Source organism: Amphiura filiformis, chromosome 6 (assembly GCF_039555335.1).
Source record: "Amphiura filiformis chromosome 6, Afil_fr2py, whole genome shotgun sequence".
In the NCBI taxonomy this organism is placed as follows: Eukaryota; Metazoa; Echinodermata; class Ophiuroidea; order Amphilepidida; family Amphiuridae; genus Amphiura; species Amphiura filiformis.
The window spans coordinates 43,847,838-43,983,427 of NC_092633.1; the positions used below are offsets into that span (position 1 = coordinate 43,847,838).

A 135,590-nucleotide genomic window follows, 5' to 3' on the forward strand; every position below is an offset into this window, starting at 1 on the left:
TTTGAATGGCGGCCATTTTGAAAAATGGCCGCCATATTTTGTTTATTACCTATACATGTATTACCTGATTGCTCCAATAGATTCTGTGACCCCAAAACCTGGGTATAGCCACCAAAATCACAACTATGGGTTGAGATATGGTCAAAACTAAATTTATATGGCGGCCATTTTGAAAAACGGCCGCCATATTTTTTCAGTAGCATATTTTCAGGGTTGTCCACCTAGAATGTGTTAAGGGAGGTTCCCCGAAGACATTGGTACCAAACAACCTTTTACAGCATCCCATGTCAGGTAGACCTGTGTGGCCCCCTGGGTATCAGTGAGGGAAATTAAGACCAGAACCACCTCCAAACACTACAAAAGTAATTCAGACCTAACTGTTCAATATTGTATTTAAAGTTAGTTAAACATCACCACACTCATATTACGTGGTTAATATATGTATTTCAACACGTTCTAGTGATATAAATCCACGCTATGTTTTAGTGTAGTGTACTACTTTATTCCGCTAATATGAGAAGTGAAAAGGTGTTGAAAGGATGATTATGATCGTCGATTTAATCTGCTGGTAATTCTGAATAGAGCATGACAGTGTATTTCCTAACGGAAAACCCACTGTAATGTCTAGGGCGTTACAACATTAATCAGCTGGTATATTCTGACAAACCGCATTCTTGTAAAGAAAATGTCTAGTCGAATGACAAATATTGAATTGTTTAAGAAATATATGATAAGAAATTAATTAATTTTCTACTGCTAAATATTTCATAGCTTTCGTTTTTTTGTTAAAGAAAATCAAATAAATATGATAAAAACGTTTAACCAAAATGTGTTGATTTTGCAATATTCTCCAGACAATAATAATAATAATAATAATAATAATAATAATAATAACACTAATAATAATAATAATAATAATAATAATAATAATGCATTCATCAGGTTTAAAGGTAAATAAAAAAGTTGACGTTTTAAAATTTCTTCTAAACAAAACCAAAATTTACTCACTAGTTTGACGGTTTCGCTTTTCATGGTGGAAAAGCATCATCAGAATATTGATTGATGAACACTTCTTCCGGTTGGACGAATAGAAATAACAATAATAATAATCAGCTATAATATTTTGATTAGCGGTGTTTATTAAAATGTGAAACAAGGAGTAAGATAAGACAGAGCGCGTACCACCAGTCAAAGTCTCCGCCTCATCCGATAATGAGGGCCGATTGTTCCATGAAATGCGACAGGCGAGACTGCTACGCAATTACCGCGTATTTTCATGGTCTATTGCGTAATCGCGAAAGCACGCAACGCTCTATCGCGTATACGCGAAGGCACGCAGCGCTAGCGTGATTGTTAGACACAGCACGATCGAACAATCGGCCCTCATGAATATGCGAGAACTGGTAGCATACAATACACGGGGACTTTGACTGGTGGTACGCGCTCTGTCTTATCTTACTCCTCTGTGTATATTACGCAAATGCCTCGATAAGACGCGATAGCGGTATCAAACTATAGATTTAAATAGAATGTATTAACTTATATTGTAATCTTGTCTTAAGTTTTGGAATTTCCCATGAATGATACGAAAATCACTTGTCTTTTGAAGTGGTATGAAATTTGAGAAGTACATCTGTTAAGGATGCTGTTACCCATTATACTTCAAACTGTGCGTGCTCTGATTCAGTAAAAGACTAAGTCATGAACTAGAAGCAGACAATGCATCTGTCTTAAGTGTAAAGAGGTATGAAGTTTTAGAGTCACATCGACTGACCAAGGCTGCAGTTTAGACAATGAAACATGCATTTACTCTGTACCATCTTAGAGATGGCGCCATGGTATGGTGGTAGGTCACGTTCAAATACTCACTTGTATTTCATAATAATATATCTGTCATGCATTTCCTTCGAATTATTGACAATAAGTCCTACATTACTAGCAAAAAAAAGACATTAGATTCAAAATTTGCATCAGGAAAATCGAAATCGTTTGTTCCGGCAGGTAAACACGAATTCAACGTGTTCGTCATATTTTATTAGCGAAAAGTCATAATTAATGACGACTTATTCGAATTCACTTCAAATGAATGAAGATACAAGTCATCATTGGAATTACGACTTTTGAATTATAATTAATTGCGACTGTACCTGTTTACACTTATGATACGAATTAAGTCGATTATGACTTTAGTTAAATCGATTACGACTTTTGCCCAATGTAAACGGGGTATACGTTTGTGTACACCGATAGCATGCGGGTATAGAATTATTTGTGTACAAATATAAGACATAGTGCTATGCTGCTTCCTCTGCTTCTTCTTCCGATTCTTTCGTCAAACCCTCTTTTAACATGCTACTAGTAGTAGACGCTTACACCGATTTCGACCAAACTTGGGCACAAGAAGCGCGGACCCAAATTTAATATAACTTGTAAAAGGTCATGTAGAGGTTATTTTGTGAAAAAAGAAACTCCTACTCTAAATTACGCGCTATGATCACTGGACTTGGTCAGAAGAACCACTGACTGAAGCTTATTTTCAAGACGGATTGACGGTAATAATTTCTTATACTTCCCTGATTGTTTTTGACAATATTTATCTCATAAATTAAAATGTTGGTAAAAAGTTTGAGTAGGTAAAGGACTGTTGGGTCATTAATCCCATGTCTACGTGATAGCTAGAGGATTAGATGGTTATTACAACAGGAATTACGGGACTGAGCTAGTCATTTTACAGGATATATCCCAGCAATCTTCTATGGAACCCACAATGCATTGCACCATTCCTCCAGTCACCAGTCTAAATATTTGCATATACATAGCTATTACTGATGTACCCACAATGCAATGTACCATTCCTCCAAGCACCAGTCTAAATATTTGCATATATACATATCACTGATGTACCCACAATGCAATGTACCATTCCACCCAAAGAGCAAAAGATGTGACCAGTCTAGACACAGACCTACACTGCTTGCGCAAGTATAGTACATTAAAATCTAATGATATTAAACTAATCATTATTTGGATATTAAATGAATCGAATCAGTTATTTGCTTATGAGACCACTATCAAGAATGTTCTGCGACACATACTTATTCATCTTGAATTAAATTTAACCCAAAAAATTAACCAAAATGCTCCATTGCATCTCTGCTACAATATCGTATTGGCAAGTACGGAAGGTACCCCGATGAAGAATCAGAGTAAGGCAAAAAAAACATGTTTGTTTCCTGTAGCAGGTCAAAAAAGTCAAATGCGTAATGCGGTTTTTTATTTTTTATTTTTTTTATATAATCCATGTAAAAAAAAAAAAAAAAACACCTTTTTTGCTGGAAATTTAGAGTGGGTCTTTCTGACACAAAAAAAATCATATTTCTTCATATTCAAGAATATTTATGATCCCCTTTCAACCTGCAGATTAAAAAAGTATTAAAAATGTGTGATGTTAGGTTTTTTTTTCAAAAGTGAAAAAAAAAATCTAAATGCGCAAAAAGCCGTCAAAAACGAAATGCGCGCGCTACAGGAAACAAACTTTTTTTTTTTTTGGCCAAATGTTCCATTGTCTAAATTACAACCTTGATAAGTTGATGTGATTCTAAACTTCATAAATCTTCCCCCTTTGACATCATTGAGATTAACATGAGATAATGGAATATTCCAGAAATAAACGAAATGTGTGGGTTTAATGTACAAGTTTGCTTTCTAAACACTACTGGAATTCCAATTACAAATGTAACTGGAAAAAGCTTGGAAATGCAATTAAATGAAGTTAAAATCACGGAATTGTCCAAAATGAGCCTCTCAAATTGAGGATGTTTGATTTTGAACCGAGTTTGTTTTGCACCTTTGATCACATTTAAAGTCTGGTTTCCAATAATCATGACTTGACAAAAAGTCCGGAATTCTGAACTCCTCTATCATGTCTATAGGTTTAATAGATGCGTCTATTTTTCTGGAATAGCCCAGTCTCTTCTGTTGTTGCTGTAACCTTTTCCAAACCCTATGGTTGTTTAATAATAGTGTGACAAAAATGACATGTGAGGGAAAAATCACGCAAGGCAAGACCACATATTTGACCTATATTTTGCATTATCAAATCAAATCAAATTTATTCATCCAATCATCATGAACACAATATACAAAGAATTACGATGAAAAAAGTAAATATAAATATGAATTACAATAAAAAATGTAAATATAAAATATAATGTTTATATATAATATACAATAAGAGCAATTATGCCCAGCCTAATCCTTCCAAATAAAAGTAAATTAGTGTTTATAGTATAAGAAAGTTTTACTTACGTCACGCGACTATTTTATTCAGCGCTGTGGTAGCCTGCGACTTGCATCCATAAGCCTTCGAAGCCATTGGTTTGTTCATTCCGTGGTCGTCACGTGACCATTGGTGCTTCTAAGGTCACGTGATTTGATGATGTTGTCATAGCTGAGAGGGAGGATGTGCCGGCCCTGGTCCATGTTCAGGTTGCAGTCTCGTCTCTGTGAATGGCTTCGCGTACTCCCCTACGGTACCAATCACTTTCGCGGTCCAGCCAGTGGCGTAGCTGCCGGGGGGAGCAGGGGGGCGATCGCCTATTTGGGCCCCGCCCCCTAGTGCATGGAAAAAAGAGGAAAAAGGAGGGAGAGAGGAAAAAGAGAGGGAGAGGAGGAAGAGAGATATTGGAATCCATACGATATGCAATACCATACGATTATTATCAATAAGCCTGGCAAATTTGTCTATTTGGGCCCCTGCCCCTAGTTTGGGCCCCGCCCCATACAGGCTTGCCCCCCCTGGAAAAAAATCCCAGCTACGCCGCTGGGTCCAGCACGCGGAAATTGTCCCAATCAATGCGGTGCTTAGCCCTTATAGCGTGCTAGGTCTTTCGTGTTCCCTAAGTCTAGTTCTTAGAGGGCGGGCACTCTCACCAACATAGGTGCATTCACAATCAGTACATTGAGGCCGTAGGTACACTACACCTGATTTATCCAATTTGTGTGTGTGATCTTTAGGTGACACCAGTAATGAACGAAGGGAGTTCTGTGGCTTAATTTGAGTTCTTGTATGATGAGATCTGAACAGGAGGCTTTCAGTCACTCCCTCCGCGTACGGGATAGTCACACTGCCCTTGTAGGGTGGTCAGTGTTCTGTTAATGCTGTTGTTTGCAGTGTCCCAGGCCCACTTACGGTAACCACATATAGTGTACACCCCATAGACACTGGGTAATAACAATGCATGTGTGCAATTAGTGTTATTTTTGTAAAGCTCGATTATTCTTCGTTGAGTAGATCTAATTAGGCCAAAAAATAAGTTGTTGTGCTGCCCTCAATTGGGAAAATGGGAAAATTGGGTCGGACGCTCGGATTTTTTTTTTAACCTTCAGGTTTTAAAAATCCCCTCAAATATTAAATAATGCTTCTTCAATTAGGGGACATTTGTCAATTTTGACTTTTGGATACCTGTTAGACATCAATTAAAGACTAGTCTTTCAATAAAATATTAATTTAAAGTGAAAAACATTGATTTTTTGAACAACTCTGTAAAAATCATCATTCACACACACAAAAAATTGAGACCCTGATTTTCCAGGATTTAGGGTTGGGCGGTTGAGGGCAACACAACAAATTTTTTTTTGGCCTTATACACAACAAAGGTACCATTAAATCTCACGCTGGTATCTTTCAGATAACGTACATCCCTTATTTTAATGCCAGCAATAGCTTGGAGGACTTGTACTTGAATCACCCTGTGTATTAATAGGACTACCATCTTTTGTGTTTTGGACAACACGTTCCCTAATTACTATTTCAGCAAATCTAATTCTCAAATACTGTTAAGGTTTCAAATTAACCAAACATGTTTCATGTTCTTCAATTAGTACAAATTTCAGGTCTTTTAAATGTGAACATCCTGATACCAACATACCATCACAAATCCTCTGACTCATCGTAAATCTTTTACTTTGTAGAATATAATGATTGATATGCGATTATCAGGATTTGAAATGATTGGCAATAGTTTGGGTTTACATGTTTCTGTCAAATGTTGTTTATGTCCAACATGAAGTCCATTATGGATACTTACATTATTATGTTGGTCTGGAGCAAATTATATTCTGTCCAAACGCTAATAAAGGGATTTTATGAAAGAATAATCTCTTATGTCGATGTACTTGTGTGTGCGATCGCCACGAGTAATAGTATATAATAATAGTATAGGCTATGCAAATGCTATGCGTGCTAGCGATAAGCTTCAACATAAAAAGTCCAAGTTTTGAGATATTTTCTCAAAATATCAAGAGCTATCTAAAGATTTACTGAACCAATACTAGGCTTGTTTGTACTCATTTTAATTCATTTTTCATGTTGATTCCAAATATGGTAATGAAAATTTACAATTCTGAAATTTTTTAAATTTTGAATTTTAAAAATAAAACTTGTCGTCTGCAGTCGACACCCTCAGATTTTTTTTTAAATTCAGGTTTTTACACGATTGTAATGTACTTTATTAAACAAAGATTCTCTGCAAAAATCAAGACTTTAGGTGCTGTAGTTTTGTCAAAATCCGAGATTTTGAATAAACCGCCGGAACCGTCGTTTTATTATTACGATAGAAATATTAGTCGAACGCGTATGCGATGTCAACATAGTACTACGTACACGGCGTGCGGCACACACACACACACGCCAGAGGATCGTACCATATTACAACCGCCGGAGTAACATACATTGGCGCTAGTAGTAAATTCCAATTTTCTTTGCTTTACCTCACTTGTTCGGCTCAAAATTAAAAGGGGTCATATCTGACAGTAAATGCTATCATATTATTGAAAATTAATACTAATCTATTTTTAAAGAAATGTTATAATATGGCTTTAAGTACTGAGCATGTTGAGAGGGACAACGAACCCAAGAATTAAAAATAATAATACAAATACATAGATGGACAGCTAATCAAATGGATTCCGTCGTTAGGGAATTCAGAAGGCTGGTTTAATATTTTATTTGGATGTTAGAAAATATTAAATGTTATTGTTTATGTCACTGTTGAAAGGTAGATTATTAGTAGGGAAATGGGTAGTGTTATTCTAAGCGAGATAATCGAGATGGTATAATGCGCAATCAAGCTGGTGGATTGTAGTTATTATATAACATAAATACGATTTATATGCAAAGATTTAACAAAATCAAAGTTTAAAGGCACATCCGTGATTCGCTAGGTCTAGACAATAGGCGCCATATTGCAGGCGGGTTAAAGTTCATAGGGCAAACGTTAAATGTTTAGTAGATTAGGTCACCCAGGCACAAGTATTTCTTGAGCTGTATATCTCATTGTCTTGGGTAGGCATCAGACAATTCTCTGAAGGACCAGACTCTGGTGGGTTAAACCAGTTTTAAGGGATCCCAACCGTCCCGCTTCCCTCAGAAATAGATTTAATTAAATTTTCATCAGAGATTGGGCACTCCATCCTACTTTCAGGCTAGGGACAGCTGGTATAAGTGGCGTAAACCAGCGTGCCAAGTCAAAACCTCTATATTACCAGCAGACCCTTGAGCTAGAGTCAGCTGGGCAGAGCATGCACTGCTGGAACTGGGATGTCCAATGTCATTAAGGACAATGACTGGTCACAGGAACCTAGTCTTACTATTAGTTGGAGTGTCACTTCAGCATTTAGCATATTGTCGTTTCGGTCTGAGTGTCTTGTGCTGCATGGTACGTCTTTCTTTATCTTCAATCGGAGACGGTTCCCAGCGTGGAGTCAGGTCTATCTGTTGGAATGCTTTGTTTTGACCATATCACATAGCTGGTTCTGAGTGCAGTTTTAGAGGCTGCATCCAGGATGCTACGTCTGTTTCCACTTGGTACTCCAAGAGCAGCGATGCATTTTGTCAGCGATGTGTTATAGATAGCTCTGCTTCCAATTTCACTTGGAAAGTAGTGAGTACGTACACCATCCCCTATTCTCGCAGTCAGCTACAAGATCTTGGTATTTGTATTTTGTCGTGCATTGGCATTTGACAGGTTTTCTTCCGTTGGGACTGTAAGCTCAATGATAACTGTTTTGGTCCTTCCATGGTAATATCAGGACGTTTTGCAGTGTTTGTGATTATGGGAGAAATACTTCTTACTTATGTTCCTCATCCGTCAGGTATTCCCAGTCATTGGCCTTCTAAGAGGTTTGTTGGATCTCTTTTTGGAAGAGGCGATGCTGGATTCTGGTAGGTTACACCATCTGCAGTGCGGGATTTGAAAATAGTCATATAGTTGGTATCTTCTATAGAGAGATGTACCACTTTTGATTTGCCTCTTCAATGAAGGGTATTATGCCATTTGCTACAGCTTTCAGTGTCTGATGATGCCTGTAGCTGTATCTACCACTCAAGCCACGTTATCGCAATCGGTTTTCCAAACAAGGCTAGTAAACTACCACTACTGCTCTTTTGTAATGACTGTCAAACAGATATTTATTGGTTGAAAGGGCAATACGGCATGATTGTTGGCTAGCTGTTTGCCACAACCTGCAATAATGAGAGAACATCCCAAAACTAACACGTGACTTGGAGATGTTTTGTTTGTAAAAAGAGACACATATAGCAACCGACAAGTGACTCATTTTGTAAGTTGTACGCAACTGAACAGAATGTAAACGTACATGTAAAAATCGACACGAGTGACAGGAGAGATTATCCTTGTTATAATTATGATGTAGGGTTAGGGATATATTGTTCCTTTGTATTAATTGACAGTTGGGTTAGCCTTTTTTTTGACGTAGGACAATTACCCCAATGAACTCTCACCCTTCTGATACATCCTTCATAAATGGTGTCCTTGAAAAAACTGTATTATTTTTTGGGATATCTTCACGCCCAAAACATGAAACTGTATAACTCATGTAGTGAAGGAATACATCAATTAACTGAATTAACACATATTTTGTTTTCAATTTTGATAAATATTGACCGCACCATTCTTGAAATATAAGAATTGTACGAAGCTATCCCATTTTCAAACCTTTCCAGCGCTTGGCAGTACGTTTACATTTCCACGTGATTCCGTCTGTGCAATTATTGACCTGGTGTTGACTCTGTGTGTTGCATGTGGGGTTAGTTATAGCCTACCAATATGACCAATTCGCCCTCTAGACTTACGCTTTACTTTTGCATCACACCACAGATTATCAAAGAATATGCATAAAGATCTGAATCGAAATTTCACATCATGTGCCATCCCGTGTGCCATGTACCATTCATTAGCACCTGTATGATTAGTGTCTTTGAAACGAGAGGTATTGTATTCAATATGTGATTGCAAACACAGGTATGAGAGGTGATGAGTGCAGCTTGCTTATAGTGCGGGGCAATACATTCAAAAATTGTTTGACCCAATTGATATGGTAATTAATGCTGTTACATCACTACTTCTACGGCGAATTAAAACACATGACTTTGAAATCCAAATAACACGATAAGCTTAAATTATGAGTACAATTTGTTTATGGATTTGACAAAAATATACCTCAGCAAACATTGCGTGCGATGGCGTTTTCAAACTCCCAACGGCGATTATCTTTCTTATAGTGCGTAAGATACCTAAGGACGAACAGTGTTTTTCCTTAATGCTGGAAGCTTAACAATCTACGGACGACTTGCAACAGGATATAGCACTGGGCCGTTGGGTTATCTTTTCACGTGTAGTAATGTTTCGTATGGTCAGCAATTACTTACATAATAAAGTGTCTGCGATCTTAAAACGTCTTGCTTAAATCGAAAAACTTTCTGATAAATTGCTAAATGGAAAACTTACAAATAATGAGGTGGTAAACAAGAAGCTACGAGTACAATGTAACCTATCTTTGCAACATTAATAGAGATCTGTATGCAACAGACACGATGGACAATACTGAGTTGATTGACCGCGTTTATTAGTTTCCATAAGCTTCTGTGTCTTTTTCTCTCTTTCACACTTAAAACCCGTAGGGCATGCGAATTCGAGCGCTATATGTTGTTGACACATTCGAGGGATGTGGCCCCACATCATCCCTTTGGCTAGATCCGGCTCGGGAAGAACCCTTGCCCAAACTACCCCACACGACCCCGAAGGATAGTACTGGAAACAACGTGTGCCCTCCGGGCGCCCAAGCAATTGGCGCGCACGCCATGCCATTGCCGGCCGATTGACACTGGATGGACAATCTCCCCGTCCGTCCAGCTGTAACATTTTATCAACATTTTTCTTGTTTCTGACCATAGCCTATAAACTTCTTGTATGGTCTATGCTGTAACCAATAAAATATCACAATCACCTTTAAGATACATGGCCCTAAGCAGGGTTGCACCTCTCTGGCAAACCCCTATCTACTGTAGATGTGAATTTCTCGCTGAAATGAAATGTTCACAAACGTTACTTAGATGTTCAGGCACGGCGCTATTTACGGAGATTGACCTATTACCTCCCGTATCGTGTTCCTCCGGCTTGCTCCGTAAAATTTGTCCCAAGTTCATCGAATAATGAAAAAGATAAAGAAAATCTCTGTCCACTATATCCCCTTAGGTTATTTTATCCATTCTGGTCTTGCTTTAGAGTTGGCACAAAAGTTATCAAAATTTTCTCTTTTCTTTTTTGAGCCCGTATTGTCAAGGTCGAGTTTGAGGAGGATTGTTTTTGCCTATGGGTAATAGACTGGCAGAATCAGTTGTCTTTAATTTCAAATTTGCTGGTTGTGGACAAACCCGTCAAAAGGTTCAGGTTTCGTATCGCTAAAATGATTTGAAGGATATTGTCCGGTTTAATGAAGTATTCTTTGTAGTAACGGCTGGTTGGCAGACTGGCTGTAGATGCTTCATTGTCTCTATCCCTTCATATTCTCTAATGGAATTTCATTAAGGGATGGGGTATGAACGTTTGGACAGTATTTATTGTGGGACATTAGAGCACATCAGACATATCGAATTGCATTCTGAATACGAAGAATGTCCTTCTGATATCAAATAATATTTTGTCAACACATAAATAACACTATGTTAAAATATTTGCAGCAGGTTATTTAAAAATGTGTTCATTAATGTTACGAACTTAATTTAATGTTATACCCGTTATACCTTTTATCTAACACGACATTTAAAACGTTTTCTGACAACATTTTATATAAACAACAACAACAACAACAGCAATAATAATAATAATAATAATAATAATAATAATAATAATAATAATAATAATAATAATAATAATGATAATAATAATAATAATAATAATAATATAATAATAATATTTGAAATAAATTACTACTGCATTTAACATTGTTTAAGGAAATTAATGAACAAAGCACAAGTTTTAGGAACATTAACTTGAAACCATTGGAAACTATGAAATATCGCTCAAAGGCTATTTTATTGCTGTCAGAACTTAACATCTATCATTAATTAAATCAGACAATTGCTTATATACAGCGATAAATTGGACACTTTATATCTATTCCCAGAGATCGATCTAAACAAAGTTGATGTTTTGCTTCGGAAGTAACAGAGAAACAGAGATGTACTCTGAAAGGGGTGGTTGATTATTAAACGCAGCTAGCAACCATGCTCCGGGTGCATACATACATCAATAAGCAAATTCAAATCATGCACATTTCTAATAACGAAACCTTTTGGGTTTTTTAACTGACTCATTTAAACAGTAATTTCCATTTCAAAGTATATGGAAATTATTAATTGAAAAGGACAGTCGAAATGGTTCATGGAAAACAATACAGGGTATCAAAACATTCATTCATTCATTCATTCATTCATTCATTCATTCATTCATTCATTCATTCATTCATTCATTCATTCATTCATTCATTCATTCATTCATTCATTCATTCATTCATTCATTCATTCACTCATAGCAGTTAAAAGTTGCAGTTTTGTACATACAAGACAAGTGGGATGTTCTTTATCTTCCGGGTCTTTTACCAGCTACCTTCGACTTATATTTAAAAATACGTATTTATAAATACACACTTGACCCATGGGCACGACATACCAAGACCAGCAAGCGTGACCAAATCCTCATGCCATTAATAAGGATAGGAAATCTTTAGATAAATATCATCCAATTTAAGTGTTAATTGGATAGGAAAATTATTACATATGTGGGGAATCCGAATTTGTAATATGTTATCAAAAACAACATTTTGAAAGTATTTGCGGAAACGCTTACAATATAATCACAAACTTGAACAAGTCTCGAGTTGTTTACCGCCTTTGCATTCAAATGTACAAGAAGACCGCCCGCTATGTATATATAAGGTCACTTCGAGACTTACTCTACAAGCTGCTATGGCAGCGTGGAGGAGGTGGTCACGTGCATATTTTAAAAATACGTATTGATAAATATAGCCGAAGCATACTGTTTACCATGCAATGGGGGTGTATACGCCGTAGAAGTGACGTCATAATCGGATTAACTACCATAGCAATAGATGAATACAATTTTTGAATAGATCGCCCTGCACTAAAAGCAGATTACACTAATCATCTGTGTATGTCTGCAAACATAGCTTTAATACAATACCGCTCTTTTCAAAGATACTTATCTTACAGGTGCGAGTGACCAGCCTTTCTTTGTCATCTATGGTTCAATGCATCAGTACCGCGTGAATGTTGTAGTGCAGGGCGATATAGTCAAAATTGTATTCATCTATTGCTATGGTAGTTAATCCGATTAACTACGTCACTTCTACGGCGTATATAGCATATCTTCTGCAATACAGAAGATGTGCTCTCGTACCCCACAAGATATAATGTGCAAACGTTGCTATTCGATCACTTAAATAAAGACATTTAATGTAATATTTTATGGTATCTAATGAATATGCAAATAGTCATAACGGGAATAGGTGGAAACAGTAGCTTGTGTTATTGCAGTAAACATGGCATATACAGTCAACATGTCAAGAGCGAAATAGGTCCTATGTTTATACACTTCTTTTCCCCCTTGATTTCAAAATTATGCTTTTGACCAAATAAAATGGCGCGCAATTGGACATGCATGAAATAGGGATCTTATCGACGCTGATTTGTTCAAACATTGATGCGTTTGAACTGACACTCTTTAATAAACACCATCCTACTTGATTTCTCCCACAAGTAAATAACATATTCTTCAACAAGTTTTTGTTTGTTTGTATAGAGTAATAATATGCTGTCTTTAAGAGGGTATACATCAAAAATGGAATATAGAAGCTGAGTGTCTCACTCTGTCATGCATTCATGCATGTAAAGAAAACTCAAATATGTCAAATTTTAAAGTAAAAGTCTTGTTTTTCGTTATAAAGCTTGACTTTTGAGAGCCACAGTTCAACATCCGGCTTATTCAATGAAAGATTCAAATTCTTATAAAATACAATGAGAGTATTAATTGAAATTGGAGCCACGTGTATTCATCATGTTCCGTCAATTCTGACACATCATTTTTATGTCTACATAAAACATAAACAACCGTCCTTGGTCTAATACTGAAAGTATACTAATTGCACTTCAGCTTTCGTTATATACTGCGCCAATAAAGTATCATTTACACTTATATTATATAAAAATAATCACAATTACAAAACTGAACAATATTGGGGTAAATTTTTTGGTTTTTTTTTAAAAATAGATGCACTATCTAATCCTGCACATTATGACACCACATTGAGTCCAATGTGACCTCAAGAAGTAAAGTTACAAGCAATTGAATAGACGAAGGTCCAGTTTTAAAAGTGACAAACTGGCCTATACAAGGCGAAAAATGATTCGCAACAAAGAGACAACACAGTTTTTTCAATGAAGCGTTATTTAAAGCAGTTTTTATTTCAGTTTTTACTTTTCTGTACTTTTCATAACTTTTATTTGTCAGTTCTGTTGTTTCAGTTTTCTTTTGTTCCTTTTGTTTTAAATTAAAGCCAAACGCATAAATTAGCCAGTCACCACTCTCAAACCAGATTGTGGTCTGTTGAGTTTTGAATAGGCCAGTTTGTCACTTTTGAAACTGGACCTTCGTCTAATCAAATGCTTGTAACTTTACTTCTTGAAGTCACACTGGATTCAATGTGGTATCATAATGTGCAGGATTAGATAGTGCAAAAACAAATTTACTGCAATTTCGTTCAGTTTGGAAATTGTGATTATTTTTCCAAGTGTAAGGATACTTTATTGGCGCAGTATATTTTATACACACTATTCATGCATCTTCCATTCACGGAAGCACACTGTTATTTTTAAACCATCAGTATAGAAAAAAGATGGTATATAATGAAAGCTCTTTGATTATTTCTTTTGTGGTTTATGATTGGCTATGAGGGTTTGGTTTGGTTTCCGATACCCTGCCCCCTCTCCTGAACATTTGACCCCAGTACTTTATACCTCAGTCAATTGAGATCAGAGAGTATAGGGTAGTGAACTCAAAAGTGGGTGGTATGTCAACAAAAGCGGTTACGCCTGATTCGTAGGGGACTGGGGGTAAGAAAGCTTGAAACCCCTTTGTTTGGAGCATTACGGTAACCACCGTTGGTGTTGCAGCGTTAATATTTCCTTCGGGGACATCTATTTAAGGAGTTGCTATAGAAATTACTAATGAAGTATTCAATTTAAAGAAACATTTTTACAGCGCACACGTGTGGCGACAGCTTCTTTGTGATAGCATATCGTTCATTTTGACTGGACTTGTGCAAGATATTATTAGTTGAAAGAACACACTATTAAAGTTGGTAATGCAGTTGCTGACACTCTTTGAATGTAGTTTTAATGTTAAAATGTCATTTGGGCTTTAATTGTTACAACATCAATGTAAATGTGAGTTTATTTCTTGAAAAAATCTTCTTGACCATGCGTTGAACTAAAATATCATTTACCAAGAACGCAGTTGATCTGCGTCGATATTTGTCATGGCTACATGTAGAAAGAAGTCGTGCATAAAGTGCATGAAATTGATATGAATTTGTTGAACGTGGGTGAACCATGGAGTACTATAAAATAGATGGAGAAAGACGTCTTTTGTACTACCTGTGTTATAGCTATTCGCTGTAGAGGTAGTCATGTAACAGGATTAATTACCACAGCGATAGGTGAAAACAAATTTTGAATGTATTGCCCTCCACTAGACGTACGCGCTGTAAAGACCTGGATCGTAATTCTACGAGTCAATGTACGTTTCACTCACACCTGTACGATTAGTGTCTTCGAAAAGAGCGGTATAGTACATACACAGATATGACAGGTGATGAGTGCAGTCTACTTATAGTACAGGATTTCGCTCATTTTTGTATTAAAGGAAAAATGTGCGAAGTTTATGCAATAAAAAAATGGTTGTTAAAAATAAAGTCGAGTATTTTAATTGTTAATGACTTCCATGTATATATATATTATTCCATTGTGATTTCAACATTGAAATCCCACGAACACTTTCTTCTAAATGAAGGTTCCGAAAACTATAAAACACTTGCATTTACTTTCAATTATTGATCGTTTTCATGGACACAATGCCATCGGCAACATAAGGTTTCTTAAATGAACAAAGATGTAGTTCCAAATCTTTATAAAGTCGTGTTCACACGGTCGGATGAGTCATTACCGATAACAAGCGACTTATAACCGGTAATAGTGACTTATTACTGGTATTAAGTGACTTAAGTCCGACCGTGTGAACGCGACTTAAAGCAGTCTAATATGAAAACCGGATTGCATAACTTTTGTAAACGCTGAGCAAAGGTACAAATTATAGAATAGAACGGATGAACACATGGACCAGATGAACACAACAAACATGACAAAGGACCAGACCACGGAACAGATAGCGAAAGGATACCAAGGACACTATACGGAACACCTCAAGTTGGTGATGCTTCCACCAGAGCAGTTCTTCTGGGGTGAACCAAACCTGCCTGGTTATCACATTAATCAGTAACAAGGTTATCTCTGAATTTGACAGGTGCTTATTGATGTTCTAATGTTATTACATCAATTAACACCTGTCAAATTGATAGATAACCTTGTCACTGATTAATTTGATTACCAGGCAGGTTTGGTTCACCCCAGAAGAACTACTAGTTTTGGGGCTTCCTCTTTAAAAGGATTGAGGTGTTACAGGGTTCATAAGTCATACAATTTACCGTATATTGGTATCCGTGGTATTTAACATTTAACCTCATATTAAAAAGGCTTTTGACTTGAATGATTCGAAATGTATCGCTAAGCGATTTATGTGCTGCTGTTGGCTAATTCACTCCATTGTTCACATGGTTAAGTAAGGCCAAAAGGTGTCATGTTGTCCCTATTCATACCATTATCGCCTGGAGTATCCAATGTTGAATGTTTCATAGTTCACCTTTGTTGAGCGATACATCACGTTTAATCTTACAGTGTGAGGTTTGGTGCGATTGTATTCCTTGACAATTACTTAGCTAGGTCAACAATTTAGGGTTACTGGGTGTGTTCCACACATTTTAACACAATTCACATTCGGTGCACATAGACACAGTATAGCCTGAAAAATATGTTGCTCCCATCTTTGCCCACAATAAGGGGCAATTATGGCAGGTCAAAAGGGAGAAGCAATTTTAGCAGGTCGAAAGAAAAGGGGGGGTGTTGGCAAGTCAAAAGAGGGAGCGGGGAAGAAATTTATGGCACATATTCATGGTACAAATAACCCAAATCAGGGCAATGTTTTTTAAAAAGCTAGTTATTTAAACTTCATATAAAAGTGGTACTGATAAAAATCATGAATTCCTCACTATCAGACTATTATCCGTGTCACTGGAACGCCAAAACGAATATTGTGTCCAATTTTGAACCAATCAAGGTATTAATAAGATCATCTGGAAGTACAAGTTTTATCACAAGTAGTTTAAAGCCTAGTCATAATGTTGTTAGATGACCAGTAGTGTCCAAGGGTTAAATAACCAAACGAACAATCTTTTGTCTGTTTTCCTCAAGAAAGCACGCTGTACATAACACAGAACTTAATTATTATCGAATTAAAACAAATATTATAAGCAAAGTCAATCAAATATATTTACAATAAAACAATAATATACCAGTATAAAACAATACGCCTCGGGTGACCGACCAGAATTTTATTAAAGCTGTCTGTTGATTGTTCTTAAATTGATCAGTTAAATGCCTTATCATCAAGCTAATTGTCCTGTATGATTGTGTTAAGATTGACGTTTAACTATTAACATTTTTAATAGCTTTTGCAAATCCAATATAGCCAAATTAAATGAAAGTAGTTTTTACCACTATTAAGACGGCATTAGAATATTTATAACGATTTATAATAATGAGTATTTTGCCAGGTTTTGATATTCTATTTACTTAAAAATTTATAATCTCGCCCTTAATACACATTTTGAAAACCTGATCATCATTGTCTGAGCTGAGGGCTTTTGTAAAATTCGTGACATGACAGTTGTATCAAGAACATTCAATAAGACTTCATCGTTACTTTCAATGTCGCGTGTCATATTTGGTCAATATTTGTTGCCACTATCACGTGAGGAAACGAACAATGTTAAGAAGTATTCATAGCTGCCACGTGCATTATTATTATAATCTCAAATTTCACTGGTGGTTTTATAAAATATCACATTGACCTTTCAAAGTGTACTTTAAGTGCACGCGGCTGATACACTAACATGAAATGCTATATCTCGCAGAAAATAGTGGCAGAAGTGTCAAGACATGATTTGTGCTATTAATTGGATACTATAGCAGTTACTTTTTCTATTGAGATAATTACATAGTACTAGCAGTCACCCGTCTTTCGCGGTCACCATCTTTCGCGGTCACTGTCTTATGAATTTATTTCCTTTTCCGTTAACCACCACACCACCATGCATGTGGGCACGGTGGCGCAGCAGTACGGGCTTTGTCTCACAACCCCGGTTCTCGCAATCGCAGGATTGTGAGTTCGAGCCCCGGCGGTGGCATCGTGTAGTGCACTTGAACAAGGCGCTTTACCCCACTTGCCTCTCTCTCTACCTAGGGGTGAAATGGGGAGCTGTTATGAATATTGTCCATTGAGCGCCGCCTAATGGTATGAGTATGCCTTGGGCTTTGTATGACAGCTGATATATTCTAACGATAGCGGAATAAATGTAAAGCGCTTTGATACACGTGATAGGCGTTGTATAATGTCAACTGCTGTACTATCAACATATTTAGTTTTTATTTTATTTATTTTAACCGTTAAATTACAAAGATTTTTTTTATTGAACTACAAGGGTCAGTCAGTAAGTAATGAAAGTTGTTGACTTGTGACAACATTATTATGGATTATTTTCGTGGCGTTTCACTATGATCACATAAACACTGTACCATTGCAGACTGCCGGTTGCGTAACTGATCTGCTCCGGTCGTGACTGCACTGACGCTGAGCAGTACAGTAAATAACACATTTTGGGGACTAAATTAAGATAAAAAGCAATCAAATTATGATAAAAAATTCCTTGGCCAAACAATGGCCGAAATGCATGCGAATACGTTTTGTTCACAAACCTGTTCAATTCGGCACAGAAACAGTGGCGAAAAATAACCTCAAAAACTTGAAAAGTGCCCCTCCAGATTTCAGATTTAGGTTAAGATATGTGTTCTAGAAATTCATAGGACGAAGCGACATTGCGCACGAAGCAAAGATTCCTTTGAATTATTTTTCCCAAATACACACATCTTCTTGAAAATGAAAGACACTAAGCAGTATGTTTATCTCCCGTTTTATTCACGTGGCATCAACCCCTAATTAATTGCACAACACTGATATACTTTTCATGACATGTCGTTAATACCACCTGTGGAAACGAATAGCGAACATAAGCATGGTCGAAATATCTGAAAAAGCTCCCGAGCATAAAATATCTCATTTGCATAACAAGGATCATGACTGGCTTAGAGCAGATAACGTATCTTACACCTCCCATAATGCATTTCTTCCATTTCAATTTTCTGTACTGATTTGCTATGTTGTGCCAAGTGGGTCTATAATGACGAAATATACCTTTGTGAACAGAGCACAACCAGATCTTGCAAAATATGTTTATTTCTTGACTAGCGATCTATGTTCAGCCAGTCTTTTCTCAATATGAAAACAAAGGAACCTGTACAAATTAATGGGAGCGTCATTTGTTGAAATGAGGGGATATATCACGTTGCAAAGGATGCTGGGAAGCGTAAGATATCTTTTCTATGTTGAAAAATTGGACCAATACCAAGTTTTATTACTGCTTCTTGATAAACATGGGGAATATTGCCCTTATTTACTGCATAGCAAAATATGATCGGGAGCTTTGCGCAAGCGAGCTAAGCAAGTTTCTAAACCAGCCTGTCAGATTTTAAATTTCTTGATTTTCTGGGTAAATTTTACAGGATATTTTATACCAAATCTAATTTGAACAAACTGGAGAAATTCGTTGAAATTTAAGCAAGAGACAACAAAAAACACAAAAGCGATTTTGATTATGTTTACATCTCGTAAGGGAACAAACCAAAAGATCGATGACGTCCTTTAAACGTAACTAGTTTCGTTTCTCAGCCGACCCCTCCCTCCCTGCCAGAAACGTAATTATGAAATGTTGAAAATTTTGATATGATAATAATAACGAAACTAGTTTCGTTTATAGGACGTCATCGATCTTTTGGTTTGTTCCCTAAGGTCCCGTCATTCTTGGTGTTTGCCATTCAACATAAATAAAAATTCCTTTAAAAAAGGAATGGGGCGCCCAATGTGAGCTTGGTCGTGATGTGGTGAATTTCATGGTGTTTAGATTTGGAAAACGAGCTACACAATAGGAAATGTCCTTTGCAACCGGCAAGCTGTTTGTCTTTCAAACCACACATGTAAAAATTATATCATACACTCGATTACGTAACAGCATCAGCATAAAATCAATGGTCTACAGTCACTGGCTGAGAATGAGAGGCTGAAATGAGGTATTGTTGTATTTTTAGATATTCTGTGGAATTCAAGTATGGCGAGTGCTGCCTTTTGGAATAGTAGTAGAACACAAACTTCCAGCTCATAAAACCAACTTTGATGGGCTGGAAAGGTTTTAGTTTATTTATAATGTCTGGTCATAATATGTGTTATTTGCTTTCTGTAAACAATTTGATATTGCCCAAAAGCATTTCAAACCGTGATTAAAATTAAGATTTTTAGATTGCTTCGACCAACAATACCTCGTCAACCCTTAAATTGGTCAATTTAATGCCTTATCATCAAGCTAATTGTCCTGTATGATTGTGTTAAGATTGACGTTTAACTATTAACATTTTTAATAGCTTTTGCATATCCAATATAGCCAAATTAAATGAAAGTAGTTTTTACGTTTACATTTTGGGGATACAAATATTTCAAAATAAAAGTTCAAAATAAAAAATCCATTATTTCACAGAACATGCAGAATGGAATAGCTGTGTAGCAGCTTTCGGAGGTTGTACATCAGTAATGTACACCATACATACAAGGCTACCTTAGCCAATGGTCTTCAAGTATACATATCGTGTCATCTTTCGTAATGAGTTTGAAAACAAAGGTGAAGATTTTAAAAATACTTCAAATTTTTATCGTTTTTAATAACTCAATGAGTGACAAACGTCACACAATATGACATGTGATAATAAGTATGTGTCATAAAATCCAGTTGCAATGAGTCGTTCAAGTAGCTATTGCATACAGTTGTTACCTCAGTTTACTGGACATTGTCATTCGCTAGGCTGACCGACCGCCGGGTTTGTCTAAAATGTCCAGTTAAGGCTACTCGAGTTCAAGAAACTCTTTGCCAGATTTTACCTTTTTTTTCATTGGAAATAAATAAGAAGATGACAAACGAAAAACGATTTTTTTACTTACTTTTAGTATTTTTCCTCTCTCAATATTTTGGCCCCTATACAAGGGGTGATGGATGGGGGGGGGGGGAGGGGTGTACAAAAAATTGTCCAAAAATTTTAAACGCGCTTTTACATTTATATATTAATATCATACAATGTTGCAACGTCAACAGCGAAAAATGGGAAGGCTGACAACCAAGATTTTAAATTAAGCCTATTTGTGCTACATTTACCTATTATCTATTCACCCTACATATTATAAGCAGGCGCGTATACAGAACTTCAGTAACCAGGGGGGGGGGAATTACTTGGTGGGCTAAGAGAGGATCAAAAAACCTTTAATTATGGTTTAAATAAGAACAAATTCGCGCGAAGCGCGCCTAAATTTGCTATTTTAAAAGCTGAAATGGTCAAATATGAGATTAATTTCTTCAAAATTGCATGCATCAGGCGTTTCTCTTTTCTTTACCTCCAATATCTCTTCTCTTTATTTTGATACCGGGGAGGGCGCCCGTTTAAACTGTAAACGCTACTGATCTGATAAGCAGTGCACACAAAATTGTCTATTGTTGACCCCAATTTTTGTTCACCAACGCCCTTCGTGTACCGACGCGTCGCGAAGGCCTTAGATGAACCGACGGCCATGATGAGCGGGGGGTGGGGTTTGGGCTCACCGCACCCCCTAAATATGCCACTGGTAAATCCGGCCTTGCTTGATCTATGATTACACAGTAACATGATAATATAAAACGGTGGTACGATTTTACACACTCAACATGCTCAATCGATCTGTTGCTTCTATTCAGATTTGTCAAACAAACTGGTTTAGCTCCCTCTATCTATCAAAGCAGTCAAAGCAAGAAATCCGTAATCTGTGGTACCAGAGAAACGTGACGGTCGTCAAAATCACGTTTATGTCAGCTCGTATCATCTTGATTTCCTGTGTTTTCACGCATTTCAGACAGTTTCACCTTTCTTCGATTCTTCTGCCAGGTAATATTTCGCCAACATCATGAGTGGAAACTTGACTAGTGAAACCGCCTTTTGAACTGACAATGATGTACGCTTTTGAGGTTTCAAGATCTTGCAAAAATGCATTTTGTCTTTACTTTTATGACATATAATCAATTTTAATACTTTAGTGTATCAAATATTTTGCTGCGAAGATTTCACATTTTTACAGGTGTATGTTGCAATTTCTGCGTCATGGTGTGAAGCAAGAAAGAGGTGCATATTTTGAGAGTCATAGTATTGTTGCGCGTTATCAATTCGTTATCACCATGAAAATGGAGTAGCCCTCTCCCAGGTGGGAGGCTACACCATATAGCAAGCACACTGCTCACACAGAGTAGCCCTCTCCCAGGTGGGAGGCTACATCATATAGCAAGCACACTGCTCACACGGAATAGCCCTCTCCCAGATGGGAGGCTACACCATATAGCATGCACACTGCTCACACGGAGGAGCCCACTCCCAGGTGAGAGGCTACACCATATAGCAAGCACACTGCTCACATGGAGTAGCCCTCTCCCAGATGGGAGGCTACACCATATAGCAAGCACACTGCTCACACGGAGTAGCCCTCTCCCATGTGGGAGGCTACATCATATAGCAAGCACACTGCTCACACGGAGTAGCCCTCTCCCAGATGGGAGTCTACACCATATAGCAAGCACACTGCTCACACGGAGTAGCCCTCTCCCAGATGGGAGGCTACACCATATAACAAGCACACTGCTCACACGGAGTAGCCCTCACATGTGGGCGGCTACACCATATAGCAAGGTACACTGCTCGTATCGTTACATTTGAAAATGTCGCCATGATTAAAAAACCCCAAAGAGTATTGAGCAAATTAATAAAATCACTGGATGCGGCATTTCATACTGAGAATTTTGAAAATCTGCTATCTTGTAAAAAGAGTTAACAAGGATTTGAATGGTAAAGGTTCGGATTTCAAAAGTATGGGTGGCAAAATAGGTACACAATGTGTTAGGTAGTGTAAAAATATTTGCTGTATTTTTCAAAATGTAAAAGGGTACTATTTTTGTCAGGTCCAATAAAAGTTACCACTGAGTGAAGAAAATGTATCTCTTATGAAATTATAGCGTGTTTATTGGCTTTGCACTTTTGTATAGGGGCTACTGCAACTTTTGAAATCCGATCCTTTACCATGTATACCATTGAAATGCTTATCGAGATCGCAGAGCAATGAGGTGTCCAAATTCGCATGCTGCATTCAGCAGCGAGTTTCTTGATTTGCTCACTACCCTTTTGGTTTTTAAATCATCGCGACTTTTTCCAAGTTAACGATACTAAACATCTCAAAAAAGTAACTAACCCCCATTAAATAATGGCCATTATTCAAAAACGGGTTATTGTATTACAAATCTGTAAAATGCGCTGGAAGCAGAATTTATTTTTGCGCATTTCGACACCTCGTTTGACACAATAGCCCAGAAAACAATAACACACCGGTCAATTTAATGTAGTGAGGTCCAGATTTGAAAGTTGCACTTACAACATTACAAAAACACTCAGATAACATAACACACATTTCCTTCCATTAGGCTGAGTTCACATAGAAGTATACGGTATACGGTATTCGCTATATGAAATACGCTCATTCGATCAGGCTGAGTTCATATAGGAGTATACTATGTGAACTCAGCCTGATCGAATGAGCGTATTTCGTATAGCGGAAGCGAGTATGTCAGTTTACCCATTTTCTTCGTCTTATCAAATGCTTGTAACATTACTTCTTGAGGTCACATTGCATTCAATGAGGTGTCATAATGTGCAGAATTAGATAGTGCATCTATCAAAAAAATGAATTTACCCACATATGGTTTAGGTTTTTAAAATTAGGACGGTATACGCTGCACTAAAATCGAACACGCACGATTCCCACTATACTAAACTATACGCAGGTATACGGCCTTTTCGAATAGCTCTTATGTGACCCGGTACTATGAAATTACCTTGCTCGATTTAAGTTATACGCGTGCACCGGCAAAACGTGCATCGTATACCCGAATAGTATACTTCTATGCGATCGTAGCCTTATGTGACCCGGTACTATGAAATTGCCTTGCTCGATTTGAGCTATACGCGTGCACCTGCAAAACGTGCACCGTATACCCGAATAGTATACTTCTATGTGATCGCAGCCTTATGAATACAAATCAATAGAATTTACGGCAACATTCAAATCTTGAGGTACATTGATTTAAATGTATGCTGCGGCGTCAATATTTAGACAATTGCTACAAATGAGGTGACAAAATGCCCAGAATTAAATTCTACTTCCAACGCATTTTACAGATTTGTAATACAATCGTCCGTTTTTGAATAATGGCAGTTATTTAAGGGGGGGGGGGGGGGCTAGTTACTTATTTTGAGATGTTTACTATTCGATTTAGTGTTCATTAACACTTGCTATATAATGAATGCGTAAATGACTTATTTGCCGTTGTGAAATGTCCGCAAACTGACGCCAAAAGAAGACACTGTTGCAAAATATGTTATCGTTGTCATTTTACTTTGTATAAAAGGTAAGTCATCCAATTTTATGAATAAGCATAGAACACCATCAATTGATAACTAGAAAAAGAAAATGATACAAATCTTCTTAATCTGTAATCAGCGGCCTGACTGCCCCCGGCTGACTGCCCGTTCTCCCGGGTCCTTTATATTGTCCACTACGCATATCAAACGGTCAGCAAAACCAATTGAAACAACTTTGGCAAAAGGTGTTATGAAAAGGTGTATCCTCATCAAAGACCTCTTGGGATCGGCGATTTCAAATCAGTATTGTCAAGCAACAATGCCACAGAACAACTGATAGATCTGATTAGGAGGCAGGGACATGGTGATGATGCTTTTTATACTGGTCACAAGCGATTGTTCACTTCATTAAGTCAAAATTGGTTTTCTGAAATATTCACATCAGCTCTGTATCAAAACGTCCGATCTTTTCAAAGAAGAAGAAAAATACTTGTTACATGGTCCGGTCATATCATAACGCAAGCGAGTGGGAATTAAAAACTTAGACACGAAAGTGTATATTTAAAAAAAGAAAGCAGAGCTATCGAGAGGGACTGCCGATGGGAAAAATCTGCTCATTTATTTTTCAAGTAGCTTTTTCTTCTCTCATATTGGTTGACGTAGCTGTGGAAAGTATTATCAGATTTCTTGAGCGGGCATTGCTCCCAGGCCCAAGGGTATGTGCTTCCGCCGGCCATAGGAAAAACTCGTCAACATAAGACTGTTTTATAAATCCTTAACTGTTCGGTAGACAAGCCACACGCAATAATGTAGCCCCGAGTATCTTTATTTAGGGCAACTAGTCAGGACAAAATAATATAAAACTATGTCCTTGATATTGGAATGAACTTGGCCCTGACTTTGCCCCTAGTTAACCTTGACTTCCAATCTATGTCATTAGGAGTCAGGACCATCATGGCTGCTAGTGATTCCAGGTTGAACAGGTTGGATGGGAATGAACTCACCGGCAACATGCAATACGTCCATGCAACAATGCGACGCAGGTAATTTTCACCTAGTCTACTTCTTAGCCCCCTTGTTTGAATTTCATACGTCAATGTCAACTCATCTCAACATGATTTAAATACAAGTTCAGAACGAGAACCGCTTCCATCATGACCATTCCAGGATGTGGTCCGTGCCTCTTTTGAATACTCCGATGACAACATTCTCTTTATACCACCCTCATTATTTTCAACATACTGCGCAGGTTTCCTCTATTTTGTTGTTTATTTGTTTACTTTGTTTTCTTTCTAATAAGTTACAGTACCACGCCATAGCCCAACAAATTATATTATAATTTAACCCAAATTCATTCAAATGTGTTCGATCTGTACATTGTTTTAAATCTCTGTAAAACGATTTACGGCATGGTACATTGATCAGGGTTCAACGTTTGCAAAACACATAGGTGACGAAAGAAGCTGGGATAAAAAGGGGGCTCATTTAACCCCCGGCATTTGGTGTTCCAACCCAATCGTTCCGCCTTATGTCTCTTTAACCAACCCTTCCCATAAGCCAGCCAACTACGGGTGAAAATGTCATTTGAAAACCTTCAACAAACACCCTTGTGGTGATATCAGTGAGCAGCTTTTACAGTACATTCCGTAAGTAGTCCTACCCCGGAGTCCTACCAACTTCAAGATCCAAGGTATCTATCGCTCGCTCATTACCAAAACACGCATAAGGATGCTATGTATTCCCGCCCGGAAATCCTTGTACATCATTTTTACTTATAAATCGGAAACAAACTTTGCGAATTGAGCTAAAACTTCAAACAATAGTAAATTGTCTTACGCATGCGCACACTGTGCCAGAGACAATATCTGAACACATATCCTAATTTGCTGTAGAAGTAGTGATGTAACAGGATTACCGTAGTGATGGGTTGGAACGTACACTGCACCTCTGCATCGAACCATGGATTATCAAAGAATAAGTATGTGTGATGCGATCAAGCAAAATCAGTCGGAACTCGGAAATATTAAATTTTCAATTTCTTATAGAATAGTTAGAAGCATTTACAAAGCTGTATTTTGCAGAAAGTTCCATTGAAATTGAACAACTAGTTCCAAAGATATGAGCAATCAGAGAGTTTCCAAAACAATAGGAAACAAAGGGAAATATTTCCTTTGTTCGGCTATATCTCAAAATCAATATTTCCGAGTTCCGACTGATTTTGCTTGATCGCATCACATATAAAAAGACCGGGATCGTAATTCTATAGAAATGTAACATTATGTCCATGTAAACATCTACCAAAAAGTGATACAATTACCTTAATGAATGAATGAATGATCATTATTCCAAAACGAATTTATTTCTGCGCATTATGACACCTCATTTGTTGCAATGGTCCAAATATTGATGTCCCAGCGTACATTTTAATGAACGTAATATCAAGATTGGAAAGTTGCAGTAAAATCCTATACGCCGTAGAAGTGACGTAGTTAATCGGATTAACTACCATAGCGATAGATGAATACAATTTTGACTTTACCGCCCTGCACTACAACATTCACGCGTACCGATGCATTGAACCATAGATGTCAAAGAAAGGCTGATCTCTCGCACCTGTAAGATAAGTATCTTTGAAGAGAGCGGTATTGTATTCAATCTATGATTGCAGTCATACATAGGTGATTAGTGCAATCTGCTAGTAGTGCAGGGCGGTCTATTCAAAAATTGTATTCATCTATTGCTATGGTAGTTAATCCGATTATGACGTCACTTCTACGGCGTATTGCCTTGAATAATTCAGTATCCATTGAAGGAAATTAGTGTTCAGCTCCCATTGGATTATCATTTTTGTTTCATGCTCTTGGAGGCGATCAAAACAAGTGATAATCAATAACAATTGTTATTATTCACATCAGTGATCATTATTCACGTGATGTCGAATTGTAACATGAAGATTTCAGTATTTTTTCTGACCAAAAAGGTCCTAAATGGCCTACATTTGCAAGTTGTCCTTTCAGTGGTAAAGTTAGATTCACAATTTCCTGATTGAGAGGGATTACCACCAGATACCAACCCTTGGTCTTCCACTTCTTGTGACCTTCTTAATTTTTTGGTCCCCCAAAACACTGAACTTGTCATGTTTTTATATAGGATTACAAATTAAACAATGACCACTTATTGTTTATAACATGTTTTGACCTCCAAATTCACAAAATAAGAATATAAATCCAATGAGAGCTGTAAACATTTCCTTCCATGGACACTGAATACAAGGCAATAGGATTTTGCTGCAACTTTCTAATCTTGGGTTACTTTCATTAAATGTACGCTGCGACATGAACATTGGGACCATTGCAACAACTGAGGTGCCATAATGCGCAGAAATAAATTTTGTTTTGAATGCATATCCAACAGTTGGCATACGGTCAACCGAGAACAAGAACCTTACAATCAACTACAAGATGAAGGCTGTCGGATAAGTAACTTTGCTAAATGAGTGTATCTGTATGATTGATTGTATGTGCATTTGTATATTGTACCAATCATATTTTACTTTCAATTAGATTTTGTTAGCTTAATCAAACAGTGTATTTGTGTTGTGCATTCGTGAGAATTTGGGTAAGAGGTGATTTTGGCCTTGTGTCAGTGCGGCTCGTAACACCTTGTATTCAGTATCCATGGAAGGAATGGTCATTATTCACATCAGTGGTCATTGCTTACTTAATCTCATATTAAAATATGACAAGTTCAATGTTTTCTGTGACCAAAAAGATTATAAGTACTGGAAGACCAAGGGTAACTTGCAATTGTCGGCCATATAGGACCTTGTTGGTCAGAAAAATATTGCAATCTTCAATTTTCAATTTGACATTTCGTTAATAAAAATCACATCCTATTAATTAAATGAGATTCTGCAGATCCAAAAGAAATGAAGTACTCACTTGAAATATTTCAGTTCCAATCAGGAACCTTGTTCACTCTGCAATGACTGTAAGTTGTGTTTCTAGATGTCGGCAGCCCTAGGTGGCTGTGATGACGCCGCCACTTTTGTACGTTGCCGTTTTGAGATGATCTGGTCATAGATTCTGTCCAATTTGTATGCCCACTCGTCCTTGTTCATAGTCTCACTATAAATACGCTCATTGATTTCGCAGTACTTAATATTATAAATAACAGATAAACTGACTCAGTATGCTGGCTCTATGAGCGTGTTTATAGTGAGCCAACTTAATATCCGGTATTTAGCGTATATTAGCGTATACAGCAACTATAAGCACGCTCTATGGTGAGTCTATGTGCGTTTCTCTCGCACCTGTACGATTAGTCTCTTTGAAAAGAGCGGTATAATTGTATTCAATCTATGATTTTACACATACACTGGCATGATAGGTGATGAGTGCAGCCTGCTTATAATACAGGGTAATACATTCAAACAATTGTTTTAACCCATCTACGGCGCACAGCGACAACGCCTGGTAAATAATTATATTGTACAGGAAGGGAAACTAATTCAATACACGTGTATTCTATGCACGCAGATCATCACGTGTATTGGTTGTCAGACGATGAGCTCTTTGAATGCCGGGGTAGAATATGATTAATATCTCCCAACATTTTGAAAAGCTTGCACTTGAATATATGTGATGATCTTAAGTGAGCGTATTGAACTTCAACCGTGCGTTTTGAAATCAAAAACTGACAAAAATTTAAGATTTTATATGTGTAGAGTGGCGCAGAACAAAAAAATGGCAGCTGCCCTCATTCGTAAACACTCGGGTTATGGAACATAACGCGGTACTAGTGTAGTATAGACCACTGGTGGAGGCACTTAAAGCAGATGTACCGGGCCCACTGATCTAGCCTTAGTCGGAGGTCCCTCGGTCCATAGTCTCAAAACTATTACACAGGTCGGAACACAATGGCCACGCGTGGCTGTTAAAGAACTAGTGGATTCATTCTACCATCATGGCGATTTCTGGTATGAAGATGTCGGGGCGATGACATTGTGCGGCGAATTGGGTGGCTGAGTTGTTTCAAGCACCTTAAGCTGAATTTATACTCGATCGCTTTTGCAGAAAAGCGATTTTCACGCATGCTCAATGTTTGCTTACATTTCCAGAGCGTCAAGCCGATCAATCGATTCAAATCGCGGAGGCAAAAACGACGTCGCTTTTGCAAGTTGAAGAAATCTCAACTTCCCAGCGATATCGCTTGACACGTGAATGCGTCAACCAATCATATACAACCAACTGGATCTATTATTTTGCTAATTAATTTACCTTTCTCGATTTTTAACTTTTGGTGATAAATTACTTCAAAGCAATAATTATTGACAGCAAAAAAATGTATTTTGTGGCATTTAGAATATTTTAATTGTCGTCTGCAATCGCTATCGCCGTGAGAAGTATAAATGCAAAAGCGACGGGCGATGCATCGCAAAATTCGGCGATTGCAAATCGCTTTTTCAAAAGCGATTAAACGCATCGCTCGGCGATCGAGTATAAATTCAGCTTTAGATTGTTCTTCTATTTTTCAATACAATTGAGTCCGATTCATCTATCTAATGAAACTATGGCGAGTAGTAACTAGTCTATTTCATAGGACACAACATGCATGACCGGCCACGCAATATCTTGTTATTGTAAGGCAATGAAGGACAACAAAAACCGAAAACTAGTATACTTTCATACACCAGGCACAAAAAGAAACTCGTCAGTTATAGTCATCAACCTGATAATTTTGGATTATTCAGAAATATACATTTTGTTAATTGGTCTTTTCTTTCTCATTTGACACCCTGTTCGTGAAAATCGAAAAAGTTGACCAAGATATGCGTCTCCAAACCGTCAAACCCCAAAATCAAAAGTTGCAATTTCAATGATTTTCAATGAGAACGCATCGTTGTATTGCACACAAGCACCTCGGGCCAATCAAAGCACATTATGTAACAGGCACAATTGAATCGTTAAAATGGCAACTTTTGATTTTTGGTGTTTGAGGGTTTGGAGGCGCATAATTTTCTTGGTGAAATCTTGCTCGATTTTCATGAACAGGGTGTCAAATGAGAAATCAAAGTCCAATTAACAAAATGTATATTTCAGAATAATCCAAAAGTATCAGGTTGTTGAACAGCAAGGATGACTATAACTGACGAGTTTCTTTGTGGTTACCAAAATACAATCGATCCTAAAGCATTCACACAATTTTCAAGATACCTGGCCCAGTCAAACGGTGTTAAGTACAGCAACCTCACATCTCCTCTTCATGGTATCTCTCAATCTGTTCCAAATCCGTTAACACCTTGTGCATATTTTCCTGGGAAGGATTAGGCTTGTGTTTAATACGGAAGGCCATGAACACTATAGACGAATCCAATTTCACGCATTCCTACTCCTCACTGGCAGCCATAGCCGCGACGGGGACCCAGCTATCTCACCTAAAATGTGAAATGATGCGGCCTTGAATGGTATTTTAAACTGCATTCTATCACCCGTAGACAAAAGAATGATGACAGTTTACAACACAAAAATCTAACATCGAATTTTAAGCGGGATTAATCCACCCAATTAGGCACTCACAACACCCGTTTGGTGCATGCGGGAAACCAAATTATGGCCGACCAAATCCTGACCATGACTTGACTCGTTGGATTCGTCTATAGCGCTAGCTACTGTTACATTGATTTTTCAAAGTAAAATGCTAAGTAATACCTATTGCAATACATCCAAGGGTCCAGTAAATTACTGAGTATTACTGGAGCTGGAATTGCGCTCAATGGTATTGGACCATGGATCATCGAAAATCCAACTCGCATGCTGATGAGCATAACGTTAAATACTTATTATTTTCCCTACATGTTCATCCACCTCAACTCAAGTTGGAGTTGTATAGCCATGTGTTGTGTTAAAATGTCCTGTTTAGAGTAGGACTAAGCTAGTTCGGTCGCATGCAGCAAATACCGATTTTTCATCAGTAGGAAAAAAAAACGAATGGGCGGGTAAAACCACAAAGTTGAAAATTTAAGCGGCCTCCCAGAAGGCAAAGTAATCATGATCCCATTTGCCCCCTCCCGAACATTGCCCCCGTATATAGTAATCTGTAATCACAAACTCCTTCCGATCTAATTCACAAGCCGCATTTTTATGAGCATTGAGTCTTGCGATAGGCGGAAAGAGGTTGTTCCTCCGCTGAGAAGGGGGGCGCACGGCCTTGAACTGGTGGAGCGCAACTACATTGCTGATATCGGGATGTGTCCAAAACGTATTTTAGACCAAAACATTGACTGACGTTTTAATCGTATCCAAGTCCTTTTAATGACAATTACCAATACTAATCTAGTATTGTTTGTTATCATTATAAACAGTTGTCTACAACACCATCGATAATCAAGACATTCACTCTTTTCTACATAGGCAAGGAGTTAAACAAGCCAACATTAAAGCCAAATATCTTTGGCGTCTGGGTCTATGTGTAAATCTCCTCGGTAAATTTGCAAGTACACAGGGACGGATTTAATACTTGTCATAATTACCGGACGCAACCAAATGGATTGCTCGTTGTTCATCAACTGTTTCCATGTTTGCCCCTATCAAAAGAGGACGCATTTCTTCAAAGTGACGTTTATGTCACAGAGCGTTATAACACGTTACTCTGGGTAATTTACCAGAGTTAATATTTTTCCCACGAAAGACTGAGCAGTGAGCAGATAAAATGTATAACGACAATTCCACCCGCTATTATCAAAAACTCCTATGGTCATGAACAATGGCGTAGCTAGGGAAAATATGATGAAAATTGTCAAAAAGACTACACATTTTAACATATCACGGCATGAGGGAGACAAGAGAGGCGGTGTGGGGCAATTTCTCCAACAGGGGGCCAGCTTCTCCTCTTTCATTTCTTGACTACACCACTGGTCATGAACCTACCAAGCAAGAACACAGTAGCTGAATGTTAGTTATAAAATGATGCTGCCTTTTTAATATATTATAGTAGGCCTGTATTATAATATACGGGTGAACCCAGTTTGCTCCTTAAAGCCATATTATAACATTTGCTGAGGAGAACGCCTCAAATTTTTTAAATTCTGGTTTTTACACGATTGTAATGTACTTTAGTCAATAAAGATAGTTTGCAAAAATCAAGACTTTAGGTGCTGTAGTTTTGTCAAAATCCGAGATTTTGAATAAAACGATGGAACCGGCGTTTTATTATTACGATGGAAATATTAGTCGAACACGTATGCACAGCACGTACACGGCGTGAGGGATACACATACACACACCCCGATGATCGTACCGTATTACAACCGCGGGAGTAACATGCATGGGCGCTAGTAGTAAATTCCAATTTTCTATGCTTTACCTCACTTGTTCGGCTCAAAATTAAAAGGGGACATATCTGACAGTAAAAGCTAACATTTTATGGAAACTAAATACTAATCTATTTTTACAGAAATGTTATAATATGGCTTTAAGTCATAATGCAGTATCATAAAGTACAACATATGGCTGGTAATGTGCTTTTATTTGGGAATGCATATCGAGACCTGAGAACCAGAACCCTCCATATGTATGGTAGGTGTGTACACCCAAACACACATTTTGAGACACGACATTGCAGATTTCTTGTACATCACAGGAAACGCCCATTTTAATGATACACAACCAAATCTATAAAACAGCAGATGTTTTATGCATAATATTAAAGCTTCATTTTATTAAGGGTATATCAGAAACTGTTTGGCTCGGTCATACACCCGGCCAATCGACTTGCGCAGTATTTGATTTTTATCTGTGCAATCATCTTTTTTCACGTAATCACATTTTTCAGCCAAATTTCAGGAAATATTTGATTTACACTACTAATTTCATATAGTGCTTTGCGCGCGTGAAATGAAATGTCAGATGGTGCAAGTTCTATTGAAGTATCCCAGCAAACACAAAAACGTTTTTAAAACGTTTTAAATAAGTTATATTTTGGTTTTTGGTTTGGTAAAAACGTTTTAATAACATTAAAATGTCGGGTTACATAAAGGTCATGAAATCGTTTTAAAACGTTTTGTATGAAAACACACTCCAACAATATTTTTAAAATGTTTTCGAAATGTCATTGTAAACTATTTTTGCAAACATTTTTGGCCAAATATTTTCTCAACACTTAAATAACATTATGTTAAAATATTTGCACCCAGAAATCTTCTTAAAATGTTTTATACAAAACGTTTTAATAACATTTAAATGTCGGGTTATATAAAGGTCGTGAAAACATTTTTAAAACGTTATTGTAAACTGATTTTGGGCAAACATTTTTTGCAAAATATTTTTTCAACCCCTAAATAACATTCTGTTTAGAATGATTTGTACCAAGTTTTCAAAAATGTTTTTGGAATGTTATTAAAACGTTTTCATACCCTTTAAATGTTTTCTGTAAAACATTTGTGTTTGCTGTGCAGTAAATTACCAACAAATGTTATTTAATGTTATGAAAACGTTTTATACTATTAATGTACCCTTTATATAAGCCGACATTTAAACGTTTTCTGACAACCTTTTATAACCTTTTGCGAATGATGTCGAAAACGTCTTGTGTTTGCTGGGATTACGGGGATGTGCCACGGTTTTGGTGTACGTTCTCAGCGATTTTGGTATATTGTATATTGATTGCAGTAGAGACAATTGGGTGCATTTGGGCAAAAGTGCTCTTATGGATGAAAACTAATGAAAAGACTATCAATGAAATAATTAACATATTAAACATACATTTTGTTTTGCCAACGATGAAAATCCGTTCACAAATAAAGTGACCTATTATATTTTTTGACATTAAACTCTACTGTTGCACAATAACGACGCAGAAGTATTATAGTCCTAGCAATCAATGCATTCTGAGTAATCAGTCTTTTTGATTATGATGTAACTAAACTATACATTGCGAATAAATATAATTTGAAATAAAATGCCATGCTTTTTAGGGATTGCAGGAGCCATTTTTTCTTCAGTTTTATCCATTTAATTAAGAAGCTGTAGTGTACAAAGTATTGGTAAATGGTAAAAGCCAGAAAAGGCAGAAAGACAGAAGTTTGGAGTTATGGATGAGAGAGTTGATAGGTTGCAGTAGTTAGATTGTTATGGAAATGATGGGTGCAAGCGCGAAAATGTTAAAGGTCAGGGCAAGGTCATCCGAGGTGAATTGAGTATAGATTGTCAGATTGTCGATCACAATTCTGCGACTAAGTATATTGAATTGTCAGAATGTTCAAAGTCATGTCAAATTCATTTGATGTCAACTGAATATTAATTGTCAGATTGTCAATAAACTTGGTGCATGTAATCACAATTAAGTGTCAAAACCATCATAAATTTCTCAAATAAATTATTTTCCTATTTGGTTTGCCGAGAGGAGTAAGCCAAATTTCGATTGAATCAGTACAGTTTGAAAATTTGGCTTTTGTGCATGAGAATTTTGACATTTGACCTTATTTACTCTATAACTATATAACAAATGCCAAAGATATCATTGAAAGGATCAAAGAGACAAAGTGGAGATGGGCGGGACACATAGCTCGTAGAGACGACAATAGATGGACAAAGCGGTTAACGGAATGGCAGCCAAGAACAGGAAAGAGAAGAAGGGGAAAACAAAAACGAAGATGGCGTGATGATCTCACATCCTATCTGGGTACAACCTGGGCAAGAGAAGCACAGAACAGAAGTAAATGGAAGCTACTTGAGGAGGGCTACATCCGACAGTGGGTGACACAACCTGTGAGGTGAGGTACTCTATAACTCCTGAACTAGTGCAATATGACAATTGACTTTTTTAAATTCCTATAGCAATGAGAGGAACAATTTGAGGCATATTACAACATGATAGAACAGGGGGCATAGAAAAAAATGGAACCAATTCTAGTTTTATCCTTTGAGGTCTAAGGATGCCCCAAAACATTTAATGTACAGGAAAACTAGATGCTAACTGAAAAATTACCAAATAACGCCCTGTAGTAAAAATCTGAACTTGCGTTTTTGTTGAGGATATATGGATTTTTCCAATTTACTTTAAAATTAGATAGATTGCCAAAGTTTATTTCATAGACATTCAACCTTCTTTTCAGTCTTTATTTTAACTAAATTACAAAATTATTTTGGCGTATATACAATGAAAATGAATAATCTGCCTTCTAAACTAAATACTCTGCCTTCTGTAACGCGATTGGGTATGTTTTTTTCTGAGAATAAAAATTAATTTGATTTGATGTGATACGCCCGTATGCTAAGTAAAGGTTTGTTCCAAGTCTACCATGTTATGATACTGATAATAACAATAAAAAAACTTTTTAGACTGCAACAAGCAGTGGCGTAACCAGTGGGAGGGGGGGGGGACAAGCAAAATTTGGAAATTCAAAATCATATTTGCCACGCAAAGTGAATTTCTTTGAAGCTTTTTTTTTAAAAGTGGATATAATTACATCCAAAATGAAAGAATTCAGTGTTCTCCATAACCTTGCTGATGTTGCTAAGAACAGAGATGGGACGGTACATGGATGGATTGGACTTTGAGTCCCTCTTATGGACCGGGATGACTGAAGCAAGTTCCACTGGCCATGCTGGCTGGGGGAACACTCCTTTTGCGAATCACAGCTCAAATAGACGGCTGAGAGGTCTTGCTAATCAGCGCTTTCTTTCAGGATTCCAGTGGCAATCTCATCTTAATCAGGTTCTAATTGCCTCAAGTTGATATAAACAAACACTTATTTTATTCTAAGAAAAAAAAGCTCCTAAATTTAATAAAATTATTATTTACCTCTCAATTCATATCATATAAAGTAATTTTTAAGTCATATTAAGATGAGCAAATCTTCCCAATTTGGAGCTGCATATTAGCGTGGTATGAGTGTTGGAGGGAAACAATATATTTTCACAGCTTCCTTTTATTTATAGTTATAGATAACATGTTTTGACCTCCTCCAAATTCACGAAACGAGAAGAATAATTTAATAAGAGCCAAAACCTTTTCCTTCCATGGATACTGAATACAAGTCAATAGGATTTTGCTTCAACTTTCAAATCTTGGGTTACTTTCATCGAAATGTACGGTAACTGGGACCATTGCAACAAATGAGGTGTCAAAATGCGCAGAAATAAATTCTGTTTCGACTGCATATCTCAAATATGGCATACGATTAACCATTTTGGAATATTAAAAATATGTCATTCACTTAAGGGAACTGGAATGAGCGTTTTGAGCGTTTCGACAGCATTTTTTGGGACATGAGAGCACATCAGACCTATCGAATTGCATTCTGAATACGAAGAATGTCTTTCTGATATCAAATAATTTTCATTTATGAAATTCACGATATAATACAAATTTTATGACAAATTATTAAAATTTGATATTTTCACATTTTGCCATAAAATGTGTATTACATTGCGAATTTCAAAAAATCAAAATTATGTGCTCTAATGTCCCACAATAAATACTGTCCAAACGTTCATACCCCTTCCCTTAAAGGGTAGTTACTTTTGGTAGGCTTTTAGATGTTACCAATTAAGTTCTAATTGGCTTCTAATTAATCCTTTTCAATGCCAAGTGGCATCCAACAGGAATGGATCCGGGTGCCTCTTGTCATGTACCAGAGACGAGTACCATATCCTGTCAGTTTAATGCAAGAAATTCGTATGTGCGCAGTAATAACAAAGGAATTACGACCTTCTTTCGTTCACCTCTAATTACACCAACCTGGTCTCCTAACTAAACTGCAGTATATGGTCATTTTACATGTGGCTCTAAACTGACTATATAGAGCAGTTTAGGATGCCTATATTTACACACTCTGTTGATCAACGTTACATCAAGATGACTCCTTACTTTCTTGCCCTGCGAGGCCATCAGATATTGGAACTCCATTAGCTGCAAGTTCTCACAATGGGAGTTTCCGGCGTTAGCCCTACCGGGATTGCGGCTTTCATGTTTTTAAAACCTTCGGGCTGGGGGCCCAGTATCAACAAAAAACATCAAGGCTGCAAGCCCGGGAGGGCTGAGGCTGGAAACTAACGAAGTTCCAATATATAGTGACCCCGCAGGGCAAGAAAGCAAGGAGTAACCTTAAGTTATCGACATCCCGTCGATAACCTTTTTTGTATTTTATTTTTACCCCATAATTTCCCTCATTCGTCAGGCCTTGCCCTCTATTGGGGGCTAATTTATAGTTTCAGATTGATCGCTATTGTTTTGAGCGCTAATTGGTTCTTTGTAGCCCTGCGGGGCAACCTTTAACAATATTGTCTTTGAGCGCTATTGTTTTTTTAGTCAGAAGTATAAACGAGTACAAATAACGCAGGCAATGTAAATTTATATATGAGTGGGTCCGCTCCATCTGAAGGACGGAGTACATTCATTCATTTACCCACATTTTTTATGTACCGCGGGGAGAACGGCACTTAAAGCCATATTATAACATTTCTGTAAAAATAGATTAGTATTTATTATCCATAAAATATTAGCTTTTACTGTCAGATATGCCCCTTTTAATTTTGAGCCGAACAAGTGAGGTAAAGCATAGAAAATTGGAATTTACTACTAGCCCACATACATGTTACTCAAGCGGTTGTAATACGGTACGATCCTATTCCTCGGGGTGTGTGTGTCTGTGTATTTTTATTCAAAATCTCGGATTTTGACAAAACTACAGCACCTAAAGTCTTGATTTTTGTACATTACAATCGTGTGAAAACCAGAATTTAAAAATCTTTTTGAGGGCGTTCTCCTCAGCAAATGTTATAATATGGCTTTAATCTACACAGATTCGACTCAGACTTTTTTTTCCCACCAAGTCAATAACCTAGCAAGCTGCCACCATTGTTTTAACGATGTTAAAGGTTTTTTTTGACAATTTCTTTGCTTAATACACCACCAGATTCCTATTGCTGTCACCCCAGAGGTACACTGCTGGCCAGCTACTTTGTGGTTACTCTAGAGTACCAGTGCAACACCAATCCAGTATTCTAGAGTAACCACATAGGTACTCTATAGTACCAATGAAGTAGCTGCGCGGCAGTGTACCTCTGGAGGCGACAGTAATAAGAATTTGGTATTGTAGTATTGTTCCTGTTCAGTTTTTTAAAGAAAATTTGAAACAAAATCTCTGTCTGGTATCAACTTAGGTAAAATGTAAAATAATACAAAACATATCTCAAACACCAACCCACCGTTCCACCTGCCGGCAGGCAGCCAGCCACCCGTTCGGACAAAGCACACATTGCTCAGCGCAAAATATTACCCTGAACATGACGAGCTTGTTTGATGAATCTATATACTTTACACCATCAGTAAATATTCCACCAAAAAATTCCAGAAAAATCAATTTTAGTCAGACATAAGTATATACTGCTATGATATGATACTGTGTTTAATAATGATTCGTTGGCTATGAGATTCGTCCACCCATACCCGCCAGTATGTAATCTATCCTCATACTTTGCACCCTGATATATGAGTATAGCTGTATTACGACAGTCCCCTATGGTTATAATGTGTATATTAGCTTTATGATCAGTTCTTGATGTGCTCAAGAAAGATAATGTTATGAAAATATTGCCTATGTTGTCTTTCTCCAAATGTCTATCAACTGGTGCATTTGATACTACCTGTAGGTTTACTAAATGAATAGGTAAAATTCCCTCTTGTACTAACCCCTGGTATCGATGCGATAGGGACAATCATCGTCATCATGGTCAGGAAAAATATTGTTGGTGGTCATTGTACCTGGATAGGAACGGCGCGAGGAAATTAGGCTTCTTTTGTTTCCTGGCTGCAATCTTGAATAGAGATCTAGGTGCTTGTTCTACTTGCAAATAAAAGCAACTTGTAAGAGAGTTTGACTTCTTAACAGGAAGGTTCACCCAATTGTTTATATCGCGCCCTCATGTCGATGTCTGATGTGCAAAGAAGTGCAATACAGTAATTCTACATGTAGCAATCAGGTAGTAGGCATTTGTATTAGAAACGGTACATACTCGTACATAACATTTTTCAACATTGCTTGCTTGCTTGCTTGCTTGCTTACTTTGCTTGCTTGCTTGCTTGCTTGCTTTGCTTTCTTTATAGTGCTCTGCCTTTTAAATAGACAGGTCCGCGGTTCCCGTCTACCACACTAAGCTACACTATTCTCCTATGAATTCAGCTCTGAGCTTTAACTCTATATACGACAACCTGTTCAGTTTATATGAAGAGCTTTGTTTCTTAACTCCTTACATCCACTTTTGGCTGAAATTAAGTTATTGACATGGCATTATAGTGTGGGTTGTTTGACCTTCATACCACTTTCCCTTCCGGAGATATGGTATATCCCGTTTGGGAAATCTTAGGGAATTTTCGGAAATCTGAACTTAGAATGAATATAAAATTTTAGGAAAATAATTTCTTAATGTATAATAGTAGCCTTGAATGTTCTTTAACTATTAAAACCAAACGGAACTGTTTTGGGTTCACTATGTTTGAAAAAAATCATTGTAACTAAGGAAAGCTTCGGAAATGCTCAAAAACATCATTTTCCCGGATTTAATTAAAAATTCATAATTAAAAAAGTAAATGAGATAATTCAATTTTTCTTTTTGATTTTGAAAGCATTAGTCAAGTTACATAAAGTAGTGCAAACAAATGGGCTCAAATTTGACTACAAAGGTGGTTTCTAGAAAAGGGGTAAATTTATTTTGTTGCATCCACAAAAGACGCGATATTAAATAAATAATAAAATAAATAGGAAGGCTTGAAAATTGTACCAAACCTATTAGTTTCTATTCATCAACACTTTATCCAAACCCAAATTTAATCAAATCGAACAAGTAATACTTGCACAATTAAAAAAACCCTGTTTTTCTCAAAAAGTCAAAAGTGGATGTAGGGGTTTTGAAACAAAGCTCTTCATATTGAGCATTCGCATTTTTTGTCTTCCTCTTCCTCTTTCTCTTCCATCCTTCCTTCTATCACATCTCTCATAACTGCAGGAGTTCTCAAGGTATTAACCACGTGACTATTAAGGTGGGGTTTTCCAACCACATATTAAAATATACATTTTCATTATACAAGATGTGACTGCTGATTCCGTAACCGCATGTATCAGACATATCTTCATGTGTTGAGCTTATTTGTTGCTTATACTAGTATAAACTTGTGAGACATGCCATGGTCATAGAAGAGAATATATAGGACATGTTCCGAATGGAATTTGAAGCTCCTTCTTGATTAAGTTCATCAGGACTGTAATATTCCATTAATTCATCATTTTCTTCTATACAAGTCCAATTGAAACACTTACTGTATGGGCCGTTTCAAGAGCTAAGGTCTGCTCTTTTCATCAGCCAGATGATGCACTGATCTGCTTGGGTTGCCAGTTGACTTCTTGTTGGTATTGATTGAAGTAACACTGTCATGAATGTGAAGCTTTTTGGAATTATCACAAAATACAGCAGTATTGTTTGTTGGATTGTTTGAGTGAAATTGTACAACTTCAAGTGCTGAAATTGAAGCTAAAAGAATCAAGTGACGATCACCTGTGTGTGGTGTGGGACGGGGTAAGAGTGTGGTGGGGTGGGGGATTTTGGGGTTGGGGTGGTGGGGGTTCTTCGAAATTTTTGTACGGAGATGTGCCACGCAGAATTTCGGATGCTGACTTTCTCTGTACCTACTTTTTGCTGTTATTGCCAAACATCAGTATATCAAATTCACAAAAACACCCAAATTTGCCCTAACTGGACCCGTTTAGGTGCACTTTTGATCAAATGCGCCCAATTGTGCGCAATGGTCTCCACTGAAACCCACCCATTGATATGTGGGATGAATGGATTTATATGTGATGTGGGCACTGTAGTACGAGACATAATTTGTGCCTTTAAAACCACACATAACAATTCACCGTGAGAAAATGGTGAGACAGTAACATGAGTGGGTGTAAATTTCACCTTGAGTACGATCGTGGATTTTTAAATGGTTTACTTTATTTTGATACACCCTGTACAAATACTTTGGAATATACGTCTAGCCATCTTCTTTTGTTCCATTATCCATTACTTACTATAAACGAATCCAATTTCACGCATTCCTACACCTCAATGGCAGCCATAGCTCACCTAAAATGTGAAATGATGTGGCCTTGGCGGGTATATTAAACTGCATTCCACCACCCGTGTTACACGTAGACAAAAGAATGATGAAAGTTTACAACGCAATACAATTCAACATCGATTTTTAAGCGGATTTAATCCACCCAATTCATGGGCTACTAGTAATAACACCAGTTTGGTGCAGACGGGACCCAGTAATGGCCGACTGAATTCTGACCATTGGCTCGTTGGATTCGTCTATACCTCAACAAGACACCGATTATTTCTGGTAATGGTCTGTTTCCCACCTTTTATATCTTATTGCTCTAAATCAAATTAGCAATTCAAAGGTAGGCATACGCGTGTCAGTATTTAGCAGATTAAATACAAAATGATCGGAAACACGCAAATTGATCCGAATAAAACTCCTCTCAGACACCTCGTCAACTATGTTACATAAATATAATCAAGTCTTGAAAAGGTGAACTCATTTGGGGTTTTAACTAGGTCAATCTGATTATGTAACAACAGAAATAGAATAAAAATACAACTATTAAAAGTCATACTTGGCATTATTAGCTTCCGAATCGTTCCATCGGTGTAAAACATGGGAATGTTACCATTTCAGATTTGGATAAGAAAGGGATAAAACTTTGTTATTTTTATCTCCTTTTTATTATGTCGAATTTATTCTGTTTTGTAACTTTCAAACCCTATTAGCAAATTTTAAGTTGAAATACTTTTACGACTTGATTTGCAAAGAGACACTAGTCCTGTGTTATATAAGATAATCACATAGTTACCTATGGGTATTGAAACGAGCTAAATCTCTAGACGGATAAAGTTATGCCCATGTTATCAGGCAAGCATTGTAGGCCGACTACTTTCAACAAAAGTACAGAGAGATTTTCACAGCTTTAAAGAATAATGTTATTATTTATTAATTTGTAGGCTCAGTGTGCTGCCATCGTAGAAAATATGGATGGAATCGAGACACTCACATGTGCAGAAATGTCAGTAGTTTATGAACTTTCTTTTTAAACGTTTTATTTTACTTGTATGCAATTAATATTTACAAAGATTTGTCATGCACATAATTGACACAAAACAAATAGATTTGTTGTTTGTTTCTAAAATTCCTCTGGTCAAAAACGGACTGCATATTAGGTAAAATAATGAATTATTGGGGACTTCCCGGTTTGTTGTTACTATATATTTTAATTACATGTAAACATGAGTTCCAGGCAGATTGATGAAAGTGTTGTTGTAAGCTGTTTAATGCAATTACAGTCTATGTGCCTTCTAAGAAAGCCACTTGCCAAGCAGTCCTATTTTGCATAGCTAATAATGTGCTATTAATTCAGCAATAAGAAGGAGAGATTTGGAGTACGCCAAAACCCCATCTTTCCCAAAAAGGAATGTGTGTTTTATCTTCTGTCGACTTGCTGAAGACTATGAAATAACACAATGGCAATGCAAGTGGAACATAGTGGATTAATGCTTGTACCTGAAGAGAAAGGAATTGTCATGTGTGCAAGACTTTTGTGCACGCTGGACATGTGTGAATCAGGATATGTATCAGTTGTCCAGAACATTGAGTGCAACAGAACTTTATCAACAACAAGAAGAAGACCAGCGGATAAGTGAACATAAATAATTGTAATTCATATATATGCATTCACGTGTATATGCAGAGCTTAGTTGCAAAAGCCCTTACATCCACTTTTTGACTTTTTTTTTAGAAAAACAGCTATTTTTAATTGTGCAATTATTACTTGTTCGATTTGATTCATTTTGGTTTTGGATAAAGTGTTGATGAATAGAAACTAAAGAATAGGTTTGGTACAATTGTCAAGCCTTCCTGTTTATTTTATTATTTCTTTTATATCACGCCTTTTGTGGATGTAAGGCCTTTTACAACTAAATAAATTGATCGCTTTTCTAGAAACCACCTTTACTTTATGCAACTTGACTAATGCTTTCAAAATCAAAAAGAACAATTGAAATATCTCATTTATTTTTGTAATTATGAATTTTTAAATAAAATTGTCAAAATGCCATATTTGAGTATTTTCGAAGCGACAACTTTTGTTAATTAAAATGATTTTTTCAAACATAGTGACCGAAAAACAGTTGCTTTTGGTTTTGATAGTTAAAAAACATTCAAGGCTACTAATACTATTATATATCCAAAAATAAAAACAAAACTATTTTTTATTCATTTTAAGTTCAGATTTCCGGAAATTCCCTAAGATTTCCCAAACGGGAAATTTACGACATCTCCGGAAGGGACGGTGGTATGAAAGTCAAAGAACAACCAACATGTGTATTTTTACCAACACTATAATGTCATGCCAATAAATCAATTTTAGCTAGTGGTAGATGTAAGGGCGTTTGATCTTAATATATGCGAGAATAGTGTCCAATGTACTATACTTTTCATTAAAGATTTGAATTTTGTTGACTTATATAAACATAATAAACAGTTGGGAAGTGATCTTGGGTAGATGTTTTTGGCATTAAGTCATGGCGACCGTAAAACACCGAAACCCCACGTTCCCCGTCCATATTACACAAACATACTACTTTCATATGAATGAATGAATGCGAAGATACGGGTAGCCATGTATGTGCATTATGTTATCCCATGCAGGTACCCCTCTGACGGGCCATTACAATAATGTTACGTACCGTAAAAACCTCAGTAACACGTACAGCCCTTAACATGCTTAAGAAGAAACGACGTGTAATCATGGTAATGGAACAACAATAGCACTAAAGCATCCTCTCTCACCTGGAATGGGATGGCTCTGAACAGAGATGTCCTAAACAAAAGTTGACATTTACAATATTAAGGTAGACGAGGTATTGTTGGTCGAATCAACCAAAAAGTCGATTTTCATTATCTAAATCAATATATTATTGAAAAATAACACTTTGATGTTTTGCAAAAGTTCTTTTCTACAAATCATATACTTTGAAAACTTGCTTGATTTATTGTCGGTAGTGAGTTATGTACGTTTTACAAAAGTGTTGTTGTTTCAGCCCTCTTTACAACATAACTCAAGAACCACAGGGCTTAGAAAAGTATATCTGTGATATGATCAATGCAATTTTTGTCAAAGCTCAATACCATTCGCAAGATGCTGTGAATTACCAAATCGCACCAGTTTAAAATAGTTGCTAACCGTAAAGTGATATTAACACTTTTGTTTGCCCAGCTGGCAGACGTGATTGTAAACGATGGAAATCGTACTGATTATCCTATTTTACTCAATGTTGTTATATTTACATCAAGTTCTGTATTTTCTTTCCAGGAAAACGGTTTTATTCTATTTTAACCTCGTAATAGTTTGTACCGTCGGTATCATGGTTATGTTAGCAGTTACGGCAAAACGTCAGGATGAATACACACATAAAATGAGTTGTAACTTGTACTTGATTCGGTAAGTTCGGATGTACTTCACGGACGTAAAAAATTTATTTTCACTGTCAATGACACCCAATTTTTAGTGGTCCCACACAGAATGACCCCCATTTTCTTGGAGCCCTCACTAAAAACACCATTTTTGTCGAAAAAATCAACAACGATATGTAGTGTCGGTCTCCGGTAGGCACAGCTATGTCACTTTCATATTCGAGTGCCCCCCCTGGCCCGTAATGCGTGATTATGGTTCTCGGCGGCCCTGTTAATTAACATCTCCAATGATGTTCACTATGTCTGCCATCATGGCTAAGTAAAGTGTTCATTTTGTTTAGGACATCTCTGTTCAGAGCCATTGCAATCCAGGTGAGAGAGGATGCTTTAACGCTATTGTTGTTTCATTACCATGATTACACGTCGTTTCTACTTACGGGCTGTACGTGTTGCTGAGGTTTATAACAGTACGTAACATTAATGTAATGACCCGTCAGAGGGGTACCTGCATGGGACAACATAATACACAAACATGACTACCCGTATCTTCGCATTCATTCATCGTGGGGTTTGTGTGTGTTACGGTCGCCACGACCTAATGCCAAAAACACTTTCCCAAGATCACTACAGAATGCACAACAAAACACACTGTTTGTATAAGTGTATAACATTATTTTCTTCTATTTTAACCTAATTTCATGTTCGTCTGTTTTGTCGTTATCTTAAAGTACAGGATTGGATGCACACAATAAAAGGGTTATAAACATCTCAAAAAAGTAACTAACCCCCCTTGAATAATGGCCATTATTAAAAAAAAGGGGCTATTGTATTACAAATCTGTAAAATGCGTTGGAAGCAGAATGTAGTGAGGTCCAGATTTGAAAGTTGCACTTACATACAAAAACACTCAGATATCATTACACAGATTTCCTTCCATTACACTGAATGCAAAATCAATAGAATTTACTGCAACTTTCACATCTTGGGCTACATTGATTTAAATGTACGCTGTGATGTCAATATTTAGTCAATTGCTACAAATGAGGTGTCAAAATGTGCAGAAATAAATTCTGCTTCCAACGCATTTTACAGATTTGTAATACAATCACTCGTTTTTGAATAATGGTCATTATTTAAGGGGAGTTAGTTACTTTTTTTGAGATGTTTACTTGATTTGACAAGATACGGGAGATGTATATTATAATGGTGTACTTCGGTGATCATTGGCGTAAAAATGGTGGTGGGAAAAGGTATTGCCTTATCAGTAGTGGCCTTTTATCGACTTATTCTGCGGAAAATCCCATCCAAAACTGATTTGCTTTTTTATGTCAGACATATAGGCACAGCCAAAATCTAGGAGATAACGCTAACGAAACTTCGGCCAGGCACAAGACCCAGTGAAGGAAGTCGCGGTATATAGATAGCTGATCGGGGCATTTTTACAGGACATATCCAACAATCGGAATTACTACCCTGGTCGGAACCGGCTGTAACGAGGTGTTTAATCATGGGTCATCTGCCCCGCCTTTTATATACCAGATGAGCCACTGGGAGAGCGGATTAGATTTTTTTTTGGTCCTGCGGGGTACTGTACCAAGGACCTCTCGTACCAAAGGAAAGGACCTTAGTGTGCAACGCTGCTCCCTAATTGATTCATCTCAGTGAATGCGAAGATATAGGTACCCATGTTTGTGTCTTTGTGTGTGGGACAATAATGAGAACTCCGACTGAATAGGGAGACGCCGCTTCAACATGTTCAATGTAAGGAAAATAGGAAAATCATCACGATTTCACGCCATTTACAATTAACCAATAATCACTAATATGCACCCAACCAATCGAATTGGCGTCTCCAAAAATGTTCATGATTTTTTGGTCAAAATTGAACAAAACCATCAAAATAATGCATTTCACCCAAAAATGTCATCAAGATATAAAGACAATTTTTTTTGTTAACAAATATTGAATACACATGTGACATGTATTCTCCATAGTAAATATGAAGTTCATACCATTATTACTTTTTAAAGTTATCTGTTTTAATAATTGGCATTTTTGATAAAGAAAGGAAATGATGCCCGAAAACTAGAGCAGGTAGACCGACGTGGCCTCTCTATTAAAAGTAAAACAATGTTTTTAAAAAAAAGGGTGCACACACAGGATCGCGTTAATTCTTTAGGCCGCTTTCATAGATTCACACGTCAAGACGGACAGATTATAGAATGAAAGGGGGGCACGGTGGCGCAGCGGTACGGGCTCTACCTCGCAATCGGAGGGTTGGGAGTTCGAACCCAGGGGGTAAGTCGAAAAGGGGGGAAAGTCGAAAAGGGGGAAACTATTTGAAAACGGGGAAAGTTAAAAGGGGGAAATATTTGAAAAAGGGGAAAGCATTTCGCAAAAAGGGGGAAAACTAAAAATTTGGGGATATGAATTATAAAAGGGGGAGTTTGGCGGAGATCAGACACCGTACTGTAGTGCCAGTTTTTACGCCCCTCCAGTGAATATACAGTTCGTTTTTACAACGTCATGTTATGTAATGTTTGTTCCTGTTATGTCATGTCATGTGCCTGCTCATACCATACCCACGTACCAGCTTGCCAAACATCATCAATCATGCTGATTGCCTCTGCAGTGGTTACCTCGACCTTACTGAGCTACTTACTTCAGCCACCACTCCATGTCAATCTTTCCAAGTCTTCTGTCTCAAAAACTACATTCTTGAATACTGGGATGCAGCCAAACCAGTGCAGTCTAATGTATCTTTCTAGGTCTTCTATACATGATTTAGGTAATTTGTATGTCATTAAATGTAAGAGTACACTTATATTGTCCATATACTAGCTTCATTTCAATGAGCAATGGCCAAATTCTCTTTAATTTCACAGAATAAGGTGGAGTCATCTGCTTACAGATATAGGGTGTTCTTGCATGCATTCATCTCCCAGATCATCAATAAAGACAGAGAACAGTAGCGGGCCAAGGATTGAGCCTTGTGGTACAGAGATGTATTAATTGAGGAGTGCCCAGATAGAACCAGTTTGATTGACCGCGGTTAGAAAGCTCTCAATCCAAGTCAGAAGCTTGCCAGAAGCTCCTTTGTCTTTCAGCTTGGAGCAAAGTCCTTTATTCCACACATTGTCAAATGCTCCTTTGATGTCCAAGGCAATTAGACACACTTCGTGACCTCTGTCTAGAGCATTGGACCATTGTTGAGAGTGGATGGTTAGGATGTGAGCTGTGCTATCATGAGATCTAAATCCAAACTGTCTGTCTGATATGAGATGGTTCTGCAAGAGGTACTTCTGGGGCTACTTCTGTACCACTGCCTCCATAACCTTGCTGATGTTGCTAAGAAGAGAGATGGGCGGTACATGGAAGGATTAGACAGCACAGCTCAAATAGGCGACTGAGAGGGTTTGCTAATCAGTGCTTTCTTTCAGGATTCTAGTGGCAATCTCATCTGGTCCATTAGCTTTATCAGGTCCTAATGGTCTCAATCGCTTGATCGCTATTGTTTTGAGCGCTAATAATTGTTTCTTTGTAGCCCTGCGGGGCAACCTTGAACAATATTGTCTTTGATCGCTATTGTCTTTGAGCGTTAATTGGTTCTTTGTAGCCCTGCGGGGCAACCTTTAACAATATTGTCTTTGAGCGCTATTGTTTTTTTAGTCAGAAGTATAAACGAGTACAAATAACGCAGGCAATGTAAATTTATATATGAGTGGGTCCGCTCCATCTGAAGGACGGAGTACATTCATTCATTTACCCACATTTTTATGTACCACGGGGAGAACGGCACTTAAAGCCATATTATAACATTTCTGTAAAAATAGATTAGTATTTATTATCCATAAAATGTTAGCTTTTACTGTCAGATATGTCCCCTTTTAATTTTGAGCCGAACAAGTGAGGTTAAGCATAGAAAATTGGAATTTACTACTAGCCCACATACATGTTACTCAAACGGTTGTAATACGGTACGATCCTATTCCTCGGGGTGTGTGTGTCTGTGTATTTTTATTCAATTCTCGGATTTTGACAAAACTACAGCACCTTAAGTCTTGATTTTTGTACATTACAATCGTGTGAAAACCAGAATTTAAAAATCTTTTTGAGGGCGTTCTCCTCAGCAAATGTTATAATATGTGACCGTCCACGGCGAATGAGCCGTAAATTCCTCCCCCGGACAATTTTGTTTTATTTCGTGTTTAAAAATAAACATCATAAACTTAAAATGGTATATCATTTGACTTCAAACGATATCCAGAAGCGGAGTTATGGTTAGTTAAACTTTGCGCCTTCAACAAAATTATAGCTTTTTTCGTTTCTATGTGTGTCTCTTTTTCAACATTGCCGGCAATAAATATCAAACAGTCATAATTGGCGGTCATTTCAAATCATCCCCAAGTCAACGAGGTTTAAGAAGTGTTCTCTCATTGTTAATTGTTGGTTATGCATACCTATACAAATAACCCACCACTTGAAAAGGATTTAGCAAAAGCAAACAAAGACCAGAGCTATTAAAAGTTCTATAGCCATCTAAGGTAGAAGCGTATTATCCACTTCAATAATAGGATTATTGATTGGTGTTGTGACTTTCAAAATAAGACGGATGTCGCGCCAGCTTAAGTGACCGATGAATACGACCTTCGTACACATTTTACACCATAACTCAGAATACAATTTAGGGAATTTACGGCTCGTTTGTGCTGCCGGGTCACATATGGCTTTAATCTACACAGATTCAGCTCAGACTTTCTTTTCCACCAAGTCAATAACTAACAAGCTGCCACCATTGTTTTAACGATGTTAAAGGTTTTTTTTTTACAATTTCTTTGCTTAATACACTACCAGATTCCCATTGCTGTCACCCCAGAGGTACACTGCTGGCCAGCTACTTTGTGGTTACTCTAGAGTACCAGTGCAACACCAATCCAGTATTCTAGAGTACCCACATAGGTACTCTATAGTACCAATGAAGTAGCTGCGCGGCAGTGTACCTCTGGAGGCGACAGTAATAAGAATTTGGTATTGTAGTATTGTTCCTGTTCAGTTTTAAAAAAATTTGAAACAAAATCTCTGTCTGGTATCAACTTAGGTAAAATGTAAAATAATACAAAACATATCTCAAACACCAACCCACTGTTCCACCTGCCGGCAGGCAGCCAGCCACCTGTTCGGACAAAGCACACATTGCTCAGCGCAAAATATTACCCTGAACATGACGAGCTTGTTTGATGAATCTATATACTTTACACCATCAGTAAATATTCCACCAAAAAAATTCCAGAAAAATCAATTTTTAGTCAGACATAAGTATATACTGCAATGATATGATACTGTGTTTAATAATGATTCGTTGGCTCCGTCCACCCATACCCGCCAGTATGTACTCTATCCTCATACTTTGCACCCTGATATATGAGTATAGCTGTATTACGACAGTCCCCTATGGTTATAATGTGTATATTAGCTTTATGATCAGTTCTTGATGTGCTCAAGAAAGATAATGTTATGAAAATATTGCCTATGTTGTCTTTTCTCCAAATGTCTATCAACTGGTGCATTTGATACTACCTGTAGGTTTACTAAATGAATAGGTAAAATTCCCTCTTGTACTAACCCCTGGTATCGATACGATAGGGACAATCATCGTCATCATGGTCATGAAAAATATTGTTGGTGGTCATTGTACCTGGATAGGAACGGCGCAAGGAAATTAGGCTTCTTTTGTTTCCTGGCCGCAATCTTGAATAGAGATCTAGGTGCTTGTTCTACTTGCAAATAAAAGCAACTTGCAAGAGAGTTTGACTTCTTAACAGGAAGGTTACCCCAATTGTTTATATTGCGCCCTCATGTCGATGTCTGATGTGCAAAGAAGTGCAATTCTGTAATACTACATGTAGCAATCAGGTATATAGTATGCATTTGTATTAGAAACGGTACATACTCGTACATAACATTTTTCAACATTGCTTGATTGCTAGCTTTGCTTGCTTGCTTGCTTGCTTGCTTTGCTTTCTTTATAGTGTTCTGCCTTTTAAATAGACAGGTCCGCGGTTCCCGTCTACCACACTAACTTATACACTATTCTCCTATGAATACAGCTCTTAGCTTTAACTCTACATACGAAAAACCTGTTCAGTTCATTATATTGAGCATTCCTATTTTTTTTGTCTTCCTCTTTCTCTTCCATCCTTCCTTCTACTGCTTCTATCACATCTCTCATAACTGCAGGAGTCCTCAAGGTCATTAGGAAACGAATTTGGAGAAAACCTTCTGTTAATAAAGTACTATGCTGAGCCACCAGCCTGGGTGGCTCACGCTCCAGTAATTTCAGATGATTGAGCTCAGTAATACATCAAAGAATGTCTTCCAATTCATGAAAACAAATAGATAATCAGCTTATCGGATTAAAAGCTTAGAGGGAAGGTCTTGCTGCTCAGCGAGTGTTTGTAATTATCAGAAGGTTTTCTCCAAATTCATTCTCTAATATTGTATTAACCACGTGACTATTAAGGTGGGGTTTTCCAACCACATTATATTGAAATATACATTTTCATTATACAAGATGTAACTGCTGATTCCGTAACCGCATGTATCAGATATATCTTTTTATATGTGTTGAGCTTATTTGTTGCTTATAGTATACACTTGTATATGCCATGGTCATAGAAGAGAATATATAGGACATGTTCCGATTGGAATTTGAATTACAGAAGTATTCTTTGATGGATGACCTTGAGTGAAATTGTATTGTACAACTTCAAGTGCTGAAACTGAAGCTAAAAGAATCAATTGACGATCACCGGTGGGACGGGGTATGGGAGTGGTGGGGTGTGGGTGGGGGATTTTGGGGGTGGGGTGGTGGGGGTTCTTCGAAATTTTTGTACGGAGATGTGCCACGCAGAATTTCGGATGCTGACTTTCTCTATACCTACTTTTTGCTGTTATTGCCAAACATCAGTATACCAAATTTTCACAAAAACACCCAAATTTGCCCTAACTGGACCCGTTTAGGTGCACTTTTGATCAAATGCGCCCAATTGTGCGCATTGGTCTCCACTGAAAAGCCACCCATCGATATGTGGGATGAATGGATTTATATGTCATGTGGGCACTGTAGTACGAGACTTAATTTGTGACTTTAAAGCCACACATAACAATTTACTGTGAGAAAATGGTGAGACAGTAACATGAGTGGGTGTAAATTTCACCTTGAGTACGATCATGGATTTTTAAATGGTTTACTTTATTTTGATACACCCTGTACAAATACTTTGGAATATACGTCTAGCCATCTTCTTTTGTTCCAATATCCATACTTACTATAAACGAATCCAATTTCACCTACACCTCAATGGCAGCCATAGCTGGGTCCCCCCTTAGGTATATCTCACCTAAAATGTGAAATGATGTGGCCTTGGCGGGTATATTAAACTGGATTCCATCACCCGTGTTACACGTAGACAAAAGAATGATGAATGTTTACAACACAATACAATTCATCATCGATTTTTAAGCGGATTTAATCCACCCAATTCAAGGGCAGTAATAACACCAGTTTGGTGCAGACGGGACCCAGTAATGGCCGACTGAATTCTGACCGTGCTAAGCTCGTTGGATTCGTCTATAGCAATTCAAAGGTAGGCCTATGTGTGTCAGTATCTAGCGGATTAAATACAAAATGATCGGAAACACGCAAATTGATCCGAATAAAACTCCTCTCAGACACCTCGTCAACTATGTTACATAAATATAATCAAGTCATGTAAAGGTGAACTCATTAGGGGTTTTAACTAGGTCAATCTGATTATGTAAAAACAGAAATAAAAAACAAATACAACTATTAAAAGTCATACTTGGCATTATTAGCTTCCGAATCGCTCCATTGGTGTAAAATATGGGAATTTCAGATTTGGATAAGAAAAGATAAAACTTTGTTATTTTTATCTCCTTTTTATTATATCGAATTTATTCTGTTTTGTAACTTTCAAACCATATTAGCAAATTTTAAGTTGAAATACTTTTACGACTTGATTTGAAATTAGTAATTTAAAGGTAGGCCTACGTGTGTCAGTATCTAGCGGATTAAGTAGCAAATGATCGGAAACACACACATTGATCCGAATAAAACTCCTCTCAGACACCTCGTCAACTATCTTACATAAATATAATCAAGTCTTGAAAAGGTGAACTCATTAGGGGTTTTAACTAGGTCAATCTGATTATGTAACAACAGAAATAAAAAACAAATACAACTATTAAAAGTCATACTGGGCATTATTAGCTTCCGAATCGCTCCATTGGTTGGTGTAAAATAAGGGAATGTTACCATTTCAGATTTGGATAAGAAAGGGATAAAACTTTGTTATTTTTATCTCCTTTTTATTATGTCGAATTTATTCTGTTTTGTAACTTTCAAACCATATTAGCAAATTTTAAGTTGAAATACTTTTACGACTTGATTTGCAAAGAGACACTAGTCCTGTGTTATATAAGATAATCACATAGTTACCTATGGGTATTGAAAAGAGCTAAACCTCTAGACGGATAAGGTTATGCCCATGTTATCAGGCAAGCATTGTAGGCCGACTACTTTCAACAAAAGTACAGAGAGATTTTCACAGCTTTAAAGAATAATGTTATTATTTATTAATTTGTAGGCTCAGTGTGCTGCCATCGTAGAAAATATGGATGGAATCGAGACACTCACCCCGGGGGGGGGGCACTCCAACTTTGGAGGTGACGCGTATGTAGGGCTGTTAAGACCCCCTTTTTTTGCATCGCTGTCACCCAAAGACCCCATATTTTGTTACGAACACATGCTCGCTCCGCGCTCTGTCACCCGAAGACCCCCTATTTTTTTTTTTTTTTTGTCACCCAAAGACCCTTACAAGTTCAATTTGAACAGCAACTTTCATTTATCACTGATTTTGTTACTTATTTTGAAAAAATAAAGAAATTTGAAGCCATTTAGAACTAGAAATTCAATTTTCGAGGTTTTTGTGGCGCTGTTTTGGTTCTCACCCAAAGATTCCATTTAAAAAAAGGTCATGTTCTCACCCAATGACCCCATATTTTTTACATTTTGCTCTCACCGAATGCCAAAAATCATGCTCTCACCCAATGACCCCATATTTTTTTACATGTTGCTCTCACCGAATGCCCCTTAGTGCGAAAGCGCCAGCCCTACACCTATATCCATTTCAAATTGAAGTGCCCCCCCGGGACACTCACATGACTGATACTGAAAGTCTTTCTGAAAACAATGGCATGTGCAGAAATGTCAGTAGTTGATGAACTTTCTTTTTAAACGTTTTATTTTACTTTTTGGCAATATCTTTCTATTTTCATTTACTTGTATGCAATTAATAATTACAAAGATTTGTCATGCACATAATTGACACAAAACAAATATATTTGTTGTTTGCTTCTAACATTCCTCTGGTCAAAAACGAACTGCATATTAGGTAAAATAATGAATTATTGGGGACTTCCCGGTTTGTTGTTACTATATATTTTAATTACATGTAAACATGAGTTCCAGGCAGATTGATGAAAGTGTTGTTGTAAGCTGTTTAATGCAATTACAGTCTATGCGCCTTCTAAGAGAGGCACTTGCAAAGCAGTCCTATTTTGCATAGCCAATAATGTGCTATTAATCCAGCAATTGGATGGAGATTTGGAGTGCGCCAAAATGACGCATCTTTCCCAAAACAGGAATGTGTGTTTTATCTTCTGCCGACTTGCTGAAGTCTGGTTATGAAATAATGTCAATGCACGTGGAACATAGTGCGTTAATGCTTGTTCCTGAAGAGAAAGGAATTGTCATCTGTGCAAGACTTTTTGCACGCAAAGGATACAGATCTACAGTGGTATCGCTGGACATGTGTGAATCAGGATATGAATTAGTTGTCCAGAACATTGAGTGCAACAGAACTTTATCAACAACAAGAAGAAGACTAGCGGATAAGTGAACATAAATCATTATAATTCATTGATTGTATGCATTCACGCGTATTATGCAGAGCTTAGTTGCAAAAGCCCTTACATCCACTTTTTGACTTTTTTTTTAAAAAACAGCTATTTTTAATTGTGCAATTATTACTTGTTCAATTTGATTCATTTTGGTTTTGGATAAAGTGTTGATGAATAGAAACTAAAAGAATAGGTTTGGTACAATTATCAAGCCTTCCTGATTATTTTATTATTTCTTTTATATCACGCCTTTTGCGGATGTAAGGCCTTTTACAACTAAATAAATTGATCGTTTTTCTAGAAACCGCCTTTACTTTATGCAACTTGACTAATGCTTTCAAAATCAAAAAGAACAATTGAAATATCTCATTTATTTTTGTAATTATGAATTTTTAAATAAAATTGTCAAAATGCCATATTTGAGTATTTTCGAAGCGACAACTTTTGTTAATTAAAATGATTTTTTCAAACATAGTGACCCAAAAACAGTTGCTTTTGGTTTTGATAGTTAAAAAACATTCAAGGCTACTAATACTATTATATATCCAAAAATAAAAACAAAACTATTTTTTATTCATTTTAAGTTCAGATTTCCGGAAATTCCCTAAGATTTCCCAAACGGGAAATTTACGACATCTCCGGAAGGGAAGGTGGTATGAAAGTCAAAGAACAACCAACATGTGTATTTTTACCAACACTATAATGTCATGCCAATAAATCAATTTTAGCTAGTGGTATATGTAAGGGCGTTTGATCTTCATATATGCGAGAATAGTGTCCAATGTACTATACTTTTCATTAAAGATTTGAATTTTGTTGACTTATATAAACATAATAAACAGTTGGGAAGTGATCTTGGGTAGATGTTTTTGGCATTAAGTCATGGCGACCGTAAAACACCGAAACCCCACGTTCCCCGTCCATATTACACAAACATACTACTTTCATATGAATGAATGAATGCGAAGATACGGGTAGTCATGTATGTGCATTATGTTATCCCATGCAGGCACCCCTCTGACGGGCCATTACAATAATGTTACGTACCGTAAAAACCTCAGTAACACGTACAGCCCTTAACATGCTTAAGAAGAAACGACGTGTAATCATGGTAATGGAACAACAATAGCACTAAAGCATCCTCTCTCACCTGGAATGGGATGGCTCTGAACAGAGATGTCCTAAACAAAAGTTGACATTTACAATATTAAGGTAGACGAGGTATTGTTGGTCGAATCAACCAAAAAGTCGATTTTCATTATCTAAATCAATATATTATTGAAAAATAACACTTTGATGTTTTGCAAAAGTTCTTTTCTACAAATTATATACTTTGAAAACTTGCTTGATTTATTGTCGGTAGTGAGTTATGTACGTTTTACAAAAGTGTTGTTGTTTCAGCCCTCTTTACAACATAACTCAAGAACCACAGGGCTTAGAAAAGTATATCTGTGATATGATCAATGCAATTTTTGTCAAAGCTCAATACCATTCGCAAGATGCTGTGAATTACCAAATCGCACCAGTTTAAAATAGTTGCTAACCGTAAAGTGATATTAACACTTTTGTTTGCCCAGCTGGCAGACGTGATTGTAAACGATGGAAATCGTACTGATTATCCTATTTTACTCAATGTTGTTATATTTACATCAAGTTCTGTATTTTCTTTCCAGGAAAACGGTTTTATTCTATTTTAACCTCGTAATAGTTTCATGTTCGTTTGTACCGTCGGTATCATGGTTATGTTAGCAGTTACGGCAAAACGTCAGGATGAATACACACATAAAATGAGTTGTAACTTGTACTTGATTCGGTAAGTTCGGATGTACTTCACGGACGTAAAAAATTTATTTTCACTGTCAATGACACCCAATTTTTAGTGGTCCCACACAGAATGACCCCCATTTTCTTGGAGCCCTCACTAAAAACATCATTTTTGTCGAAAAAAATCAACAACGATATGTAGTGTCGGTCTCCGGTAGGCACAGCTACGTCACTTTCATATTCGAGTGCCCCCCCCCTGGCCCGTAATACGTGATTATGGTTCTCGGCGGCCCTGTTAATTAACATCTCCCATGATGTTCACGATGTCTGCCATCATGGCTAAGTAAAGTGTTCATTTTGTTTAGGACATCTCTGTTCAGAGCCATTGCAATCCAGGTGACCAGGTGAGAGAGGATGCTTTAACGCTATTGTTGTTTCATTACCATGATTACACGTCGTTTCTACTTACGGGCTGTACGTGTTGCTGAGGTTTATAACAGTACGTAACATTAATGTAATGACCCGTCAGAGGGGTACCTGCATGGGACAACATAATACACAAACATGGCTACCCGTATCTTCGCATTCATTCATCGTGGGGTTTGTGTGTGTTACGGTCGCAACGACCTAATGCCAAAAACACTTACCCAAGATCACTACAGAATGCACAACAAAACACACTGTTTGTATAAGTCTATAACATTATTTTCTTCTATTTTAACCTAATTTCATGTTCGTCTGTTTCGTCGTTATCTTAAAGTACAAAGTTGGATGCACGTGACAATAAAAGGGTTATAAACATCTCAAAAAAGTAACTAACCCCCTTGAATAATGGCCATTATTCAAAAAGGGGCTATTGTATTAAAAATCTGTAAAATGTGTTGGAAGCAGAATTTATTTCTGTGTATTTTGACACCTCATTTGATACGATAGCCTAGAAAACAATAAAACACCGGTCAATTTAATGTAGTGAGGTCCAGATTTGAAAGTAGCACTTACATACAAAAACACTCAGATATCATTACACAGATTTCCTTCCACTGAATGCAAAATCAATAGAATTTACTGCAACTTTCAAATCTTGGGCTACATTGATTTAAATGTACGCTGTGATGTCAATATTTAGTCAATTGCTACAAATGAGGTGTCAAAATGTGCAGAAATAAATTCTGCTTCCAACGCATTTTACAGATTTGTAATACAATCACTCGTTTTTGAATAATGGTCATTATTTAAGGGGAGTTAGTTACTTTTTTTGAGATGTTTACTTGATACGGGAGATGTATTATAATGGTGTACTTCGGTGATCATTGGCGTAAAAATGGTGGTGGGAAAAGGTATTGCCCTATCAGTAGTGGCCTTTTATCGACTTATTTTGCGGAAAATCTCATCCAAAACTGATTTGCTTTTTATGTCAAAATTATCTAGGCATTAACAGCCAAAATCTAGGAGGTAACGCTAATGAAACTTCGGCCAGGCACAAGACCCAGTGAAGGAAGTCGCCCTATATGGATAGCTGAGTGATCGGGGCATTTTTACAGGACAGGCAAGTGGGGTTTTTTTTGGGTTCTGCGGGGAATTGTACCCAGGACCTCTCGTACCTATGGCAAGGACCTTTCTCAGTGAATGCGAAGATATAGGTACCCATGTTTGTGTCTTTTTGTGTGGGACAATAATGAGAACTCCGACTGAATAGGGAGACGCCGCTTCAACATGTTCAATGTAAAGTAAAATAGGAAAGTCATCACGATTTCACGCCACTATTTACAATCAACCAATAATCACTAATATGCACCAAACCAATCGAATTGGCGTCTCCAAAAATGTTCATGATTTTTTGGGTCAAAATTGAAGAAAACCATCAAAATAATGCATTTCACCCAAAAATGGCATCAAGATATAAAGACAATTTTTTTGGTTAACAAATATTGAATACACATGTGACATGTATTCTCCATAGCAAATATGAAGTTCATACCACATTTACTTTCAAAGTTATATCTTTTTAATAATTGGCATTTTGATAAAGAAAGGGAAAAAATCACAAAAAACTGCATTTTCAACCCAAATATCTCAGCTCGCATCACTTTTCAGAAATGCCAGCCGGGTTAATCAGAAAGATGAGACTCTTATGGTTAATTTTAACCCGGCTGGCACCTTTGTCCAAAAATGTTGCACGAAAACTAGAGCAGATATACCGACGTGGCCTCTCTATTAAAAGTAAAACAATGGTTTTAGGGTGCACACAGGATCGCGTTAATTCTTTAGGCTGCTTTCATAGATTCACACGTCAAGACGGACAGATTATAGGAGGGTATCAAAAAGTTTTTGAAATCGCCCAGAAGTGAAAGAGCTATATCAATGAAATTTCGTCAGTGCAATCACTGGTCCTTATGTACACAATGGGACAAAAATGGTATCATAAGTATGTTTACTTTTTTTACAGGCGGCGCTAGATGCCAATAACCTGCTGCCCCAGTTACTGCGCATAAACTGCAAGATTGTGAAAATTGAGGCAAGCAGCGTTATATAAGATCCTGCTTTTGAAGGGTTGCAGTGCCCAGAAAATCTATGATGAAATGAAAGTTATCTTCGGTAGTGATTGTGATATGGCACTGTTGCTTTTTGGAAAAGGAATTTTTATTTCATCACAGATTTTCTGGGCTCTGTAACCCTTAAAAAGCAGGATCTTAATAACGCTGCTTGCCTAAATTTTCTCAATCTTGCCGTTAATGCGCAGTAACTGTGACAGCAGGTTATTAGCATCTAGCGCCTCCTGTAAAAAATGTAAACATACTTATGAGACCATTTTTGCACCATAGTGTACATAAGGACCATAAGGATATTGCTCTTTCACTTTTGGGCGATTTCAAAAACGTTTTGATACCCCCTCGTAGAATGCAAGGGACAACTGATGCAGAGAGATAAATAATGAGACAAAAAGAGACAAAACAATTAATATCAGAATGTCAATGCACAGTGATCATATTTTATTTATACTCATTATCATTATGTGAAGATGTGGATCACAAAATAGTTCAATCTGTTCACAAAAAATGTGCCACAATGCATATACTTAGTCATTGAGTATAGAATGTACTGTCAGAGGTTGGTTCTAAGGAATACGTACTACATAGTAACATTAAGGTTGGTCTGAACCCTGGAATTATGGAAACTTTCGGGCCTCATTTTTTAAAATTTCGACCAACTTCAAGAAATTTGCACCAAAAATGGTCAAAAAATGATAAAAAAAAAAAAAAATATTTTTGGTGAAGTTGGTCAAAATTCAAAAATATAAAAAAACGGTCCCTAGATATTTTTGTCTAGTTTTTAAAAATTAATTTAAAAAAAATTTGGCCCAAGAAAGTGGGCAAAAAAACCCCGTTTTTTTTGGGATTTTGGGCCAAAAATGAGCATTTCAGGGGCAAGAGAAGCCTATCTACAATAGCCAGATAGCTGCCCTGCAGACAATTTGACCATTTCTGCGCACATATTGTACACATGTGACACCTTTCTTGTCCTAAATGCCCGATATGTTTCTAGTGCATCACGTTATTATGTCTTGTGTTATTCATTATAAAGGTCAAATTATGATGTGGGGTGGGGTATGGAGGTATCCGGGGGAGGTATGAGTGGGGGTGCTTGTGGGGGTGGGTGGGTGATGCGGACGATGTACATACTATACTCTATGACTAGTATTTGTTCTTATGGCATTATACAAACATATAAACACAGCAGTTGCGGCCGGCCGGGCTATTTAAATGATTATAAATACCCATAAAGCCACATTCAAAGTATAGCTGCTCAGATCATTTCCATACCAAGTAAAATAAGGTGGGTTCTCTTAATAATACTTTATCGGTGGGGATTTTGAATTATACGATATTCCTGTATAAAAATCATACTATATTTTTATTCATATAAATACCAGTTAATAATGATAAATCCAAAAACTGTCAATTTTAAGCGAGATTAAGAACATAACACGGCGGTTACTTATTCATAAGTAGATATATGAGATGGTATGATCGGATGGGCCTTTGAATAGTAGCATTTTTTGTCTCATCAAGCATTTAAGATAATCTTATGTATTATTCGACGCTAAAAATCTGTTATTATAATATGATATCTCGTCATTACGTGAAAGACAAAAATAATGTTTGGAAACCACGTCATTACCCAGAGGGCATTGGGAGATTATAGTTTGTCACGTGACACATTAATCCAGTCGGCTTCGTCAAACAATCGTGTTATGGATGATAAAAAAACAAGATTTAGATATAAAAGTGTTTTACCAAATTAAAATATGCTTTTTTGTATCTTCTTTCAAATTTTATCCTACACTTAAAACTTACATTAATATCTACATAATCATCATTTCAATGTTTTTATTTCTGTATATTATATCACTCTTCATAAAAGTATTTCATATTTTTATAATTAGAAACAATTGAAATTCAAACAGCAACAAAATCTCACGGAAGAACAATACATTGGACATATTGTTTTACATGATTTATATGTCTGTCTAGACAACACAGAATATATAATGCGCTTACAAATTTACCATATAGTACCGTATTTACATAACCTGTCCACGCAGGTAATAATAATTATTATTGATAATATAATATAGCTACATCAGCTTTTTATCAAAAAATATTTACCACTCAAAAGACATAAAACATTGAAGTACAAATATATTACGCACGCTTGTCTCAAACACATCAGCTTGCAACAACCAATTCATTTTTTAAAAGCAGTAGTCAAAGCAATAAGCCCGCAGCAACTTACATCAATATGCAACAGTTTTTATGTTTAATAATAAATATCATTTTGGTGGATATAATAGTCGGGGATGATTGTAGATCACAAGACAGTGCTGGCAAAGACCTGGGCAGCTGTCCGATGTCCCCTATGGCCCTCCTTACTAATGCTTATTCCTAAACCATCCTCCCAAGTTACCACTTTCTTTCTTTTGTTTTAGTTCGTCTTACCGCCATCAGGATAATCATGCCACAACCATGTCCCTTTTAAGGGATATTTTGTTTGAAGACTGACAATACAGTCAATTGTTTTGCTTGTCATAAAACCGGTTTGATAATTAGACCCATTTGATTGCATTGCTACATAAAACCAATAGGAAAACGGCTAGGTTATAAAATAATACGGGCAAACTGGCAAGGTACATTGGAGGCAAACAATATAATTATAAAAATATGTTCTTACTTTTGAAAAACAAAAATAAATGCCACCTTGCCGGTATTCATTCATTCTATCTATCTACTGTTCAAGTAAACATCTTATTACTTATGATGCTTGTATCTGTGCGAGGTATCATGACCGCGAGCTATACATGAGAAGAGATAAATTTTATTAACATACTGACCACATGGATAAGACAGAATGGTGAATTAGTGTAATTTTTCCATCGTAGCTATCATGGATATGGGAATTTGAAACTTGCCGAGCTAATATCTCAGTACCCGAGTATTGACGTAGCTGTGGTCAGTGCTATTTTCTTGTAACAATTTTCATTACTGGCCATGTATGACCATGATGACTGCTGTCGCTCCATCTAGTCTTATTGATTTTTCTACGGCGGGACTGGACGTGCCGCTCGCTTCTTTCTTATCCGATCCTCTCTATATATTTTTAATCAAATATCGTTTGCGAAAAAATAAGACAGTCACTGCATGGATTAAACACACATTATTAACGATAGTATTTCTTGATCAACAGATCAAATGCTATACCTTTTTGTCCGTGTATAAAATAGTACAATAAAAGTATATAAATGAACGAAAGAATGACCATAGCACATGTACCGCGTGTTAACATTGGTTAGGGTACTTTGCAAACATAATATCAAACTTTTATGTCAAAAATGTATTTTAAATGCTGATTTGCATGGGAATTCTTTTAAATCTTACAATTAAGCTGTTACAATCACACAAAATTAGATTTGTTACAATGGTAGGGCTATTATAGTAATAATGTTTTTGCTCCATAATATAAATCTAAAAGCACTTCAAAACAATGAATATATACACATGTGCTGTTGTGTCTTTCAATTAAAAAATCATAATACTGCACACAAACTTTTAACATACAATCCCTGAAAGAAACAAAACAAGAACACTCTCTACCCCCTGAGATGTGGACAAATAAAGTGGCAAGGAGCAGATAGGCAGGATAACTTACAGTCAGTATGCTCTCAAGTACAAAGTACCGACGCGGACGTACGCATTGTGCCGACTTTGAAGGCATGCATACCTCAGCAGAGACGCAGCACTGCGCACTGTTTACGCGCTGTATACGCGAGCGTTGTCACTTTGTACTTCAGAGTGGACAAACTGTAGGCAGGATAACTTATCCAACGGGTACTCTAAAATAAGATAATTTTACCCATAATGCAACGGGCACTCTAAAATAAGACAATTTTACCCATAATGCTGAAAACGACGCAGCCAACAAATTAGCTATTACTTTCAACAATTAGTGGTTATATCAAATTTAGACATGTATTTTCATTTTAAAGTGACCATTACAAAGACACCGTCGACAATGAAGTAAATAGAAAACTTCTTAATTGTGTACTTTTATACTATTATAGTAATTGTATCTATAAAATAATGATTATCAGATATGAAATAAAGTTGTAATAGTTTGAAGTGAGTTGTCGCGATGCCAAATGAATATTAAAATAGTTGCAAACAATACAATGGATGTTTAGAAGGGTCATAGTGACAATAGTTTGTGCGAGATTTATTGAAATGCTTGATGATAATAATACAAGATTCATTAATAATGATATGAATATCACGATCCGTTGAATACGTTTGAGAAAGCGGCTTATTTAACTGGTGAATCATGAACCTATAAAATACCTAAATATCCGCCATTGAAGTTTGAATAAGTTTTCAGTATATTACCGGTACTAGGAAAAAAAGTTCGCTGAAATATATATTCAAGTTCAAGTGAAGCAAAGTTTGTACAACAATGCCTCAGAGGTTAATAACATTTCCTCTTTTTAGGCAGAAAAATGTAGAAATTAAATCCAAAATTCAGTGTGAAATGCGATCACGTAATAGTCTATACATTTCATATGTAAGTGTTTGAAACATTGAATTTATACTTCAAAATCAGCGCTGACAAACAACAATGGCGGATATTTCTGTTTCCGGGTACTTTACACGGTTTCAATATGACTCTGTAAGTTTGACATGAAAGTTGCCTAAAGGATGACAACTAACAAATGTATTTTCAATCTTTAATTGCATTGGAGCTAGAAGATAGTTCTTAACCGCCTATTGAGGCAATTTTGACGCTTGTTTTCACCTGTCGGTCCTTGTTGGGGCGTCTCCTTTGGATATCTGAGGGCGTCTACATTTGACGCTGTTTAGCAGGATACGGGTTTGGTTTCCTGGTGCGAGTCGTGAGTCGCTGGTGGCGCGGAAACATTGCTAACAGGAGTTGAAGATAACGATGAACAAGTATCTTCATTTCCTGCCTCCATCATGCTGGGGCTATTCTCAGATTCGCTGCTGCTAGGAGCAGTCACATGGTTACTGTTACACCCAGTGTTACTACTAATATTACTAGAAGTATTACTACTACTCGAACTTGTGTTGTTCTTGTTGTTGGAGGAGTTCGTTGTAGTAGCAGTGTCAGTGTTGCCGTTTTTCTTGGCATTATTGACATTGTTGCCGTTGGTATGTGTTTTAACATGCTTACTGAGATGGTCACTGCGCATAAAGCGTTTGTTACACGTTGGACACGCAAATCTTTTTTCGCCGGTATGAGTACGCAAATGTCGTTGTAACTCATCTGATCTTGTAAAACGCTTACCGCAAAACAGCCAGTTACAAACAAATGGGCGTTCACCCGTGTGCCATCTTAAATGAGCTTTAAGGTGCGACGTCTTACCGTAGACCTTCCCACAGCCAGGTATATGACAACTATGTACGTTCTTTTTCCTGACAGGTTGTCCGGCCGCTGCTAATCTTTCATTTTCATGGCAATTTGGGCAGTCACAAGTAGCCCGTCCCGCATATCTCCTGTTTGCGCGAGACGCTAGAGAAAGTCCAGTGAAACCAGGCGCGAAGAAAGGTGATCTTGGAAAGCCCATGAAATCGTAACCTGGTGGTAGTAGTGTTCCTAAACTGTCTTGTGTACAAGGAAATATCGATGGGTGAGTCGGTAAGAAAGGATTGGGTGTAGTGGGTGAACCAAGCGCAGTATGAGCATTTAATGCACACTCAGCGGCCATAGCATAACTTGAAAACTTAGGTGTTTGAAGTCCAGGTGTGCCGGTACTCATACTCTGATGTAAATCTAACCACGTTGGTGTGTTCCGTATGTCCCACCATGAACTTAATGGTGAGGTAACATTAGCGTCTCTGGCTACTAAACTGGCTGAACTTGTAGCTTTAAGCCACGAATCAAAGGGATTACTGCACATTGGTAGGCTGGAGCATACTCCAGTCAGACTACTGTCCGTTGGGGTGGCACCATGAAGTCTTTGAATGATAGCGGGTTGAGAAGCGGAATCTGTCCAGGGCATGCTGCCGCTTTTTAAAGAGTTTCTCCCTGGCAAAAACATATCACTACTAAACGGCGATGCTAAACTCGGGCTAAACGTATGTCCTGATATAGACACAGGTAGTCCACTTGCACTACCGGAAATACCAGGAATCCTGGGATCGCCGTGAAGTCCTGTTGCAAGATCTGCCATTGAAGGTGATTTCTTGAAAGGGTGGAATCCTTTTTTTGTTTTAGGTTGATCCGCAATAGGTGGTGGGCTGCTACTTCTTGTGCCTATCTTATTACAGGTTGCTGCAAGCATTGCTAAAGGTGTGGCTCCGTGACGTGGTTGATCCTGAAACGAATAAAATAGATAAAACACACACATAAGTATAAAAGTCAAATACACAATGTAAAAACATATGCAAAGAATATTCAAATTGTAATGACAACATACAAAACTTTGGTACAAAGAATGAATTACTATGAATATGATTGTACTGTGGCTTGAAAATGATAAAGTTGTTACCGTTTTTATTTTAAAAATAAATACATCTGTAGATGGCAACAAACCATTGCGTTCCAAGAAATAATCTAAGTTTAAAATCCAATAAAATCATTTACCCAAGTAGTATCTTCCTTGACTCATTACAGACAGCAAATATTAATTCCCTTGTTCTCTTTCGCCAACATTAAGGCATCTAAAAAGTAACCACACTGATCAACTACTTAAAGGCATATTTTTCCCTCAGTCAGCACACTCTGTGTGGGTGACCCAGGCTGTTGTTAAACATGCCTCTATAGCACGCCCAATCAATGCCGCCAACTCAACCCCATCTGCCCAATCGCGCCGCCTGATTGGCCCTAACCTATGCATTACGTCACTTGAGGTCGCCATGGTATGGCTACTGCGTACGATAAGGCTTTATCTGCATATATGTATTAATTAATGAGGTGGACAAGGAGGTGGACCAATAGCTAACCAATTGCAAGACAACGGTATCGCCCAAGTAAGCTACTTTCCAACCTTACGTGGAGGTGGTTTTATGGAGTCACCCACACTAAAACCGTTAAATGTTTCTGGCTTATCCCTGTTCCACACCTTCAACCAGGGCGAGGAAACAATAGACGGAAAACAACTGGGAGCTACATGTTGGGGATATAATTACCGAATTTAAAATCAGATTTTCCATTCAACTGGAATTTTATTTAGATACCAATACCGTTACGGGAAAAAGTAATGTGCCAAACAAAATATTGATTGTCTGTTTTTGTTTTGTTTTTGTTTTTGCTTTTATTTCAATCAACTAATATTATAATTATACTATAGATAGCAATATTTCTATCTATAAGAAAAAGTAATGTGGCAAATCTAGTAAACGTCTGCATTACAGCGACAAAAGCATTTGGTTATTTGCACCACTAAATGAAACCCAATAATTACGCCCTCTGTAGTGCCTGTGCTTGGTTTATTCCCATTCAGGTAACTAACAATGCATGTAATTGAATAATCCGCACATCAAATACGTACGCGTGCAGTCGCCAACATTTACATACAAAACATTGCTCACATTAACACACAGAGAATGAACTAGTTTATATATTATTCAGCACTCGATGATAAATCTTCCGTTTCAAACCAAATGCAATCAAAAGTATTTTATTTTACACAAATTATTATGAAAACGTTTTCGATGTTTTAAAAAAAACACCTTATTTTACCTCCCGTACTACTACTAGACCAAAAGTACAGATGCCCTTTGAAACTATAAAAGGGATTTAAAAAACCTTGAACATGTTCAACATATTTTAACATTACATACACCAAATCTTTGAGAACAATAGGAATCCTGGTAATTGTTGGGTCTGTTGATTCCTTGACAATTAATCATGATTTCTTTGTGTGTGTTGTGTTTACTGAGTCTTCAAGGTAATTTACTTCTATCAATATTTTTCTAAGTAACAAGTTGGCGAACGTTTTGTATAATCATGCTAATTGAATGCTCTGCGCGCCACCAATAGGCTTCAACATGAAGAGTTTCAGATATTTTTTCAAAATATCAAGAGCTATCCTAAGAACCACTGAACCAATACTAGGCTTGTTTGTACTCATTTTAATGCCTGTCCATATTTGCCATGCTGATTCCAAATATGGACATGAAAATGTATAATTCTGACATTTTTTAATTAAAAAAATTAAACTTGTCGTTTGCAGTCAACACCCGCGTGGATGGAGTTACTGCAAATACCGTAATGATACCAAAACTGGTATTAATTAATGAATAATATTATAAAATATGCACATACACCTGTAGTTTGATATCAAGTAATATCAGGACATAAATGTTTATTTACAACTCTGTGAACAAAATAACGAAAAGGGTTTTCAATCCCATCTCTTTAAATTAAGCTGATTATCTTTACCTTGCAATAGAAAGTGTGAATTGCTAAACACGAAAAGAGCAGTTTAATAAAATTGTATACATTTTACAGCCTTCACGGTATAACGATTCATAATTCTTAAGATCGATTATATGTCATTCTTTTAACCATTAATATTGGTTTTCATTTTTAATCCATATTCAAGGCTAATTTGTTACTAAAAAACTAGTACCTTCTTGCATCACGTTTGCACCATGATTATCATCAAGTGTAAAGCGCACACGAGACCTTGAATACAGACCCAAAACCAACTACCAGTTACAGGGTATTGAACTTTCGGCCAGTCTCTAACGATCGATCAAAATTAATGGGAAATTCTTTGTTGCCACCCCAATCGGAAGTGAATACTTCATGACTTTACAAGGTGATCAGTCCTGTGTTCATATCAACAATACTTTTGAAACGAAGGCGTAGTTAAAGATTTTGAACAAAACAAATAAAGTACTTTGTGCACATGAAAAAAGTTAATGTGGTGTACACATAATGCCACCGAGAAAGAAGCTGAGAAACCGAGAGCGCCTCATTCGGTTGTTGTAGTGATTTTATCAATACAATTACGAGTAACTTAAAGCAGAAATGGCGATGCGCGCATAAATACTATATTGTTGTCATTGTTAATGATATTTTAGTATATTGTAGATTACGCCATTGTCTTGTTTATTATTGGAGTGAATAATAAGACATCTTAGTCCGTTTAATTGGTCGTTACATACCTAGCTTTGTGAGTATAGTGGTCACAAATCCACACTCCTTGTACACAAAACAAAAGAAATCATATTACGGCTTGATTAAGAGGCGAAACAATAGGTATTTAATCGGAGTTGAATGGTAATTTTTCCAACTCTTTCGGACCCTGGGGTACAAAGCCACGACAGTGGCTACAAAATGACCAGACCATTTTCGTCGTGGCGATTCTTTCACCGTTTATTTGTTCTTTACACGTCCTGTACTTTTCTCTCTATATATCGCTGGGTCAATGACATCTCGCTCAATAACTTGTTGAAATGTACCTATACCAAAAACTTGAACGTTTTTGGACTATTTATATGCACTGTTTACATATTAAAAGTACTATAGTCTCATTCTAGCACCACGAGTTGATGTACATGTCCCATCATTGAAATAATTATTTAATTAAGGTTGTCATTCAGTACTTTTAATTTCTTTATTTCTTACGGATTCATTTTCGTAATTTCCTTTGAAGGCGGGAAATGTATAAGACAATTGAGATTGTGATTACTAATGATGCAGCCAATCTGTATAGCACGAGACACAATCTCATAGTATAAACATGTGAGAACCTCCTATGTTTTCTATTATAATATCATTATCATGTGATGTTGTATTCCAGAGGACATAATAACCAACATCCAATGTTTATATGTGCGAATGGTGCAGTGCGATATTGTCTTTATGTTATCTAGTCCCAATGCTCGCCAGTTAATGTTCGAATGTTCCAAACATGCAATTTTACTACTGGTATTCCCAATTACGAATTTTGAAAAAAAGTTCACGAAAAAACGGATTTCCCAATACGATAATATTGTAACTTAATAGTCATTTATCAAAATTTTACTATTCATGCACATAAACGGCAAACAATTAATTTCTCTTTTGAAGCTTTCCATTGTCATTTGATTATCATGATCATTGTATTCTCTCTTTAAAACTGGAGCAAAAATCACGACATTTAACAAATTTGAGATACTTTCATTTTGAAAGGGGTGGAGTACCCTTGTGTTATAATCTGGCTAAATAAATCAAGAAATCTTTCTTGCTTCTTGGTATCATCTGTCACAAGTTCATTACACTTCTATGTTCATATTAATGAGTTTGGATTGCATATTCTCATCCATTGACACTACAGACACAAACTATGTCACAGTCTAGATTTGTGATTTAGCATGTAGCTCATTTTTGATTTAACAAATGTTTAGTGCTGTACATTCGCTGTTCATTCATTCTTCACATTCATGTTCAAGTTCAGACTACACCTTGTGTTTGCTGGTCATCACTAAGTACATTCCCTATCAAAATCTGTTTATTAGGCATCCAATTTGCACTCTCTTTATTACAACTTCTTTATCCTCAAACCACATAATAGTTGTCAATGGACGGCCTGCATTACCAGAAGTAGCGGGATTGTTTTGTTCCGTTGGGTGATAATAATAGAAGGTTCACCTGAGATGAACTCTTGTGGCCCGACACCAGCTATCAGACTTGTTATATATTTTTACCCGTGTATAGCCCTTTGGGAGACTGATATGATCCGTGAACAGTCTGGACAACTGACCCAAAGTGACCACTAGATATTCGCTACATCCAACCCTCCTCTGTATTTGGGCTATTCCATTTAAAATCTGCTAACCCCTGTGGAAGATTTAGCTAAAGTCTTCCACAGAGGGAGTATGAGTTTCAAGTAGAATAGACAGTTTGGTAACTTCCATTTGAAATACTCACTCCAGTTGTGGAACAGGTAAAGATATAATACCGTGGGAGTATGGGTTTCAAAATGATTAACACTGACCAATTACATTTGAAAAACATACTCCCTCTGTGGAAGATATTTCCCAAATCTTCCACAGGGGTAGTGTGGATTTTAACTGGAATAGCCCATTGTCCAGGTAAAACCAACTCGGGTCACTAGGATCTACAACATGCTCATCTATCAGGGGAACAGTTCTTAAACCCCAATACATTTGTACATTCATTGAATGAACTTTGAAAATTTGGGTACGAAAACTCATACTCTGCCACTTGAGGTCAAATTTTGCACTATGATCGTTTAATTAAGGTTATTGAACTATGCCATTGGAATGAGGCTCTTGTGGTCCATAGTGGGTAGTCTCACCCGCTAGTTTGAATATCCAGAAGGAAATCATTTGTAATTAATTGATATCGATATGAATTGTCAATGGCATTTACGATATCATTACTTTGTACCTTTATGAATGACCTTGTGTAATTCACTAATTTCTATAGAAGCGTAAAATTGTAAGAACAATGGATGCAAAATAAAGCCAGATATAGCAATAGAATTAGCGTGTCATTTCTAGCATGCCAGCTCATATTTTCGTATAGGTAGCTCACCACACAATCCGCAAGAGTTGACAAATATATTTGGTTAACACATATCATTCGACAAGACGGTGTCACAACAGTTAGTTTTAGGTGTAAGTAAGCATGCAAGCATTACTTGATATCGTTTTAAAAAGATAATACAGATATTCCGGATGATTTATTGTCTAATCTAATTACGTTTCAAGATGAATAAGCATTATTTTGTTGACTAGCTCACGTTTAAGATATCTTAAGGCACGATGGGCTTCAAGCGTGAATTTAAGTTGACAAGTCAAGTCAATTCGAAGGGGCAATCCTTATGGGGTATCTCTCTGAAAGGCGTGTAAGGGTATTTCCTTCGGACCGCCTACCTTCACTTACCATGTAGTGTTATATGCGCTGAAAAACTACAGCTCACACATTCGTTAAGTTAAAACGCCCATCTTCTAATCCTACTATATAGTAATTTATTAAGAGTAAAGACACGAGCGTGTGTCACAAGAGGATAGAGATCATACGGTATTTTATAGATTTAGTTTTTACTCCATCGCATGTTCATCATTTAGCAAGATGCGTCTTAGGGGATAGTGAGGAGCATGAGAATCATATTTTTGACAAAATTAATTAAGTATAGTTTTACGCAGTGTCTAAAAGATACAATAATCATAACGTATTTTGTCATGAAGATCTGCCGGCGCAAAGGCAATGGTGCGTACTATCATAGTTTCCGGGACTCATATGCATTCTCTTCACGCGGGTGTCGACTGCAGACGACATGTTTAAAAAAAAATTCAAAATTCAAAAATTGCAGAAATGTAAATTTTCATGACCATATTTGGAATCAGCATGAAAATTGCATTAAAATGAGTACAAACAAGCCTAGTATTGGTTCAGTAGTTCTTAAGATAGCTCTTGATATTTTGAGAAAATATTTCAAAACTTGACCTTTTTCCGTTGAAGCGCATGGCTAGCACGCAGAGCATTATAAAAGGTCAAAGGCGCCCTATAGCTTTGCTCAGACTCATACTTCATAGAGATGACACAAGACATCGTTACCTTCGCGATATTGCTCAATTAAGACGAATTTCAAGATGCTTTAACATATTATAATACTGAAAGTGATAAACTATCAGCTACATTTTTTGATCGGCGTAAAGAACCGCCCGGAGTCATTAGCGTGTTGTCGGAACAGCAATCTTTCCATTTCGATCTTACGCATCAGCTAATTTTTGACATGCAGTAATACAAGTGGAAATCAAATTGTGTTAGATATGTATCTGTAGACCCGTTTATCAAAACCAGTTTTGACTGTTTAGAAAAATGTAGAGAGTTAAACAAGGCGACTACAACTTACAAGTACTCACTATCACATGAAAATGTGATATGCGAGGCAATGAAAAGACTAATTACTTTGCCTCCTAAAGCGCCAACATGGAGTGGGTTTATTCGCGTGCAATGGGCTGTGATACGAGTTTATCATGAAACGTATTGCAAAAACAGTCCGTTTTCATACCTAATTAGAGTCTATGTCAGATGTGAAGTTAATACTATCTTTGGTTCAAATTAAAAACCAACCCAAAATCCATCATCGTAGCTATTGAACTATGTGGAGATATTTCAGCAGCTCAGTTTTCAGATCAAGTGTGGGAATATAATATCATATTTACGTTTTTTGATTAACGATTGTCCCACTAAATATACATAACGTATTAAATTTTAAAGCTAGACTCTAAATACTGTACAGATATGCGTAAATAGACTTTTGCTTTAATGTAGTGATAATAATCCGTACCTTTAAGGGGGTACTACACCCTCGTTAAATTTGTGTCTATTTTTGCATTTTTCTCAAAAACTAATAACACACTTGAAACTAAATTTATGTATATCATAGGGGCAAGGAATCCAATTACTACACTGGAATTTCAGTGACCCAAGACAAGCGGTTTGTTCTTTATGATAAGAAATAAGGTACCGCTAAGATGTACCTCATTTCCTATCATATACTGAACCGCTTGTCTTGAGTCACTGAAATTTCAGTGTAGTAATTGGATTCCTTGCCCCAATAATATACATAAATTTTTGTTACCAGTGTGTTATTATTTTTTGAGATAAATGCAAAAATAGTCACAAATTTACCACAGGGGTGTAGTACCCCCTTAAAAGATATATTTTCCATCACATAAGTCACATTTTTCATGTGATTTACAAAACTATATCATTTTGTCATACATAGACAATAGAAAGAGTCTGCATCATCCCATACTCTAATTTGTCGATTATATTTTTTTTCCTATTCCGTATCTAATACACTGGGGATGTTGGTGATGTAATGTAATTATGTCACAAGCAAGCGCCTCCTAGCTAGATGCATCAAAGAGCAGGAGGCGGGAAGATATGGTTATTACTGGTAGATTCTCTTCCCGACAAGGGAGTATAAAGTACTCCGTTAAACCCCCAGTCACATGGTTTCATGTTGTTAAAAGACCCCATAGCACTGAATGGGATGGCCGTAATATGTCAGTACGGTGTGTTCATTTGTGTCTGAGGAGTTCACAATTCCGGTGAAGGGAATGTTCTCGCACAATCTCGCGGGATTTTTGACAAAACTGCTAATGGCTAAAATGTTGCTCTGACGGATCGTCAAGGGAATTATACTTGCTGTGTGTGTTGCGCGCCAAGAGTAACTGCCACTTTTAATTTCATAACATTTTATAAAAAACTGGCGCGAATCCAATGACCCAGAGTCAGAAAAAAGTAAAATATACTAATGTAATAATTGAAAAGCATGCAGCCTATTTGTCAAGTAAGGAGTATCTAGATTGTCATATAAAGCTTTTATGTACTTGTATTATCACAAGTGAAACAAAAAAAGTAATCTCACTTCGATCTCATTACTAATCAAAATTTTCATGCGTTATTTCATTTGCTTTAGATGACCGAAGTAGATAATTTCAAAGACAATTCAATCACAGATTTGTCACTTTACATATCATAGAAGTGGTGAAAGTGTTTATACATGCCAATTTAATGCCACAATGACTGACTCGGTAGCTCAGCTTAGTTAACAAAGTCTGTATTTTTAACAATTGCGGGGAAAGCCCTCGATGATATTTGAATTATGGAAGTGAAATGCAAATACAAACACTGCATGTGCTTGTAACTGTCAAATTCAGCGAGCGTAACACATTGGTTCTTTAACACGTCCTGTTCAAAGTACACAAATGCAGCAACTTGAAGTCGATGGTTGGAGTACGATAGAGGACGAGTCGAGGAGAATCCTCACAATAAGCCCTTTTTCTCACTTACTATCTTACATTTTATGCTAACATGATAGATTCAACCAATTGAAGTGGGAGAGTTGTTCAACCGGTAATATCGTACCAAGAGTCATTCGCAGTATTCTACGATTTGATTTCCTTCTTGAGAAGATAACAGTGCTATAATATTATATTGATGAGAACTGGGGAGCAAGTGGCAGCAAGTTTTGAACTCAAGTTGTTAGCTTTTCTTGCCAGTTGTCATGCACGGCTGTGTGTCAGGTTTTATTGTGAACAAGTTGTGTTTTTGTGGGCACGTTATGACTAGTTAGAAATTGAAATACCGTATTATTTACTATTACAATATAGGCTAACTATACCCAAATCAGTCTGTGGCAACAATAATGTATATGTCTTTGTACCGTGCAAAACTAAAAGCACACTTTCCTTTATTTAAAATTTTCAAAAAGGTATTTCAGTCTTCTGTACGCAGTTTATAAAACAAAATAAAAATCCGTAGCAGCAGATCTAAAGCGTTTTTACAATATAAAATCCACGATAAACATGTAGCCTAGCCTATCCTTACAGCCAATGACACCGTGATCAAGATTGATCAGTGAGTGTTTTAAAATAATAACAAACTCACCCGGATATACTGTTATTATTTTACCCACTTCCATTTAATCCATTTGTGTCGTTTCATATACATATTCTATACTGTATCTTTTTTATTTAAACATACCAAACCACATGTAAAAAAACGCGCCACTTTTCCACTTCGCAAAAACACACATACGTCGTTCCATTAGCGCGGAAATTTGCAACACGCCTCTTCATTAAGGCGAGAAGGACGGAAATTACTAAAGGGAACCCAAATCATGATAATATTTCAAAATCCTTTCTCTTATACTCAAATCTCTCCCGTGCTTCACAATTATTTTTGACAAAGTCTTAAAATAAAAGGGGACATTAGAAAACAGTAGTGCCGGAGGCCTAGGGAGGATAATGATGCCTCTAATGTCTTTTTACATTTCACAATCCCCTTGAGGACACCGCGGATTTTATACTAGCTAAGGATGAGGTAGAATAATTGCGTGACGGAATACGCCAAAGATGATATCAATCATACTTTACATGACCAAAATATATATACCCACTCCCTGTCCCGTCTTAGCAGCAACATTCGATTTTCTTAATTTTTAATCTATTTTCTTAGCGAGTTTATTTCATATCGTACCGCCTGTAAATTGAGACGCCGACACCGGTGAACGTGCTTAGGTGTGCTAGTGAAACACAAATGGGCAATTTAGTGTTAGTATATGTGCTTCAATATGCATCTCTATGGCTCGTTAGCCAAATTAAAACGCCCCGGGTATCACTTACATATTGTCTATTAGACCTATAAACCTGAAAAACAACGTATCACCGGTCATTGGCGGAGGACTTACTATCAAACGGACGGGCGGGCAGCCAGATTGACGAATGGGCACTGATTTTAAATTTTTATTCGACTATATATTATCATTTCTGGATATTATGTTGTCCTGATATTGATATAGATTCATAGGTGTTACATGATTTGTTAATTTTCTACATCATAACACTGGAACGATAAGGTTCATTTATAAAGAGAGCTTGTAAATTCCCTCAGTGGGCGTACATAAAGAAGTTTCCCTACGAATTACGTACGATACTTTGTATTGCAATTCTATATCATGGCATTTGTTTTTTGTAAGTGCTGTCCCTTAATGAAGAAGTAAAAGGGTATTATAACTTTGCAATCATACTTTCTCGCTCGGTTGTTCATTCTTAACCCTTTTCGACGAGTGTCGACTGCAGACGACAAGTTTCAATTTTTTAAAATTAAATAAAAAATAAAAAATCAGAATCACCGTAAGATTTCATGACCATTTTGAATCAGCATGAAAAATGCATTACAATGAGTACAAGTAAGTCCAGAATTGGTTCAGTGGGTCTTAAGATAGCTCTTGATATTTTGAGAAAATATCGAAAAACTGTTCTCTGGCAGTATACCAATATCTATAAGCTCGTAAATGGATATCGATCGACCGCGCCATGGTTTGTTGTAGATATTGAGCTAGTCGATTTCCAGCATCAGCCCTCCCTCCCTATATTATCCGCCCTTCCACCCTTTTGCTTTTTGAATGAAACAAGACGTTTAAAATTATGCAAATTCTACAAAGTTTGTCTCAGAGTGGGCTACGAATACGCTCGATAGAACAGTGCACAAGACGCTGATATTTTTCATAGAGGGCATTGACCCCTGTCAACTGACCAAATACTGATGTTATTTTATACCATTTTAGTATAAAGAGCAGGCAATTTATGATACCGCTATTATTAGAGCTAGCCAATATTTCATGGTCCAACATGATGATTCGATACATGTTTTATCGGGATGTGAGCGAAATCAACGTGGAACTAAAAAGCAAATTTTGATAAAAAATTATTTAAAAAAATCAAGATTTTTGATGAAAGCTAACTCTTAACTTTGCTGCATGTAACGTATAAAATCTCAAATTATGATATGCAAAAAAGCAATAATATTCACAAATATATACAAAAATAACGGCATATAAAAAATTCTATATCCCAATTCATTCTCAATTCATTCACTCTGCTCATAGTGCGCGTTAAAATAGCTCAACAGGGCATACGTGTAATCATTGCATTAAGAAGCTGATATTTTCCATTTTGTCATCTCAACCATCATTGATGCTTTACTGAATTGCAATGTGATATTACTCATTATAAAGACGCAGACATACAATCAATTTAACACCCTCCAACTCGCTTTGATCAAATTGAAAGAGGGAGGAGCTGTTTTTATTGACCGTGTCAGGAATTCCCAACTATGCAATATTATTATGCTGTACTCTATATAGTACATACGCGACTACAGCTATAAAGAAGGAAAGTTTTCTCGTCCAAAAATTGAATTGATTTGTTATGGTAATACACAAAGAAAGCGGTGTCATTCCGAGAGAGAATGATTAATCGTTGTAATTGGACAAAAGAAAGTTAGAAGTTAACTAAATCAGGGCATTTAGCAATTTACATAATTATATTTGCGTGTTTTGCAAGAGTAGTGGCCTGAATCGTAAATCTTGTGGGAAAAGAGAAAAAATGATTAGAATTTGTAATTGTAAAAAATATACTCGTAATTTTATGGGAAAAGAGAAAATATGATTAGAATTTGTAATTGTAAAACATATACTCGTATTTTGTTAAATTCTAAGCAGCCTATTGTTTGAATGGATTTACGTTAGTTATATTAGACATCTTTTGGTGTTTATAATGTATTATATTAGTGGAAAACATTCTTGCTTTCTTCTGCTGATTCCGTCATTGATGAAGAAGTGAGCTCTGATATGATGAAGGTGTTTGATTCGCTGCTGATTGCACTGACAGATACTTTGCCAATGGATCACTGAAATGTTGAAGACATTTTTGCCATCTCTTGCTGGTCACTAAAATGATAAAGACATATCCGCTATCTATTGCTGATCACAGATATGCTGAAGGATTTTGACATTTTTGCTATCTACTGCTGATAAATACAATGATGAAGATCTTTTCCTCTCTACTGCTGATTGCAGACACGGTGCATGGATTGTGACATTTTTGCTATCTACTGCATGCTGATAACTGCAATATGAAGACTTTTTTTTTAATGCTGATCACTGATTGAAATGATGAAGATATTTTGCTATCCACTGCTGATCACTGCAATGAGACATTTTGATATCTACTGCACTCTCAGAAATAAAGGTTCTAAAAGACCTTTAAGAACTGTTTGTCCTCTATATGGAACAATCAGGACAAAACTGTCTTTAAACTGAAAGAATAATTTATAGGTTCTTTTGTAGAAACACTTTTGGCTTATAAAACTTGTTGGTTCGTTACAGAGATAACTGTTGAGGGTTCCATATGGAGGACAGGTTTTAGAATCTTTATTTTTTCTGAGAGGATCACTGATATTATGAAAACATTTGTACTATTTACTGCTGATCACTAAAATGATGAAGACATTTTGCTATCTACCATGTCTGCTGATCACTGAATGATGAAGGCATTATGCTATCTACTGCTGATCACTGAACTGATGAAGACATTTTGCTATCTACTGATGATCACTGAATGATGAAGGCATTATGCTATCTACTGCTGATCACTGAACTGATGAAGACATTATGCTATCTACTGCTGATCACTGAACTGATGAAGACAATTTGCTGTCTACTGCTGATCACTGAATGATGAAGGTGTCCGAGACTACTTGCGGATAACATTTAAGAAGAGTATGGGTATTGCTTTTTGCTGCAGTTAATGACGTGTTTGCTATATCTAACTTCTTCTGATAAGCCAATTTATGAAGTGTTTGCTATCTACTGCTGATAGCATAATTCATGAAGACACTTGGCCGCCAATATTGTTGCTGTAGCCTGAAACAAATATGTACTAAGCGAAAACTTGTTGACAATTAATTAAGAAAAAATATTTATTAAATATCTAGTGTTGATCAATATGAGTTTATTATGCATTTGATAAAGTGGAAGTTAATGTAATGGTTTTATAGATATAAATTTGATCGGTATTTTGGTAAGTTACATCACATACACTCTTTTACCTATACCTGATTTACCTTGCATACTGTATAAAAATGGGCACGCGTGTTAGATAAACAGCATTATTATAAAAGACATGTAATATTTTGATTTTTTTTACAGCAACTATTCAAAATATTAATGCAATTACGTTCTTTAGAAGAGGGATTAGGGGCTCAGACAGATGATATATACCCCAGTGTCTATTCAATCTTTTTTTGCTTCCCGAATATTTAGTTTCAATGAATGAGAGCGTTGATGATTACGAAGGCTTAATATTATGCTGATATGGATTCTGGATCTCACAAGTAAATCGCCCAGATTTTAATTCTTTCCGCACGGTATAATCGGATATTCCAACTGAAATCCTTACACCCCCTATGGAAGACATGACCTGATCTTCCACACAGGGAGTGTGAATTTCAAATAGGGTTACTTGAATGGGTGACTCCATTTGGAATCTACACCCCTGTGTGGGAGATTAAGGTCATGTCTTCCATAGAGGGTGTATGGATTTCAACTGGAATTGCCCAATTGGTGACGACTTGTGAAAATTTAATGAATCACAAAATATGCTTAAAAATCATGCTGAATACTTAATAAATACCGTACTAATATGCCTAGTATAATATGCATAATTTAAGTCGTTATAATCTTTCCAAATTAATGCGTCTATGATAGCTATATGGTACGGCTATATGGTTACATTTAAACCTATTACAATGTTAAGTCGGCTTTGACCAAGTGACGAAATCGTGCATAACAAAAAAGACCCCGTTTGTCATCAAGTGTAAGCGATCCTATACTAAGACCTCCATGTCATTTTGCTTGAATAACTGTGCCATTGAGTACTCCTTATTGAAGCAGAATAAAATCTATGAAATATGTATTTTTCTATTCAATTCTAGCTAGACATTTTCTGTCAGGCAGCGCGTTCTACAAAGAAGCGGTTATTTATCTTTTGGTCACTTGTTTACTTAGTTGAGAAATTACGCTAGAGGGTCGGTTCATTATATTACATGGATGTTTTAATTAGCTTGGGAGGTTCATTCCCTGTAGGCATAAGATGATTTTTGTATACATTTGAATATGAAAAAATAAGGGTAAAAAAGCATTAAAAATGAGTCAAATTGCAAAATGGCCGAATGGGGATACTTGTGTAAAAACACGGCAGGAAGTTAATCGGGATATAATGTCTACTCCAATGTCAGGTGAATGTTACCAGTCAAAGCTATTAGCAAGCAGTGTGCAAGAGAGGGGCTGTCTTAATGCTCTCATCATCATTCGACGTTAACCATTTACCTGCTGCTAGCAGGATTTGTGGGATCGATAATATCAAAAGCTTGATTAAACTTGGTTGGAATTCAATGTATGTGGTTGGGAATTATGAATTCCACAAATAAATTAAATACAAAATACAATATAAATTCATCTTCTTCATACTACTGAATTATCATACTATTTGTGAAGATAAAGCACATTATTCAACTTCCCTGATTCAACTGACATCCGATCATGTTTTAATTGCCTGGACATAGCAAAAGCTTTTGATTTTGGACATGCATGTTTGGAGAAACAAAAACGCCTAGAGGAAGAGAAAGCACTCGGCCTCCCTCCATGCATCATCAACTGTAAGCATTATTATGTTGTCCGACTTGTGTCGTAATGTTTACACAAACATTGAATGTTCTGTCATTTTGAAGTAGATGGCGAGATTGACATGTGATTTCATTAGCAAGGCAAAAAATATATACGAGGGTCAAGATCAGGCTCAAACTAACTTAGACTTGTCAGCAAATTCGTCGCATCCCATTTATATAACTTCAACTTTCAAATCAAATATTTGAAATTTGAAGCCGTAAAGAACCTGTGTGAATTTACTTCTACTGTTTTGTGAAAATTCAAAGACAAAAACATATTTTTTAACGAAAGTAACCACATTGATGAAGTGGTGAACTAGTGCATTTGTCGGACGTAATACTTAACATAATGAATATGAGCATATTCCAGTCATTTGCAAACTCATTATGCATAATTATTGTTTATGTGTGAATCGAGTCAAGTAACTTTTTGATTATAGGTATAAGCTTTCAAAATCCGATATTAATTGTTAATTAATTCCCCGTGGTCATATTCACACACGGACACAATGAGAGCGGCACCTGATCGCTTTATTTAAATTGTACATTGTACCAGAAGAAAAATTAAGGTGGTTGCTCTTAGCGTTAACGTTGTCAAGCAGTTGTGGACGCTCGCTCATATCCGAAGGTCGCATTCGGCCCCACTGCTGACCGTACGGGCGGAGAACTCTAACATAACATTTTCACTGGTCACAAAAATAAGATGATAAAACACCGCTCAAGGGTCATTGGCGAGAGGACTTTGGTTGCACTATCATTTTTAAGGACCAGGGAATATTACTGTTTTATTTTATGTTTTAGCTGGGATCATTTTTGCCTTCTGGGCGTAAAAGCCTGTGTTTGAGCTTCAACTGGTGAACGAACTCTGCTTTACAATATACAATGATAACTGTCCGATCAGGTTTTGCAGTAACCGTGTGTTGAAACAAAGGCCAAAAACAACACTAGGCTAGTTACTGAGTTTCTTACCTAAGAAGCATAAGGAATTAAATATCGTTAAGTTAACTTTAAACTAAGAAACCTCCTGATGAAGTTTGTTTTAAAACGTCCCTAGATGTAGTGTTTCCAAAATGCCGAAAAATGGCATCGCATGCTGAGATCTATTGTATTCGTGAAACTCTTCTCTTAAGTTATGGTCAATTCAGCTCGAATATAATTTTACACGAATTTACCTTTCTGTCCCTTTTCCCGCCGTCCGTGAAAAATATCCTACCAATTCACTGAAGAAGTAGTGATGCAACCATGCAATTACCATAGCGATAGGTGAATTTTGAATGTATTGCCCTGCACTATACGTACGCTGTAACTCAGCATCGCACCATTGATTATCAAAGAATAAGCATAAAGACCGGGATCGTAATTGTACGTTTTACTCGCACTTGTACAATTAGTGTCTTTGAAAAGAGCGGTATTGTATTCAATCTATGATTGCACACATGACACAGACATGACAGGTGATGAGTATAATCTACTTGTAGTGCTGTGCAATACATTCAAAAATTGTTTTCACCTATTGCTATGGTAATTAATCCTGTTACATCACGGCGAATACTACGGCGAATAGAACCACATATTGTATGCTATAATAATAATAATAATAATAATAACACTAATAATAATAATAATAATAATAATAATAATAATAATAATAATAATAATAATAATAATAATAATAACACTAATATTAATAATAATAATAATAATGATAATAATAATATTAATAATAATTCTAGTAATAATAATTTGGGTGAAAGAAAGCCTGATAAGGCATCGCCCAATGTGAAACCAATTCAGCTATAATTATGTATAGAACTTGCGCAAACATTTCAGAATGGTCTAAACGAGCGGTCATAGACCTCTCAAACTTTGGCTTTGGTACAGAAGACACAGAAACGCGAGTCTTGGAGCGGTCATCGGCTAAACACCAACACCATATCGTATGGTCAGGCAGTATCAGCCCTAGCGCCACTAGAATCCGACGGCAAGTCCTCATATCGCCCGGACCACTTGTTCCATTTTGCAGAACACAATCTAGTTTACCCTACAGCATTTCCACACAAACTTATTCCATTGCTTTTATTACGGGATGGAGGAAGTATTTATGAAAGCACTTGCACGCTATTTACACAATTGGCCACAGGCAACTGCACGAGTCGGAGCGAAGGCGGGGTGACAACCAAAATAGAGTGGACAAGGGTTCACCCTTTGGTTTTTTTTCGCTTGAAAAACCAAATTACGCATTTCTTCAAGTCATCAACACTCAACGTGCCTTGAAGCTCTTGAGAGCAAACCTTGGAGTCCCTGAGCAATGCTGCTAGCTATGAAAACCTGAGGACGTGTACAAATTATGGACAGGATTCAATTGTAGCAAAAAAGATATACCCTATATAGATAGATGTTTCAGGAGTTGTTATAGGAAAATGTGTTCACCTTGAAGGAAAATCTGTTGCGAGGCCCGTTTATATATAGCTAGTTATCATTGGTTATGGTGGAACTAGCGAGGCCCGGCATGGTGTGAAGAATTCTCATAGATTTGAATTCAACTCCATCCCCAATATTAAGAAAAAATATTAATGACATAATACAATTCGAACCATAATGATCAGGAAATTTGCAGTGTTCGAAACGACAATCATTATTGGTATGTTTTGGAAAGTAGAAAGTAGACAAATGGCTATTAAATGGAGTATTTCTAATAAAAATGTTTCAAAAGAAACAAATAATCCTGACAATATTTCAAAGGACAAAATATAATTGGTTCCATGGCAGTGGTCGATTCATGTCAAGCTTGCCATGGCATTTAGAGTGAGCAAAGCAATGGATAATTTGGTTTGACCACTCACTCACTCAACATTTGCTAATATGTCAAGAATGACGTCCAGTTTGGACACGGATTTTCTGTTTTCTATCACGATATGACATTAATGAAATACGTAATTGATTGATTGATCGATTGATAAGTTGGTTAATGAATAAAGTTGCTGTGTCAAATAGAAAAAGTAAAGTTGCATAATGCACACAGGGCTGGGAAAACTGTCAATTTCCCAGGATTGCCATTCTGGCAATTTCTTATGTATTCCTTATGAAGAAGACAAAAAGAATTTCAAATTAAAAATCCCAATATTTACCCCTGGAATGAGTGTCCTGGATTTGACGTTATTTCCAGGCCTGTAGGAATTTATCGTGAATATAGCAGTATATATGTACCACAACTTCTCATTTGGCCTTGGCAACGTTGCGAACATACTGGCCATCTTCGCGCATCATCCCACGATACCTATTTCATGGCCTCTTCGTCGGATTATCACGCCCAAATAACAGCAGGCCCCTTAAGGTGGTGTAAGCATTTGCCTATCGGGGTATTTGACGGAACGAATTGTCTAAAAGAGGCTCGTCAACTCTCCTCCCTAAAGCTAACTTGTCATGTTCTTGAGTCGTGCGATAACTGTTGGTCTATTAGCTACCGTATATATTTGTTGTCTATAGCGATTGGAGCGCCCTTGAGTAACTCCCTCAACTAGAGATCCTTGCCCTGACTGCTAATAACACAAACACATTGCCCGCGTCCGTCCGTACGCCCGCTGCACGTTTAGATAGACTTTTATGTTGTCTTCTTCATGATAACATTGACTCATACGTCAGAAAAACTGTAACATCTAGTCTATTATACTTCACTGATAACTCGAGATACCTACCTAGATGCCTCTCTACCTCACTCAATACCATCCCATGTACTCACAAGGGTGCACTTAAGGACCCTGCATCTGGAATACTGGCATATCGAAAACAGTTTTGGGGCTTGGATAATTATATGACATAAGAAGACGCGAACATGTTCGGTTCCTTTCATCTATTATAGATATTTGCTGTTGACTTGCTGGTAGAATGTTACGTAGTATTCAGCATTTTGAATTTAATCTGAGATCATTTGTTTTTAATCAGTATGGTAAATAGGCCTAATACATTTTCCAATGCTCAAAAATGAGTCACGATATTTCAATCTACTAATAAAGCTACAGCGTTTTCAAGAACATAAACATTGTCTAGTGGTTCTTCATGTCATAAGAAAAAAAATCATAACATTTACAAAAATATTATGAACTGAGTCACTCTAGCTTTTTTTCATTTCGCTCGGAGAAAGCAAAAGAGCGTTAGTTCGCGCGGACATAGATTTAGAATCTCCCGAAGGGGGAACGACGGGACAGCTGTTAACCTGTTAAAATACGTATCGATGGCTGCAAGCAAAACTGCTTAAATTCCGTAGACAGGACAATTAACCTGCGTTGAATCTTATTATGTAGATGAGATGAAACAGAGATGCTTGTAGTTGATACATCAAGGGGGTAAAACATCCACTGATCCAGTCTTATAGTGTGTATTACACTCCAACGGTGCCACTGCAGTTCTTCATCAATTGCCTGATCTACCCCTGATAGCAAAACTGGCTTAGGTGGTTTGTGTTGCCTTTTTTGGATAACATTTGTGAATTAGCTTGTGTTTACTGATTAAGAGAATTGCCAACATGGTCAACAGTAACAGACATGTATTGTATGTAACGTTTATACATTGATCACAAAGCACGTGTAGTGGTCCATAGAGCATAATGCTTTAAGGGTGCTGAACTTAAAATCCTATTGCTTTAGAGAGATGAAGAGGGTTGCTTGTGCTTTGATGTTGTGAAATGTTCGCCTGTGCAGGGAATTGTGCGTTTAACTATAAAAATAACCAATCAACTAGCCTCCAAACAAGCCAAATACGCGCTGGCGATTTGCTAACTACTTGTGGGAGTTCAAGACGCAGAGGTGTTGTACTGCGCACACATATTCTATTCCCATGTTAGTAGTTTTCACCGGAGGGCTACTATCATTCTTTCTCTCTTTTTGCTGTCTTTCTCTCATATATGAGTGCAGAGCGTGTTCTTTTTGGTTGCGAATTGCTTCTTCCCCAGCCCCATCCCGCCTCGGGTGTGCCAGAGGGTGGGTGTGTGGTGCGGACAACACCTCGTATGCAGCTAATCTTCACAGAATGAGAAATCTCAGATTCGGTAGTCTCCATGCCCTGAGCGTTAGTGTTAATAAAGTCGTTTGAACAAGTGACTTTTCTAAATACCCAATATTTATCTCACAAACTTGTATGAAATCATACGACGTGCTATTATGATATCTAACGCATATTTTGCGCGTTCATTTGACCAATTAATGTTATGAAACTTTTTTTATATATTTCGAGTCAGCATTTAAGTTTATCACTGTGGTTCTCAAATTTCAACTTTGCTTTTTATTGTACAGCAATAAAACAGTTTTCTTTTATGTCTGTGAAGCATAATAAAAATGTGAAAATAAGTCTTTCGAATCAGTTAATAAAACTAACTCTCATTTTCAGAAGTTATTTTCATTGAAGCCCGTGCAATGAACTATAATCACTGAGACAAAGGTATATTATATAGCTATATGGCATAAAGCCGAGACGGAGCATAAGATAGACAGAAGACGTCTGACCAATTTGTATTTTCTTAGCAAATAAACGTTTCTCCGTCCGAGGCAGGACACGCATTATTATTCCACGCTGCTAGTTATATTTGCTGAGTTTTAGCAAAAATGACCACTACGGTGGACTTAATAAAAAGTTAATACATGATACGGAAGATAGTGATTTAGAAATTAGGCCGCACTACGGTCCATTTTAATTCAAGTATAACATGTATAACAAGTTTGTAAAAGGGCGGGATGAAAATCCACGGTGTGCCGATAATGGTGCGGCTCAATTCGTATGGAATAACTTCAAAATTAAAATCGATTTGAATATAAGCGACGAAGCAGTTAGGACGCTTTAATATGATGGTACTTTGCGTCAATGTGTAATAAAGGGCTTTATCTTCCCCATATTACATTTTCTAATGCGATTTTTAATGATTTAGAAAGAAGACGCGAGTCATCTACTTTAGATGAGTAAAGTTATCAATGTGTATGTCGTGGTAAGTTGTTTGTGTTTGGTGATGATTTTTTTCTGAATTATATAATAAAATTAATTGGATAGTAATGCTAGCGTAAACAAGTAGATTAAACAGTTAAAAGTAAAATATACAATATCTTTATAAAAATAAATTAAACGTTTTCCTTATCTGTGCAAAAAGTACATACAAAGGTGAAAGACATATTGTGTAATTTAAAACTCACGTTTCTAATGTCTCCTGTATCATCTATAATCGGTAACTCAAATAATTAGTTAAAATTCCAAAATCCAAAATTACGATTCTGATATCCATTGACCAATAGAGAAAATGTTGAAACAGTGTGGTTTTCCATCCAGTGTCCAATATATTAGCTACCAACAAACGGGTGTTATGTACAACACCTCCAAACTATTAATGTATTGACAAAAGAGAATTTGGGGATGATCTTTTCGCTTCACCGGTCCTCCAATATACATGAATATATAAATATCCTTGTAACGAAACAAACTGGTGTTGCATGAAGGAAACGCTTCCCGCCAAATGTAAGATTGTCGAGATAAATTATTCATCCAGTGCATATTAAGAGATATAATTTCTGATATTTTTCAAAATTACACTGAAATTGTCCTCTCATGATATGAAATATAAGATGCATTCTGAAATAAAAAATAAAAAACAACCCTGTTATGTGTGCATCAACACAGCAGAGGTAAAAGTTATAGTAAATCAATAAGCATTGCAATCATGGGTAGTGGCCAGCGACGGCCTACATACTTCCTCAAATCATCGATTTTTATTGACATTTTTAGGTTCCGCTGACCGATTTTTTTACTGAGCCATCTCTCATGGCCAGATAATGATGAACATTATTTAACTCATTCCCGTTAAATATTTTAAGATGATTTCTAATCCTTGTGTTATGTTCTAGACTTTTCACATGAGTGGAACATCCTTGGTTTCCAAGGAATATAGTCCTATGGGGAGGTCTAACATTCGATAATCCAATACAAAACTATGAAAATCGGAAAGAAAAAGGGGAGAGGGAAAGTAAACATTAAATATAGGGAAAATTTTGCGTTGTTCTGGTGAAAATTTTACATGAAAAAATGACAAATATGGTCATGTATTTTTTAAAGGTTTTTATATACAAGCTTTTATTTATTCATTTATTTATTTATTTATTTATTTATTTATTTATTTATTTATTTATTTATTTATTTATTTCATGTATTAGTTTTATATCAAGAGCAAAGGTAAACCAATTTATAAAACTATTCATAACAGAAGAAGGCTGAATTGAGCACAAACCAATTTGAGCCATGTGAAGAAGCCGATTAAAAAGCTTCAATTATTTATCCGATCCTGATCTGTTTCAACTTTTTATCATCATGTTCATCAAGCTACATTAAAATCAATAACAATCGTACTCATGTTGGCATATATTTGGCACTGTTCCCACGACATAAAAATTCTTATAAAAATTCTTTAATTTGGCGCATGCGTAATATCGCAGATAATTTGCGCACAGCCTCGTCAGCATTATGCACACCGGTACTTCTGTACCTTATTTTCAGCATTTTGTAAGGTTACGCTATTTTGGTGAACAAGACTACGAAGCATGTTGTATACATTACCGTATCTCTAATCCAGTCATTTTGTTGATTGACAGGGGATCAATCGGCAGGACGAACCTCTTTCCCCCTATTTTCATCATATCTTCCCCAGCTCCCTTCCCTCTGTCTAGTTAAATTTCTTTCAATTCTTTAACCCTAATTAAAGTGAAAGCACACCGTCGCGTCGCATGTTAACGTTCTGTGTGCGTGATGGTATAGTATACAAATATTGACTGCTATGAGGGGCATGGTTAAGATTATAGGCCAAGGTGATCTCAAAACCATGCTATGACCCGAGGCGTAGCCGAGGGTTATAGCATGGTTTTGAGATCACCGCGGGCCTATAATCTTAACCATGACCCGAATAAAGCAGTCAATATTTGTTTTATATACCGCATTAATATAGATTTTTGTCATCTGATTGGTTAAAAGGCCTATTTTATTGTTCATAGGCTAATGGTAAAATTTTTCGTTATGAACCATCGCGTCACCGCAACTGGCAGGCAGCGCGTTGGCGCCGCGTGTGTAATGCGAACACGCCATTGCGCGCGTAGAGTTTGATCGGGACGCACGTGAAAATGACTATGCCCGGGGAATAGCCTTTTAAAAGACTATTGCCCGGGGAATAGTTCAGTTTTTACGTAATTCTTAAAAAGGAGGGCATAGCTAATTCAATGACTGCACTTTTAACCAATCAGATGACAGGAATCTATTATTATGAGGTATATAACAGAAACTATATCTCGACATGCACGATATTTTGTTTGGTGTTTATCATTGTTTAATATGTGTGTATAATACTGTAACCTATTAAGGTGTTACTACACCCCTTGATAAATTTGTGACTATTTTTGCATTTTCTCAAAAAATAATAACACATTGCATGGAAAAAAACGTTATGTATATTATAGGGGCAAGGAATCCAGTTACTACACTGGAATTTCATAGACTCAAGACAAGCGGTATGTTATTTATGATAAGAAAAGAGGTACCGCAAGAATGTACCTCTTTCCTTAACATATATAATGAACCCCTTGTCTTTATAATCACTGAAATGTCAGTGAAGTAATTGGATTCCTTGTCCCTAAAACATACATAAATTTTGTTACCAGTGTGTAGTTATTTTTTGAGAAAAATGCAAAATTAGTCACACAATTTATCAGGGGGTGTAGTACCACCTTAAAGTGTTGGTTTGTATAAATGTTGAAGGTGTTGACTTAAGTTTCTTAAAACTGGTCTGATGAAAGGAATGTCAAGTTTTAAATAGCAAAATATCGTTTTTCTTGTTTCGAATGTAATGTGAATAACTTGCTTTGCGATGGAAGTATGCCAACACCAGCAGTGATTTGGTTCTGTTTGAAGTTGTTCTATCAGTTTTCTATTCTAAGTGTTTATATAAAATGAATAAGAAACTTTATGATGCATGGTCGCAAGTCAACGCAAGAAGCTGTCCAAGCTGATATAGGCTCGAAATATGAGCAGCAAAAACGTAACGCACCACGGGCAATATAGTAAGCGAGCCGCCTTCGTCTCCACCTGAATTGGGAAACACATACAGATGACTTCACTTTGGGCTGCATGGCCAGAACAAGCTGGATTAGGATCGGTAACAAATTGTCCTAAACGCGTGAAATACGCTCGAGTCTAATTGTTTGTTATAGAGAAGGTGCATGTTCCATAATCGAGTCTTTCATAGTATTTGGTTAGGAGGTAAAGTGTAGCGGGTATTCGAGGCGTTTTAATGCCGAAGGCTTGGTAATAGAAGTCATCAGTCTGGAGTAGTTGCCGCCCGTGTGCGGATGGACGGTTCGGACGTTGCCCCATCGGCTAATGGTCTCTCAAAGTCGACGCCACTCTACGACTTCTTCTTATGAAAAAATGTGAACAAAATATGAAATCAAGATAAATTACGAAATCCAAACTCGTAATTGCCAAGGGATGTATCTCTCTCCTAATCCATTTTTTCTCGAGTAAAAGGGGTCGTCATTCATGATTTTATCTGAAAGTTTTTAATAGATGATATACTTCATGTATTCTCCTTAATATAAGCATCTCTTGGTAATACTAATTTCACCATGCTAAAGTGGAATATCTTAAAACACTCATAAACTATGCAATAAAGCGTCGTGCGATCATGGTGCAATGTGTTCATAAATCTCTAAATATGAATTGTTCGTTAAGAGTTATATCACAAGGGAGGTATGACTTTCAACGCCAAGCGATGACCCAGGTGAAGTAGGTGTTGCTGAAGAGAGACTAGGAACGTGATCAGATCAGATTTCGTCAAAACGCTCACCAGGGAAAGGACCAGAGAAGTCTTCAACAATTCTTCTTTATCTTCTTCAAATGATGATTGTTTTGTTATTGTCTTCATTATATTCTTCTGCATCCATTGTTATGGTCTTCAACTATAAATAATCATGATAATGAATTCTGCTAAAGCATTTATTAGTGCGAACCATATGAGCCCTCCTCGCGGAATTATCATGAACATCAAATGTCAAAAGACAAAATTCACATCTTATGAATCCTTGCAGTATTCTTATTAATTATTGCATAATGATAAACAAAAGCAAGCAAACAAATTAATTGTTGCAAGATCACACACCTCTTCAGCACTTCCCGGCAATCAGTCAACTTTGGATACACTAAAATACACTGTTGCAGAAAAAATGTTTATAGTGTTAAGCATTGAAAAAAAAATGAAACATGGAAGAGGTGAAGACAAAAGTTTGAGAAAACGTCGGGAATCAACCTAACTTAGTCTGTTGTGGGAGTGGTTTGGCTGGTTTCACATCATAACACGGAATTGGTACTGTTAAGCACGACACACACGTACTTGAGTATGTATCAGAGCGCGCTAACCTTAATAAAAATTAATCATTTTTCACAGCCTCACACCATTCGGGGACACCATATCTCCGTGCTTTATTTCAAGCATGCCGCTTCTGAAAATCACTGCATGAGCTGGATGAGAAGTAGCATATCAGTGCGACACAGATTATAAATTCTTATGGTTAAGGTATCTTCTTCAGCTCCAGAATAATCATGAGATCTTATTGGAAGTAAAAGAGGTGTTAATGCTCGTAGGAAGTGGGTTGCCGGGGTGGGATGCATGTATCAAGCCCAAACTTTTTTGTCACCAACATCCGAACATAAAATTCTACTTTCTGTCATCCCCATTTACAGATGATGACACGTTATCGTTGAGTGACGTGGCAGCAAAGTCAATCTCCTCTACAGAAACGGGGTCCTTATCATTCTCTTCCTTGTCTTAAAGGCTGCCCGAAGTCACCAATTTGCGTTAACTAACGCATTGTGTAAGAGAGGTGCAATCTCGACTACAGGGTAATTAAATATTGCGCTTCACCTGTTTCAATTCTACGCTACTTATCTCACCGTTGGGTATGAGAGTAATATAAATCACACGTACAAATGCGAGAGGCAATGTTAGTACACTATACAAGCTTTTCCCGCCCTGGTCGATTGGCGTCAATTTTGTTATCCCATTACTTCTAAAACCTAGTTCATGATATTCATGTTAACGATATACAAGGGAAGTAACATCAATTTTAGAATAAAATTCATTCAATTGGGTTGGAATTGAGCGGTTTTGAAAATTGATATAGCTATTGCGTGGTCTGGTTTCAAAGGGTTTTTTTACTGTTCCTTAAAACCAGTGGGTGGTTCGTAGGCATGGTAGGAAACAGGGATACAGTCTAGTCGTATCACACACCACCACTGTAATAACGCCCGTCAAAACACGCGCCAATGGCAAACCTCACACAAAACAGCGCTATAGGTTGGCACGTAAACCCTTGGCACAACCATAAGTTCGATAAGAAAAATCTGATCATTATTCAGCGGAAGTGATATGTGTACGGCGTTCAAAGAGCGACAAAATGGCGCGTAAGGCGTGAAAGAAGATATGAGACGCGATTTTGTCACTATTTTTTCATCGTTTTTTTTTCTTCTAAAAAAAGGCTAACTGACAATGCAGGGAACCTTGGGAGGCAGGCATGCAGGTGACCTACTCGGGGCCTACAATCCATTGAAAATAAGATCCAAATCATCTCTTGTATACACTTGTTGGTGGTTGACAACATCTATGTTATTAGCCGCGAACTCGGCAATTATTGGTTGCTTGCTCCGCGTGTAACAATGCCACTGATGAAAAAAGCGATTAGTCTTGGTTTCCCCATTTATAACTGTACAAGGAGATAATTCGTCGGGTTCATCACATGGTGACGTACCGGTATTGTGATTTTTGGTCATTTTGCAATTTTAGGCATATATGTTTGATCGTCCGCAACTCAAGTCCCAAAGCTAAAGTGCCAATGACCTGAAGACAGGACAGTGACTATATTACACCAACCTAATTTTGTTAAAGTATTACGTTTGTCGTTTTTTTTCATATCGGTGTCCCCCCCCCCCCCCCCTCCTCCCCACTTCCGCTATAAAGACTGAGCCGAACCAATCATAGTCGTGGACTTAAATTAGATGCAAATATTGTTATCCTTATAAAGCTAGGCAACTTGTGACTTTTTCTTATATGAAGCTTGGAAATCAAAGTAACGCCTGAAACAGTCATCAGTGGAAGATCATTTCAAGAAACACCCGCTGTTGGATTTGAATGTATAAAGCATTAAGGTAGAAGCTGATGAAAGCAATATTCATATTGCTCTTCATGCTTAGTGCTCTTGGCAAAAAACAGAGCGGCAAAGCAGAAGTCTGCGTAGAAATCAATCTCTGTCATGCAACCATCTTCTACCAAAATTCGGTAGTTTTTTTTATTTGATTGGCAGGATAAAGAAATCAAATTAACCACCCCAAGCAATGAGAAGGCCAATATCGCAGGTGCTTAAAGTGGCGAACAAGAAAGGGGCAAGCGGCCGCCTTAGTAAAATATGGTAAGACGTCGGGGATATTTGAAGATCAGCGAAGACCACAACTTTGCTGTTAAAAATATATTCTATTTCTTCTAACCAATAACCATGCAAGTGCTTTATCGTGGTTATTTTATATTATGTGTTGTGTATAATCTCACTTTCAATCCTTTAGTATTTGTTTATTAATGCAATATTTGGGGTGCATTCAGTGTAAACAAAATGATCAACCATGCTTGCTTTGCAATACTGTGTATTTGAGGTTCGATTTAAACTTATTTTTGAGATTACGAAGTTGGTGCCGCAGTTCAAGCTCGTGTAATAAGATCAGCAGTTAGAGGGTTCCCAATAGACAACAACTGTATCCTTAACGCTCTTCACGCGGGTGTCGACTGCAGACGACAAATTTCAATTTTTTTTTTTAATTCAAAAATTTCAAAAATGTAAATTTGCATGACCATATTTGGAATCAGCATGAAAAATACATTAAAATGAGTACAAACAAGCCTAGTATTGATTCAGTAGTTCTTAAGATAGCTCTTGATATTTTAAGAAAATATTTCAAAACTTGAAATTTTTCCATTGAAGCGCATGGATAGCACGTAGAGCATTAAGGCTGGCAAACAACGCATTTTGATAAGTTGGGTTGAAATGTTCCAATCATGGGCAAATTTAGATGTTTGCATGCAATCATAGCTGGAGAAAATAATAGCCGTGGGTTAGGCCGATTATCCAGGACGCCATTTGGGGGGCTGTTAGATTTTAAATTCCCATTCTCTACTGGCTCATCTCACTGCTTATGACAGTATAATGCATTGGATTCAGCGCAAAGCCACTGATATGCATTTTCATATCACGGAGTCTAATAATTCTAGCAAACACAATTATGAGCATGCACAGTTGCATGTGTATGGCATGTATCCACCGCACTTTGCGAAAGATATCATAAACTTAAAGTCTCTCTTCATGTCATGTCATTCAACTTCCTCTGCTATATAGCCTCTTCGCCCCTGATCGAGGACATTATAGCTAACGGGGCATGCGTAAAACGTCATGTGATGAACTGCGCAGATCCCTAACATGCCTTAAGGGGCGAAGGCGGTTGTTTTAACCAATCAAGGGGTGTGCGTGGCGGGGCGAATCTGAGTAAAGAAAAATGTAGGAAAATAAAGCATCTAATATGAAGCTTGACGACTTAAAGATAAGATTATCACTTTGTGTTTTGACATGATCAAGTTTGCGATGTACTTCGTTTCCATGGCAACGTTTATTAATCAAGAGGATCATTTTTAGCATGTCCAATTGGTCAGTGAAGCTTGCTACGCAAGTCAAGAACACGGAGAGCTATTGCGTGACGTAATAGACAATTGCGATGCATCTACTGACCACCACATTGTGGATCGGGATTATCCCCGAGGATTATCCCACCTTTTGGTTCGGCTTTGGGATAAATACCCACCTATTAAACTGTAAAGACTATTTTCAAACTCTGTATTAGCGACGGAAAGAAGTTAATCCGACCAGTGCGTCCGGCGCGCTTGTTTCAAAGATGATTTACCCCGGGGTGATTTTGTCTATTCAGAGCAACGACCGTCGTGTCGCAGCTAAAGGGCGATCGTGCACCGAGCATTGACAACAGGAGCATGTCCAGAGCGTGGTGACACCAATGCTGCTAGCGTACACCATTCAGACATGTAACTAAGGGTGCGTGACATGGGCACAAATCGCCATCATCATGTCCATAACTATCTGACAAATACAGACAATGTTCAGGTCTACTAACCCAAGAGTTGCTTCAATGTATATCTGTACTCGGTAGTCGAGGGATCCAACATATAATAAATTGTCAATCGGCTTTTTTTAAAATTAGTTTCTTAGTTTTCATATAACATAGCCTAATGCCTGATTTTAGGTTTTTCAAAACTCATCATAAATCTCAGACATTTTGTATGTTCTAGATGAATACCCATACAATTTGTTGCTGCAATAGTATACAATAATTCTGCTCTCTTCCACTATTGACTATTAACAAAATCTTAATGTAAAGCCAGATGTTTTTCCCTCAACATCTTTCTTTTGTGTATGTTAACATAATCTGTGTGTAGAATACAAGTACGATTTTTTAAACTCGAACATTGTCATTAGAGAATGAATTTGGAGAAAACCTTCTGATAAGTACAAACACTCGCTGAGCAGCAAGACCTTCCCTCTAAGCTTTTAATCCGATAAGCTGATTATCTATTTGTTTTCATGAATTGGAAGACATTCTTTGATGTATTACTGAGCTCAATCATCTAAAATTACTGGAGCGTGAGCCACCCAGGCTGGTGGCTCAGCATAGTATTTTATTAACAGAAGGTTTTCTCCAAATTCGTTTCCTAATGAGTCCTATTCCGCAGATAAAGGGAAAGTGTCGAGGCCATTTACAGGGAGACATAATTGAGACAGAGAAAAAGAGAGCGAATGATGAGGGTTGAGGAGATTTAGTGTTGGGCCACTACGATCGTATGTCATCTCAAGAGTACCTTATATTGTCATATCGTACTCATCTACCTTAACTTGTCAATGTCTTCAGATCTGGGCTGAAAAATAATCTTATCTCGAATAAATATTGAACAGAAATCATGCAGATATGCATTTTGGTTTGATACTCGTGTCTTAGGCAGGGCCTTCAGACGATATATATATATGCTTACAGGTAAAGCAGTTTAAGCCTTTTTCTTCTTTAATTTTACAAATCATACCGTAGATGTCTTAAGGATTTAATTATGCAAGAACGTAAAAAGTGGGAGGAATGATGAATACCTGGAATTGTGTATAATGCGTTTTCTTCATTAATCTCGTAATCCAAATTTGTTGGTGAACTTTATCTTAATCTTCTATCTAGTGAAATGGGACTTTCGATTTAATATGGATCATCTTCATATAATCTCGTCCACGATCGCAACACTAATCACTTATAGCAAAGCCTCCACACACGCTTTAAGACCATCAAATCCCCAATATTTCCAGTATGTCCCTATCTAAAATGTCTTCTCCAGTTACGCAACTCTTAATTGTTTTTAGGTTTATATTTAACCATTTTGTGTGTGCAACATTCATGCCTAGTCATAAAATATTGGGCTTATAAACGTATCATAACTCGAGCACATGAAACACCGGATTGATTTCAAAATGTTGCTTTGTCGCAAGGCACTTTTCGTGTTCCTGCAATCCAACAAGGCATTTGACGAAAAATAATGAAAAGGGCTACCACTGCAGACGATGAATCAAGTTCACCAAATCTTTCTTAGAATATTCATCATTTTGCCGCCCTTAGGGCTTGTCTGACAATTTGTGACTATCCACAAGCTCTTTCTTCCCATCTCTCAATCATACATGGTCAAACATGATGCGTATAGATTATAATATGTACACATGCGATCCATGTAAACTGCAATTGGTTGGGAAACCTACCCAGCTGTACTTCGGAGTCTTTTATACCAATTGGTGCTTGGTGTAACTCTATACACTTAATACTATCAAGTCATTTTCTTTATTCATTCACTCATTCTCGTGTAGTAGTTGGTTGTTGCTTGACTAATATTCATATCGCATTTAGGGTAATCGGAGGTGATTAACAACTAGCGGCTAAATGTACAGTTATGCGAGGAGTTAAACATTTTAAACGTTTATATTTGCACTGATTTTAATTACCTGCTTGTTAAAAAACAGTGGCATGCACGACGGGAATTAAAATATAATAAACATAATTTGTGGCAGGTTCGCCTTCGTAAATAATAAAGGAGACAACGATGGAAATGTGAGTCTCGCCTGGGAATCGAACCTGGGACCTCAGGTTACCTGTTCATTCTACTTTATATGTTTCCTTGACTTGCCTAACATAGAAAATTATTAAATAATAATTTAAAAAAATAAGAAAGTAAATATGTAATAAAATAGAATCAGAAAGAACGTAAATAGAAATAAAAATAAAATAAAAATAAATAAATAAAAATATGATAATACATTTTTATAATGAAAATAAATTACATTACCTATTCAACTCTAATACCAATACACTGATGGGTGTATCCTTCGTGTAAGATTACCAAACAAATCCCAACTTTAATCCTAACCCTAACCTTTATCCTAACCCTAACCATAATCCTAACCCTACCCTAACCCTACCCTAACCCTAATCCTAACCCTAATCATATTAGTATTTCGTGCTCTCTTACACTAAGGATAAACCCACTGATGCTGGTATCATATTACACACGTGAATATTATATTAACTTACAGTCTATTATATTATATTATATTATATTATATTATATTATATTATATTATATTATATTATATTATATTATATTATAATTATTATATTATATTATATTATATTATATTATATTATATTATATTATATTATATTATATTATATTATATTATATTATATTATAATGCCTTTGATAAAGATCCTGCTAGGATCGAAAGCTCAGGCCCCGAAAACTTCGATTATATTATATTATATTATATTATATTATATTATATTATATTATATTATTATTACATCATTATTATGAAACACACGTTTTAGTAGCTGTTGAACAACCATCTAATTTATTACCATGAAGCTTGTCATGCCATAACTATTTCCATATTTCGATCATGTCTATCATTTACAAAATTTATTTCAGTCGACAATATCTGGATATGGAGAGGGAGAGATGATGATGATGAAATCAATATATAATTCCGTGAATCTAATCGTTTAAGTCTGTCTGAGGACGATATAAGTCCTCCCATGTGAAAATAACCCCATTGTTCAAGTATCTGTAAACCATTCAAATCTATAGTATAACAAATGTTGGTCTAGCAACTGTGTGTTCACCGTGTCAAAAGTAGACATATTTCCCGCCCCTATCTTTTATTCAACTGTCATCGTGTATTAGTATTAATACAAAAGATGTTATTTTTATTGATTATTATGAATATAGGGAGTGTTATAAGAAATGTGCTCTATTAGACGTAGGTTATTATAGGTTAAGAGGATCAATATTGACAGGGAAATAGTACAGTGACCCCAACTGAGGTCGCTGAGTTCCGAAGAGTGCATACCTAGGCCATGGAAGTACTTCCATGCCTAGGCTAAGGTGACAAGACAAAAGTCAAAACAAAGTCGTAAACATAAAATATCTGGACATCACCAATGTGAAACAACAAGTGTTTACAGTCTGCCGTAATGTAGCAGAAACAAACAAACACACAAACAAACAAACGATTTTGTTATAAAGTGTATTGGCGAGTCCCTGATCACCCGTCCCAACCCCTGACCCTCATCCATGTTAATTGTTGCAAAATAAGAAGTTTAAAATATTTTATTAATTAAGACACAATTCAGTGCAAAAAGTGCAAGCATTTGAGGAACGTTTCTGTTTCGCAGTTCATTCAGCACGTGGTTTGTGGATGGTCATGATGGCGTAGCCAAGGGGCGGTAAGGAAGCAGCTCCCTTGTGGGAAGTATTGCCCCCCCTCATCCCCCACCGTGGGATGCTGACCGCCCTGATATTTAAGATTTTTAGCCCATTTTATTTTACCACTTTCGTAAACGTAGTACAACTTGTTCCCCTTGGAAGATGCCTTGCCCCCCTTCCCCCACCCTTGAAAAGGTGCTGACTGTACACCACTGATGATGGCTGATCAACTTGATAAGTTTAAAGCTGAACATTCACAAAAAGATATTCGAACATTGGAACCATAACCCCAATCTGTTCATAATATTGCTCTTTATTGATTTATTGCTGTAATTTAGTGGTATCAATAATTGATTGCCACATCAATTTCTTCCAATTGATAGGCATGTCGTGTCTATTTAACTGACGGAATCTTAACCGTGTTGTATAGGCCTACACACACGTTTGGATCACTGATTTTCCCTCTTACAACCAGTGGCGGAGGGGGGGGCATGGGGGGGGCAAAGTGAATTTCAGGGGGATTGCCGCAAAAGTGGAAATTTACGTGATTTTGGGGTTTTTCTCTCAAAAGGGGGGCAAACTGGGGGGGCAAGAAAATATTTGGGGCAAATGCCCCCCCGTAGCGCCGCCACTGCTTACAACATTGCAGCATTTTTGTTGAATTGAATGTTAGCCAACATGTACCTGTAGGCTACCTATTTTAATTGCAACGATGGTATTTGTTAAATATTGGAATCGATCGGTTCGATCAGGTTTATTTTATAGCCCTGGCAATATCAAGCAATGCTGCATGAAAGGTAAATTACATTTTAACCTTAAATAATTGTTTAAAATCTTTATATCAACAAAGAGTCGTGTATAACACTTGTGATTATGTGCTGTATTTACCACACCAGTCTTTGCCAATGAGTGAATTCTTATAACACTTGATTTAATTGTGATGACCGTGTAATTTGTTCAGTTCTTTACCATTATCAAAAAACAACTTATTGCCGGTATCTTCTAACAATCACTTTGCTTTGTTAACTTGCCAAAAACTCAATCAATTCACCGATGCACATGATTGATCTATATGAAGGTTAAATTGTGGCAGTTGTTGGTAACTGTTGGTGTTTTCATATGGGGAAGATCTGTTAACCCTCTCCATGCGATTGTTGACTGCAGACGACATTCACGACAAACTTAACATTTTCTTTAATTTCAAAAATTCAGAATTGTATATTGTCATGACATAATACATACTGCATTAGTTTTTATCTTGTCTTTGTCTTGTTCCCCACACCAAGTTGGTATACCTGGCTCAAATCTTTCTAATAACAAATTACATAATTCAGGATATGTTTATAAGAAATGTTATCTTCAGTAGATAGCAATACTAAATTACACAATTACTGCTTTCAGTAAAAAATTGCGACTTTACAATTCTTATGTATGTGACGGTTTCGTTCATTTAAAATAACGGGGTTGTCCTCACAAAAGTGATTTTTTTTCTTGAAAAAACCCCAGCAGTTTTCTTAGGATTTTGTGCCAATATAGTGGATACCGATTGCGCCGGCATCCACTACTCAAAATATTGGCCAGCCCATCCATTATGACGATATTAGATAGGCAAAAGACAAAATCCTATCTTTTATTCTCTAATTGAATGATTTTTACTGTCTTCCCTCTTTAAAAAGTATCGGCCTCGCACATGTCGAACGTAAAACACATATCGTATTTACATAAATTTATTGAATTTTAACAACTTTTCAACACAATACTACATTTTCATTATGCCATGACACTACACTGCATATTGAGTGAACAGAAACATAATTGTGCGTATCACCTCATATCGACACTCAATCAATGCGTAGTTAACTTTAAATTTTAATTTGTGCGTTAAAATTGACAAATTGAGAAAAAGAAAAAAATCAGAGCAATGAGACTCATGATAGTCGATCAATGTTCACGATGTCAGAAACCGTAACTAAAATGAGCAAGGTAGTATACGGGAGTACAAAGAAAGAGAGCACGCATCATGCAGGAAAGTGTATCCTCTTCGACTTGGCATCGTTCACACTTCACTCAGCATTCCGCCGGCACTATCTAATCATATATTTCACGATATTATTTTAACCACAATATTTGAACAAACATTTACACTACAAACATGACGAATTGTTTTTCTAGTGTAACGTGTACGGTTAGCATGTGGAACGATTCTCTCTAGCTTTCCAAAACTGGTGGTACCGTGCATGGTACTCACATTTCATATTTTCATAACGTATAATGCTACAACATCATTATGGGGAATATTGTCTTTATGGAAATACATTTAGCGTTTGTTGTTGGAAAACTGAAATTTTATGTAAAAATTGTTGCATTTTAATTATGTGCCTATATCATTATATATAGTTAGAGGGCCGAAATAGATATTTCAATCCAAAAATGCTGACTTTGCATGCAAATTGTACATTAACCATATTAACGTACAGTGTCCTTGTTCAATTTGTTGTGAATTTAAGAGAGATGTGAAAGCCGCAATAGGAAACAAGAGTTACGTCATTATATCTTTTTAAATTTGTCGCATTTTTGTCAACCCTTTAGAACAATTAGAAACAAGAAAAATTCCTCGAGGAATCATTAATAAGTATCCCCATGGATCAGAACCATTGACCCTGAAAAGGTGGGTAAGATTCTTTCTATATGGTCTGTGCTCTGAGGGTCGCTTGCATTTGAAGGATCTTCTTCAGGAAATCATGGATGTGACCTAAAATGGATTGCACATCGTAATTCCAACCTGTGGTAAGTCCAACATAACAACATATAAATCCCATGTAAGAGTTTCGATGAATTGTGGCTTCTCATGGGTTAAACATGTTAAACGATACATTATAACTCTTTCTGAAGTCCTCTCAGACTTAATCAAATCAGAAACAGTCAGTATAGGTTCAATACCAATAATTCTCTATAAAACCGTTTTAATGGAAACATGTATGATTTCAAGCACGATGTTCTCATGGAACTCTCACAGTGAAAAGACATTATTATCAATTAAGAATAGGAGTTTGAATCCCCAAACATTGCTAAATGACCAAAAATTCAACATGATGACCTGAGACAATTTTTGTTTTGATTAAGTCTGAGAGGACTTCAGAAAGAGTTACGATGTATCGTTTAACCCATGAGAAGCCCCAAAACTCTTACATGGGATTTATTATGTTGTTATGTTGGACTTACCACAGGTTGGAATTATGTGCAATTTAAAATTTAACCAACAAGTTTAAACTTTTAATCTTGTTGGTTAAAAATTGTGTGGCTCACCTGCAGTTGAATTTTTAGCATTAATTTGTTCTAGCAGTGAACAACAGGAGGTTTTTGAGAACCTAAAACGTGACATAAGAGCCGCCATGACACATGAACACCTTAACTCTCTTCACGCGTGTGTCGACTGCAGACGACAAGTTTAAAATCTTTTAAAACAATTCAAAAATTTCAGAAATGTAAATGTTCATGTCCATATTTGAAATCAGCATGAAAAATGCATTAAAATGAGTACAAACAAGCCTAGTATTGATTCAGTAGTTCTTAAGATAGCTTTTGATATTTTGAGAAAATATTTTAAAACTTGAACTTTTTCCAATGAAGCGCATAGCACGCAGAGCAAAATGACACGTTGACTGATCGAGATGTCATATTATAATAATATACCTTATCAAAAGAACAAGATGACTTGAATACAATTACTTTCGTATTATGAATATTATACATAATCTGCACGCCTATCAGTTTCTGCAATAACGCTTAATGTAGGTCCCATTAAATTTGATGTGTAGCGGCCCAGTTTTTTTGATATCATTCAATTATCTTGAAACCTCTTTTACTCCGTTTATAAGCTTAAAGTGATGACCCGGTGTAACAACTCGAAGCAATAATACAGACATGCCAAGTATTATAGCGACAATTTGTTCTCAAGCAATTGTATTTACTGAGAAGGGGGCAAGGAAGGGGCAGACTGACTACAAGATACTGTCGACATGTCGCCTGATTAACCTCACACACACGGTAGAAGACAACAACAGATGCGCAACCTCTTTGGTGGGATTTAGGGTTTGGCTCTGTGCAACTTTACAGAACTTTGTCATGTTAGATATTACGGCATCTTATCATGTTTATTGTCAATATTCATAATTCTGATTGACGTATCATGATACTCCTGAATGTTCAATTCAAAGTTGCGTTTCTTATAATGTTCACCAGCTGAAAATATATCGAGAGACTTCTGTTGTTTTCATAGTCATTGGTTTTTGATTTGGCAGTAAGTTCAATGTGAACACTCAGTAAAGAGTTAGGGACCGCTTCAAAACTCAATCGCCGGTTGCCCGCCGGTTCCGCCCAGGTCTGTCTGGTGGGAGCCGGTTTCTATTGTTCTAAACAATGGAACGCGGTTCAACCGCCATCAACCGCCGGTCGAGTTTTGATGCTGCCCCTTAATGCGCATCATGTTCACCGGGCATGTTCATTAATTAGAAATTAGTAGAAATTGCAAAATCTTTGTTAAGCTTCGCAAAACTTGACCATGTTTGCTACCACTGCTTGACTCAAAACTATACAATCATAATGATCAATTTAGGAATCCTGATCGAGCTAACAAACACCAAATCACAACAGTTTACATGACTTTAATGACTTAAAACATCTTTGGCTGGTTTGCGGCGATTCTATTTGTACAATCAATATATTTTTGATTGCTACCAACATCTTTTATTCTACAGCGTGACTGCTTTGTAGTATTTTGTGATAAATGTGTGATTACCATTAAATAAGATTTCAACTTCACGTTTTAAAGAAATATCCGAATAAAAGAAATGTACTGACATTCCGCTTTGGGCATAATAATTTGTACATGCTCTGGTCATAATCCAAATTTGATAAGTTATATAAAAAAATGGTTAAAGATAATTGAGTGAATGTCCTGAATATCAACATGGGTTGCTATTGTATCAGGTATAAACGTGCCCAGAATCGGTCCAGAACATTACTTGTACCAAGTGTCTTAGTACACTACAATACACACTGTCATGAACATGTTATATCAGATAGTGGTTCAAATTGGCGCCAATGAAGATATGACACGAATTCTATTCAACTTATCGGTTGTATTTATACTGGTCACTTTCAATGATCATAAATCTAAGCATTTAATTGCATATTTTATCACATTTAGTGTATATTAAAGGTCTTTATCAGTATTATATCGTATGACTTTTTAAAGTTGTTCGTCGACTTGTTTGTTTGCTCGTTTTTACATAGGCCTATGTTGATAATTAAGGTGACATGCGTAAACCGTGCTTCAGGAATGTCACTGAAAATAAAGTATTTTGTTGCGACCAATCATGAGTCACCATTGTCACGTATAAGAGCAAACAAAGAAAAAGATAACTTATAAAGACGATAAAAATTCCTTTAAAGGGAAAGCCAGCTTCAATGCAGAAGATGCCTTGTAATTAGTTTGGGTGGTGGCATTTTTAGGATCACTCTTTTTATGATCCATCATGTTTCATGACAGTCCACCAAACCATCAATGATGAGAACATGCACACAGAAACAGCAAACCAAACAACTCCTATAACTTCCTGTCAATTAATTACTCCAAATTGTTCTGTCTTTTTGTCTTTTCTGCCTTTTAGGCTACCCTTAGCTCATTATTAATATAAAGAAATGCAGTTTTTAGTTAATTGGCTAAAACTGCCATCCTACTTGCCTTATACATGCACATTAATTTTATATTAATTCGCAATTTATACTTAATATAGCACATTATAAAATGTATAAAGACTGATATTGTTCAATTATAATAGGCCTACATGTATATAAATTATACCCATATCAAAAATAGGCCCTGAAATTGCATCGAATTTTTCCCGTTGAAAAGACAAAACTGATGTTTAAGATATAAATTATTTCATAAATGACATTTTGAGTCATTTTTATCCATAAAACGATACAGATTATAGGATATTTTTACTTTGACTTTTACGTCCATAAAGGTTTTAATCATGTTATCAATACACTCACATCTCATGCTGTGCTGATCTCCAGGAGGTCTGCGAATGTAAATCTAAGAACGCCTGATAACAAGGATTCTATAATTTTCTTTCGTTGATATGCTGTGGAAACTATTATAGGCCTGGCATGAACTTTTAATGTCATATTTCCTTCAAACCATAACTTTTGAAATTCTCACTCGTTTTCATTCGTTGAAACGGCAAAACATACTTTCTTTTTCTTACAAATCCAATAACAGGTCTATTATATATTTTCACCATAAAAGTTCCGCAAAGTAATTCAAACCAATGCTAGTACCCCGTAATCTCTTTAGCAAACAAAGACGATCTCCGAATTAGATCATAGCCAGCTAACGCTGGCGAAAAGAAAGAAATCTCGATCATCTGATCCCCGGGTTCTGATCATGCAGATATACAGAGTGGAATTGATTAAATGTATAATACATTAAGGGGGTACACCCCTGCCCAATTTTGTGCCTATTTTTGCATTTTTCTCAAAAACTATAGCGCATTGGTGACAAGTAAGATATGTATATTATAGGGGCAAGGACTAAAACTAATGCACTGGAAATTTTATTTCAGCATAGACAGCAGTTGTGGAGTTACAGTCAAAAATGAGGGAAAACCAATATTTGATCATTGTAACTACTTGCCTTGAGTTGCTGAATTTTCAGTGCAGTAGTTGTAGTCCTTGCCCCTATAATATACATATCTTACCTGTTACCAATGCGCTATAATTTTTGAGAAAAATGCAAAAGTAGGCACAAAATTGGCCAGGGGTGTAGTACCCCCTTAAAAAACAAAATAATAACCTGATGATAAAGGTGTTAAATGTTCTTTGGTTAACTTTGGCTACCTGTGTGTCTTCCTATATTATATGTATACCTATACCGGCATGACAATGTATTGTTTTGCCTATTAAGGCATGCCATGATTCATCCCTAAACTTTCCTTTTGATTTACCGTCTACCTTTACTGGATCATATTAACAAATTTAACTAGAAATACATGACAAAATCCTTTGTGTGTCACACGAGGTTCCTTGATGGGGGTAAATGAGGTCATAGGCCTTTTGATTTCAAGGTTTCATCTGCAAAGGATGTCCGAAATGTATGACTAGTAGCAGGTTTTACTTCCTGCCGTAGACAGAGTCAATAGGGTAAAACAAGCTAATCCGGATTGTATCACAGGAGACTAATCAGCCCGTCCCATCATGCATTACTCCAGTGCCTCTTTATTAACCAGCGCTTAACATTATTAAAGGGCATTTCGTGATCCCCAGCCTCATCCCCCACTTTTTTCAAAAAAGTTGAAATTGTTTTATACCACTGGAAACCCCTGGCTGCATAAGGCCGTATAAAATTAATGTTTTGGTTCTCGTCCAAAGGATTTTCATGAATTGATGAGGGAGGAAGGTGTTTTTTTTTCAATGTTTATTAGCATTGTTAGTAGTTTTCGGTCTTTTCCAACAGTGCTCGAGGAAAGGAGGAGGTCCTCCCTTTTTTAATGCGCGATTCTGAGGGATAAACCCCTAGAACACCACAAAAAGCCTTGGAAGTGATCCATATGCATAAAGTTTTCCTAAAGTATTCCAAAGTCTAAAAATATCTTTTTTAAATCTGACAAATCCCAGAAATTGAGGGGGGGGGGGGCGAGAACTAAAACATTAATTTTATTCGGCCTAATGTTTAGTGTACAAACGAATTCTTGCAGATTAATTTGTTTCTCAAAAATGTTGTCAAATTTGTATTTGCGTTCTGGTTAAAGAACCGGATAGCTACGGTACGTTTGCACAGTATAATTAAAAATTGATATTTTTGATATTTTTGATATTTAATCGTCCTCGAAGTAAACTTTATAAAAAATCTAATGATATGTACGTAAAGTGTATGGATACCTTGGAGAAAAAGTCGTCCATCATTTGAAAATTTTGACCGTTCATACTGAAGATATACTTTATACTTAAGTACGAAAGGTCAAAATGTTTAAATGATGGACGACTTTTCCTCCCAGCTACATACACTTTATCATTAGATTCATAAAGTTTACTTCGAGGACTGTTAAATATCAAAAATATCAATTTTTAATAATTTGTCATAAAATTTGTATTATATCGCGAATTTCAAATATTCATAATTATTTGATATCAGAAGGACATTCCTCGTATGCAGAATGCAATTTGATGAGTCTGATGTGCTCTTATATCCCATAAAAATACGGTGTAAACGTTGCTATCCGATCCTTTAAGAGAACGGGAAAAAAAGGATGCTCGGATCACAAAATACTCCTTTAAGTGTTGAAATATTCAAACTGAGGTTTGAGACAAATGGTTGCAAAATGCATAATGACTTCCCATGTGTGATTTAGAAGAGTTTCACCAATGCATCACGGGAAGACAAGAGTGTCTGCTGTGTGATTGGATAACATGAGTTACAGAAATACACCAGTCTCAATTCATGGGTGTTGTATTTTGTCTAAATACATTAAACATAAACGTCGCGATGAGTTTGTTTTTGTTGTGTGTATCTTAACTTTGTGTCATCAATATAGCTACAAGTAATCAGCAGTTTGTTAATATTTGTGTTATTATAATAATATAATTATTTCTATTTTATTGTTGTTGTTGTTATTATTATTATAAATAGTAATAGTACTACCATTATTATTATCATTAACATTATTATTATTATCATCATTATCAGTAGTGTTATTATTAGTGTTATTTATCATTAGCATTATTATTATTATTATTATTATTATTATTATTAGTAGTAGTAGTAGTAGTAGTAGTAGTAGTAGTATATAGTAGTAGTAGTAGTAGTAGTAGTAGTAGTAGTAGTAGTGTTATTATTATTATTATTATTATTATGGAAGAAGAGGAGGAGGAGGAAGAAGGAGGAGGAGGAGGGGTAGGAGGAGGAGGATAAAGAAGGAGGAGGAGGAGGGGATGAGAAGGAGGAGGAGGAAGAGAAAGAAGAAGTAGGAGGAGGAGGAAGAAGAAGGAGGAGGAGAAGGAGAAAAAGAAGGAGGAGAAGGAGGACGAGGAGGAAGAAGAAGGAGGAGGAGGAGAAGGAGATAAGAAGCAGGAGGAGGAGGAAGAATAAGAAGAAGGAGGAGGAGAAGGAGGAGAAAGAAGGAGGAGGTGGAGTAGGAGGAGGAGGAGGAAGAAGGAGGAGGAGAAGGAGAAGGAGGAGGAGGAAGATGATGATGAAGAAGAATAAGAAGGTTGCGAGGAGGAAGCAGAAAGTAAAAGGAAGAAGCAAAACAAAATAGAAATGAGTAAAAACAAAACGATCATGATTGTTCCTTCCTTCTGTAATGAATTCGAATAGCTCAAGTGCAAATATTTTGATTATCATAGCAAACATGATGACACAGGCTGTTCATTCATCTTCCAAATTGTGTCATGAATGCTGGTGATTGGGGATCTAAGCAGGCCTGAATCATTTAACGCTTTACGACTGGTTCTTCGGAACTGTCAACCCCAAAAACTTTGATCGTTTTACAATAATAATATATTGTAAAAACATAATTCCTGCAATATATTCGCCAAGAGATTCTTAAAGTGATTAAACAGAATTTAAAAATAATGAAGTATTTCAAAATTAGTTAGGCATATCAAAGCTCAGATTTTGTATACACTATCATACGTTTAAAAACATTCCACAATGTCAGCAGACTACAGCAGTAGTTTGGAGCAGACGACGCGCCTCAAGTAAGGGGTAATATCAGCAGTCTACGATGATGGAAAAGCCCCAACTATGGTCCCGCCCTCAATCCTGCCCCCAATGTTCCACACCAGTAATGTCACGAATGTTGTAAAAATATCACTCACGCATGACACATGACGAGGTACATATACGTGATTCGTTCACGCTTGCTACTTTGACCTATGAACTTTCACCTTTCCTGTCGTTCATAATAATACACATTGAGGAAGGGTTTGGTACAAAATGTATAAATATGCGATTATTTTTTATTTTTAGAATGACAGACTTGTAAAACGACGCAGCAGCAAACTGTTCAAACTATTGTAAAAGTTTAAAAGTCATTTTGCTACTCTGCCTGGAATGGTCTTTAATCTGGCAATTTTTATGAGTAATTCTAGTTAAAAAATTACATATAAATATCCATGTTGGCCTGTACACTTCCCGACGCCTATGAAGTTTTATGATGTAAAAAACTGCATACTAATTATGACCCCTTCTTCTTTGTTCAGCTTGATACATCACCCTTTATCGTCTTCATCATGCAAATTCAGCTTATTACCCATTTTGTCTAAAAATTCTACACTGTAAAACAAAACAAAAATTTGAGATATTTGTTTCATTCAGGCGATTAATCAAATACCAAGCAAACTAAGAAAAAAATAATTAAACAATACGATAAACTTAGTTTGTATGTTTATCATAATCTACCACCATCTTTACTCAACTTTACTAAGAGTTAATGTTGGTCTTCAATGCATCCTTTGTGTCCAGTCGATTTAGGTTTAACGCTGGTCAGTCCCCTTTGCCCGGCCCCTTATTTTTCCTTTCTTCCATTACCCCTCCAATTGACTCCTTGCAACTCGTATTACCACTCACACCGCAACTAGGATACCAAATGCTATCGCCGTTATGGTAAGGGATAGCTTTCTTCAACCTACGGCGATTTCTTCGCCTAACCTGCGGTGCCCCCGTAACCGTCCAGATTGCCCCAAGAGCTTTCTACATTAGCTATTATAACCTTATAGCTACATTTCTATAGATCTATATTAAGTGCCTTTGGCTTCTTCGAGATGCAAGCCAACTGCAAGATTTTTTTTCTCTGTTAAAAACGTTGAGAACAACAATAGCAGATGTGGACAATTGGTTTTGGATCCACTGACTTTTGTCAAGAGAGATACATTTTCTACATCCAACATGACCAATAGCATTTGTATCATTATAGGGTCAGAAACAATGCATTACTTTAATGAATCCCACAATGTAAATAAAATCACAGATCCTGAATCTGTGATAAAATTGAATTGAAAAAAAAAGAATAAATATATTAAAAAATGAAACCTAAGTATGTGGTCCGTAAAAAGAAGAATGCAATTAGATGTAATTGCATATTTAATTAAAATTGAAAATTATTTACTTTTATTGCATACATTATGACCGCAAATTACATAATAATGAAGTTGATCACTCTAGATCACCCACGAAACAAAACTAATACATCCATTGGGCTATTCTATTTAAAATCCACACTACCCCTGTGGAAGATTTTGGAAATATCTTCCATAGGGGGAGTATGTTTTTCAAATGTAATTAGTTAGGGTTAATCATTTTAAAACCTGTACTCCCCCTGTATTATGGTTTTACTTATATCTTCAACAACTGGAGTGAGTATTTCAAATGGAAGTTGCCAAACTATCTATTCTATTTGAAACTCATTACTCCTTTTGTGGAAGATATTTCCAAAATCTTCCACAGGGGTAGTGTGGATTTTAACTGGAATAGCCCATTGATCGTGGTTGTACATGTATCATAGACGTACTGAACATGCTTCATTATACTTACTTATGATTATTAAAAAATTGAAAATGAATGCAAAATGTACTCCCGCAGATTTGACAAAAATATTCTGCAGACTGACAATACAAAAACACCCTTGCAATGACTCAGAATCACAGGTAATTTGCAGTGATATTTATGCAAAACCAATCTCACTTTATTAGTCTCGGATGAACTAAATGCTCTGTAAAGAAGATCGAATATGACATATAAAAAGTAACAGATTTCTTTGGGGAGTAGAGAGAAGGTGTTTTTGTATAAGAAAAGGGAGTATAATAATAGTCAAATATGATATAGAAATAATGAGATCAATGTCGTTATAACCTGTTGTTAAAAAGAGTTTTATGTTTTGGTACAAAAAAAGTTTGATTAGTGGGTATATAACATGAAAATAAAGATGGTCCTGGGAGACTCATTGACTTCTTGTACAAAAATTGCATTCTGAACTGAAATGATAATAAATAATGATGATATTTAATCATATTACACTCTTCATGGTTGTTGGATATGTTAATCTATTTTAGACAATTATGGAGGAGTCAAAGCAACATTTTTGATGCAATTAATTGTGCATAATTACGTAAGTATCACGGTAGGTACACTGGTAAATTATGTAAACATTATGCAATGAATTAATACAATTGTATTGATAGTGCATGAACTTTTCTTAATATTAAACACAAGTAAGGTTATAACAAAATGATAATTAACGTATTGTTAATTAATGGGCGCGAATTTTTGCATAAAAACAATTAATATTCAATGCAATGGTGTTTTGTGAGAATAAAATTGTATCGGCCATATGTCACTCTGTAACAACCAAATATGAACTTTGTCCCACGTTATTAGTAAAAATTGTTTTATTTGCTACAATCAGCTACAATGACAATACCTATGAAAAGCGCCCTCTTGCTTACAAATACGATTGCGAGATTTGAAAAGGCATACTGGACTATCAGTTGCAAAGATAAAACATTATACAAACACGTGAGCTGGTTATAAACCACAAATTATTACCGGCAGATTTGGCGGGAAGACGTTGATTTTCAGAAGTATTTTTCCGCGTGTTTGAGCATATATCGTTTTTAAATTTAATCATTGGTTCTTAGCAATAGCAACAATAACAATAACAACGCAAAGATTTGCCTGCTGCTTTTGATTTCGTGATTTCATGTATCAATGATAATTATTTGTCAACACCAGATAATAACTTGTTGACGTGTTGTTGTTTGATAATTAAGTATTAAAATTTAAATTAATAATGAAACCTTTATCATTGTGATTCTCCTTTATTGTTACCGACAGCACGTGTCATGTGGCGTTATGGACCAATCAATAAAAAACATACAAGCGAATTTATTATTGATTAATTGTTGCTCTGTAATTTTGTCTTTTTTCTGTGATTATTTCCGTTATCGAATGCTATTGGTTTGCAGAGGACAATAAATATGTAACAACTTTATGCATTTTAATTACTAAGTATTGCAATATGCACCAATATATCTAAAGGAATAAAACAGTAAACAATGGTGAATGGGTTTTGAACAACCAAGTGTAACTAACCATTCAGTCATGATCATCAAAAAGACAATAATAATTAAAGTTAATTATTGAAACAAATCAGTGGCTCCAGAAACGGGGTCCGGTCCACCCCAAATAATTTGGGTGGCTCTGGGCAAGTACCATAACCCCTCCAATAACTTGGGCCAGGCGCCATTTGGCCCCCAATAGCCTATTTAAAATCTTCTGGAGACTCTGCAAATATTACAAACTACCTTAGTCATGTTAGTATTGTTGCTCAGTCCTGAATTTTCGCTACTAAACACCAGCTTTTGTGTTATGCTTTGGCCATAAATTGTCATTATGAACCATTCAAGTATATTTTATTTTAACACCCCTTCAAAACAACGGACAATATTGCCAATAACAATAGTACTTGCTTGTGTAGATTTGTTTTTATATAAAGAGAAACTAATTTGATGATAACATTTCATTACTTGTTAATTTGTAATAGTTGTTCTCTTTGCTGATTGGTCCATCGTTTCATAGGTACCACGACATAATCAAGCATCACTGTGTCTTTTTTTACCTAACAGTTCTTTCCCACACATTAAAAATGTATATTGCCAATTTTGTATCTTATATACATTGTAACGATATGTTTTGTCACTCTTTGGTGTCGTAACTGTAGTCACTACATAAGCGAATATTAGCGCGTAAACTGTGATATAGCCGGAAGCCTCGCCGCGTGCGCGGTGTCATACACACACTCTTTTCCCTCGGCAGAACGAAGCGACTGATCACTGCCAACGTTCGCACCATTTGCCGGTCTATTACAACATGCTACATGGCGTGGCAGTCAGTTACAATCCCCGGGCTAGCTGTATGAACTGACTACTTAGCTGATGAAATGCTTGCATTTATATTACAGCCTTACTGTGCCGACATGATTCTATGGGACATTTGGGCGGCTAATCTCCAGTTAACTTCACATAAAATCATTTAAAGTGGGTATGCATTGTTTATCCCCTTTCAACAATATTTCATCTTTCAACATACCTAGGTAACATAACGGGCGGTATACAAATTATGGGAATGGATTCCTTTTTTTCTGGAGCAATCATGTCGATTACATACATGTACAATTTACATATGGTTCTTGCTACAGGCATTTTTGTTTCAATATATCTTGACTTGAACATGAGTATGTTCTCTGTGTCATAACCTATATCGTCAGGAATCACATGAACACGAGTTTCCATGCACAGTGTCAGCAAGCCTACAAAGATCTAGTACATTGCAAAAACCTTATACATAAAACATGAACGAGTAAATCAATGCAAACTTGAAAATACTGTATCATAATTTATTTTGCCACAGGATATGAACGCAATTAAATCTTCTATAACATCCCATTCAGGTGATGGCATTTGATACAGTTTTTGAAAGGAATTTGAAGCATTTTGCAAAGCTTAACTTAGTTCATCTTGATCATGACGTCATTTGTAATCATTTACATAAGAGATCAACTAGCTGCAACAGCACAAAATGTTTCAACTACACACATCAAATGAGTATATCTTCAGCGTTTGTTGCCAAGTAATTCAACATTGGCGCAATAAATACCTTAGTTTTAGCGGAAAGTCTTTTTTCGGATGAACAATCTGAATTTCGAATCAAAGATGTTTTCGGTGACAGGGCTCTGGTTTGAATTGTGGGTCGTTGGGCTTTGGTTTGGCGCCATTAAAACATATAGGTGCTCTTGGTACAAATTAGTTCAATGTTTTCTAAGATGAGTTTTCGGGTGACAATTAGGAAAACATTAGGCCTATTTTGCAAATATTTAAGTCAGTGGGTGACAGTGGCTTTTATCATGAAAGTCGATGTGAAACATTTACTGACAGAAAATGAGAGGTCTTTGGACATGTTGGTTGAGAAATCTCAGTGTAATAGCATTGTGGAAAATTATGAGAGATCTTTGCCAATGTCTGCGTAAAAGCGCATGACTCTTCAGGTATGCCTTGCCTAAATATTAGGCGTAGATCCTAGGGGTATCCAATATTTTGACAGGGGGATATAGTTCATACAATCACCCCCCCCCCCCCCATGTTGACGCCTGTATGTGGATTTCTGACCAAATTAACCTCATGTTTGGTCATTTTCGCCTAAAATGTGCATGCCCATTTTTGCACCGCGCATGTATTCCACTTTTGCACTATATTTGACCAGTTTATGCCAAAACTTTTCGCGCGCATTTCAAACATAAAATTATTCTGTCGCTAAAAGGTGCTGCATTCACTATACTTCAAGAAATAGTTCCAAACCTAATCTCCCCAATGTCAAAAAGAAATCTTCACCACTGTCGGATTTAAAATTGTTAAATTGGTGCCAAGTATTATGATTAGTTCATTACAACGCCTATCAAAGTGTTCTTTGCTGTGCAAAAACGTCAATTCCTCTATATTTTTATATCCCAGCCACCCAAGTAACTGCCGACGTAGCAAATTGTTCAAACAAAAACCAATCATCCAAAAATCATCAACCAGAAATGTCTACATAAGGCTGGGGAAAATTGCGTACATTTGTCACTATATTTGGTACCTTATTGGTCAAATTAGGCTCTCCTAGCCGTGTGCATATTCTCATATTTCCAGCAATTATATCGATTATTCTAGTTTATTACTAATCGCTGTAAAATTCAAACTGATAGACGTTACCATTACTAGAGACCAAAGTTCGTGTGATATAGCTATATTTCAGATTTAGCTGCAATGCTTACACCACGAGAGGATGAGAGTACTAATTCAAACAAAATATCTTTAACCAGCTGTGTGCACATAGGTACACCGTACCAACATTGAAATTTCAAATTTGATCAAATTTAATCAATTCCCTCTTTTAGGTAGAAACCTCCTATTATACAATAATACTGAATGATGTCCTCCGTATCTGTTCTTTGTATAACATGTAAGCAGCATCTGTTTCAGGTCGAGAATCTAGTTCATAAAAACTGAACTGATTCACCTAATCTTTGAAGGAGTTCAGGTACTGCCTCCAACGGATTAAACATGTTAACAAGGGATCTTTAAAATGTTTTAGTTGATTTCTTTATCATTGATGATCAGATCTGACTGTCCTATATATAAACGCATACATCTTATGAACGATTACCCAAATTAAACCGGGTTTTTGGTGATTTAGATAATTCATAAACTGTCTCTTCGTGTGTTAACCCTATGAGAACTACCTGCCGATTGGCCAAAAAGAAGTTTTAATTATCAATTGGACCAATCAGCAATATTGTTAGAATAATTTCACCAAAAAAAAAAATTAGGGTGAATTATTTGCAAAGCTCCATTCTGATTGGGGATTAAAATGAAGATATCATGTAATTGACCAATCAGAGGCAATGTTAGATCGGCAGGGGTTAAAGTATGTCAACAATGATACTAGAAGCTCGCAGTTGTTGCACGTAGTTTGGCATGTCAAATGTTATCTGTAACATCGACATTTTTGGAGCTTAAGATGGAAGTGGGTATATAGACCAGGATCTATGGGTTTGAATGTTAGTCGTAATGTTTTCTCCTCTATAAACGGAATTGACTCGTTATCCTCATAATGTAGTACTTTCCGCCTAGTCTTCCTGAACTTTTGTGATTTTTAGGTCACCCTGATGAAACATCTGATACTAACTTACCGTTCATAACACACTCAATAGGAATACTTAGCTCGATAGATAATGTATATCGGATTGAGATAGACAGACAGAATGCTAGAATAGACAGATTGATGACTATTAAAATAGCTCAACTGCTGAATGTACAATTGTCCTAGTTTGATACAAAGGAACAAATAACAAAGAATTGAGAAATACAGCAAACGTATCTAGTAAGTATGTTAATGCTCTGCATGCTAGCCATGCGCTTCAACGGAAAAAGTTCAAGTTTTGAAATATTTTCTCAAAATATCAAGAGCTATCTTAAGAACTACTGAACCAATACTAGGCTTGTTTGTACTCATTTTAATGCATTTTTCATGCTGATTCCAAATATGGTCATGAAAATTTACATTTACAATTGTACATTTTTGTGTATGTATTATATCTTTAAAACTATCTGCTAAAAAGCAGTGACAATAACTTTGATCATGTTGATGATTTATGCGATTGCACCGTAGAATTGGAATGTGAATATTTCAAATGTTGTACTCTGATGTGCACGATGTATAATGTCATGGAGGTAACCAAATATTTGATTGTATTTGTTAAAGTATACATTTGACAATGATTTGGAATGTTGCTTCCTGAGGTTCCAGATATAGACTTATTTCATAGAAACACACGATGTAGTGTTTTGGTTTTTCCTTCCAACACAAATGAACATATTTGATACATTAGAAAACAATAATTATGATTGCAAACATTCAATAGTCTGTTTATCTTAATGTGAGGTAGCAAGGAAATTAATATCACATGTTTGGTCACGGTAATCACAATGAGCTGCTTAGCCATGATACTATAATCAATCAATAAGATAAAAATGAAGATCCAAGTTTAAAAGATATAGTTTTAAGCAATTTGAACATGTAAAACAACTGATTTCAGGTCCATTGAATCTTAATTTATGGCCTATATTGAAATAGCAAATATCACATTACATATCTGTGATTTTACGTAAGCGATCATCCCATGTCCCCTCCCTTTCCCTCTTCCTGTAAGTTCAACCGAGTTAACAAGTCAACAAGCATTTTGTAACTAAAACATGATACATAAACTTTATAGAAGATAAAAGAAAAAAGCGTCACGGAACTGACCCATCAACAAGATATGAAGCGGATTTCAAACATGGTTTATGTTAGACAAATTTCTCATCTTTGGTTAATAAATGTTTCACATTGAAATGTTTCAATATCTTCCTGATAATAATCCTGTTTCCTCGCCTAGAGTGCCCCGCCTACATCGTCTTTGTCTGATTCCCCCATCATTTCAATCAGCAATTGGACAGGTGCATGTAAGAAACCCTTACACCCCCTTTCCTCCTATTTCTACTGTTTTCATATTACTTTTATTTTACTCCAATGTAGATGACCTAATTTTATGATACACTTGTATTGTAACGGTTGCAGGAATACTACATGCTTATTATTAGACAAAAAACAAACAACGCAGTATAAACTGACATCATAATTTCCATTGATGATATTGTCCGGATTGTAACAACATTTTGACTTGCGTCACTTCCTGTGGTATATATGTCAATGGTTCAGTGAAAGTTTATCAAATTCACACGCAACGTCAGCTAGCTATTATTCCACAATGATGACAAAAATGATGGTAAACACTCTATTTAGCAAGAGTTATGCTCATAGTAAATCAAAAGGCACAACATATTAACAGTAACATAAGTAAACATGCTTCTTGTGATGATGATCAGGATCATCGAAGAACAATAAAGTTTTGCAAATGGCTTTCCTAATATGACCCTTTGTTGTAGTTGATTAAGGCGTGTATCAACAAGTTACATCTCATTTCACATTTCTATAAGTCATTTCTTCTCGGTAAGTACCATTGAATTTATTCTGTTTCTATTGTCACACGGAGAAACAAAGCAATATTTCGCAGAGACAAAAACATATCTTTCAATACTTGACGGATATACATTCAATGTTCTTCAGGGATGACAGTGCCAAAGGTAAAGATATCTGAAAGTGAGCTGAAATCGTGATTTTTTGACATATTTTTCCCTAAAGATTCATTTCCTGAAATAAGATTCCATTTCCTGATCTCTGGAAATTTCCTGAGAAACTTTGATTCTTGCTTCTCGGGGCGAGGTACTTTTGGCATATAAGAGGTATATAATCTTAAAAAGGTTCAGGCTAGTTGGTTAAGATAACTTTACAGTATTGAGTTATTGTTAACACACTTCTGCGGATCATTATGTCAGTCAGGAGTGATACGACACTTTCTCTCGTCTATTACACAACAATGAATAATCAGAGTTAATATTGAGTTAGATACGTCCTCACCCAATGACACATAAACATGATACATCTTCAGATTCTTGAAACAGGGCAGAGTATTCCCCCTCCTACAAACACTTATAATGCTTTCCCAAGGGTACTTCTACGGCTATTTTACATACAAAACTAACTAGCTCTATCGATCTGAATATCTTATTTTGGAATTGTATGTCAAATTTCTGAATTATGGATAGTAGATATAAGTATCGTTTTTCATATTAAAAGCCAATACCTTATGATGCCGTTTCTGGGGGCATATGTGTGTGCATTTTGTGGCGTGCAGTCTTAAAGATGTTGTGACATGGAGATTATGAATCACATACAGCTGGATGGATGGAAAGAAGAGAGAGAGAGAGAAAGAAAAATGTAAGAGTGAAAGAGACGGAGTGTGTGACAGCGTTGAGTCAATGCGCATCTAGTTTGCAATGATCTCTTGAGGTGTAGCGTGCGATGAATGACTATTTTGTGTAGTGATTACAAGTATTGCCCAGTCAACCTCAAGGATGAATTCGATGGCAGACACCACTTCTTGTAAATCTCATCATCGCTTGTATACATGAATCTTTAGCGTTAACCGCGTACACCTGAATTGCCGACAACATATCTTGTCAAAGGCCATAAGTGTTTGATTGAATTTAGTGTAATGCTGGAGGGTTTGCATGGGCCGGTCGGAAGAAAATGTACATAAAAAAGGATTGTTGGAACAAATTGTGTTAAGGCAGTGTCGAATTTGAGGCAGGGCCTCCATGTAACAAATCCATTGCCAAATACTATCGGATCTGTCTCTCTTATATCGACTACTCCTCCATTAAATTGACTGATTACACATAGTGTTTATTTTGTAATATACAGCTGTTTATACTACAGAATGTACCCTGATAATTAAATCATTGTCGACAAGCCACGGATTTGATTGAAATGTACACACATAGAACGTACCTGGCGGTGCAAAGGCTATGCGTTTTTTGGGGGGAAAGGCTGGGACACAGTCCCAAACTGTAGATCGATAGATTGCCGTGTCGAGAACAGCCTTTACGCTGCCAGCATATGCACACCCCTACAAGGAACTGTCGCAAAATATCAACACTAGCTAAATGCTCGTGGGCGCTTTACTGTGTTAAGTTCACAAGCAGGAGATACTGGGGAGGCAACTGTGTAAACAGATTGTAATTATTCACATTTACAATGACAACTTGGCAAATTTTGCCTCAGTCATATATCCTCAAATCATGAGCTCAACTATAGAATACTAACGGTGTGTCGTTGACATATTAATATGCTCTACTTTTCTTACACTTTATTACAACCTTGATCAGCTTCATGCAGCATGTTAACGTTCAGAATCGACTTTTGGCGAGTCAAGTTTTTATGTTATCAAATCATATAAGTGCAACATTTTCATGATTATGGTATTGAATGAGCTATGGCATGTCCAAGAGTTTTTCTTAAGCATCATTTTACCAGCGTATAACCTGGAGCACCCTTGGCACGAACACCGAGCTTGACCCTCCAAAACCCATATAAGCCGTGTGCTTTAAACGCTCAAACAATTCGAACGGTTTCCCAAGCCGATGATTGTGTTAGCCCATTATCACACACACTCGTATTTGAGAGTATTGTCGCAGTGATTCCCTAAAGATGTATTTTCTCTTGAAAAAACTATAGTTTACACAAAACCTATGAGTAAAAGTTCACACTAACTTAATCGTACTTATTTTGAAATGAAGAAAGTATGCAAGCAAATGCTCAGTTTCAATATAACATTAATCTTCAGTGCCCCCAGAAACGAGTGTTACTTGTAATGTAAGTCACACTTTGAACCCGTGCACCATTCATTTCTATACCCAAAAGCGAAGGTGTTTGGAGATTTGAATGAGTAACATAACATGAATTGATTGGGACTAAACAAACAATTTGTCAAATAAAATCTGTTTCTTTTCTGAAATCTTTTAGAGAAAAAACATTGAATAGTGGGCAAATGCCCAGCAAAATATCGCTAATAGTTGCGTAGAATAGAATTCTGAGTATTACAATTGGTGGTGATTTATCATACTAAGACCAATGTGACAAATCGGTCTACATATCATAAAAATGATAATAGTATCTATAAATGCATCAAAGAAACTCCAATATGATATCAGCACAAGGAAATAAACCCGTTCAATTTAAATATAATGATCAAATGAGCGTTTGCTAGTTATTATTAACTAATTAAGGTATAACTGAAAAGCCATTTTTGCGCATAGCAACTATCCTCTTGTTGGTTGGTGCTCATTTCTTGTTTGCAAACAAGCTAAAAACTATGTACCACCATTACACCATACCAACTGATTTGAATTCAGAACCATTGCTGCAACGACTAACGGCTGCATTGATCAGTAGTACATGTAGTTTCGAATTCTCACATTATTTAGTTGAAGCGTATGCAGTTTGAGTGATTCCTTCATGCTTATTTCATTGGGATCGCTATTACCAGGGATATGATTGCCTTGAAGATAGGCAGGGGAAAAAGAGCAAAGCGCTGCGAGCAGTTGTATCTAGGTGAGTGTAATCACACGCAATTTACAGCTTGCTAAATTAGGTTTTTACATTCATCTCACCGTTAACTAGACAAATAAATTGAAACAAATTTTTGACTATATTGATCGTGTGAAGTGAAAAAGCTGCAATTAGCGTGCTGTGATTTTTCCGAGGAATTCTATTTTCATGATTATAGTAATTTCGTGCTAGTAGTAGTAGTATCATGTGCTAATTTTGAATATGATTTAGGGTTCCGAATTCGACAGTCCTTATAACCAACGATACATTTGGATGGTATTGCTTACTATTGTTTTGAAAAACGCGGTTATTTGGGAATGCGATATAGCAACATCCCGCTGAAAAAAGAATAGCAACTTTGATTGACTATTTCACAAGACAAACTGAATGAACCAACTAAGGTCAAAATATGACGAGTTAATACTAATAACTAAAAGCATTTAATCTTATTGTTTTAGGCTAATTGTAATACTTTGTTAACCAGAAAATACGTTATTCAAGGTCACTTAGATAGGGAAGTGTATCATTGTATTTATGAGAAGCACTTTGGACCTATATAGCAAAAACTCTTTAAATTACTATGGTAAAACAATTTATTCAAAATATAAAATAATAAACACAATAGTTATACAATTTTGCGAACAAGTTTAAAACCATTCAGTCTATTCTAATTCACAAAGGTTTAATGGTATTAATATTGGTAATTCCGCGATATGAGTAACTCAGTGGTATTAACAGGACTTCATCATTTGCACCATTATTTCAAGCATTATTAGTATAAAGAAAGATGTAAACTTACCCCGTGAAACGCTGCTTGCATGGGGATAACCCGGAAAAGTTAATGGGTAGTGCCGCGCTCCTGCGCACTTGAGGCCTGGTCCCAGCGATGTATGGTCAGCCTAATCAATCCTCGCAAAAACTATCTCCTTGATAAGGGTAGTGGTAAAAACTGAAAAGACGATTCATGAAGCTGACGAACACTCAGGTGAAGGACACGGCAGATTTGAGATGTTTCGTCCCTATAAAACCTCCTCTATGGTTGAACCTATCTAACATAGGTAAAAGAAGTAGACGTTTTTAGCTGGTGGTTTACCCGGGGCGGATACGGTATGCAGTAGGGCTGCGTGAAAGTCCCTGCCTTTGCTGACTAGGGTCGTTCGGTAGTTAGGTGGCGTATGTTCGTCCCAGTGATTGCTCGGAGCGGAGACGTTGAAATGATTAGCTCCTCCCCTCCTCGCCTATAATTACAACTCTTTTGACTTTGTAGCACCGACCATGAATATACCGATTTGGTTTGTGGCCGTCTGCCCCTGTGGCACCAACTTTTCATAGGGAGATGGAAAAGGCCCTGTCATATCGTTATCACTTTATATAATATAATATACTATGGAATAAAAAGCTAATTCATTGTTAGTATAAGCAGAGATAAGGGATTCATGGAACCAGCAGAAAGGGAGTTGCAATACTTTGCGCTTCATGTCCTCAGTTTACACCTTTCTTGTGACCACTTTTACATCTTTACATATCTTGGAAGCAAAACTGTAAAACCAGAAATCGTTCATTTATTCATTTCATTATGAAAATAAAAGTTAAAAAGTTCATGGGGAAGAAAAACCACAAGTTGAACATATGATTACATTTTCTGCATGACTTATACTTCACAAGATGCCATAAAAGGGGTTTTACCATCACGTACAATGGCAACACGGCGTTAAGGCATTAGGTGACGCCCGTCAACCCACACCAGCCTCCCATATCACGGCACATAACAACATATAAACTATTGAGGGCGCTAGGTCATATCTTTCCCGGACGTATCTGAACAGTTACTCTGCTGACATTTTCAGTCATTTTGTCGAATTGCAAAATTGTATAACTATCTAATAAGTGTTTTTGCATTACTTGACATATTTTCATACAATAAATTACTCTTTGAAGTAATTTTGAAAGCATAAATTTTCAAAAGAAGACGTGAAATATGCCGAGTAATTAGGCACGTTAACTAATGAAATATCTATCTGTCCACGAATGTTGAGTTAAAACACAGAGAATATGCTTCACCTGACCAGCATGTAGGCAAACAATGGATCAAGGACACACAGTGTCAGATGATCAAACGAAAAATATGTATAATGCGTAAAGAACGAGGCAAAATTCAAACAATATACAATAATGATATCAATTAGCTTACTATCGGACGTGATGTATGGTTATTATTGTGTTGATGAGGTGCAAATAATTATAGGCTATTATTATGTTTGAAATGAAATCGCGTGAGCTTTATGGTATGGGGAGGGGGGGTCATTGGGTATAAAAAGTTTGAAAAGGGGGGGGGTCGTTTGGTAAAATAAAATGGTCTTCGGGTAGTAAATTTCCAGCAAAATATGGAGCAAAATTGTATTTTTGTTCCAAATTTTTCAAATTTACAATACACATTAAGAGTGAAAACTGCACTTTGTAGTGAAATGTAATAAAATCTAATATATAAGTATCATCAAATCTATTTTAAAGCTTTACTACCACAGGGGAAGTACAACACCCTCGATCTAATATTCACGGTATAATACTACAAACACAAAGGTGTATTGCTGTGTGACGGTATCAGAGAAATATATATCACAATAATTTACTGTAACTATGTTATTTCTCTCTGTAAACAACTACAGACGTCGAAAAAGGTTCAAGTTAAATTGCTCTTAACTACAGGATATGTATGTAGACTTAGAGATCAGTAATAAGATTTAAGGTGAATTTGGACAGGAAAAAGCCGAGCTTATCTGTTAATACTACAATGCTGAGATGCAATCCTCATTCCAGCTGCCAGGACTCACTGTGAATATAGAATGTAAGAAATGTTACCAAGGCTTTTTAGAAGCCTAGTTATAACCTCCCCAATAACAAGTATTGGAGAAAGCTTCTAAATAACCCGATATCGTCTGATAGTCCAAATCACTGCCTATGATGATGCTCCGTGTATCATGTACGCGAACCCTAAGGCGTTGAAATGTTGCATTTGATCAAAGAGAAAGTCTATAAAACTTGAATCAGGTTTATTCTGACTTTGTATTGCAACGATGTGAATGTTTAATACTAATGGGTCGCGGACATAATACTGATGAGTACGCGGATGACATCGCGTATGATAGAGGTGCTATCCGCACGACCTCTTTTCGTCTTAGAAGAAAAGGGCTGATGTAGTCTAGGGGTTTGATAAGTCATCCCAGCTCTCAACAAGCATTAAGGGAAGATTGCCACACAATGAATATTTCTTTTCTGAAATTGTTTGTTGAATACGTTATAGGTTTTATCCTAACAAGTTGATGAGTACTGTGATGGTTACTGCGATATCTTGGGAATTCAATTCTTATAAAACGCGGCTAATATAATAAGCACTAAAACGGATTTCATGATTATGAAACATGGTGTACCCATCATAAAACTAGAGATTATCAACTGACTAAATTGCATCAGAAAAGCTTTATTTTCACATCCATATTGTTTATGTTGTCTCATGTGACTTTTTTAAAATAAGGCTTATCACATGCAATAGATTTAGCATTCGTTCATTGTTTTTGGGTGTGTTTTTCATTGGAGTTTCTCTGTTGATGTTGCAAAAGTAAAATATACATTATTAAATCATGATGGCCTAATGTTATTTTATATTAATATAAAAAACACACAAGGCAGTCTTTGGGTGCATTTTGGATCTTAATTTGGCGCTCAGGATCACTGAAGTGTTAGACAACCAAAATTGAGTTTTCATCACAAATGTCATCTTCAAACTATATTTTATCATGTCACCAATAGATTTAAAGAAATCTTAAAATTTAAACCATAAGAAAACCTTAAGGGCTGGGGTATGAACGTTTGGACAGTATTTATTTTGGGACATTAGAGCACATCAGACATATCGAATTGCATTCTGAATACAAAGAATGTCATTCTGATATCAAATAATTTAGATTTTTGAAATTCGCAATTTAATACACATTTTATGGCAAATCATTAAAATTGATATTTTTGATATTTAACAGTACTTGAAGTAAACTTTATAAATCTGATGATTTATACTTAAAGTGTATGTAGGTGGAATGAAAAGCCGACGATCAATTGAAAATTTTGACCTTTCGTATTGAAGATATGGATTTTTTTCCCAAAACACCAAAAAAAATTAGGTCTTTTGGGAAAAAATCCATATCTTCAATATGAAAGGTCAAAATTTTCAATTGACCGTCGGCTTTTCCTTGCTACATACACTTTAAGAATATATCATTAGATTTATATAATTTACTTCGAGGACTGTTATATATCAAAAATTTGAAAAATATCAAATTTTTATAATTTGTCATAAAATTTGTATTGTATTGTGATTTAAAAAAATGAAAATTATTTGATATCAGAAAGACATGCTTCGTATTCAGAATGCAATTCGATAGGTCTGAGGTGCTCTCATGTCCCACAAAAATACTGTCGAAACGCAATAAACGCTCATTTTGGATCCCTTAAGTAAACAATCCAAATTTTGGAGGACTTATAATGATCATTGATCCAACTGTGCATAATGGGAAAGTATTTAGTATAATGACTTGAAATGACTCTTAAGTGACTCCTAGCTATCTCTAATCTAATAACGGAAATTGTATTGTGTTTCATGACAATCTATACAGGTAGTATTAATTTCCTCATTTTGTCGGTGATTTATCACAAAATAATTTTTTATGTAATATATAGATTGATTCTTAACTGGTCAATTTCGTTTACATGCTTGATTAGAATTAGTATAAACAAACTTGATACGGGCCAAATTAGACTTGTTACCAACAATGTCATAGAGCTTCTTTTCCCCCCCGAATATTCGTGTAGGCCTAATGATTTGGCGCTTTTATTACACTCACTTACTCACTCATTCATTCACTCACTCACTCGCTCACTCACTCACTTACTCACTCACTCTGCATGCTTTTCCTTCATTTTTCTCTTCAGTCTCTCCCCCTTTTCCCAATCATTTCCCAATCTCTTTTTCCCTTTTTCTATTTCATTTTTTCCTCTTTATTTCCTCGTTTTCTTGTGCTCAGGGTGGGTAAGTCGCCACTCGGGAAAGCAACGGCTACTCACTACTCGCGAAATCACAGCTATGCATGTATAATAATATTCAGAAACCTTTTAATGGAACACGCTATATTAAAATATGACAAAATCTGCATAATCGCTGATCATTTTGAGATCCACTTGACAACCAGCATCAGTTCAATCCCAACCAATAGTTACTAATGATTTCATTCGTCAAGTTGAGTTGATTATTTTAAGTAACAAACGCAATGCTCGGGGTGATTTTGATTGCTAACATGTAAATATAAATTTTAATAATGATGATAATTGAGCGTCAACTCAATTAATTCATTAATAAATCAGTGCATGCAGACAAGTGAATGTGTCACCCCATGTATAATGACGGCTCGTCACAAAAGAAAGTGGATTTTATTAACAACGACGTTGACATTGTTATTAGATGGAAAATTATTGACCAACATGATATTTAAGTGAATGAAATAACGCTGTTTGTTCAGAATGGTGGTGATTATTTTTTGCTGAACCATGAAATGGTCTCAGCCTATATTAGTCTTCCTTACTTCCTTACTCAGCAACCTTTTGGTCTTAAATGGACATATCTCCAAATGCCAAGAAGGTATGACCCCCAGAGTGTTGTCATATGAAAGAGAAAAAAGTAAAGAATATAATAAAAATATTTCCCCACCCGGGGGTGGCATTCATCATGAAACCCGGGTAAATATTCAAAGGGTCCCTTTTATATCTTGAAATGCCAAGAAGGTATGACCCCCGAATGGTGTCAAATGAGAGGGAACAAAGTAAAGATTATAATGGAAATAATTTCCCCACGGGGGGGTAACACTCCTCAGAAGACCCGGGTCAATATTTATATTTTGGGTCCTTTTCATATCTCGAAATGCCAAGAAGGAATGACCCCCAGAATGGTGTAAAATGAAAGAGAAAGAAGTAAAGAATGTATTAAAATTATTTCCCCACTGGGGGTCACACTCCTCATAAGACCCAGGTCAATATTCCTATTTTGGGTCCATATCTGGAAATGCCAAGAAGGTATGACCCTGAGTGGTGAAATGAAAGAGAAAGAATTTAAGGATACATTAAAAGTATTTTCCCACCGGGGGTCACACTCCTAATAAGACCCGTATCAATATTCCTATTTTAGGTCCATTCATATCGCGAAATCTCAAGAATGTATGCCCCCCCCTCGAGTGGTGTCAAATGAAAGAGATCAGAAGTAAAGAATATATAATAAAAAATAATTTCCTCACCGGGGACTACACTGCTCATATAAGAACCGGGTCAATATTTCTATTTTGGGTCCTTTTCGTATCTAAAAATTCAACATGTTCAACCCGCACCTTAATACGAGATTTTGTCTAGCTTGTTTGTTTGCGTACGTCAATGTTGTCCGTCACTCCAGGTGCGTAGCCACCCCGCCTCACTGGTCCGGGCGGGCGGGCGAGATCCGCTAAATCTCGAAGTAGGATTTGTTTTGTGTTTCTCTTCACTTTGATGGATCTAAAAAAACCTTTGCCTCAATGCCTCTTATGCCTTACTCAAAATTGGTCGATTTTGCCGTTTATCACACGTTCGTTTTAAGTTGTTTTAATTCTGTTTCTTTATTTCTTTTTATCTCTTTTTCTCATTTTTCAATATAGCATTCATTTGCTCTTTTCATATTTACCATAATATTGTTTCTACATTCGTTTCGATTAAAAATTTATACCGTTTTTGCTTCAATTGGTGGGCTCCCGTATGGATACATTTTGGTATAATTCACTATATAATCAGAAGTATGGTTTTGTCATGGCAGCGCTGGTTTTGCGGCATGAAACATTGGCAGTATACTGCAGTGGACCACTCTTTATATCATTTCCCTATTATTTTTCCCCCGCAAGCTTCACTATCGTTTGATCTAAATTTGTTTGTTTTTACTTACTATTAACAATTTTGATCAGATAACAAAATCTTATATGCCCAAAACGAAAAAAAAACCCTGAAATCTTCATCTTGATAAAGGGAAAATTACGGCGTGTTTACAATGTTTCCTTTGTCATGTAAAATCAACCAAGAATTAATGCCATATTACAGTATGACTAAGTTGCTGGTCAATATAGTTTTGAGGGAGATTTATTTTGAATTACTTTTCAACTTTCAGTCAACGAAATTTTGATTAAATCAATCTTGAAATATCAGGACATTTTACGGAAAAAAAGGAGTATAATACCAGGAGTATGAGACAACAACGATGTTCTCCTTGTTTTTTATATTTCATCTCATTCAATTGCCTGGTCTAATTCCTGAATTTTATATCTCCGAGGAATTTAAAATCTCTCTAATGAGCTTTTCACAAAAACCACAGTCGCGCAATGTATCAAACGGCCACCTCATTTGCTTTGCAAATTACTAGGACCTTTTTCAGTTGATTCCTTTTGGGACGAATTTCAAACACGAATTGCATATATTTAGTTTGTTTTCCTCGTAAATTTGCATCGTCTATGCGATGACGAGAGTGGGTCTGTCCACTCCTATACAAGTGCGATGGCCCGTAGTTTCACGACCCGACCGTGGCCGTCCCGTAACTGTCCAGCCTTGACTATCCATCTTGTTTGGCCTCCAGATTTAACGAATTTACCGTTGAAATTGAACTTGAATCGGCCACTGACACAAGGGATTTACTCATTGCATCACGATCTAAGCCCAAAAGCGTGCATGCTTTACAGGCAAGCCTAGCCGACCGGCCAGACCAATCCGATGGACGGTCACTCATTTTCGCCGCGGTCATCGTCTTGATTTTTGTATTCATCATAAATACTCCACACACAAACTTTCAAAGCCAAGGTCATTGGCATTGGGCTGTTCTATTTGAAAAACACACCCACTGTGTTAGAATTTGGAATCATTTCCAACCAAATTTTCGACAATATAAATAATATTCCAAATCCAACTTTTTTCATTGGTACAAAGTTCAAAAGGTGTGGATGATTTTGAAATTCTGAAGTATATAGTCGAAATTTAGGCCAAATTGTACAAAATTAAACTGGATTTTCCAATTTTCAAAAATTTTCAGCTGGAATGTCACATAAAACTAGCTTAAAGTTCTAGCTGGATTGACCAGAAGGTACAGCTGGAATTGAGATGGCAGAGCATAAAATCTTCCACAGGGCGGGGTGTGTGTGGATGGAATAGCCCATTGGAAGTACTGGACAAAGAAGATGGATGGACTATGGCCTGAACTAACCCAAGTTGCAATAAAGGCCCTTGTGCCCTTAGGTATATCTTGGCACCAGTTGGACCGAGGCACACGCCCATACGGCTTGCCACTGGACATCCCGCATGAGTGAGTCGCAGGAATGGTCGAGAACCAGATGAACAAATAGTGCACTCTCACAGTGAGATTGAATGCCATTTGATAATACAAATAATAATCTAAACAGAAACTTTTGTTATTTTGGATAATTTTAATCGCAGACAGAATTAAAATAAAACCTTCCAAAAATTAAAATGCACGCTTTTGTAATTCATAATATGGCAAGGCGTCATGTGAAATCTTAGCCATTTTCTCTTTACATGTATACTTGTAACTAAAAGCTGTGCACGCGACTCAAAACGAATAAATTACCTAAACTTACAGAGATTTAAGTAAAGACCTATACACACTCAAATTGCAAAATAAACTTGAATTGGTGGCGATTTACCTTACAGATCCCCGGGAATTTGTTGATATGAGTCTGCCCTATCAATAGACGGCAACATAATACCAAATTTCGTTGTTCTTTTTCTTGGTGTTGACACAAAGGATAATAATATTGTTCGGGCGTTAACAAAGGCAGACGAAAGATCGAAAAGTTATTGACCTTTGAAGCAATGGGCAAGTTTGAAGTTTAACACGGTATCATACAATAATACAAAAGGAGACAATGATATTATATAAAATATCATAACTATACTATACAACCATTGTGAAGCGAAAATTGATATTGGTTTCAATGAGTCTCTTCTATTGTTATCCTGCCTGTCGAAATTTGAAATCAAAATAATGCTCACACCATCAGTTTTGATTGTATAACCTATTTTCTTTCGCAAAATAAATACTTATATCAATTATTAATTGTTGACACATTTATCTTCATAACTTAAGATGACCAATATAGCTACCGCATTAGCTAACAGATTAAACACGTATACGCCTATCGATAGCCACAAATATACGAATATTGAAGAAATAAATACATGCCAGAACTTATTCCTTGTTTTTCTGACGCAGGATGTCCAGAACAAATTGGTGTATGCCTCTGTCCAAACAAAGTCAATAGAAATCTATCGGTTTTACTATTTAAAATCAAAATAATATATATTACTAACTGTAATTATTATAATAATTTATTATAAAGTTGGCAAAATTCCGGGGAAGTATTAAAATTGTGTGCGCAAGAGGAAGATTACAACCATAGCTATAGACGTGATGCAATGAATACTGCATGTAAGTATACAGGCGAACCTGGAACTACATCATTTTACTATCTACTGAAGATAGCATTTTATCATGCTGGTAATAATTATAATCGTGTTTTTACTATCTACTGAAGATAGCATTTTATCATGCTGGTAATAATTATAATCGTGTTTTTACAATGATCATTAATCACACCAGTTATAGCATGTTTAACAAGTATAACATGAACACTTTTAATACTATTTAAAAAAAACACCCTATCCGTCTGTTTAATCGCGTCAAAGTTAATTCACATAAGGAACACTACTATTTTCGAAAATGTTCGGAACAAAACTTAACCCTTCTTATCTTAAACAAAATACTAAGTATATACACCTCACGATTATACAACTTATCAGCCAGCTATAAGTTCACCCAGATTTCAAGTTAAACAATTCGTCCTTAAAAATGCTCTGCGTGCTAGGCTTCAACATAAAAAGTTTAAGTTTTGAGATATTTTCTCAAAATATCAAGAGCTATCTCAAGAACCACGGAACCACGGAGCTTGTTTGTACTCATTTTAATGCATTTTTCATATCGATTCCAAATATACGGTCATGAATTTCAAAATAAAATTTGAAACTTGTCGTCTGTAGTCGTGTGGATAGAGTTAACGTCGCGTGTCTTAATGAACAAGAGATGACACGTAATCACTATTTTTCGCTTTAAGGAAAGAAAACAAAACTTTTCAACAAAATCAATGACATTTTAAATTTCATTTTACAGCAAACAGTTTAGGTGCTTTGGGATGTTTATCTCTGCTTGACCAATTGATTTTATGCGAGATAAATACGGTGTATGGACGCTAAGCGATTTTGGACAGAAGCGATTTGAGCTGTTAAAGCAGCCAGGGTTTTAATTAACTTGTACCTACAATCTAATTTCATGTTAATGAAACCAGTGGTGTCAAATATGAAAACAGCTATTCTTTTTGATCGTGATTTTTGTACACATACGTCGTTTTTGAGATATGTTTTCCTATCAAGTGTATCGAATTGATACTTCCCTATCAAGTGTATCGAATTTGATAAATCATTCTGAATCTTGATCGGTAAGTGCCAAAGTTGACGCATTCTTTTCCTAATCCCACGTGTCGGGAGACACTTGTCCGGTGATGTGTAAGCAATGTAAAGTGTTTGTAAGTGATTCAATTTCGAACAGCATTAGTATTTGAAGTCCGTGGTATCATGACATGTATCATGTCTTAAACTAACAATTATCGGTATGGTATACACAAGAGTTATATCAGTTGCAGCAAAAGTGCAGAGCTTACAACATAGTTGGTTTATTTTGCAACCATCGGTTTCCCTTTACACGGCGCTCATCAGGCAAAGTGTGTGTAAACCAAAATGTTATGGTATATAATAAATCATGTAGATCAGTCCCGAATCATTACCGACTTTTTGAAAAGCGTGAGAGAAAGACACCGTTGCTGGAGTTAAGATGGAAATCTAGCATTGCTGATACCAAGATTTTCACATCAGAATCTGACTGTCTGTGACAGAGATCACATTCTATTAATGTTGGTAGCCAAGTGTGAGACTTTCCATGAACAAAAGGAAACTATGGCCTAAAGTGAGAAGTCTCGGAAGACCCAGACATTAAAAGAAATTTCAGAAATAGATCTGACACCAAGTTAAGAGACAAATGAAGAAGAGAAAGGCTCGCTTGAAACACTATGGACAGTATTCTTCATATAATACATATATTAAGCTTACACCGCATGACTGGGATACGTGTATCATTAAAATTTTGAATAAGAAAATAGTTAAACTTAAAAAAATCACTTTAAAATGAGTTTGTGTAAATTTGTATTTTGACAAGTTGTCAAGACTGGATACCCGGTTTTATTATAAATGATAAATTTTACTGTAATTAAAGCACTTCAGGCTCATCAGTCTTTCACAGGGCATTTACGTACAACAATGGCCATTAGCCTACAATGGCGCAAAAAGTAGAAATTAGAAAAAAACTGAGGGCGTTGCTGTGGAGCAAATCACACATTATGGCTTTAATAGTGCAAAAACGGTCCGACCAAATAGATTCAGCTGGGCCTTCGTTTTACCAAGTTACAGCTTTTTCAAGCTAAAATTTTATATAATAGTGCCGAAATGTTCCACCAAATGCCTTCAATTGGGCCTTCATTTTGCAAAAGTTTCTCACTTCGGACACCCACTGCATGCGTCGCGCGACGATACTCGTTGGTATGGCGTATATGTATACCGACGATATGGTCGTGGGTATGGCGTGTGGGTATAGACCCTGTTCTATCTGTCGTGTCCCATTCTTACATCTTCTTGTGTGAAAACAAAGCCAAATGTTGAACACATCCAGGAAGAGCATTGGGCTATTCCAGTTGAAATCCACACTACCCCTGTGGAAGATTTTGGAAGTATCTTCCACAGGGGGAGTATGTTTTACAAAGGTAATTGGTCAGATTTAATCATCATTGAAACCCATACTCCCCCTGTATTATGGCTCTACCTATATCTTTCACAACTGGAGTGAGTATTTCAAATGGAAATTAACCAATTGTCTATGCTATTTGAAATTTATACTCCCTCTGTGGAAGACTTTAGCTAAATCTTCAACAGGGGTAGTGTGGATTTTAGATGGAATAGCCCATTGCATCGAGGGATCATTATTATATACGATAAAATAAACCCCATCAGCGCAGAAATTGCCAAATTAAAAAAAACACACGTAATTTTCCCATGACCATCAACAATATCAGCAATATGCAATGATGATTGATGATGGGACATAATAACCTTAACCCTGAGTCTGTACTACTCTAACCCTAGGCTAACTGCCCTATACTTATCATGATGTATGATGTATACCTGTAGTGGAATAACACGGAGAATAAAGAACTGCAAAAAGGCTGACCGCGGTAACAAAATGACAGCTCTGCATCACGACTTTCAAAATGACTGGGATACAGTTAAAAGACCAACCGCGTGTGCCGGGCATTGAGAGATGATAACTTTGAAATCAAAATAATATGTTTATCGGCAAATTTGCTGACGGTTAAGATCAAATTATGATTACGTTTTACAATTATTATCAAGCAATTTTGAAACTATAATCTTGTAATTATAATGATAACTGACTATTGCCATTTGAGGGTCTGTTTTATTCGTACTCTGGCATTAGCTATCTTTTTTCATTAACAAACTGGACAGTTGTTCTCAAATTTGACCGGGTCTGGCTTGAGCGATCATAGAGCCCGCGGTAATGCCACTTTACTTCGCATTATGAATATTCATAGAATCGGTTTTTAAATCAAGAAAGACAAGTTCGTGTCTCGTCCGCGAATGGTACCACGGACGCAAGGGCGTCTGAGGTCACGCACTTGCGTCGAAGGAGGCAGGTAGTTTTGGAGTTGCGGTGTCACTTTTATTTTATTTCCCCTTTTTTGCGCAAGTATCATGATGATGGTGAAATGGAATTGTCTGCAAATGTTAGCTAACATTACACCGGCTGTCAATTATGGCGTCGCATCTGAAATGTCACAACTTTCATGTGAAAAAAGAAGCGTTCTGTTTGAAAATTAAAAAAACCGATGTAATTGTTCATTTAATTCTATTTAATGCAATAGTTGTGAGCAAGGTGGTGTAATGAAGAATAATGAGCTGGACTATATTTTTGGAAGCTCTAAATCAGTTAAATGGGGACAAACGCATTTTATATAAAACTACAGTTTTGTAAGACACTAATTTTATTTGACCTTCTTGGCATTTTGAGATATGAAAAGGACATGAATATTGACCCAGGACTTATGAGGAGTGTCACCCCGGTGGGGAAATGATTTTTATTATATTCTTTACTTTCTTCTCTTTCATTTGACACCACTTGGGGGTTATACCTTCTTGGCATTTTGAGATATGAAAAAGATGAACATATGAATATTGACCTGCCTGAGTGACACCCCCGGGTATGGAAATATTTTTATTATATTCTTTATGTTTTCCTCTTTCATATGACACACTCATGGGGTTATACCTTCGTGGCATATGTCCATTTCAGACCAAGGGGTTAGTATAGTAACCATATAGGCTGATACCATTTCATGGTTCAGCAAAAAATATTTCCCCACCCGGGTCAATATTCCTATTTAGGTCCTTTTCATATCTTGAAATCCCAAGAAGGTATGAATACCACAATTATTGCCAAAACCCCATGGTTCAGCTATGGTGCGGTAACCGCTCTTGTTAGGGACCGTTCACAAACACTTGTAAGGGGCCTGATGCAAAAAAAATTTCATTGCGAAAATGTTTCGGGGGACCTCAAAAAGTTCAGGGCCCCCCTTTTTGAAATGAAAATTATGGGTCAACCCCATAGAACAGCGTATAAACTCAATTTTTCCAGGAACATTTGTGGTCATTTTTTTCAAGCCCCCCCCCCTTTGGAGGGTCAAATATTTTCAGGGCCCCCCTTTTTGCACCAGGCCCCCCTAACAAGTGTTTGTGAACGGTCCCTTATTACTAAAGCTATGAACACGGTGAAATGTTCGAAGAGAACCTGTGGAGTGTGGATTTTCAAAACTTTATTCTATCTATTAGATGCTTTTCCAAAGTTCAGAGGTAGCGTAGTTCAAAAGGTCGTGTGCAAACTTGATTGAAGTCAAATAAACTATTTCTTAGATTCCCTGTGTCCGGTTCAAACAAAAGGGTTCATTCCAGGGTGACGTCTAAATACATGCTTACGGCGCATCTTACATTATAAATTGTGGTTTCTACACTGAGTTTACACCATTCGTTTATGACATTAATTTTAATGAAAATTTGTACATCTGGTAAAGTTCATGAATTGGTCAGTGGCTAAAGCGTTAGGATAACTCTTTTGTAGCGATTTGCATATTTTGAATTGATTAATTTATGTTCTTTATCATATAAACATCTCAAAAAAAGTAACTAACCCCCCTTAAATAATGGCCATTATTCCAAAAGGGGCTATTGTATTACAAATCTGTAAAATGCGTTAGAAGCAGAATTTATTTCTGCGCATTTTGACACCTCATTTGATACGATAGCCCAGAAAGCAATAAAACACCGGTCAATTTAATGTAGTGAGGTCCAGATTTGAAAGTTGCACTTACATACAAATTTCTACAATACAAAAACACTCAGATATCATTACACAGGTTTCCTTCCATTACACTGAATACAAAATCAATACAATTTACTGCAACTTTCAAATCTTGGGTTACATTGATTTAAATGTACGCTGTGACGTCAATATTTAGTCAATTGCTACAAATGAGGTGTCAAAATGTGCAGAAATAAATTCTGCTTCCAACGCATTTTACAGATTTGTAATACAACTACCCGTTTTTGAATAATGGTCATTATTTAAGGGGGGTTAGTTATTTTTTTTGAGATGTTTATTTATCATGTTTATATCTGTCTGACAAAGCAGATGTGTATGATAACTTCGGAAGTATCTACATGATAAAAGAGAAAACACAGTTTTTCTAATCGAGAGACAAAAAAATTAAGGTTTGTCGATTTGAAAAGAACAGTTTTTGATAAAGTTGCACCCCTTTTTTCGACCGAGAAACAATATTGTAACATTTTGATCAGTGTCTTGCCTAAAGACACACGGATCTCTTGAGACAAGTCACAGGCCCATGCCTTACCTGTCTTGCCGAAAGACACGTGGATCTCTTGAGACAAGTCACAAGCCCATGCTTTACCTGCATTGCCAAATAGAACAAAGACAAAAATGTCCTAGTTTCATGAAACCTGCATCCTTTGTTAAATAAAAGACAATGGGGAACATCGGTACATGCAAATTATGTTAAGTAGGTTTGGACAAGCAACAGAAATAGAACTCGCTATTCCAGACATCGACAATAGACGCACACCCCTTTAGACTTAGAGGAGTTCGGATTTCCGGACTTTTTGTCCACATGATTGCTGAAAATCCTATCTATACGAAAAAACCAGCAAGAAATAGTTCACAATCGAAAATCTTAAATTATTTGAGGGGCTCATTTTGGACAATTCCATGCACTCTTTTATACGTTTTATTACATTTCCAAGCTTTTTCGAGTAACTCTGGTAACATTGGCAACTGGACTTCGAATCGTTTTCAGGAAGGTTCTTTATTGAAAATCTGTACTTCTCTATAAGGCATGTAGGGTGTGTTCACAATATTTTCTGGAATCTGTACTGGACAACGCCCCGGCACCTTTCATTCGGTTGATAGGCCATGCAACTTGTTTACTTGGTTCTCCTCAATCACTCATAATAACTTCATCACCTGTAGCCCAGAGCAATCTGGGTGGGAT

General features: G+C 36.5%; 1 protein-coding gene across 2 annotated transcripts; it reads right to left on the reverse strand.

Moving 5' to 3' along the window:
* Window positions 1–59,578: 59,578 nt before the first annotated feature.
* On the reverse strand, window positions 59,579–121,189 carry LOC140155466 (transcription factor Sp9-like). 2 transcript variants are annotated; one of them, XM_072178328.1, is made up of 2 exons: window positions 120,533–121,189; window positions 59,579–65,504 (listed from the first exon to the last, which is right to left on the reverse strand). In XM_072178328.1, exons 1-2 carry the CDS (start codon window positions 120,551–120,553, stop codon window positions 64,026–64,028), a joined length of 1,500 nt encoding a protein of 499 aa, XP_072034429.1. In that variant the 5' UTR covers window positions 120,554–121,189; the 3' UTR covers window positions 59,579–64,025. The 2 variants fall into 2 exon arrangements, with proteins under 2 accessions (XP_072034429.1, XP_072034430.1); XM_072178329.1 differs by lacking the exon at window positions 120,533–121,189 and adding an exon at window positions 65,774–65,863.
* Between the last annotated feature and the right edge of the window lie 14,401 nt (window positions 121,190–135,590).

Excerpts from the sequence above, each read along its gene's own strand:
- LOC140155466 (XM_072178328.1), bottom strand. The coding sequence starts at position 120,553 with ATGCAAGCAGCGTTTCACGGG. Across the intron at positions 65,505-120,532 it reads TGCAAGCAGCGTTTCACGGG|GATCAACCACGTCACGGAGC; the intron begins GTAAGTTTACAT and ends TATTCGTTTCAG.